At 43.7% G+C, this 112,083-nt stretch overlaps 1 protein-coding gene across 6 annotated transcripts; it reads right to left on the bottom strand.

Moving 5' to 3' along the window:
- Positions 1-356: 356 nt before the first annotated feature.
- DUSP16 (dual specificity phosphatase 16) lies at positions 357-85,936 on the bottom strand. 6 transcript variants are annotated; one of them, XM_082636522.1, is made up of 10 exons: positions 85,264-85,936; positions 78,506-78,630; positions 59,607-59,689; positions 57,444-57,755; positions 46,132-46,722; positions 45,012-45,150; positions 28,553-28,716; positions 13,083-13,242; positions 7,900-8,023; positions 357-4,145 (listed from the first exon to the last, which is right to left on the bottom strand). In XM_082636522.1, the coding sequence occupies exons 5-10, from the start codon at positions 46,357-46,359 to the stop codon at positions 2,975-2,977; spliced, it is 1,986 nt and encodes a 661-aa protein (XP_082492648.1). In that variant the 5' UTR covers positions 46,360-46,722; positions 57,444-57,755; positions 59,607-59,689; positions 78,506-78,630; positions 85,264-85,936; the 3' UTR covers positions 357-2,974. The 6 variants fall into 6 exon arrangements, with proteins under 6 accessions (XP_082492648.1, XP_082492650.1, XP_082492649.1 ...); XM_082636524.1 differs by lacking the exons at positions 57,444-57,755; positions 59,607-59,689 and adding an exon at positions 73,227-73,289; XM_082636523.1 differs by lacking the exon at positions 57,444-57,755.
- Between the last annotated feature and the right edge of the window lie 26,147 nt (positions 85,937-112,083).

Raw genomic sequence — 112,083 nt, 5'->3', positions numbered from 1 at the left:
TTAAATAACTGCTCTCCCTCAGTTTTTCCTATAAGGATTATAAAACCGTCCACATATTAATTAAAATGCACCACAAATGTTTACCTGGTCTTTTTTCTTCCTACCTTGTACCTATTCTGGTTTCAGTCAGTCACCAAACCTGAGGTCATCGGAGGTTTCTACACCACAGTGTGCGTCTGGCGTACACATTAAAGAATGAAGGCGATGGCCGCAGACTGTTAGCGCCTGAGCGTGTTCCCGGTGAACGCTGGATCCCGTGACACAGCTGATGCCTCCGGCGGGAGGACAGCAGGTCAGGTCCCACCAAGGCCTCCTTCACCACTCGGACATGCTGTAGAGAGAGGCCCTTTCTCATATTTATGTATAAACAGGTACCAGTTTTGATTTTATTTCATCATATTAACATTCATGACACATCAGAATGAGAAATGCACAATTCAACCATTCAACAGCTTGCCTTACTACAAAAGAACACTATATTCATATTAAACATTTATACAGTCTTCCCACCTAACTTTACAAACGTCCTAAACCCTTTTCCAGCATTTCTCACGTAGAGGTCTAGTTCTGCCGTATAAAATCACCATCCCGTATCATCTGGTAGGCTCCAGGGCTCGCCCTCGGATTCCATGCTGCCAAGAGTCAGCCACCGCCCTGCCCGGCCCTCGGCCACCCACGTGGCTCTGGGGCTGGCCCGAGAGGCTGCCCCTTCGGCAGGGCAGTCTCCATTCCAAGGGCTGATGACTCGACGTTAGTGATCAAGGACCAAAGGGTGTAGCACAGGACCACATCGGTCACAGGAAGGGGACCATGGCCGAGAGGAATCCCAAATGATGGAAGGCCAGTTCTGCCCAAAGATCGCGTTAAAACCAAGTCCCACAACCCTCCTGAAACACACAGCATTGGAGCCATTAATTTCATTTCTCAAAAATGTTCCACAGTTGTGACCAGACTCTGGAAGCAGGGAGCTGTTACACGTTTGGTGCGTGTGTACATAACACATCAAAAATTACTGTGTGAAACCTTGATAATATCTGATTACATCCAAAATTTACATGTATATAGAAAAGCTAAATCACTCTTAACAGAACTTTTCCAGTATGGTAACAACGCACTCCCTACGCAGTTTACTCTCTTCATTTTATACCCATATCATAGCCCGTTATTTGTGCATAACCAGTTATGTTCTATGAAGCTCATAATCGTCACAATCAAGTCAGTTTTGAATCATGTCGTTCTATGCTGGTTTTAGCAGTCACCACGGGAAACATGAAGTCACATCCAAATCAAAGGACTGTCCATTTCTCACACGTAGAAAAACCTGAGATATGAGTCAGCAACTAGCTACACTTACAGTAAAGAACAGTGCTAACAGCCGCCCGCCACCCTAAAGAAAAGCTGCTGACGTGAATTAAGGCTTCAAAACAGGACCAGACTGTAGCTGACAAAACTCAAGCCAGGAAGTTTAAAAGCAGGTAAGTACTGTCACTTGTGGACTCGTTCTAATCACCTCCTATTTTCAGCTGCCAGGATTGATTCCATAGAGTGATTGTAGGTCACAGACGGAGACCACTTGGCCCCACTCCACTTTGATATGTCCGTTCTACTAAAAACTGCTGGGGTTAGTTTGTGAGGACAGCTTGGCTGTGTCTTTCTGCTCTGCTCGCAACGAAACAAAATTCAACCGCCTTCTCCTCACCTTCCTACGCTGTTTCTCTCTGAACATTCGTTGCTTACCAGAGCCTCTCTCAGCCCTATCAATCAGTATGAAAGTCTAATTATAGAAATACCACCTTGGTCGCATGCTAAGGGGAAAAAAACCACTGAGAAAGTAACAGTTTCCTGCTTCTCCTCAGCAAGTCTACCTTCTCTAATCCTTCCGCGGTCTTCTGCCTCTTAGTAGTTTCCTGTAAAATTCTATCTTACCGTTCCATTTTCACAAGATGCATCTGCGCGATGAACCCGAAACGGAAGCTGTCTAGCGCCGCGGCTGGGGACGTGACGGTGCTGTTGCTCTGCTACCGAATCAATTCACGTCTGGCTTGAAATTAACCTTCACTGAAAGGGTTGACAGCCCCGTCTCGAACAACTCTTTGATTTATAAAGAGGGAGGTAGACTTGTTTAGCCTCCCAGCCTTAGCTTAAATCACGCTGCCGCCAGATTCCTGGCTGTTACGTTGATCCTAGATCGCTTCCTTCCTTTCTTCACAAAGCTGAGAAGAAGAAAGAACGCCTTCCATCCAGGCGCAACTGGAAATGTGTGCAGAGACCGTCTGAACTGGTCTGAAAGGGGTGACTAGCTACCTGCCTGTTCACAATGCCTAGAAAACGGGCCACCAAACCTGGTAGTGGTGAAAGCCCCGACTTTCCGTCTGAGGTACTGGGGTTGCTCTGTAGTAGATCTTGGCAAGGCCCCTAATGGTCGGCCAGCGGAACGATGCTCTCATCGCTCGGCTGTCAGGTGCGCTTGGGTTTGTGAATCAGCTTTGGATGTGGTCATTTCTCTTGGATTTACCATTAGGTTCTGCTCCTAATAGGTTCTCCCCGCCCGACCCACAGGCTGGCTCAGTCTCAGCACTAAGGTGCACTATGGAAGGGACCGGACAGGACTAGTATTTGAGATCTCTTTGTAGCACGACGGGAAAATGGTGGGTGCTTCTGTCCTCTGACACCAAATAGAACTCGCCTTAGTAAGAACGAGAGGATGTGCGGTCCACTGCATAGAACTGTTTCACGTGCCTGGGGGGAAGCTAGCCTCGGCCCTCCTCCCACTTGTGTTGAGAGAAACACTAGCTGCTCTCAAATGCAGATATTAAACGAGAACAACGGTGTTGATCCATGTTTTGCTTTTACACCATAGCTCCATTTTCCAAAAATATATATGTATGTACATATATATATTTCAGATTTACAGGGAATATTTTTTTGTGAACAAGAGAAAAACTGTCCACAGAAGTCACGCGTGTCTGTCTTCTCAGGAGACCTCGATGATCTCCACGCTGCCCGAGAAGCTCGACTGGCTGCCCACCTTTCCCAGTTCCTCCCGCGACCGGTTTTCGGACATGATGCTCTCGCCAAACTCCATCTGGCAGCTTCTGCGTTTGAACTGCTTCTCGAAGGGACTCTCCTCGTGCCAGCTGCGCCGGGAGTCAGCCCTGTCGCTGGGCTTGTGCCGCCGGCGCACGGAGTGGCCCGGGTCGCCGCCGCAGGCGGGCAGCTGGCCGCAGCTGAAGGCGGGGGGGCCGGCGTGGCCTCCGTAGACGGCCGAGGCCGAGTAGAAGTGAGGGGGCTCAGGGGCGAAATACCAGCTCTTGGCCAAGGAGGGGGCGGAGGTCTGGGGGGCCAGGATGTCCGAGTGCCAGCCCTCGAGGCCCAGCCCGGCGGCGGACGGGGCCAGGTGCTGCTGGCTGGCCGAGAGGCCGAAGAGGAAGCGGGGCTGGCAGTGGTCCTCCACGCTGCCGCTGCGGGGCAGGGGCGACAGGAGCGGCCTCCCCGCGCGGGGCCGCGCGCCCTGGCCCTCGGGGGCCCTGGGAGGCTGGGGACCCCGCGGGGGGCCGGCCTCCTCCCGCTCCGGGCTGGCCTCCGGCGTCTGCTCCGACACCTCCCGCACCGGGGAGAACTGGCACGGCTTGCCGGCGCCCTCCAGGGCGGAGGAGGGCTTGTAGGGCTCCGGGGCCGCCTCCGGGGAGGAGAGCCCGCGCAGGGGCGCGGCCGCGCCGGCCGACGGCGACACCGCCTTGATGTCCAGGGAGAAGGAGCGCTTGAGGCGGCCGCTGTCCTCCCGCCGGTCCGCGGGCAGGTGGAGCCCGTTGAGCGCCTGGACCAGGGGGCCGTCGTCGGGTGGCGAGGGCTGGGCGCCGGGCGCACCGGCGGGGGGCACAGGCCGGGGCCCCGCCGCCTCCGGGGGAGCGGCGGCGGGGCGGGCGCGGGGTGGCCCGAGGGGCGGCGGCTGGCTTCCCTGCCCGCCCTCCGCTGCGGCGGCGGGGCCGGGGCCGGGCTCGCTTGGCTTCTCCAGGTGCAGCAGCTTCCGTTTGCTCTTGGGCGCCGCCGCCCCGGTCTGGCTCTTAATCCTCTTCTCGTAGTCCAGGAGCTGGCCCAGAAAATTGAAGTTGGGAGATATAGTAGGTCTTTTTTCTTTCACAAATCTATGAAAAGAGGAAAAAACCAAAAAGGCTTGAATTTGACGACTACCTGTTATCGTAAGAATGTCACTAAGCTACAAAAAGTGAGGAGCTGAGACGGAATCATCAGAGAGACCCTCCCAAGACCTTTGTCAGGTGGCTGGTTTAACACTTCGGGCAGAGGGTCAAGGAGGAGATGAGGGCCTCTGCATCGGGGAGCTTTACAGCCTGAGCCCGGAGGTGCTAGAAAGCGGGGGGCCAGGCCCCTGAAGTTCTAGGTTGAGCCTCCTTACTTTCAAGGACCCAAGGCTTCCAGTGCAACTGGTAAGAGGTGATTCTTCCCTCACCACCTGGGGTGACGGCGCCCCTCCCCACCGGTGCTGCCATCAGAAGTACAGCCACCTTCAGCTTCCCGAGATCAAAGGCCCCGCAGCCACTTCAAGACGTTGCACATTTTAAATAAACCATCAAAAGAGAGTATCAGGTGGCCAGGGCATCAAAGCACACACGTCCGAGTTCCTTCCCTTTGGATTCGGTGTGACAGAGTAACCAGCTGCACAGTGGCCTCTGTCTGCTAAGCATTATGCTAATGCACTAAAGGGAGTATTCTCTCATTCAACTCTCAAAACTACCCTCTGTCAGGTGGGTGTAATTACCCCCATCACAGAGGTACACAGAGTCCTTAGGTGACTTGCCCCAAATCACACAGCTACTAAAGGATGGTGCCGGGATTCAAAACCAGGTCTAGGAACTTCCCTGGTGGCGCAGTGGGTAAGACTCCGTGCTCCCAACTCAGGGGACCCGGGTTCAGTCCCTGGTCGGGGAACTAGATCCCGCACGCGTTCTGCAACTAAGGAGCCGGCAAGCCGCAACTAAGGAGGCCACCTGCGCAGCTAAGACCCAGCACAACCAAATAAATAAATTAAATAAATATTAAAGAAGAAAAAAAACAGGTCTTATGTCTGGCTTCATTTCTGTAACCACCTTGTTTAAAAAAGAGTCATCAGGGCTTCCCTGGTGGCGCAGTTGTTGAGAGTCCGCCTGCTGATGCAGGGGACGCGGGTTCGTGCCCAAGTCCGGGAGGATCCCACATGCCGCGGAGCGGCTGGGCCCGTGAGCCATGGCCGCTGAGCCTGCGCGTCCGGAGCCTGTGCTCCGCAACGGGAGAGGCCACAGCAGTGAGAGGCCCGTGTACCGCAAAAAAAAAAAAAAAAAAAAAAGAGTCATCAAGGGATCAAAACTAGTTATAAACAGCTTTTATGTTTCATTGTAGAAACAGTGATTCTTTAGAAATAGTAGATATATTCTTTAGTGGCCCCTGACCCTTGAGGCCACTTCTCAGAAGATGCAGTAGTGAAACTACACTGAAAATTTATATTTGGATAAGGAAGGAAAGAGAAAAATCAAAAATAAACTCCTTGGAAATCAGTAACCTAAAGCAAATTAATGAAGCCAGAAATGATGGCCTCAACTGTGACAAGTGTACATACAGGATCCTCGTGATGAGACCTCATAACAGGATATAAGGGTGCCTTTCCTGCTGGTTTCTACTGGGCGCAGGAGGACCTTAGGGAGAAGCCAGAGTGGAGGACGCGGAGCGGTGCGGAGCCGCCTCGGCTCCTTTCTCAAGTGAGGAGCTGTTCAGGTAGCTCGTTTCTGTTTTTCCAGATTTTCCAATTTGAGAAGAAAGTCCAGTTGTTACAGCAGGCCTGGCTCCAGGTGCCTATGTTTATTGATCCTTTATCACACGCAAACTACTCGCCTCTATCCAACAGGGTACACAGGGGGCTCCGCTTCACGCGTCCCTGAACACAACCCCAGTCGGTGCTGCTGTCAATGGCTGCCTTCCGTCTGGAGAAAGCGGGGTGGAGGCAACCCACTCAAAGTCACACACTTCAAAATCGGGGCAGCTCTATGCACAGCCACATGCAAATGAGGTCAGAGCACACCCTCACACCACACACAAACAAACGCAAAATGGCTTAGAGACTTAAGACATGACACCATAAAACTCCTAGAAGAGAACATAGGCAAAACATTCTCTAACATAAATTGTACCAATGTTTTCTTAGGTCGGTCTCCCAAGGCAATAGGAATAAAAGCAAAAATGAACAAATGGGACCTAATCAAACTTACAAGCTTTTGCACAGCAAAGGAAACCATAAATAAAACAAAAAGACAACCTATGGACTGGGAGAAAATATTTGCAAATGATGATGTGACTAAAAAGGGCTTAATTGCCAAAATATACAAATAGCTTGTACAGTTCAATAACAACAACAAAAAAACCCAATCAAAAAATGGGCAAAAGACCTAAATAGACATTTCACCAAAGGAGACATACAGATGGCCAATAGGTACATGAAAAAGATGCTCATCATCGCTAATTATTAGAGAAATGCAAATCAAAACTACAATGAGGTATCACCTCACACAGGTCAGAATGGCCATCATTAAGTCTACAAATAATACGTGTTGGAGAGGGTGTGGAGAAAAGGGAACCCTCCTTCACTGTTGGTGGGAATGTAAATTGGTGCAGCCACTATGGAGAACAGTATGGAGGTTCCTCAAGAAAACTAAAACTAGAGTTGCCATATGATCCAGCAATCCCACTCACGGGCATATCCCCAGACAAAACCATAATTCGAAAATATACACGCACCCCTACGTTCACAGCAGCACTATTCACAATAGCCAAGACATGGAAACAACCTAAATGTCCACCAACAGATGAATGGATAAAGAAGATGTGGCATACACACACACACACACACACACACACACACACATACATACATACATACATACATACATACAATGGAATGTTAACCATAAAAAATAATGAAACAATGCCATTTGCAGCAACATGGATGGACCTGGAGATTATCATACTAACTGAAGTCAGTCAGAAAGAGAAAGACAAATACCATATGATATCACTTATATATGGAATCTAAAATATGACACAAGTGAACATATCTATGAAACAGAAATAGACTCAGACATATAGAACTGACTTGTGGTTGATGAGGGGGTGGGGAGAGGGAAGGACTGGGAGTTTGGGGTTAGCAGATGCAAACTATTATATATAGGATGGATAAACAACAAGGTCCTACTGTATAGCCCAGGGAACAATATTCAATATCCTGTGATAAACCACATGGAAAAGAATATGAAAAAGAATATATGTATGTATAAATGAATCACTTTGCTGTATAGCAGAACTTAACACACCGTAAATCAACTATATACTTCAATAAAATTTTTTTTTAAATCTAAGCGACTCTAGATTGCAGGAAATTCTACTCAACGAATGGAGTTTGACAATTATTTGGTTTTATACTTGCATATATTGGGATTTTTCCTCAGTGAAAGAGACACAAAATCTGAAGCACGGTAGGAATTCTATAATGAGTATTTTCCTGAAGTGTTTCTCATGTGTAAATTAGAACAAATGATATTTCCCCAACTAGGCAAAGATACAAACTCAAGTAACAGGATGGAGATCTCTGTATTTGCTCTTCCTTAAACTTAAAAAGTAGCTGAGGATGAACTTGATACGTGTGAGGGCAGAATTAGTTCTAAATTATAAAAATGCATTTTTCTCCAATCTTTGAAAAACCATTTAAAAATCCAATCACCTGTAAAGAGTATAACTAAAATAATCCTGATCTGCTTTAACGTGGTCACCACCACCCTCTCCCCCACCCCCACCATGTCTTCTCATGATTCAGGTCAAAGGAGAAGCCAGTCTCGCAGGGCATGTTCCCGTCCTCACCTGTAAGCTTCATCCAAGGACATATCCATCCTCTTCATGATGTAGGCAATGGCGATGGTGGCAGAACGAGAGATCCCTGCCAAGCAGTGCACTAGGACACATCCATTGGAGGCTTTTGCTTTCTCTGTATGAGTCAAATTCAGAAAGGGTCGTTAGTGACAACTCTGTCCAGCAGTGAGACCTTATTTCCATTAACTCACACAATGCCTTTCATCTGGCAACTCGAAGGAGAGCCCATCTAGTTACCTATTTTTCCTTTCAATATTCTTTTAAGGAGGTAGGGGAAGATGATTTCCCCACGATTTACATATAGAACAATGAAGGTCCACATGTGTTAATAAGCAATGTGTCCCTAACTCAGGCTGCCTCTTATTCAGTACTTTTCACCATGTATTTTTTACATTATTATTTTAATAACTTTCCCTGAGTATAAAGCACACATTGTGATCACGTGATTCTACTTGTTTTGTGTAGAAGACTTCAGAAATACAGAATAGTATAAAGAAAATAACATCCAAAATCCTAAGATTTAGCTAATATTTTGTTTACCTATGTTGTCTGATACTTAAGTTTTTTTTGAATTACGTAAGAGATACTACATTTTTTTCCAGCTTTGAGATATAACTGACATATAACATTGTACTTTAGGTGTATGACATAATGATTTGATATATATGAGCGATTAAATTAAAAAAAATTTTTTTCATTTTAAACATACGCAACACACACACATTAACTGTAAAAAGCAGGGAGGTGGGGACGGGGAGAGACTTAATCACAGTGATACCACATCACGACGCAAAGAGACGCCAAGTCAAGCAATTTGTAAAATGCCGACTCATAGAATCCACCTTCCTATAATTTCCCTATTTTTCTCTGGGAGACTTTTCTGTGTGTCATAAAGTGGCTCACTTAACTTTACTTGCTGAATTTAAGAAGAGGCCATGTGTGTACCATGAATCAGTTTCAGTAGGTCACCTTAATGAGGACCAAGGGAACGCTGACCTCTTCCTTGATATCCAGGAGATAACTGTCTGACTGCGTCATGCTAACTCCCCATAACATGGTAGAAGGACTCGTGAACACTGTTAGAACCAAGAACCAAGGAAATCTGATCGCACGTACTGCCAGCTCTCACTGTAGATGAGCTTTAAAAGCTTCCTCGTGGCCATGGATGAAGTTACCCCACAGCCTGGAAGCAGCTACCATTTTAGCCAGTACAGTGACTTCCTTACATCTGAACAATTACGTATGTGCTTACCCTTTACCTGCACGCTGCTGCCATGAGCTAAACTCTTCCCTTTTCATCCTTGTTTTCATTGATAACTACCAAAAGTTTACCAAAGCTTATGTTAAAAGTTCTTGTAATTAACAAGGTATCCAGGGAATCTGCTCTGGCAGCTGAGTAATACAATATACAATAGTACTTCAATCTCACCACCTCTGTTATACATATAACAAATTCCCAACGTATAGGACTTATTGTTTGTTATGTACAAAACACCATAGAGCTTTAAGGTACTACATGAACAATCAAGCAGCTTCCCTTTAGACAGGGAAATCAAACACAATAAAACAATAACAAACGAACACAGAACAGCATTGAAACAAAGAAAAAAGGACACGCTATACAACCTAACAGTAATACAAACACATGTACGTGAAGTCCAAGCCTTCCTGGGCTACACAGCTCTCTTCCTCCTCTCAACTATTCAGTATTTAGCCTATACTGCTCTCACCTTGGCTGCTAAGAAGCTCAAAGCTAAGGTGTTCACTCAATTTCAAGAGGCGACTGTAATTCCGATTTCACTGGGCCTTTCCTAGTCCCATAGTACCTGGTTCTTGCCCCGCTGTCCCACTTTAATGGGTACGTGTGTGAATGTGTGTTATCTTTGGATCCCAACCTCTTACTGTAAGCTGCTTCAAATTCTTATTGGAAGTAGGCTGGCTTTAAATATATGTTGACAGTACTCTCTCATCATTTTTAATAATTATCATGAAACTAGACTAGGAGGACCGAGAAGGGTCTTGCTTCTAACACTCCCCCAAAGGGTTTAACACTGAGCACATAGTGTGAACCCAGTAAACACTGGCTGGCTGACCGATACATATTTTAAAAGGTAATCTTTATAAAAAATTTGAAAAAGGCTGGAAGGAAATAAAGCAATGATGATAACAGATGTGTTAGGATGTTGAGGTTACAGGTTTCTTTTTCAAATGTTCCGCGTGGTACTTATACTGTTCTTACAACTGCTTTGATGATATATTTTTAAAATCTAACTAAAAAGTGATTATACTGAAGTGGGGTTCATTAGAACACATTTCTTGGCAGAATTGAGTGCTAAACTGAGTCTCTTAAGGCAAAGGAAGTAATACCTGTCGACCTGGCGGAGAGGAGAAGGGAAACATTTGAGAAAGACCCACGGTGGGGCTGGACAACCACTCAGAAAACAGCCTTGGCTGGTGCACGCTGGGCAGGAAGTGAACGGAGAGGAGGGTTCAGAGGTGGGAAGCAGGTGTTGGAGAGTCTGGGAATGTTGGGCTACGGACTCGAGGCTCTTAAGGAGCCTCTGCAGGTTCCTGAATGGGGGCAACAAGAAGGCGCTGACGGGGGAAAACTGGAAATAAAAAAAAGCAGGCTGCCACTACAACAATCCAGGAATTAGGCAAGATGTATCTATTTTTTCAATTTTATCTATTTTTCAGTTTTTTCTATTTTATCAATTCTAGGTTTAAAAAGAGAGAGAGGATAACAAATGAAATGGGTTAAGAAGGAGTCAGTGATGGGGAGAAGTTAAAGAGGCTAAAAAGAAGGAAGAAATAACTGAGGTGACAGAGTACAGCTCTAAGAAAAAATAGAAAAGGACTTAGATAATTTTTAAAACAGCTACTATTTATTAGAGCCAATTATGAGTCAGGCACCTTGCAAGGTGTTTTACATGCATTATCTATTTTAATCCGAACAATATCCCTGAAAGGTAGAAACATTATCTTTAGTCTCCAGGTCAGGAAACTGAGGCACAGAAGTTTTAGTAACTCACCTGGAGTCACTTAACCAATAATCAAATACAGTTTGGCTCCAAAGTACATGCTCTTAATTACCTCCCTGGATTGCCTACAGAAGCCCTGAGTTTGCGCGGGCGAGTGAAGCAGGAGCCCGTGCGAGCGGCCAGCCGGGCCGGGGGCCCTGGTCGGGGCACAGATGGGCAAACGCGCCCGCCGTGGCCTGCGTCCAGTAGAAGTAAAGGCAACACCCCATGAAAACTGCGTCCTTCCAACAAACCCTACTGAACAAACAAACTTACTGAAATTTAACCTGAATAATGAAAAGTATGAGCCTCTAAGTTATTAAGTCCTGGTAAGAGGGTATGTCTTCAAATTATATTCTCTGCCATGACTAACCATAGCTTAAAACAGCCTGGACGAGACTAGCAACTGTAGTGAACATGGGCTGAATTCCGCAGTGGGCTGGACGTGTTGCCCTGGATTGTCCGGGTGGGAAAAGGACGGTGGCCCTAACAGTAAACGGGGCCAAGCAAGTGAACCACTGGTAAGTAAAAGTATCTTCAGATATACAATAAATCACGATACGTATTTGGGTGGGTATTTCACCAACCAGCAACATGGTAAAATTCCTTTTGCAGGAATTAAAAGTGGCCAAGAGCTCCAATGAAAGAAGAAAGAAGGCTGGGGGCAAAGTTACTCATATTCTCTCTTTTCTACCAACCTCCTAAAGCTTAGACACTGTCATGACTTAACAGAATCAGGTTCTATTCTAAATAGATTCTGAAATCACACTTTTAGCTGAAATTAGAGCCAATCATCTCTGGATCAATGTGACATGCAATGGGAACGTTAACTATAACTGTCGTCTTTTAAAGAGGCAAACATTGAACGAGATGCTGAATATCTCCTAGAAGTAGAATGGGGGGAAGGATTAATTGGGGGACTTTTGTTTGTGATTATTTTAATGTGAATTATCAAGCCATTTATCTTCAGGTGTTTCACAGAATGCGTGCCAATTAAAGAGGAGACGACTTGGCAATCCGAAATCTTGAAAAAAGGAGGTCTGTTTCAGAATTACCCGAAGTTCCAAAAGCACTGTCTAGAAAATTCCTCTCGCAGATGAAAGGATCTAGTGAGGGGCTTAATTTACATAGTTTCACTGTTTAAAAGGAACTAGTTCTTTTTTTTAAAACTTTCAGTAAGCAATTCAGAGAATTTAATTATGGATGAGGGTGCTCAAACTTGTGTGACTAGGGGGAAAACTAACGAAAACTCTTCACACGGACATCAAGAGTCACACCTTGTTATGCTGCTCAAGAGCAAAGAACGTGTCTCCTCGGTTTAGCCACTTTCCCCCAAAACCACATTTCAAATACACATCTTCGATTTCCTACCAGCAGATCTGATCCTGAGGCACCAAAATGTCACAACAGCGCCAGAAGCTGGGAGTCAGGGAGGCTCCAGGGCTGACGGGCCCAGTGAGCAAAACAAAGTACGGTATGGACCAGACCCTGTCACAGACAACGCCAAGGAATGACCACACAAGTATCAGAGTGAGTGAGTGAGTGAGTGAGTGAGTGAGTGAGTGAGTGAGCGAGCGAGCGAGCGAGCGAGCGAGAGAGAGAGAGAGAGAGAGAGTGTGTGTGTGTTGGAATTTCATTAGATCCAATACTACTTGAAATTACTGGCACACGGACTGAAGCTTAGGAATCTTGTGACATAAAGACTTTAAATGTAATGGGATTTGTTTTCACAGGATTTGACTTTTCTCTGGGGAAAACACAGCAGCAAGGCAGAAACAGCTTAAGGAACGCCACCACAGTTTCCAAACTGTCTTTTATAGGATTTGACGAAGTGGGTAAAAAGTTTAATCCCAAAAGTTTAACCAATTTTCAAACACTTGCCAATACATAATCACAGATCCCATTAGGCTTAACCCCGGTAGTGTTAAAGTTAGCTAGGATGTCACAAGGCTAGTCCTTAGGGATGGCATGGCACACACACATCACCTTGGCCACTAAATGAGATAAGGAGCATCATGTGTTTTCAAACTTTTGAACTGTATGAAATAGGTTCCTTTTCTCTAATGAAAAAAAAAGGGAAGGAGGGGAGGGAGGGATATACCTCTACATGAGCCTATAACCCAAAGGGCTTGTAATACTACTTGAGCTACTTACCAATGAAATCTACTGACTTGTCCAACCACGGCAAAATTTTCTCACAAAAGCTATCATTCACAGGCACTCGCAGGAAATGAGATTCAGGGATAAAGTCAGGCTTGGGACAGGTGTTGCTGGCATTTAACACATAACCAATCCCATTCTGTTGCATCAGCTCCTAGGGAGGGAAAGAGCAATTAAAGTAACTAATAACATCCTAGCATGATCATTTTTAAAGAGAAAAGTTTAGCATAATGATTAAAATGACTAGTTTCCTTGAAACAATCAGACTACATTCAATCAGTGAAATCCAATAAACCTAGCACAATGACATGTAAAGACTTAAGTTTAAAGCAGAATCTAAAACTGAAGTATAGTTAATTTACAATGTTGTGTTAGTTTCAAATGTATGACAAAGTGAGTCAGTTTCAGTTATACATATATATTTAGATTCTTTTCCATTATAGGTTATTATAAGATACTGAGTATAGTTCCCTGTGCTATACAGTATGTCCTTGTTGTTTATCTATTTTACATATAGTAGTATGTATATGTTAATCCCAAATTCCTAACTTATCCCTCCCTACCACCTTTCCCCTTTGGTAACCGTTAAGTTTGTTTTCTATGCCTGTGAGTCTATTTCTGTTTTGTAAATAAGTTCATTTGTATCCTTTTTTCTTTTTAGATTCCACATATAAGTGATATCATATTTGTCTTTCTCTGACTCAATATGATAATCTCTAGGTCCAACTGTGTTGCTGCAAATGGCATTATTTCATTCCTTTTTATGGCTAAATAGTATTCCATTATATTATACATTATATTACATTATATCATACTATACTATATACACCACATCTTCTTTAACCATTCATCTGTTGATGGGCATTTAGGTTGCTTCCACGTTTTGGTTATTGTAAATAGTGCTTCAATGAACAGTGGGTTGCGTGTATTTTTTCAAATTATGGTTTTCTCCAGATATATGCCCAGGAGTGGGATTGCAGGATCATAAGGTAGCTCTATTTTCAGTTTTGTAAGGAACCACCATACTGTTCTCCATAGTTGCTGTAACAATTTACCTTCCCGCCAACAGTGTAATAGGGTTCCCTTTTCTCCACACCCCCTCCAGCATTTATTATTTGTAGACTTTATAATGATGACCATTCTGACTAGTGTGAGGTGATACCTCATTGTAGTTTTGATCTGCATCTAATGATTAGCAATACTGAACATCTTTCCATATGCCTGTTGGCCATCTTTGTGTCTTCTTTGGAGAAACGTCTGTTTAGGTCTTCTGCCAACTTTTTGATTGGGTTTTTTTTTTTATATTAAGCTGATGAGCTGTTTGTATATTTTATAAATTAATCCCTTGTCAGTAGCATCGTTTGCAAATATTTTCTCCCATTCTGTAGATTGTCTTTTTGTTTTGTTTATGGTTTCCTTTGATGTTCAAAAGCTTTTAAGTTTAATTAGATCCCATTTATTTATTTTTGTTTTTATTTCCATTACTCTAGGAGACAGCCCGAAAAAGATCTTGCTGCGATTTATGTCAGAGTGTTCTGCCTATGTTTTCCTCTAGGAGTTTTATGGTTTCCAGTCCTACATTTAGGTCTTTAATCCATTTTGAGTTTATTTTTGTATATGGTGTTAGAGAATGTTCTAATTTCATGTTTTTACATGCAGCTGTCCAGTATTCCCAGCACCATTTATTGAAGAGACTTTTTCTCCATTGTATATTCTTGCCTCCTTTGTCATAGATTGACCATAAGTGTGCAGGTTTATCTCTGCGCTTTCTATCCTGTTCTGTTGATCCGTGTGTCTGTTTTTGTTCCCAGTACCTTACTGTTTTGATCACTGTAGATTTGTAGTATAGTCTGAAATCAGGGATCCTGATTCCTCTGGCTCCGTTCTTCCTTCTCAAGATTGTCTTGGCTATTCAGGGTCTTTGTGTTTCCATACATACAAATTTAAAAAATTTTTTGTTCTAGTTCTGTGAAAAATGCCATTGATGATTTGATAGGAATTGCACTGAATGTGTAGATTGCCTTGGGTAGTATGGTCTTTTAACAATACTGATTCGTCCAGTCCAAGAACATGGTATATCTTTCCATCATGTTGTGTTCAATTTCTTTCACCAGTGTCTTACAGTTTTCAGAGTACAGGTCTTTTGCCTTCTTAGGTAGGTTTATTCCTAGGTATTTTATTCTTTTTGATGTGATGGTAAATGGGACTGTTTCCTTAATTTCTCTTTCTGATATTTCATTAGTGTATAGAAATGCAACATATTTCTGTATATTAATTTCATATCCAGCAACTTTACTAAATTCATGGATGAGCTCTAGTAGTTTTCTGGTAGTATCTCTAGGATTTTCTATGTATAGTAGCATGTCATCTGCAAACAGTGACAGTTTTACTTCTTTTCCAATTTGGATTCTTTTTATTTCTTTTTCTTCTGATTTCTGTGGCTAGGACTTCCAAAACTATGTTGAATAAAAATGGCAACAGTGGGCATCCTTGTCTTGTTCCTGATCTTAAAGGAAATGCTTTTAGCTTTTCACCATTGAGTATGATCTTAACTGTGGGTTTACTGTATATGGCCTTAATTATGTTGAGGTACATTCCCTCTATGCCCACTTTCAGAAGAGTTTTTTATTATTATAAATGGATGTTGAATTTTATCAAAAGCTTCTCCTGCATCTACTAAGATAATCATATGCTTTTTACTCTTCAATTTGTTAATGTGGTGTATATCACACTGACAGATTTGTGGATATTGAAAAGTCCTTGCATCCCTGGGATAAATCCCACTTGATCATGATGCATGATGCTTTTGATGTATTGCTGGAGTCAGTTTGCTAGTATTTTGTTGAGGATTTTTGCATCTATGTTCATCAGTGATACTGGCCTGTAATTTTTTCTTTTTTTGTGATATCTTTGCCTGGTTTTGGTATCAGGGTGATGGTAGCCTCACAGAATGAGTTCAGAAGTGTTCCTTCCTCTGCAATTTTTTGGAATAGTTTCAGAAGGATAGGGGTTAAGTCTTCTCTAAATGTTTGGTAGAATTCACCTGTGAAGCTATCTGGTCCTGGACTTTTGCTTGTTGGGAGTTTTAAAATCACTGATCCAATTTCAGTACTCCTAATTGGTCTGTTCATATTTTCTGTTTCTTCCTAGTTCAGTCTTGGGAGATTGTATTTGTATCTAAGAATTTGTCCATTTCTTCTAGGTTGTCTACTTTATTGGCATATAGTTGCTCACAGTAGTCTCCTATGATCCTTTGTATTTCTGTGGTGTAGGCTGTAACTTCCTTGTCACTTCTGATTTTACTGATTTGGGCCCTCCCCCTTTTTCCTTGATGAGTCTGGCTAAACGTTTATCAATATTGCTTATCTTTTCAAAGAACGAGCTTTTAGTTTCATTGATCTTTTCTATTGTTTTTTTAGTCTCTATTTCATTTATTTCTGCTCTGATTACTTTCCTTCTACTAATTTTGGGTTTTGTTTGTTCTTCTTTCTCTAGTTGCTTTAGGCATAAGGTTTTAGGTTGTTTGAGATTTTTCTTGTTTCCTGAGGTAAATTTGTATCACCATAAACTTCCCTCTTAGAACTGCTTTTGTCGCATTCTGTAGGTTTTGGATAGTCGTGTTTTCATTTTCATTTGTCTCAAGGTATGTTCTGATTTCCTCTTTGATTTCTTCAGTTATCCACTGGTTGTTCAGTAGCATATTGTTTAGCCTCCATGTGTTTGTGTTTTTTGCAGTTTTCTTCCTGTAGTTGATTTCTAGCCTCATAGTGTTGTGGTCGGAAAAGATGCCTGATATGATTTGTTTTCTTAAATTTATTGAGGCTTTAAAGCAGAATTTTTTTAAGGGCAAAATAGGCTGTTTAAAAGATCACACATTACTAATATAGTCAACTCTCTATTATCTTCATTACTAGAGAGAGAAGTGAAACAAAGAACAGAAAATAAAACCACGACAGTTTACTATGACTTGCCCCTCCTTGGCAACTATGTAAATTTATTATGACCATGTTAGATGTAATCCCCAAAATGCATGAATAAGTGCATTGATTTACAAGATTTGGGAGTATGCTAGAGTACTTTTGTTTGTTTGTTTTCTTTATTTTGTGCTATGATTTCAGAATATATGCACACACAATGAGAACATTTTCTTCCCAAACTGAACATGCTGGTTGTTCTCTAAGATACAGTCCTAGGCCATCTTCTGGCTGTAAATACTCTCTCTGAAGGCTGACTCTGTTTCCGTAGTTGGTTTTTTTTTTTGTGGTACGCGGGCCTCTCACTGTTGTGGCCTCTCCCGTTGCGGAGCATCCGGCCGCGCAGGCTCAGCGGCCATGGCTCACGGGCCCAGCCGCTCCACGACATGTGGGATCTTCCCGGACCGCGGCACGAACCCGTGTCCCCTGCATCAGCATGCAGACTCTCAACAACTGCGCCACCAGGTGAGGCCCCTCCGTAGTTTTAATTATCACCTCTACATGCTGATGACTCTTAAATAAATACACACACACACACACACACACACACACACACACCCTCTTTAATTTTTGACACGTTATTTCCAGCTGCTTCCTGGATATCTCTATTTGGATGTTCCTCAGGACCTTCAAACTCAAAATGTCAGAAACACAGTACATTCTCTTTCTCCCTTCTCTGCCTCAAATTCTGGTTTCCTCTCTGTAATCCAAAACCGGTTTTTGGTAATAACATCCACCCAGACACTTGAGCTAGAAAATGGGATCATTTCATCCCGTTTTTCTTCCTCACCACCCCCATCCTAATGTTGCCAAACCCTCCTGGTATCACCCCTCCCGTCCACCCTTTCTCTCTATTCCTAGTCGCTGCTCAGTGTTAAGCCCTCACCATGGTAGCACAAAAGCCAACAGGGAGCTCTTGAAGTTTGCGGTGTTTTCCTCTCCAAACAACAACTAGAGTAATCTTTCTTGTAATTAAACACGCGCTACGTGCTTTATCCACACTTAGTTTCGTCATGTCTCACCGCCTGCTCCTGTCCCGTACAATCTCCAAATCCCCATCACACGTGCGTCCCCCTTGCCCGACGTTGCTCACACCGTTTCTGAGCTCAGCAGGCCCTGTTCCTCTTCCTGATGACTCTTCCACTTTTCTGCTTTGTTTAAGTTAACCTTACTATGAACCCCGCCTACTGGTGCATAATTAACCATTCTGTTCTCTGCCCGTCCAAAGGACTTTGGACGTGCTATTAGTAAAGCACCGAGCACACCGTGTTATCATTAGCAGATTCACTCTTGTCTCCTATTAAGCAGTGAAGTAGTGAGGTCTTGGCCTGATGCTTGCTTGTTTTTCTCCCTTCAGCACCAGGTACATAGCTGCACTCAGTACGTGTCTGTTCAGCTAACATCCCGTCCACCATTTTCCAGGCGAGCCTATACAACCCACTTCATTTAGTCATCCATTGCTGCCTCTCAGGAAACATTCTTGGCCTGAAATCATTCTCTTCTAAGCAGCTCTGGTCACGTCTTCCTTTTCTTGGAATGCTACCTCCTCTACAAATCTGTTCCAACTCCAACTCCCCGAAGGACAGTTGGTCATTTTCTCCCTACTTTAGCCTCCTGCCAACTCGCTCATCCCTTCATTTACCACATTCAGCGTAATAAATATATTGTTTTACAGAAAAGGTAGACAGAGTAAATCCAGACCAGGTGTGCAGCCCTCTCAGCTGTCAGAGGACAGAGTCAAGAAACAGCTTCTGGAGCTAGGCGAGCTTCTTAGAGTGACTGACCCTCGCCTTCCCAAGGTCTCGCGGGCTCCCGTCAGATCTCAGTGGTGTTTACAACTTCTAAACGTCTTATACACGAGCGAAGGTCACACTGTCTTCTGCCACTGTCTGATCACCACAGTGTTTCCCACGCAAAAACAGCAGCGTTACTGGAGATAAAAGTCTTTCAGGCCTCTCTCGTGAACGCTCCTTAAAGAGAGGCACCTTTTTACATTTCCATCTCCTTTCCACCAACAGTGTGACAAAGATGTATTAAAAGTAGTACGATAATAAAGACATACGAGTTTCTGAGGAGAGAGGCTGACGTGGGCAGCGTTACCTACTCTACACAAAAGACCACAGGCAAGGGCTTCCCTGGTGGCGCAGTGGTTGAGAGTCCACCTGCCAATGTGGGGGACACGGGTTCGTGCCCCGGTCCGGGAAAATCCCACATGCCATGGAGCGGCTGGGCCCGTGAGCCATGGCCGCTGAGCCTGCGCGTCCGGAGCCTGTGCTCCGCAACGGGAGAGGCCACAGCAGTGAGGGGCCCGTGTACCGCAAAAAAAAAAAAAAAAAAAAAAAAAAAGGCCACAGGCAACGCTCACAATGGACAACACTAACGTGAGACAAGTCAGTGGTGAGCCTCAAACGTGACTTGCCCACACGAAGTCTAGAACAATGTACACTTCTGACAATTAGCCTGACAGTCTACCTTCTGTAAAGTGACCACTGAAACCTGAATTCAATAAAACATGTGTTGGGCACCTTCGCAACAGGTGCCATGTTGCATTAACAATATACCACTGTGGCACCTGGTACACATCAATAAACATCTAGCATTTACTGAGTGCCTCCTGTGTACCTGGTACCGCGCAAGCATTTAAATGGACTGTCTCATTTAATCCTCACAGCCACCCTCTGAATGGATACTATTATTCTTCTCATTTGTAAAATGAGGAAACTGAGGCTTAGAGAGTTCACGTAATGCTTCCAAAGTTATACAGCTAACAAGTGGTCCAGAGTAGAAATCCAAACCCAAGCATATTCATCTCCAGAATCTGTCCTCTTAACCGCCATTCTCTACTGAAGTTCTTTTTAAAGCAAATTAGATGGAGCACTAAAGTAACTAGCTTACGTACAGACTTTCTTTTTAACCAAATGAAGCAACAGAATATAAAGTTGTAATTGCATCCTTTTTCACCCTTTTTAACTGTAACCAGTTAGGAAATAAAGGAGCACCCCTCTGGGCATGGACTTCTCTGAGGAGACTCTGGGAGCAACTCAGGACACTTGATGGCTATTGGAGGAGACTAATCAGTCCTATTTTACCTCTTTTTTCCCTGATGGTCACCACAGTTGCAGCCACGGGCATCACAGCGTGGCCCTGCTGCCGTGCTCACAGTGGCACCTGCTGCTCCCGGCTGAGGCCTGGCTGCCCACGTGCACGTCCCCCAGCCTCAGGCCGCTGCTGCCATGTGCCCAATGGTCATGGCCCGACGGAAAAGAAACACGAAACAGGGGCAGTTGTGACCTCATGTAAGAAACATCAGTCATCCAAGCCTACAACGCTGTTTATGTCTCAACAGTATTCTCCACATATAAAACGGTGTGCCACGAAAAGATGCATTTAAGTGGTAGCTTTAATTTAGATAACTGATGTAAGGGGGGAGGGGACATTAATGTGTTGAAATGGAGTGATAATAATTTAACCACGAAATGAGAAAAAAATGGTAGTTATACATCAGTGGAAAAAATGAGTTAAAAGAGGAAACCATTAAAAATGTTACATATATACGTAAAACATTTTAACTCAAAACAAATAAATGTACATTAATTCACTAATTTCTTGGTTTTCTTTTTAAATAGGTTAGCTGGTTGGAGTTCTTAAGAAAATCACAACCAAATGCATCTACCACTTACACTTTCCATTCTTTAAAGAGCAAGAACTAGTAAAGCAATAAATCAGTACAGAATCTTCTGGATTATGACTGTCCCCTAAATATTCTACAGCTGCCTTCCCCCACCTAGTAAGACAGAAAAAACATAGAGCAATCTGTCTTTCCTGAACCTTTTTTTTTTTTTTTAATATTTATTTATTTATTTGGTTGCACTGGGTCTTAGTTGCGGCAGGCGGGCTCCTTAGTTGCAGCTTGTGGGCTCCTTAATCGTGGCTCGCCGGCTCCACAGTTGAGGCACATGGGCTCCTTAGTTGTGGCAGCATGCATGCGGGATCTAGTTCCCTGACCAGGGATCAAACCCTGGCCCCCTGCACTGGGAGTGCGGGGTCCCAACCACTGCGCCACCAGGAAAGTCCCTTTCCTGAATCTTTTGAAAACATTTAGCTTAGGTCATAGAAAAACAACTCTCTTTCCTCATTCATATTTCATCCGTGTATGCAATATTTTAACTAACGTACATCGTTATAATAACAAGTACATTGGCCTAAACAGGTCCGAGAACAAACACAATTGCGTCCTGGTGAGCAAACTGTTCAAATGGGGTTAGCAGCCCTGCGACGGCCCAGAGCCCACTGCTGCCAGGAGACAGGCGTCCACCTGCTGAGGGCGGCAGAGCAGAGGGGTGGGCGGGGGCTGTAGTCAGCGGAGGCGTCACGTGACTGTCACGTGACTGTTCTGGTCCCTTCTCTCCTGACGGTGTTTATGGCCGGGCACATAAGTGGCCGAGAGGGCATCTTATGTCAATGTTCCTGACAGCAAGAACTGGGATGGAACTACAAGTATGCAGAATGGGTTTGTTTTACAGAATCATGGCTGCTTTTACTCAGAGATGGCGGTCTGTGACTTCCTACCACATTTTAAGGAATTTACGTAATTCATTCAGCGTTGTTTCAGTGTGTTGTGTAAAGCGTACACAACTCAGTATTACTCTGTCCTGTCATTAAACACCATAATCCTTAGGCTTCCAGAGAGCATTTGTGCTGTTTAATGTTTGGCTCAACTTTGTGCTCAGTCGGCTAACACGTGCTTCCTACTGATAACATAATCTTTCTTCTCTGGCCTTCAAATATCCTTCCGACACCGTGGCCTCTGGGTTCTCCGAGCACCTCACCTTGAGCACTCCCTCCCGAGGCCCGGGCTGGTCTCTGCCATTACCAGTAACCATAACCTCGCACAACGCGCTGCAGGACGCCACCTCCTTTCTTCCAGCTTACCGTCTTCCACCACCACTCCCTGCGTCCCTCAAATCCCCCAGGACCTCATTCAGCCTCCTCTCTGTCCTTCATCCTCATGACGTCTGTCCTTCCTTCCTGGCCCAGCTTAAATTCTGTGGCCAGTCATTACACAGTTGACCCTTGGATGACTCAGGTTTAAACTGTGCGGGTCCACTTATACGTGGATGCTTTTCAACAGTAAACGCTACAATACTACAGGATCCACAGCTGGTCGAATCTGAGGCTGCAGAGGCCCTGCGGATGGGGAGGGCCGACCATGAACGATAACGAGGATTAACCCCCTCACTGTCCGAGGGTCACCTGGAATCCCTCCCTCGCTTTCACCCTCAATTACTGTGTCCCTCCGTCACCTCTTCACACTCACTTGGCAAGATCACAGCCCTGGATAAACCCGGCTCGTCACCGAGTCTGCATCTGCACGCAGGCAGCGGAACGTGGCCCGAGAAGAACGCTCAGCAACGCGGCTGCCGGGCCCCCTTCCAGTCACGCTCCTCAGCGGGCGCTCTGTGCCCCTGGTCTTCACCTGGCCTCTAGCCTGGACGCCGTTCCAGCCCTCAGCAGGCACTCTGTGCCCCCGGTCTTCACCTGGCCTCTAGCCTGGACGCCGTTCCAGCCCTTCCCCATTCTTTTCAAACTCTCCATGTGTCCTCCCTCACCCTCTCTCTCTGCTCATGGATGATCCACACTGAGAAAACAGAAACAATCAGAAGGAAGTTTTGATAAACTTCTACCACCGCTTCCCCTTCTGCCAGCACACGTGCCTCTAAACCCTCCTTCCTCCTGTGACTGCGGGCGAACTCAGTGTGCAGGACAAGCACACGGGCACCAGTCCCAGAAAACTGGGAGCCCGGCTCAGCACGTGACTGTTCACTACCTGAATGACCTTGGAGGGGCTACCTGACCTCCCACAGCTTTAGTTTCCTTACCTGTAAAACAGGGCTAATGATCTCTATTTTGTAAAGCTGTTATGAGGATAAAGTGGCGCATAATATACAAGTTTCAATAAATGTTAGTTCCCTTACTTTATCTTACTTTTAAAATAACAGTTTGTGGGAATGTAAACTGGTGCAGCCACTATGGAAAACAGTGTGGCGGTTCCTCAAAAAATTAAAAATAGAGCTGCCATCTGATCCATCAATTCCACTGCTGGGTATTTATCCGAAGGAAACAAAAACACTATCTCCAAAAGACACGTGCACCCCCTTGTTCACTGTAGCACAATTTACAAAAGTCGAGACATGGAAACAACCTAAGTGCCCACTGATAGATGAATGGATAAAGATGACATGGTATTATGTATACAGTGGAATATTATTCAGCCTTAGAAAAGAAGGAAATCTTGCCATTTGTGGCAGCATGGATGAACCTTGAAGGCATTATGCTAAGCGAACTAAGTCAGACAGAGAAGGACAAATACTGTATGATCTCACTTACATGTGGAATCTAAAAAACAAACAGAAACTGAATTCACAGATACAGAGAACAGACTGGTGGCTGCCAGAGGTGGTGGAGGGGAGGGGTAAAGGTGGTCAAAAGGTACAAACTTCCAGTCACAAAACAAGTAAGTCATGGAGATGTAATGTACAGCATGCCAGCTATAGATAATAATAGTGTACTGTATATTTGAAAGTGGCTAAGAGAGAAATCTTAAAAGTTCTCATCATAAGAAAAAAAAGGAGTAGCTATGTATGGTGGTAGATGGTAACTAGATTTATTGTGATCATTTAGCAATATATACAAATATTGAATCTTGGATATAATGTTACTTGAAATGAATATACTTGAAACTAATATGTTATATGTCAATTATATCTCAATTAAAAATATCTTGGGCCTCCCTGGTGGCGCAGTGGTTGAGAGTCCGCCTGCCGATGCAGGGGATACGGGTTCGTGCCCCGGTCTGGGGGGATCCCATATGCCGCGGAGCGGCTGGGCCCGTGAGCCATGGCCGCTGGGCCTGCGCATCCGGAGCCTGTGCTCCGCAACGGGGGAGGCCACAGCAGTGAGAGGCCCGCATACCGCAAAAAGAAAAAAAAAAAAAAAAAAAAAAAAATATCTTATAAATCACATGGTATATAAATTATATCTCAGTAAAGTTGTTGCCCACCCCCCAGCCCGTAATGTATATCTTTCACTAATTCAAACGGTCCTTTCTCCTAATTGGCCTCAAGTAGGGAAATTACATTGACTGTAGCGGGCTGGGTGTAAAAAAGGGTTCAGCTGTAAAGTAGAAAAGATTACCCCCTAAGAAATTAAAAAATAGATTCTGGTTTCAAAACACAATCAAGAAAGTGTTCAAAAGTAATTTTTGTGAGTCAAAAAATAAATCTTAATTTTACTGCTATGATTTGCATTCACCTTTTTTTTTACCTTTAAGTTTCCTTCTCCTAAACCATGAAATAAACTTTGCCCTTAGTTGGACTGATTTCTAAATATGGGCTCTATGCTCTGTTGATACAGACTGTGGAGTAATATATGGAATACAGCTTAATATACAGCCTTAATACAACTGCTCTGTTTGGTCAAGTTGCCCCTGTTCATTTAGGCTGAGGACAGAGGTCCCATTAAATCCCACGGGCTCTGCAAATCAAGATAAAGGAGTTGTAATGTTTCTTTCTGAAGTCAGTGTGATGAGTGAGTTTGCATTTGCCGCTCCCTTTGCCTTCAGAATTGACCTACTTCCTCCAGCCAGCCTTCCTCGGCCAGCCACGCCCTATGTACCCACCACTCACCCTAGACCCTTGTACGCCCTACCCGGTGGTGACAGTAACAGTGTCCCTATAAAACAGGAACTGCTCTTGGTGCCTGGCATAAGGCCACGTCACTGGAGCCTCACAAGAACCCTAGGAGGCAGGAATCATTTCAGTTTGCAGGTGAAGAAGCAGATTCGGGCCCGTGGCTCGACTGCTCTGGCTGGTGAGGCGAAGACCTGGGACGCGAATCCTCCCGGTCCGGAGCCGGCTCTCGCTCCTGCCTGAGTCACCTTGTTTGCGAATTACCGTCTCAGGAACAGGTCTTGTCTAACCCACCTGCACTCTGTATGGCTTCCGACACACAGTGGACCCTGAATAAATACTTTTACTGATCATTTTGACGACATGAGCCTTTGTCTTCCTGGATCACAGAGAAACCTGAAAGCAGTATTTGGCTAGACGGTGCCCAGGCTACAGCCTAACTCTCGTACGAAAACACCAGAGAAAGTGGCCGTAGTCCTGGTTACGGGCAGGACGGCGAGGCAGCCCAGGAAAGCCAACTGTGCGCGTGAAAAGATTGAAGTAAGAAGCTACCCCCGAAAAGCTGACTGCACCCTGCTTAAAATGGGGAGAGAGGGGGCACAGCAGCTTTAGTGAAGAAGCCGAAAAGGTCCTGGCTCAGGAACTATGCACAGTAGGGAATTCCATCATACATCCTGTGTGTAAGTGGGAAACAAAAGTCCATTTGAAATTTTAACTGGTAAAGGAGAAAAAAACATCAGGAACTTTTGTCTTTCCCATTATAACTAGAGATTCTGGTTCAAGTCCCACGCAGTCAGATGTGAACTGGGCACCAGCAAACTGCTTTAGTGTAACAGCTGTACAACTCCAGTACAAAGACCAGAGGAGGACAGATTGTGGGAAACCAAGTACAGATGTGAGGGGAAAGGAAGTGTGTTCTTTTTGCTACCGGTGCCTTCTTACAGTCTTTTACAGAAGAGCTATGTCTTTGAGACCTAAGTAAAAGCAATCACATGCTGAGAGTATTGACCTGCACCATCTGATTTGTGGAAGCACAGGCACATGGGGCACGTCCACAGTGAGAGGTGCAGAGTCCATAAGATACACACCAGATTTCAAAGACCTAGTACCAAAAACTGTAAAGTGCCAATAATTTTTTATATCGATTGCATGTTGAAATGATAATATTCTAGACATATGGTGATGAATGTTATTAAAATTAATTTCACTTGCGTTTTTTTTAACTTTTTAAATAAGTCTATCAGAACATTCTAGATTATATATGTGGCTTGCATTATACTTCTGTGGGATGGTGCTGGTACAGAACATGCTGTAGAAAAAGCAGGAGGAAACAAATGTCAGCTGTGATTCAACAGACTGTTTAGATCTGTCAGTCCTTCATGACAGCCTGTTACAGAGATTTCAATTTCCAGACGATGAGGATTTCTGGTGTTCTACAAACACAGGACTTAGAGCCAGAGTAGTTTGGGTTTGAAGATGTCTCTGTCACTCACTAGCTTTGAGGTCAATGACTTTCTAGCCACAAAATCTTGGGTAAGTAAGTCACATAGCTCAGAGCCAACCTACCTCCAAATCCTATTATGAGGGTTAAATGCAGTAACATAGAGAGCCTAGCATTTTAAATGATAAACACTATTATCCTCCTCAGAAATTTTCCGTGACATGCTTTTAACATATTTTAGTGGCACTTTATTACAAACAAACAAACAAATAAATAAATAAATAAATGGGAAGATGACTAATAAAATTAGTGGTCTTGTGGTGGATGTTCTTAGAAACTTCTAATTTTGACTAAAAAGGAACATACTATTAGGGGAGATTATAAAATCTTCATCTCTGGAGATCTTCCAGAAGAAGAGAGCACATTATTTCTCCTGGAAAGTTTGAACCAGAGAGTGGAGCAGGGGGATGAGTTTATGCTGTTTTCGAAAGAGAGGCACATCCAGTTCTAAAACCCATCAGTGGGGTGATGTTGTGGAATTTATTTAACATGTCTGGAATTACGATTTCCTCATTATTGAATGAAGGAGGCTGACTAAATGATCTGTAAGATCCCCTCCAGCACTAGGACTCTTCTCAACAGTGAATCTAGAGGCTACATACGTAGAAATTTCTACTCACCACTTTGAAAGCACTCTTCTCACCACTCCCTAGTCTGCACGTCAGTAGCTCCTAAAGCAGCTTTCTCTGTCTTCCCCAATGACTCCTTGCTCAAGCTGTTTCCCCATGAGCTTGCATAAACCCATTCTCCCCCTACAACCATTTCCTTTCAAGGCATCTATGTGCCCATCCTGTTTAGCACACAGACATGTAGAAGCCAATTAAAAACAAAACTATCAGCCCCCGGCACACCTCAACTTCAGGTTCCAGTTTAAACTGCTCTCACCCTGCAGGCCTCACTTAGCTGTTAACTGACGCATTTGTTAAACCTGGAAAAGGTATGCAGCAAAATCAAGGTACCACTGCATTGAATGTCAGAAGTAACAAAAAGGACCTGTAACATAACTGCTTGTAAAATCACCTGCCAGCTGACTGGTTAAGTTTTACTGGGGGTAATTCTGAACAGAATCCTTAACTAGGAATTTTATTTCATTTTGTTTTATTCACTGATCTAAGTTATTAAATAAAGCATCTCCAGGTTTGCCCCAGGGATGCATATGTGACTTTAGGAAATTAATTTTGCTTTCTGTGACACAGTTTGCTTATCTCTCAAAGAAAACTAATAAAAATCACGTGCTCAAAGACATCGTGACCCCCACCAGAAAGGCTCAGTGCAAGCATAAGCTATCAAATTTCAAATACCTCACAGAACGAGCAGACATGTTAGCAAAAATGTCCAGGCAAAATTCTGAAGAGGCAGGAGTTTTGAGAACAAAAAAAGAAAAAAAGAGCAAAAAGAATGCCTCCTTGCTGCCCAATGAGAGGGTGTTTTTGCTTTCCACGTGCTAAAATAAAGCAAGCCCACCTGGAAGCTTATTTTTACGGTCAGCCCAATTCTTTCAGCTACTCAAGCAGAAATACCCAAAAAGCAGCACTTGTAAATCACCAGCAGTTGAATTAAGATCTCTGATTGCTTTTTCAATTAGAGGTGATGTAAGTAAGAGGTTTTAGAGACAAAGCACTTTCCAGGCAGTTAGAGCACTGTTTCCTAGCACCACCGGTTAAGAGCATACAAGCAGTGGAGACAGATGGGTCTTAGTTCTACTGCTGTTATGTGTATACCGCTATATATAATGGCCTCAGTCAATCAATACGGCTCCTCTGTTGGGTACACCTTGTTCAGAATGGCTCATATCCTTTTCATCCAGTATTTATGGTCCTCCCTCTTCTTTCTCAACCAAACTGCTCCACGGGGCCTCAGGCGGGGCACCCGCAGCGCATCTTCTTAGCGCTGGTCCTCCCCATCCTTTTACCCGCCTCCCTGCCCCTCTAGCCAGGAGTCATCATGAGATCTGCCTCAGTCCAAGCCAACCTCAGTCCCTTTCTAGTTGCTGCAGTAAATAAATACATTTCTATATGTGAAATAATCTAGGCGGCATTAGCCTTCCTGGGTGTGCCCAACCGCAGGTCTCTTGGACCTGGAAGAACGGCACACTTGACAACAGCTTAGCCTTCCTACAGCGATCAGAACGTCACAGCAGACGGCACTGGGGAGGATCGTACGGCCGCTGGGCTGCTCACAGGGGAGCTGCACTAAGAACACGGGGTGCGTGTGTCTGAAAGGACAGCCCACCGGCAACCCAGTGCTTCTCCAGCTGCTGTCAAGAAACCCTGCAATGAAGGATATTTTCAAAGCACCCACCTTGTTGAGGACATCTCGCTGGCAGCCAAGATAGAGATTGGGCAGAATTCGGGTTGGCCCAATGTTGGCAACAGGTAAGCAAGGCTGAGAAATGCAGGTGGGGACTAGGGTGGATTTTCCTTCACAGAGGCCAGGGAAACAGCGGGAGAACTCGGCAAACCCACCTAAGGACAGACAGGGTACAGTTACGCCGTGCATAAAGATGAAAACCAGCCATCTGCTAACTACTCAAATACAGTTGTCTGAAAAGAACAATCAGACCCCACAGATGGAAGTGTATCCCCGTCCACAGCTGCTCGGTCTGGGGTACAATCCAGCACCAGCCCTGGCTTTGCAAGCCCACGATAGGGACCCCAGGCCCTGAAGGCACTTACAGTGACTCCCCCCTTGCTCCCACTCCCTTCACCTTCGTGCATCCTACGTCTTCTCCCTGCTCCCTGTCCTATTTCGTGTGACTTAAAGAGGACTGAAGGTAGCAGATAACCAAGCCAAGACAGAGGCAAAATGGGGTTACAAAAACACGTGAACTGAGGCCAGATGTGACTCTTCAAAATAAAATTGACAGAGTTCAAAGTTCCTTCTAAAATGAACTTTAAATCTTCCTACTGTATAAGTTTTATATTTCAAAGATACCACATACTCCCCTTACTCTTACAAATATTCTCTATATCGAGGGTCGCATAATTACCCCCGATGCCAGGGTCTCCTGTTCATTGGCTGAGCACTGTAAACAAGGGCCGACAGACCCCAACGGCTCAGGTTACATGGATGCCTTGTGGCAAGACTTCTGGACTCAGAGGAATTCAGTGTTTTCTAGTCCCGTCCTTATAATGACCTACTATGATCTTCATTAGGTCACAATCTCACTACCTGTTAATGAAGAGAAATCTATTGGCTAAGGAGACACTCTCACCTCCTTTCAGAAAAGAAAAGATGAACAAGGTCTTCACTGGGTTTTCCAATCTAAATACTCCTTGCTATCCAAATCCAAACCCGAGAACTGAATACATTCTGATACATTTTCAGATAAATCCCTCACTATCCAGACCCTCACCAGTCACAACATCTAAACTCGGAACCAAAGACATTTGGATTATAGGGAATATGTGTATATTTTTAATACTACTAAATTAAAAAACAATTAACTTGTTAAGAAGACAGAGCAGCCTCATTTTTACCTCTTTAATGAAGCCTTAAAAAGGACCCTAGTTGGGACTGACATATACACACTACTATATATAAAATAGATAACTAATGAGAACCTACTGTATAGCACAGGGAACTCTACTCAGTGCTCTGTGGTGACCTAACTGGGAAGGAACTCTAATAAAGAATGGACATATGTATACAAAAGATTGATTCACTTTGCTATACGGCAAGAAACTAACACAACATTGTAAAGCAACTATACTCCAATAAAAAATAAAATAAAATCTTAAAAAGGACCCTAAAATCTCATGAAATATTTATCTCCATCTCCTTGAGCTACATTCCATTAGCCTTTCCTGCGCTTCCAGAAACATATAAAATATGCCCTCAAAAACTGCAGAAGTGCAGGGAGTTGAGGGGGGAGGTGTCACCCTTTTTTATCCCCTGTATTACGTTCAACGCAAGCATGATCCTCTGGACTCCCGCGTCCACTGTCTGTGCTCAGCGTGGGGTGCGCGGTGCAGCAAGCTGGGACAGCAAGTCGGTGACAATAAGCACGCCACCTGCACAATGTTGGTGTGCATCCCTAGCCTCCAAGCCAAGTGTCTGCACTGTTTTTACTCTTCAGCAGTTTGCTTATTAGAGTTCTTAAGGCAACCTGACAGAAAGAGCAGGGGGTCCATTAGAGAAACCCCACCTGCCTGTGCGGGACCGACGAGGCCCTGGGGACCTGTACCTGTTCAGCGTTAAGGTTTCATTCCTTGCCCTTTCCAAATGCATTCTCCAGCCACACAAAACTCACTGTCATCACCTCACACTTTCAAGCTGTTCTCTCACCACCACCGGCCCGCCCCGTGCACACACACACACAGCATACAAACCACACACACGTGAGCCCCGCGACCGTACAGCAGAGGGAGGACGGGCACAGGCCCCTGTACCTGAGTCTGTGTCCTGGCTTCACCGTGTTCTAGCTGTCAGGTCTGGACAAGTGACTTATGCCCTCTGGCTATCAGTTTCCTGTCCGTAAAATGGGAATAATGACCACCCCCCTCACAGAGCTGTCAGAGGACTGAATGAGCTGATATGCGTGAGTGCTTCGTGCCTGCGCAGAGTGAGCCCTCCACGGTACAGTGATCCGACATCGAGTTCCCAGCTTCACCTGTGGGCCCCCCTCCTCCACCCCTGACCTGCAGCTACACCTCGGTAGGATACACCTGAGACAAAGCGAAAACAGTAATGCTTCTAAGGCTACATTTCCCAGAGTTTGCTCCAGGGCGCTGGCATCCTGCAGGAAGCTGACAGACGGGATACTGGTCCCAAAAGTAAGAGAAACACTGCATATCACGCCTCCCTGGGAGACTCACAGCACACATATTAAAAGCTCTGGAAAAAAAATCTCTAAGGAAACTAGTTTACTTTCATTTAATTTAAGGGTCCCAAACTTATTTGACCATGGAATTTCCCCTCCCATTTCCCCCCCTAAAATCTCTTAAAATCTAAGCCGGTGGAACTCACACTCAAGGAAATGCTGTGCTGGGGCTGTTGCAGCTACTGAAATGAAGTAAATTAGAAGCCCTACACCTAAAGTATAAGCCACGGCAATCTCAAAAAAGGGGTCAGTTAATATCGGCATACATATATGCCTGTCACTGTTTAGGTTTTATCATTTTATTTCATTAATGTTTTGCCCTTTTCAGTCTCTTAACTGCATAATGCGGTTATTTAAGGTGAGTTTTTCCCTCAAAGCAGTTCTTGTAATAATAGATGTTAAAGAGTGTATACATTATTTGCCTATCTTACACCTACCCAACACGATAACTGACGGCCATTATTTTGATTATAATTTAAATTTTAACTTCCATTAACTTTTGTTGTCCTGGTGTTTCTCTAAAGAACTGTTTTCATATTTTTTCCTATTCTGGCTCCAAAACAGTTCATGGGATGAGCTCTCATTTAAATCCAACAAAACGAGAGTCCAGTAAATGTTCTCAGAGAACAGAGAAACCAGACAATCCAAGGAAACTCCACTTGAATTCCATTTGAAACTTATGCCATCATATTTATAAATAATATAAGGACTCCCAGAGTTACTGAACGTTTACTATGTGACAAGCATTGCTCTAAGCACTTTACAAGGATTTGTTCAATCTTTACAACTGCCCCATGAGGTAGGTGCTTCGATTACTCCCATTTTACAGATAAGGAAAAGAGAGGTTCAGAAAGACGCAGGGTGATAACCAACAGAGCTGGACGTGAGCCCGGCTCGAGACTGCACTCTCACTCGCTCTGCTAAGCCGTGTCTCTAAATACCACGGAATTAACTGCAACGCTCTCTAGAATGTGGGGACAGCCTGCTGACACCTCTGGGGTCCTGCCCTCATTTTAGCCTCATTTCACCAGGCTGAAAATGGCCACGGGCCTCTCCCAAACTGATGGAAGAGCCTTGCTTCCCCCAAGCCACATGGTTCAAAAACTTCGATGAGGGAGAGAAAAGGGAAGGAGATCTGACCTGACCAGAGAAACAAGAACTCTGTAAGTGTGCGTCACACGAGACCAGTAACAAAGCTGAGGAAGAACTAGCGGGGGATACAAACAACACGGTCATGGCCGGCTTACGATCACAGTTTGTGAATCGGTGGTGAGACGGTTGCGGCGTCTCGGTGACTTTCAGCCTCCACTGAACTACGTTCAGAGGGGACAGATTCTCCAACAGTCGTAAACTGAAGGCCAGCCGGCCTGGGCCGTTTGAAGCGCAGCTCTATCATTCATTTCATCCTAAATCACTTCTAACTTTGGTGGTCCTAACAAGTAAAATGTGAGTGTGGCTCTAGAAAATTCTAAGAAAACAGAAAAAAAAAAAAAAAAGAGAGAGAGAGAAAGCAGCCACTATTCAGCCTCAAAACAAAGCCAAACAAAACAGCAATAACACATTATAAAACAAACAAACTTTTTTTTTTCTTACAAAGTTTTTCAACTAATCTCTAGCAGCACAAATCCAAACAGCCTTAAAATATTTAACAGATTTGGCGAAATCAGAGCATTCATCTACTGCTCAGGCTGGCTTGAAATGTCCCAAACCAGGACTCCTGGTAACTTCCACAAAACACGATCTCAGCCAAAGAGTCCATTTTCCCTAATCTTTGTCTCTGACAAGGTTCCACGCTGCCGACCTCCTCCTTCATTGACAGTTTTTTCCATTCGCTGACCTTTCATTCATCGTTGGACTCCAGTGACCCCAGTTTCATTTCATTAATTAACAACAGATGAGACACTGCTTGACTTACCCGAACCCTCGAGAAACTATCTGCAGCCTCTCAGCGACTCAGTTTTGAAATATGTCTGAAATGTCCCTCTTCCTCTTACAAGAAGAAAAGTACAATTCATCTACGTAAACTTTCTGTTACAAGTGGCTGACAGACACAGAATCAAGAGTCTTCTCTGCCCTCATCCCAACTCTGCTGTCCCCAGACCCTAAGTTAGATTCTCTTATGACAAGAAGACACAACATCAGTTCATGATCTCCACTTGTTTATGTGAAAGCAGCACTGAGAAACTGACGCGCTTCTTGAAAAAGTTTAAAAATAATTTTTAAAGTTGTTCAAGCATCTGACTCACTGTCCAATCTTGCCAAGTTTCTCCTGTCCCTAGATTTTATGCTGCTTATGATCTAGGAATGGAGAAAATAGAAAGTCGAACGACGCACGTGTGGCTCCCTAAGCCAGACCTGAATCTCAGAACGCTGTACCGGCTTTGGCCCCTTGTGCTACGAGTGTTTGTTTTAAGAGGAAGGAAGACACGTATGCAGACACCCTGGCCTGTAGAGATGTGGGGGTGGGGAGACCAGCGGGTAGACATACGGACAGCAGTGGCCTCTACAGACTTGTATGAACAGGCAGACAAACTGCAATGTTAAAAATCCATATTTCTGTTAGTCTTCCACAAATTTACCTGTAGAATGCATATTTATAAATAAAAATATACATATTACTTTGGACGGAGAAAACACTTGGTACAGCTTAAAGGCATTCATAATTTGTATATCACTTTCTTCTCATTCAGCCAAGAACTACTTCTTCCCTTAAGAGTACCCCCTTCGGGGCTTCCCTGGTGGTGCAGTGGTTGAGAATCTGCCTGCCAATGCAGGGGACACGGGTTCGAGCCCTGGTCCGGGAAGATCCCACATGCCACGGAGCAACTGGGCCCGTGAGCCACAACTACTGAGCCCGCGCGTCTGGAGCCTGTGCTCTGCAAAAAGAGAGGCCGTGATAGTGAGAGGCCCGCGCACTGCGATGAAGAGTGGCCCCCGCTTGGCACAACTAGAGAAAGCCCTCGCACAGAAACGAAGACCCAACACAGCCAAAAATAAATAAATATACATTAAAAAAACTGTTTAAAAAAAAAGAGTACCTTCTTCACAATTCAAACCATAAATATAATTTTCTATGAAAGCCAATGTCAACTACCATTCCATTTTCAGAGGAAAGAAAAGTCTGCCGTGTAAAATAAAATACATAAAACGATGCCACTAAACAATTCTAACTGGTCGGTTTTCTCTTCCCTCTGACCCTTGCAGTTATAAATCACGGAGTTGTTTCTTAAAATAAAAGAATATTCACAAAAGTAGCACTTTACTACAGATGAGCAATGTTAATTTTAAGACGCAATTCTCAAAACGTATCCGTATCCTTTTAGTCAAACCAGAGATAAATGTCAATTCCATGACTTTGAAGACAGTTCCTTGCAGGGAGAAACAGAGGGCTGCTCACTTATGCTTCAAAATGGGGAGCAAGTCATAAGAGCTTTATCAGCTGACAGAGCTGCCAAAGCTGGGAAGGGGGGTTAAAGGTAGCCCCTTCCCATACTGGGGATGAGTTAGTTCCATGGCTATGTACAGAAATCTATTTACACAAAGCTCTACTTTATGAAAGATATTTTTCTAAAGTCATATGCAAATTTAATTTCTATACATTAAATCATTTTCACAGTCTATATAATTTCACCTTTTAAATATACTTCTCCTGCAGTTTAACCCTTTTGTAAAACAAAGACCCCCTTTTTGTGACATAAATACGACCCATTCATTTACTTATTCTAGAATGTATGTGAAGGATTTAAGTGGAGTATTCCTGCGCCTGTAGAGAACAGTTCTCTCCATACTGAAAATTAAATCGGGGCTTTGCTATTACACAAAGGAGACGACCCTAATCTTAAACAATGAAATGCTAAAATGTGTATTTTGGAAGTATTTTAATTGCTCTCATGAATAACTATTTTGCACTTTAGTCTGAAGTGAGTGATTCAGGCAACTTTATCCTCTAACCATTTAAAAACACACAAGTATGGTCACAGTTCTCCCAGGGTCAGTGGACTGTATACATGGAAAGCTGAAACTACTGACATAAAATGCAAAGGAAAGGCAACATAATTTTGTACCTCCAAAGAAAGCAAACAAAAACATGTAACTGTACTTTTCCAATGTACATAGGTTGGTCTGGGTAAGCCCAACCACACAGGCTTGATCAATCATTTCCAGGAGGGTAGAGAGCATGGCACACTTTCCTCAGCAACATCAGCAGCAATTATGTCCTATCTAATCAACTCTCCGCTGAGCAGCACAGAAGAGAAAAGTCCCAAATGACGTGGAACGTTCATTTTAAACTCTCATTCCATCTCCTCCATCCACTTGAGAGGATGGTGGACAGACATGCATTTCTGTGGAGATCCTCCAGGAAGCCTGAGAAGTAGCCTCCATCTCGTAAAACTTGCCCCATAAATAACACCCCCAAAAAAGCTCACTCTGTATGAAAACAACCTATCACCTGGCACAGCTGCGGAATGGGACATTCTAGCTAATTTTTTTTTTAAACAAAACAATCCCACCTCTCTCTTTTTAAAAAATTAATTAAATTATTTATTTATTTTGGCTGCGTTGGGTCTTCATTGCTGCATTGCGGGCCTTTCTCTAGTTGCGGCGAGCAGCAGCTATTCTTCGTTGTGGCTCACGGGGCTCAGTAGTCGTGGCTCACGGGCTCAGTAGTCGTGGCATACGGGCTTAGCTGCTTCGCGCCATGTGGGAACTTCCCCGACCAGGGCTCGAACCCGTGTCCCCTGCACTGGCAGGGGGATTCTTAACCACTGTTAAGGCCACCAGGGAAGCCCTCTAGCTAATTTTTGGATTAACACAGTTACCAAACACACAATAAACGAATTAAAAAATTTCAAAATACTAGCGTAAAAAAAAGCACTAAATACGAAAATAATGCAACTATAAGAGTTCTCGTGACTCATAATGTCTAAATCTTACATTCCTCAAGATAATGTTATCTAGATCAATTCGACTGGCAAAATCCAGAAGCGTTGTTTAGTAAAGAGTTCTCAAAAGATGTCAAGTGATATTTTTTACTCTTTCACTGATCTTTCAAATTGGCAATACATAACTATACCCAGAGGCTCTTCTTCAACACACACGCACACGTGCACACGCACACACGCACAGCCAGGCAGGACTCTCAATACATGCCTTCAAACAAAGATTGTTCTGAACAGCACAACCAGAACGACCAATCAAAAGGAGTTACGGCCAGAATCCACCCTTGGCTGAGCAAAGGCACCAAGCGCTATAAGCAGGAGAGAGGTTCACGGAGGCCACCCGACTGGTCCTCCGGTGACTTTAAGACGTGAAGCCACAGCCAAGCGAACAGCAGCCTGGGGCTTCCTGAGGAGGAAGGACCTAGAAGGCCTCTGCTTCCACCAGCATGGAAGGAGGAGGTTACTAAGGAGATCACCTTTGCTCATGTTCACCTGAAAATCAAAGATTTCCAAGGTTGCATCTGGGGGCTTGAGGTCCCAAACTCCAACCTAACATTTTCAATCCTCCTTTGGTCAGTTTCACTTGAAAGACTTATTGATACTTTTAAAATAAATTCCAAGCCGATATCTCGCTCTCTCTGGTTCTGTAACCCTGTTCGCGTCTGCCCCGTTCTCCCAGTCACCTCAGCAGCAGCCACCTGGTATGCCAACACTCGGACTTGCTTTTGCGACGTCCGTCTGTCTGTCCCTGCCTCCCCCCCGCCACCCTGTTAGATAAATTCAGGAACAGCTCTCTCTGATCTGTCCGTCTTTTTCCCAACTTGTTTCCACTCTGCTGCCAGATTAAGCTCCTAAGATAAAGTGTGGATGTATTCTCTGCCCCCAAATACCCACAGAATACAATCCAAAACTCCTGATCAGACACTCAAGCCCTGCATCATCTGATCCCACTCTACTGTCCACCCTCCCTGTCCCTATTCTACCCACCATGGCCCAGGCCCATTCATCTTCTTACTGTTCTCCCAGCACACCTGGGCTTTCTCATCTCCAGCCTCTGGCAACAACCAGGGAAGTCCCTCTAGTTTCAATTCTATTCTGTTGCATTTTTAAAAATTCTGCTGTATTGGGCCTGGGTATGAGCCCAGAACCTGCTTCCCACTCCTTGACCACAAGGCCCCAGAGGACCCTCAGGGTGAGCAAAGTGGCACAGGGCAAGGAAAACATTTCTCTGCTACGATAGGTTAAAAAGGGAGACCTGGTAAATGCTGCTTTCATCACCCAGAAGCCCCAGTGAGTCCTCAGGGTGCTTCTATCATGTCCAGGGAACTCTCCATGAGAGGTGGGTTCCCTCGGCGGCTCAGGACTAGAGTCCGGTATGACATCCAGGGCTCAGGGAACCAGGGGCACAGCTCTCAGGAAATGGACTGGACCAATTATAATCAGATCCCGGCTAAGGATGAAGCGGCTGCCGGATGTGCCCCTGGTGACCATCGGGGGCAAGGCCTCATGAGACTATCCATCGGGGGACGATGCTCTGAGTCCCGAGGAAAAGGGAATAGGAGTCTGGTCTCCGGAGGACGACTCTTCGGAGTCCAATCTGCCTGACGTGTGAACTGCGCGTGGGTCACCACACAGCTCACTTCTTGGGCCTTTCCCCGTGAAGCTCAGGCTTCCTAATCCACCCCGAGCAGGCCCTCCCGGGACCCCCTGGGGTGTGTCCACTCCAGCAGCCGTCCTCCTCCGGGGCCAAGCACACCGCCTCCCAGCAGGTGTGGTGGACCAGCGGGAAGGAAAGGGTCCCTGTTCGTCAGCCAAACAACCCTGGAGACCACTGGCATCCACAGGAGGGTGCGGAGCCATGCCGTGGGCACTGCTGCAAGCCGGACACGGCACTGGGCAATGGGACAGCGGTGACCACGACAGAGGCCCGTTCTGGAATTGACAGTTCAGTGGGACAACTTCAACCAAATAATCAGATGAATAATTGGCTAATTATGGTGGGTGGCCAAAGAAGGGTGTGTGACAGAGGACACCCAACTCTGCCTGGGAGCCAGGGTGGGGCTTGACAGCCACCGTGAATCCAGCAGGAGACACCCAGGTACATGGGGAGAGGGGGATACTTCGAGGAGTAGGAGGGTGCCTCTGGGTTGCAGGTCTCGGGCAACTGAGGCTAAAGTGCTAAAATACACACACACACACACACACACACACACACACACACAACAACAACCACCACCTGAGGACGGAGAGGGGCACGAGATGAGGGCACAGAGGCAGGCAGGAGCCGCCACTGCAGGGCTTCGGAGTCAGGGAAGGAAGGATTCTGGAATTTACCCTAAGAGCACTGATGCAGACTAAGTTGGGGAGTGACATAATCACAGTTAACACTGAAAATATCAAAGAGAGACGTAACGCTGGCGAGAGTGTGAGGAAAGGGCAGAGAGGCAGCAAGACAGGGTGAGAGAGCAGGGGGGAGGGTCCCGGGGCAGGTCTGAGGGGCTGACGTGGGCCTGAGTTGGAAGCATAGCGCAGGGAGGCCAGAAGAAAGGTCTGGTGGCCAAGAGGTGACAGGCGTCACCAAGCCCCCGAGGGCTCCCCAGGCCAGCCCAGCAAAGCACAGACTCGTCCTTCCAGGCTGAAGGGCCCACATGGCCTGACTGCACTTCCCCTCAATTCCCCTTCCTCCCGTCACAGAAAGTCCACTCAGTCTCCTGGCTGCCTCCTAAAATCTGCGTTCACTGCTGACATTTTTAATTATGTCAGTCCACAGAGGACCCTCCCCACCCAAGTCTTACTCATTTTTCAAGGTTCGATTAAAATTCCACCGCCGCCCTCAAACCTTCCCCAACTCCTGCAGGCAACACCGAGTCACCCCTTATCACTGTGACACACAGCTCGACGCACTGTCATCTGCTTCTATTTCATCCGCTCCAGACGTGTTGCCCCAAATTAACCGAGGGGTCTCAAGGGCAGGGGCAAGACGGGCACTCTTCCAGTACCCTATCCCCCAGGGGCCCACCCCGGGGCCCACCCAAGGGAGCCCTCGAACACTGTGAGTGAGGCCAGCTGAATGGACAGGACACAAATGACATGACCAGGTCAGGAGAAGACTGATGTCACCACTGTCACCCAGGGTGCTTCTGTGTAGCTTGTGCAAAATGTCAGGGTGAGGAACTGTCTCGAGCCTGGTCTGCAGTCCCTCTGTTAAACAGACACAGCCTCAGGCATGATGTCTTAGCCACCGGTAGCTGGGGAGTCACAGAGCTGGCTTGTTACCACACAGGCAGGTAAGAACTGGAGAAAAGACGGGCCAGTTTAGATAACCTCATGCAAACTGAGAAGCGGAGCCAGCAGCTACACGGCAACCAGTGGGCGAAACGGCACCTATTTTTAGTCTGTTTTCAGTGGCTCTCACCGCAGCTCTTTAAACACAAGAAGAGCCAATTCCTGAATAACTGCAGTACTTTGACTGGAATCCATTAACGTCCATCTCTTTTACCAGCTACTACAGGATCTGAAATGGGATGACTGAAGATTTCCCTTCTCTAGACACAAGGACAGAAGAAACGCCACACTGGAGGAGAGAACGGATGATGACAACGGCGCGTGCAGCAAATCTGTAAGCAGGAGGACCGGGTTCTGCCCGACTTCCATTAGGAAGGTACCTGGCTCCACTGAACCAAAGCTGCACATTTATCACACAGAACTGCTGACTGAATCTAGATTCCTGTTAAACTGAAAATGTGTCAAGAGTCAAATACATTTTTATTCACTCCTAGCTCTAACCACAGTAGCAGCTCTAACTCAAAACAAAGAAATACGTATTTGGCCTTTAGCCACAGCAGACATTAATCTAAGACCTTAGCTGTGTTCAGAGACGAAATGTTTCTAAGAGCCCTCAGCACTGCGCCTGACACTGACCCCAGTGGTATCTTCTATCATTATCCGGAGTGGCATTTCAGCTCAGGACAGAGTAGACTTTTATTTGATGATTCCCCCCAGCTGAAAAAATTTAATGCTTAAAAATTTTATATACAGTCTCTTTTTATACATTGCTTCTCCCATAAAATGTGAAGTAAGAATATGACTCTGAAGTCCACAAAGAGGCTGAGAGAGAGCTACCATAAAAAGCACGGGCCTGATCTGAGGTGGGCACCCCTGATTCTCAGCCTAGCCTCCTGAGGGAATTCCAGGAGACTCAGGAATTACTGCAGATGGGGGCCTGGGCGCTCAGTGAAAATGGTGAGAGCTGGGGAGAGTCACGCAAGGGCTCTGCTATTTTCCTCGGCTGTAAATGAAAGGGCTGAGGTCTGTGATTCAATTAGGGTTTTTTGCTGCAGGGCAATCCTGTGCCTCATCACAGGATAGAAGTGAGTGCTGTAGAATTAGCAAACTTTCGTGGGTCCCTTTTGCTTTTACTCAGAGTTACAACAGCGAGGAAAGAGAAGAAAATAATAGAACAGCAATCTTTATTTCTACTAAATGGACCCACTTATTCTCTTTTCTCTATGTTAGCGCACACCAAAAAAGTCCAGATTTGGTGGTTTTTCTTTTTTTTCTAATATATTTATTTTCAATCTGGCACCCTTAGAAATATATGATAATAGACAAAGGCAAGTAAAATAAAGTAATATAATGAATAAAGGCCAAGAAACAAGATTATTTTTTAGAGAGAACTAGTTTTCTGAAGGTTAACAAGACCAAGAAAGTTGATCAATAAGTCAAGGTTGGCAACTGTTTATATCCATCAACGATGAGGGACAACTTTCCAAAGGAATCCAAGTTCATTCTTTTTGGCTAAGATGAGGCTACAACTCATAGTAAAACCCTTTAATCCCCTGGGGGTGAAACAATGCTATGGTCTAATCTGGCTTGGTTATTGGGAGACTACTGGGAGACTTATTAATGGCTAAGCAGGACAAGCAATTTACTTTTTTTTTTTAATATAAATTTATTTATTTTTGGCTGCGTTGGGTCTTGGTTTCTGTGCGTGGGCATTCCCTAGTTGCGGCGAGCAGGGGCTACTCTTCATTGTGATGCGCGGGCTTCTCATTGCGGTGGCTTCTCTTGTTGCAGAGCGTGGGCTCTAGGTGCGCAAGCTTCAGTAGTTGTGGCTCGCGGGCTTAGCTGCTCCACGGCGTGTGGGATCTTCCCGGACCAGGGCTTTAACCCGTGTCCTCTGCACTGGCAGGTGGATTCCTATCTACTGCGCCATCGGGGAAGTCCCTCAATTTACTTTTAAAGTACAAAAAAAATTATTTCAGCTGTTCTCAATTCATATGGATTCAAGGACTTGTATCCTCCTATGAATGGCACTAGGTTTTCTAGAGCTCGTAGCTCCTCATCAAAGTTCAGGATTTAAGCCCTGTTTAATTGTACTAGTATTTTGTTTTGGTTTTTGGCCACACCACGTGGCTTGTGGGATCTTAGTTCCCCGACCAGGGATTGAACCCAGGCCCTCAGCAGTGAGAACTCAGAGTCCTAACCACTGGGCCGCCGGGGGAATTCCCTGTACTAGTGTATTTATTAGATCTTAAAATCATGTTGAAATCTGCTTAAATAGATGGAAACATTTTCGTATTAGATACTTTTCCCATAACAGCTATATTTTTGCTCTACCTGAACGAAGACAACTTGCAAATCATTTATGTCAAAATATCCTCAAGTTTTTGCTACACTTTCAGATTAGTTTCATCACTGTTTAATATAATCACTTACAAACTAAATGAATAAAATAAGTCATATGAAATACAAATGGTATAAACCTACATGTAAGCTAATTTATATTTCAGATATTTATTGAAAACTGAAGAAGTGCTAGGCCTTGTGGGGAACACAGAGATGAACAAGACATAGTCCTCGGCTTGAAAAAAAGAGAATCCAGGAGGGGGCTTAAGCTAACAAATGAAAAAGATACATGACAACATAAGTTTAAATAAGATTTTAAGATACTAATCAAAGACTCGCATGTGGCATATGGCTATCAAACATTAATCACTTGGTTTAGAATACTGGCTGGGCTTAAAAAGAGGGAGAGTTGATCAGTCAGGGGTCAAGATCGCTGGCTGAGTAGGCCCACAGATGTGGCCAATACAGGCCAAGTTCACTGCAGAACCAGGTTCTAAGTTTCAGGACTGGAAGGCTCAGCACCCTGGTCTCACTGATAATCAGCTGTCAAAGTGGCTTAACAGGACCCCTTTCCCTGGCAGAAGCTGAAGTTTACCAGGCTAGCCTGTCCCAGAGCAGAACCTGCTGTTCCATATGGAAGAATTAAGCCCACTGCGCTCCAGTGCAGCTTCCCCGAATCCAACCCTCTCCCGAAACGGAGTCTTCATTGTTAATGTCCGTGTAACTAGGTCCCACAGGTAAGTCTGGGTCTCCTCTTGCTTGAGGAAAAGGGCTTATTCAGATGCTTCCTCTATCAGTTCCTTGGGGGAGGTCCTCTTTTTCCCCTTCTCCAGAGTCACTGCTCTCTAGGTAAGGTGGCCCTGAGAAGGTGAATGGAATTCGGGCCACGATTCTTCACTCCATATACTGATATAATGACCCTAAAAAAACCATCTGACGTATCTAATACTTTCTTCCTGTCAATCTCAAAGTAACTGAAAGCTCTAAAGTAATGGAGAAATCACTCCAAGAAACCACTTTGTCTTTCCATTATCACATCCCCCCAGGGCCGACAAGCATCTGTAACTGCTGAAAGCATCGGGGCAGCTTGTAGTGAAACCTGTCTCCGGCAGCCCTGTCATTTCCCGTAGCACCTGTGGAGCGCTAACACGCTTTTCCAAGGTCAGTTTTTTTCCCCGAAGCAAAATATTTAAGAAACACGTGTTGATAGGTCCTTCTACCCCACATCCCTGGGACGTCCTCTGAGCAGCTGCTGGACCTTGGCAAACAACAAAAAAACGAAAGCAAAAAGCAAAAAACAAAACACTGCCGAGAACTGATGTCACGCCTTCCCCAGCGCTCTCTTCTACTAACTCTCTTTTCTGTCCACTCTGAGGAACAACCAAGGGAATTCCCAACTGGTCAGAAGCTTTCGGATGGCTGGGAGGCTTTTAATCACCCAGAACCCTCTCTGAGGTGTCCTAAGAAATCTCGCTGCTCAGAAACCCCCAAACAAGGTCATTCAGTCCTTGAAGCCACCTTCTAAGCTAAAAGAAATACAGGATTCTGGGGGTGTGGATGACGAGATGGAGCTGTAAGAATACACGTATGTGGTTCTCGGAGCTGCCTCGATGGGCTTTTGCGTTTAGGCCTAGGACCCATTTCCGGTACAAAGCGGGGATGCCAGGGGTTCTGACCAGCACCATCCCACGTATCCCTAGGGCTGATCTCGATGGTTAGAATGAGTCCCTTTCCTTCCTTACTGCCCAGTGAGCACCCCTCCCAAAGCTGCACACGGCTGGAAAGAACCTTCCACATAACAAGGGAGAGCTCCTCGGGAAAGAAGAGAAACTACTTGAGCAACTAAAACTCGACATGAGCTCATTCCTCCAGGAGCGTCCGCCTGGCCAAGCTGTCGGGTCCGAGCCCCCGTAGAGAAAGGCGTCTCAAACAAGAGCAAGGAGGGATGATCACTTTCCCTCTGGGTGTACCCTCTTTAAGAAAAACCCTGGCTCCGTCGACAGGATGCCAAGGTAAAGTCCCTCACAGTGGCTCCGAGAAGCATGACTGCGTTCCTGAACTCAGCAACTGAGGTGAGTGAAACTCTAGTCATAGTTGTCAGATTTAACACAGTCACACTCCCAGTAAAAGACCACGCCTACCAAGAGACACAGAACCTAATGCTATAATTCTCCGTTACAGAGTTCTGAGAGCTACGTTCTGAGACAAGCTGGCTTCCCTTTAGGTCAGAATTGCAGCACAGATGAAACGTGTGCCAGCAGACGACCTGAAAGGGACAGGTAACTATGCTTATTCTTTGAAACCAGGAGCAAAAGCTGACGAGAGAGAAATGAAGACACAGAAGTCTTATTTAAACCTTCAGAGAGTTTAAATGTGGTAACAAACCAATGACTGATTCATCCTATTCTCTTACAACTGAAATGTCCATAGTCTAACAATCAATTGCCAGTAACATCAAGCTCACCGGACTCTCCTTGCAACAAAAGACGAGAGGTGCGAAAGTGACAATATCTGTCAATATTTTGTTTTTCTTAGATCAGATTTTTAAAAGTGATCTTGCCGATCACTGTGGCAGAATCTGCTGGACACAGCGGCTTTGTGGTAAAGGTTACTGCGCATTGTCAAACTGTATTCCCTGCTCTGGGAGCCAGAGTGAGTGAAAGGGCTTCAGTACTGTCTGCCAAACAGGGAAAGCAAAGGATGAACAGTCTGCTTTGGAATTTCATGAGATGGAACTCCCACACCACCGTCCTTTAGGGCAGATATAAAATAGTTAGTCCTTTCCATGCACTTTATAAAGTCATCTGGTTGCTTAGCATTTGTAAGTTGAGACTTTTTTTAGTTGTGAAAACAAAACAAAAATACGTAAGTTAGTTTTACAATTTTCCCTCTAATTATTGGAAGAAATATTCTGCACACATTCATTCTCTTTCTATCTCGTTGTACATAATGTCCAGGATGGGTGATCTTATCGCTGGAGTCCACTTCAACCAAAAATGTTTAACAGGGGTTCACACTGAATACTGGACGGGTCCTCTCCTTGGGGGTGGGCGCTGAGAGCGAGCTGAAATGCAGAGCATTCGGTGTTTGTAGATCTATACGGGCACACGGACCTACACGGCACTTCTGGCTAACAAATACCAGATGAAGAGGCATTTGAGCTCAATCAAAAATACACTGACCAATGGGGAAGAACAGCAGTATTCAGGTTAACTAGAATAGTTACGTCAATCAAAAGCTATAAGTAAGTCATTTTACACAATGACCTCAAAGTTGCGTCCACCTAGTGTACTTCGAGCTCGTTGGGGAACCTGCTTACTCACAGGCTCGAGGAGATTCCGAGTCCTCGCAGTTCTACCACAAGCCTTACCTGCAAGCAGGTGAACAGAGCTGAAGCTCTTCTCCAGTTTACCCAGGAGTACAGTGAGAAAACAGTCTGAGGCCAGAGAGGCCACATCTTGGGAGCTTTGATCGTAAACTACAACCTTCTGACTGCAATCAATGTCGACCTAAAATGCAAACGTGAGGCTGTCAGGGAGGAAAGCGAGGAAAATAATCCCATACACCTCTGCTGCTGAAGCAAGTAACTGCTTCCTGTTTTCCTTAATATTCTGAATAAAAATGAGATGTGGTCAATTTACTGGATAAATCAAGCATACACACGGTTTAAATGTTTGTAAAAATCAACATTTACAAGGCAAACTTGATGCTATTTCTGTGTAAATGTGCTCAAAACTCCTTAGTTTTAAATCCTTAACACGATAACAGGGTAAAAACATTTACAACAAAATAATATGCAAAATAAACATAACGATCCCAATCCCCCGAACTACAGAAACATTTTAAATGGTTCTACTCAATAACAAATCAGCTTTTCGTTAAAGCATGAACTCATTTTTATTCCTGAACAAAAGAAATAGCCTTACCTACCACAAAGCTGACATTCTGGTATCCTAAGAAAAACTTTCCTTGAAGATCCTTAAATTCTGACCATTACCTTAACTTCCCACAAATAAAAAAACACTTGTAATATAATTAGTTTCTACTTTCTTTTCAAGGCACTTGAAAAGAATGATTTCCTTTCAGTACATTTGTAAACAACATAAAACCATGTATTAATGTATTAGTTATTAATAACATACATACAATATTATATACTATTATATAATTGCTAATAACTGAGTATTATAATATACTACATTAAACATAACTTTTTATTTGTGTTAAATTAATAAAACAATTTTTAGCATTAATAGGGAAACATAGCACTGGATCAAATAAAAACAAGTTAAGCTTTCTGTGTAGTTTAGAAATATTCTGAGGTGTGACAGTGTCTACAATTAGTGAATTATCCTGAGGTGTCAGAAGGTATCAAAGTTTAAAAAAAGCAACCAAAACTTCCTCAAATTACTTTCTCCCCTTCATTTAAAATGATTCCCCATTCTGCATGTCCATTTATTTTAAAAAAGAAAAGAAAAGCAAGCGTGTACCTTATGTTTGGCTGAGTGCTGGATGAGCTCTGTAATTAACACTTTGTCCTGTTGCAACCTTCGCTTCATAAGCTTGGAGCAGTTGATATTAATGGCTTCCAAAATGTGGGACGTATTGTATTCCACAAATGGCCGGCTATCAATTAGCAACACTTTTTCCGTTCCACTTTCCAGCAGAGCCACCAACCTCTCAGTAACAATTTGAGTTCCAATCATCTCATGGGCCATGACAACAATAAGTCCTCTTTTCCCACCTCCTCCTTTAATTTGCCACGATGATGTAATGGTGGTGTGCTCAAAGCCTCAGCCACTCCATTGTACTGAAATGTATGAGGTCAGGCTGGTGGCGACTGGCAAGAGGAGAGTTAAACCCATTTCCAGCAAGAGCCCTCCAAGTGAATGTCTCTTTCTCCTTCCCGTTGATGTGCTCGCGCAGAGGCCTCCTGCCACAAAGCAGCCCCTCACATTTGATTCATAAAGAGATGACTGGAATAACCATTCCAACAAAAGATGCTTTGGGGCAGCCAGTGCATTACATCATTCTTTACCTCTGTTCCCCTGCTCCAACAGCTTTACATGGGGCTGAAAAGCCTACATGGAGAGAGAATGACAGACGGAAGACAAAACATGGGGGTCAGAAAAAGAAAGAGCATCGGATTAGAGGGAGTGTATGATTCATAATATTTACCCCATTAATCTAATTCCATACTTGATGCACTGTTTCATTTGAACAAACAAAAAGGACAAGTAGGTATGGCTTCAGAAAACGTTACTAATGATAATTCGCTTTCACCGCAAAATATAAAAACTCAAAGATGACAAAACAAGACATAGTCGTGAATTATATATAATCACCTGGGGGCCCAGAACTACTTGACTTACAGTATGAAATTAAAAGAGCTGTAAAAAGCCAGTCCAAGTATTTTTATTCCAGATGGGTTTCCTCCATTTTATTTGCTTATTTCTTGAAAATAGCACAAAAAAACAACCACCTAAGATCAGGTTAGCAATCTGACGTTATCAGGACATAAAAAATCTTTCCTGATGGCTTGAGAATTACTATGATAAATGGAGTGTGTGTGCTGTGAGCCTTCCTTGAAACTACCCTCAGGAAGAGGCAGGAAAATGGGAGGTTCTGTAAATTTCGGTTGCCTTTTAAGGAAGAGGAGGGGCCATGACTGATGTGCTTGTCACACCAAGTACTGAACTAGCTGCTGGGGGCCTGTGAGGCATCCACTCCACCCCAGGCAGACTCACAGCTAAGATCCTGGCCGGTCCTCCGCTTCCAGTTCTCTTTGTCTTGGTACCTCATTTTTTTTTTTTTTTTTTTTTTTTTTGCGGTACGTGGGCCTCTCACTGTTGTGGCCTCTCCCATTGCGGAGCTGCTCCGGACGCGCAGGCTCAGTGGCCATGGCTCACGGGCCCAGCCGCTCTGCGGCATGTGGGATCTTCCCAGACCAGGGCACGAACCCGTGTCCCTTGCATCGGCAGGCGGACTCTCAACCACTGCACCACCAGGGAAGCCCTTGTACCTCATTTTTAAGAGACTCACTGATTCCCAGCCTCAGAAAATTTCACACCTTAACCTTGGACTCTAGGTCAGCAACCCAGGCATACGAGAGCCCTTAATACTGGACCTGGTGCTTACGTATTCTTGCCAAACTCCTAAGATAGACCATTTCCTAGTTAACACTAGTTGGAGTTTTGTGCCCATAGCTTAAGCCCGCACCCAGACCTTCAATATTCTCACATTCCTATCTCCCTGGTCCATCTGTGCTTATAGGAAATGCCCTACTACATAAAACTAGACGTCCACTGTTGGCATTCGACTTCTAGAGGTTAAACTACTTGATGGCAGACGTTTTGTATTGTATTTCTTACTTCCACAGTGTTTCTGCACATAAGATAGTCAATGTACATTGTTACAAGTTAGTAAAATTCTCCTTGTTCCAAAAATGACTTATGATACTGAATAACTCATATGTGATTAACTGATTTTGGATTAGGATGACAGACCCCCTCAAACATCACGGGGTCCTGTTTCCTAATTTCACACTTACAAATTAGAAACTGAAGCACGGAGAAGTGGGAGTAGACAGGACAGAGAGAGGAGTGACCTCTCCCTTTACTTGTTATGTAACTTCGGACAAATCATTATTAACCTCGCTGACCACACTTTCCTTATCTCTAAAAGGTACATATAGTATTGGCCTTGTCTCCTCACAAAGTTTGTTTTTTTTTTTTTTTTTTTTTTTTTTTTTTTTTTTTTTTCGGTACGCGGGCCTCTCACTGTTGTGGCCTCTCCCGTTGCGGAGCACAGGCTCCGGACGCGCAGGCCCAGCGGCCATGGCTCACGGGCCCAGCCGCTCCGCGGCATATGGGATCCTCCCAGACCGGGGCACGAACCCGTATCCCCTGCATCGGCAGGCGGACTCTCAACCACTGCGCCACCAGGGAGGCCCACAAAGTTTGTTTTGAGGATGAAGTTATGTCAGTTATCTAAAGAGAGTAAGTCAGAAGGCAACTAGTCATCACACAGAGAAAGGAGGAAAAATGCTGTAAAGATGCCAATGGTGAACAGAGCTGCCTTGCATCTGGAATCTGAAAGGCATCCCTCAGCAGATAAAGACGGGGCAATGCCATCCTGCTACAGTCCGGCTTCAGCCAGGCTGTGCTGCTTCTCACGGAGCCAGACATCCACGGCGTTAGAAGGCACCTGAGAAGCCATCTCGTCCAGCCTCACGTCTCACAAATCAGCTCCACATGATACATTATTTGTCCATTTCGTGTCTTCATTATACGAATGTATTACTTTTAGTACAGCTTAATGGCAGTGAAGCACGAAAGTCATCTCTACCTTTGACTGAAGAAACCAGAGCAGAGAATTTGTCCTACTAAATCAACCAATGCACATTCGCACTGCACCTACCCAGGGTATTTCTGACTCAAGTCCTGACTGCCCGGTGACACAGTTCACAGCCACGCAAGGTCCTGGGCCCCTCACCGGGGCTCCCACTCCCGGGTTACCCTGTTTTCCTAAGAACCTGTCCCCACAGTGAAGCTGCACTGAGACAGAGTGACGTGACCTGTCCACGCGGGAGCCCGGGCAGCGCAGAAAGCGGAAACCCGAGAACGGGAGCGAGTGGATGCCAACAATGGCCTGAGTCTCTGGGCCCCACTGGCTCCTCTCAGTGGTGCAAACCGGGCCGGACAAAGCAGTTATCTGGGTTAGCAGATCGAGGGACAAAGGGAGGGAGAAGACGGCAAACATGCAAAAGCTGAGTGAGAAAGTTCTCATCTTTGCTTCCCTCCAGCCAACTCTCAGAAGCCCAGATCACTGAAACCCAAGGCAGGCTGCGGCCAACAGGTCCACCGGGAAGAAAACGGTCATTCCTCCCCAGAGAACCAGAGTCAGTCGTTCCGGATAGAAAAAGACCCTTTCCCTGACCAAGAAGAGGTCTGGTCAAAGTGACCCTGACATGAGGATGTAGCTGAAAGAAAACAGTGAAGGTGACTGAGGATAAAGTTACGCCTTTCACATCGTCCTGCGGCCAGCTGGAGCCCTCTGACAGCACCTTCATGCGCAGCGTCTGATGTGCTGAGGTCCCAGGTGGCTATGGAGGAGGCCGAGGCTGCCAAGGGGCTGTGGAAGGTGAGGTAACAACAGCCTTAAACCTCGTTCGCTTGCAGCTGCAGCATTCTGGGGAAGACCTCATCCTAGGCTACAGCTCTAATTTAGAAATTTCTCTCCATTCATTGTTGTTTCCGAGGAAGGTCAACACGCTGAGATCAGGGACGCATCTGTGATCGTTTTGTTCTCGGAATCTTTTGCATCAAGTAGGATTTAAGAGATGACAGGAGAATATCTGATAGTTGGCAGCCCCAACAAGCTCATTTTACCCCAAAATCTCTTCAAGAAGTCAGAAGGCATACAAATTTTTAGATGGAACACGGGGGCCCAAGTGCATATAGCAAAGCCCAGGGCAGGCCAGCTTTGCTATTTACCTATTTTCTTAGACAATTTTAAAAGTTTTAATTAATTTCTTTTTATTTTTAATACAGAGTATAGTCACATGGCTCAAAAAAAATAAATAGAAAACTGTATACACACTATGAATACGTATACTTTATCCATCCAAAGTTTGTCCACTATATTTCAATAAAGCTGTTAAAATTGCCATTATATTCAAAGTCCAACAAATACATTTAAGTGAAAAAAGTGAGCACATTGGAAATCCTTCTCCCGCCCTTGTCCTCCACCTGCCCAGGTCCTCCCTGGCCCTCTAACTGGTAAACACTGTTAATAGTTTCTTCTGATTTCTTCCAAAGATTTTTTTAAATGAAAATAGAATAAAACACTATATATTCTTTTCCTTTTCCTTCTCTGTTCAACCGGATACACAGTACTGTTACACATCCTGCTTTTTCTTTCACTTAAAATACTCCAATTTGATTTTTTCCAAATTTAATTAGAATGTAATACAACCTATATATCCATGGGTCTCCCATACATGCACTTTTGGAAATCTAAATAAAACATGTAGAAATACTCAACCTTAAAAGACAACTCCCAACCATAATTCAAAAAGAGTCATGTACCACAATGTTCACTGCAGCTCTATTTACAATAGCCAGGACATGGAAGCAACCTAAGTGTCCATCGACAGATGACTGGATAAAGAAGATGTGGCACATATATACAATGGAATATTACTCAGCCAGAAAAAGAAACGAAATTGAGTTATTTGTAGTGAGGTGGATGGACTTAGAGTCTGTCCTACAGAGTGAAGTAAGTCAGAAAGAGCAAAACAAATACCATATGCGAACACATATAAATGGAATCTAAAAAAAAAAAAAAAAAAAGAAGGTTCTGAAGAACCTAGGGGCAGGACAGGAATAAAGACACAGATGTAGAGAATGGACTTGAGGACACGGGGAGGGGGAAGGGTAAGCTGTGACGAAGTGAGAGAGTGGCATGGACACATATACACTACCAAATGTAAAATAGATAGCTAGTGGGAAGCAGCCGCATAGCACAGGGAGATCAGCTCGGTGCTTTGTGACCACCTAGAGGGGTGGGATAGGGAGGGTGGGAGGGAGACGCAAGAGGGAGGAGATATGGGGATATATGTATATGTATAACTGATTCACTTTGTTATACAGTAGAAACTAACACACCACTGTAAAGCAATTATACTCCAATAAAGATGTTTTTAAAAAAAGACAGCTCCCCCTTTCCTCTAGCATTACACCCAATCGGCTGTTTACCTGAGGACCAAAAGGCTGAGGAGTAATTCACGACAATGTGCTTGAAGGGTCAACAAGCTGCTTTATGGCATCCTAATGGGAGAGTATCCTCTGGAGCTACTCTGACTCAAGAGAAATTTCAAATGTGACACTCATGTTCAAGGAAGCACGAAATTTCTCTCTTAAAGGACAACCTGCTGCAACCTGGGCTGTTCCCGCCCAAAGAGAAGGCGGCACCACAAGTTCCCTGTATGGAGGCCAGGGGGCCGCTGAAGGTCAAGGCCTTCAGCCGGGTCACTCTGCTGCCGCCCCGTCCCTGCAGACCTCAAGAGCGCTCTTCATGGTCTCCCACCTGGGCCGCCCTCCGGGCTGCCTGGGGATCGTGCTGAGGGAGCCCTGGACCACGATGCTACCCAGGAGGTGGGGCTGGGGCAGCAGAGACTCTCTTCTCAAGAGAAGGGTGATGGGACGTCCCAGTCCACCATCGAGGAAATCTAGGAGGCAGCCGGCCTTCAGAAGACAGCGACAAGCTGTGACAAAGTGAAAGAGCGGGATGGACATATATACACTACCAAACGTGAGGTAGATAGCTAGTGGGAAGCAGCCGCATAGCACAGGGAGATCAGCTCGGTACTTTGTGACCGCCTGGAGGGGTGGGATAGGGAGGGTGGGAGGGAGACGCAAAAGGGAGGGGATATGGAAACATATGTATATGTATAACTGATTAAATTTGTTATAAAGCAAAAAAATAAAATAAGTTAAAAAAAAAAAAAATCTCCAGAATAAAATGCTTACAAAACTTATCAGGTGTTGTATAAGCAAAAGTAAACATTAAATTATTAACAGATACACACTACTATATATGAATACAGATAACCAACAAGGACCTACTGTATAGCACAGGGAACTCTACTCAGTACTCTGTAATAACCTACATGGGAAAAGAATCTGAAAAAGAGTATCTATCTATCTATCTATCTATCTGTCTATCTATACCTGAATCACTGTGCTGTATACCTAAACTAAAGTGACATTGTAAATCAACTATACTTCAATGAAATGTTTAACATTTTTTTAAAGTAAAAAAAAAATTTTAAAAGTAAAAAAAAAAAAAAAAAAAAGAAGACAGCGACATAACCCTTCTATATACATACAAGAGAGTTTTCTATTAAAAAAAAAAAAGGGAAGAGATATGGGGACATATGTATAACTGATTCACTTTGTTATAAAGCAGAAACTAACTCACCATTGTAAAGCAATTATACTCTAACAAAGATGTTAAAAAAATAAAATAAAATTGAATTTTAAAAAAGGTCAGTATTTATTGTACCCAAGACTAGTAACCTTAACCAGGTCCACTAAACAAATATTTACAAAGTATCCTAGTTTCAGAAATAAAGGATTTAAAAGACTTTATTTATGAAGAGATGGAGAGAGGCAGAGGCAATATGTTAGTATAACAAAATACACACATCAGGGAACAGCGTGGGCAGATCCCCTAAAGAAGGGCCAACTGTGGTATATTTTACATGTCAGCAAGCAATTTACGTTTCCTATTTTATAACATTTAATACTGACATAAACTGTGTAAGAACCTTCCGCCCTAACATACAATATTTGAAGTTTTTCTGTGTAACTTACGTTTGAGATTCCATTTGGTTACCTATGGAAATGCATCTATGACTTTATAATGGAAATTAGGAGAGTGTTATTTGTTCAAACTCACTCTACATCCAACCTCGCAAGAGTATCAATGGACTAAAGAATACCACTGAATTAGTTACGTGGGAGAACTGTTAAGTCTAAGGCTATTTTGATGATCAATTTAATTAAAAGAACGAAATAAAGCTCAACTGGCTAAGAACCAGTATTTGCCATTAGAGTAATTAGCTGAGAGGAAAAGTGTTTTGTTTTGACTGCAGTCTTTACTTGACTTGTAGCCTTTAAAGCTAGTGTCCAACCAGCAAATTTTTTAAAGATTGAGGTCGTTTTTAAATGACTGGTAAGCGTCTCCCTCTTCTTCTCAGATGAGGCGTTATTCTTTTTGACTTCCCAGATACGATCCTGGCTTCTCGGTGGGTCACACTGCACTGGGTCTATTCCACCAGGAAAGAGGTGAGGCCCTTTCTCGCACACGATTCTCCCTCTGGGGCTGTTGCCGGCACAGCTACCCCGGTGCCCACATCAGGGCCCACAGGCTGCCCCCCCATCCCACCCCCCAGTTCCATTTTAAAACCTTCCTTTTTCAAAGGAATTCTCAGGAGAGGGGAAAGGACCCCAAAGCTGTGTCTGCTTTGTTCAGTGAGGACAGTGGCCGAGCCTTGTTTGGTTGGGCTTCAGCTCAAGCTCAGATCCTCAGAGAATTTATGGAAAGCATATAATCAGGTGAGAAGTTTAAGACTGGCTTGTAGTTTAGCTATTAAACTACAAGCCAGTCTTAAAAATTTTTTTTCCTCCAGTAAAACTGAAGAAATAGGCAACAGGATACACCAAGCAGGCTTTCAGCAGAGCCTTACATACAAACTATTAATAAGAGAAAAACTGAACAAATCAAAAGGGAAAAAAGAAGGCCATGGTGTCCAGAAGCAAGAGCATCTTGGGCTCTGACCATTTTCATTCTACACTGATTAAAGCTTCTCTGCGTCACGTGCTGCGGGTTAACCCTGACAGAGATTCCGAGGTCTGGTATTTGGTAAAATGTATGCCATAAAGAAACAAAAACAAACCCCAAAACCATCCTCACCAAAGCCAAGAAGGCAATACGAGCTTAATGCATTTTTCAGTCACCTATTCCTGCCTTGGCCATATTTTCTTACCCCAGCATAGAGGATGCAACCTGACTAGTGGTGGCGATAACGGGATAGAGGTTGCTTGAATCACTGTCTAGACAGAGCTAGGCATGGAGACAACATTTGTCAGCACTGGAAAAATCCAACAACCGCCTCTCAGCAACTCACAGCACTGCAGGAAGAACCCGCTCTTATCAGAGGCTCAGGTTGTTTACACGCATCTCAAGGATCCCCAGACAAAGGCTGGAAGAGCAGCCATCCTTCAGAGACACGATACATGGCCTTTGCTTCAGACACAGATCAGCCCAGGCAGAGTCCAGATCTGTGAGAAGCCTTCCCCAAGTTTCTGCTAAGGAAGAGCACGGCGCTCTTGGAACTGGCTCACCGGAAGCCTCCCGTTTATGGTCACCTGTTCTACCAGCTTCCCCCTCCCTGACCCACCTGAGCTCTCCGCCCCACTCCACCCCCTCCCCCCTCCTCCCCTCCTCTTTCCTGCCTCCACACCAGTGATCCATCCCCGACACACTCCTGCCCCAGGGCTCCCTCACTTACCCTTCTGCATTTAAAGCTTCCTCCTGGCACCCTGCCTGAAAACAATGGACTCTAGCCCCCAGAAGCAGTAGTCTTGAGGGGGTGGGAATGAAGGACCCCTGGATGGAGTGGCTGGCGAGAGGAATGTGGCCAGAGGCTGGTTTAATCTGAGAGCTAAGGAGAACCTGTTGTGCAAGGATATTTGCAATAAAGCTGGGCTGGAGGCAGGGGAGGAGAGATTCAGAATGTTAGATGGGGAATAATTAGTACATCCTGGTTTTCCTGAGCATCTGTCAGGCCTACTGCAACTCATTCAGTCAACTAACAAATGGTCATTGGGCACCTAACAAGTGCCAGGCACTGCTGTGGAAATGCAACAAAAATGAACGAGGCAAAAGCTCTTGTCCTCCTGGAGTTTCTAACTGAATGACGAGACATGCATAATAAACAGCAACAACAAAACATGTCGTATGAGAGATGGTGATCAGTGCTACGGAGAAAAAATTAAGCAGGGAAAGAAGAAGGAGAGTGGAGGTGGAGGGGTTAAAGTTTTAAACAGAGTAGTCCAAGAAGCCCTTGCTCTGATGGTTAAGTAAAGACCATGAGGGAGGTGGAAGATGGCCACGTGGACGCCTGGGAGACTAGTTCTCTATGTCAGGGCTTGAGGCCAATGAATATGTTGACCAAGGTAATGCTGAATTGGGCAAATGCCAGGAAAAGATGTGGCAGGTGTTCAGTCTTCCTTCAGAACTATGGTTATATCTTTTGGAAATGAAGCATTTTTAGTCACTTGAACTTTTAACTTAAGCGTAAAATACACACACACACACAAACACACACGAAAGTTTCGTATAGTTTCTCCCTTAAAACTACAAAGGAAGAAGATGTGGTTCCTATGTTAGTGCATTACTTGGCAAAGAAATAAAAAGAAACACTGTAACAAAAAGATTACTGTTAATGCTAATTTAATACAATTCTTCCAACTCCACAAATGTGTAGTACCTAATAACAGAATCTTGGCTTTATAACATAGAATGTAGGAAAACATCAAAGACATGTTGAACAAGGTGCATGCTTGAATAGAGCTATACAACAAGGAAATCATTTAAAGGAGGTTTACATTAAAATAAAGAAAAATGCTTTCAAGGAGCTCTCCTTGTCAGAAGGTGTATCAAATCCTTACCACAAGGCTTTTGTAAGAGAGGTTACTGTATTCAGGGGGGTAGGTAATACTAATGTAAACTTATCATCTTTATCCATGCACCACAGTTAGCCCACCTACCCCCAAACAGCCAAATTCCACTATATAACAGGTGTACTTTCCTGACAAAGAGCTAAATCACTAAAGATATTACGACCAAAGTAAACATGACCAACAATGAAAGATAATCATGATATATAAAGAGAGTAAAATCAAAGTACAGAACAGTAGGTAAAGCAGAACCTCAAACACCCACATATATACAAACACACAAACATATATATTCAAAAATGTCATAATAGTTTTGCTTGGGTAAAGGTAATATTTATTATATTCTTTTCTTCCCCATAATCTTGGAAAGTGCAGAAAAAAATTAGAGAAAGGGCATGACATCCACGCAGACCCAGGTCCTGTTGGCTCTAGCCCTCCTGAACAGCGCTGTCAAGAAAAGTGTGGGTTGGGAATTCCCTGGCAGTTCAGCGGTTAGGACTCGGCGCTTCCACTGCCTTGGGCCCAGGTTCCATCCCTGGTCAGGGAACTAAGATCCCACAAGCCGCGTGGCACGGCCAAAAAAAAAAAAAAATGTATACACATACACACACACACACACACACACACAACAACGACAAAAAAGTGTGGGTTTGGGCAAAGCAAGAATGTCAACAAACACAATATAGGGAAGCTGATGTTTACCCTCAAGGTAAAAAGCTGAGTCTCTACTTCAGAAAAGGACTTACAAAGGATTATTTTAATAACAGTAACGTTTGGGGGGTGAGAAAAATTAAATTTTAAATTACACACTTGTGACTATAAACCTGCACTTTTAAGAAGGGTCAGCTGAGGTGTAACTCTTTTAATACAGAAGGGTTTTTTTTCCCGTATACAAAGGACTCGTAGCTAGCTTTCTAATATATTCCCTAACACTCTTAAAAATGTATTTCAATTTATAAAGTTTCCAAAACAAACCTACCTAAAGCATCGCAAATGAAACACAGTGTGACTTTTACTCCTCTCACTGGAAAAGCGCAAATCCTTTTAACGAAGTCGCCAAACGGCCCGTCACTGTCCTCAGCTCCTAAATAGACGCGCACAAGACTTGAACAGATTCCAGGCGTGGCCTTCAAGCCTGGACCACACCTGCTTCCAAGGCCCTGAGGCTAAAAATAACCCTGGGGCCTCAAAAATGGGACACCAGCCAGGCCAGGGGTAGCTGCCGGCCCCCTGCTCCGCTCCACTGACAGTGAAAGCGGGAGCTACGAAGCTCGACAATCACAAAATCCTCCACCACAGGCTCCTGTCTGTCTCTCTGTGCCAACCACCTCCATCCTAGGCCGGCTCGGTTTCTTTTCCCCTTGATGCCAAAACCAACCCTAGGAACTTAGAAACAGGTGAGGTTTTATGGTGTATTGTTTAAAACAAACAAACAAACAAACAAAAAACTGTGGACCAAGACTCAGGAGACCTTGTTCCTAAGTTCAGCTCCTCTACGAAGACGCAAAAATGTCACAGCAAGAGTCACATCCTCCAGCCTGTTGTTTCCTCACCTGTGATCACGGAACATCTAAGGATTATCTAGGGATAGGATGAGATCGCCGTCAGCGCATCTCAGGTCTTAGCAAGTTGCCCTGATGAGGACAGAGTAGCAGGGCTGATGTGATCATCAGGCCGTCATGCTGAGGAGTTCGCATCCTACAACAGACAAGTTAAAACGGGTAACTCCTGGATAACGGCTCCGCAAAAAGCACGGTGAGCAGACAATTTCCTTTGTGGTGGAGGATTTCCACCGCTCCAAGACGATGACTCCCGCTTCTCTGCCAGCCCCAGAATTTGCAGGATCCCCCTCTGGGACTGTTACGCTGCCAGGTAAGGAAGAAAGAAAGGGAGGGAGGTCGGAGGCGGGGCAGAGGAGGGGGCGGCGGCAGCAGCAATGTCGCTTTTCCCTCCAGGCTCCCGGGCTAATTTAAGTCACTGCATCTGTCTTCACGCTTCCCCTTCCGAGGCCCGGGGAGTCACTGGTGTCAGGAGGCTGCGCCACAGGGCAAAGCGGGTGACAGGGCCAGGACCTGGGCCGAAGAATCACAGCGCCACAAGATAGAAGGAGACCGCAGAGCAGCCCAAGATGCTCCCGAGATGGGAGTCTGACTGTGCCCCGTCCTCACCTGTGGTTACTTTTTCCGCTCTGTCCTTTCCACCCTCTATCTTTGTCCTATAATTTGGCTCTAACACACATCACCAAATGGCAACTTCTGTGCCCTTACTTGTGCTCAGATGCATTGATGTTTTCTTCTCACTCCCTCTCTCCCTTCATATTCACCTTAATTTCTCTCCTTGGTAATAAAACCGAGCCTCTTCCTTTCTAAGGTTTACCCCTTATCATTAATCATTAATTTTCTTTTTCGGGGGGAACAGCCAAGGCCCTACATGTGTTGCTATTACAGTGAAGAGTCATAACTGCTCCAGACTGCTTTGACCCAGACTTCCGTGGATTCAGGTGTTCTGTCGACCTTTAAAATCTTTTGATTATTTGTTACCTTAGAATAAAACGTTTTATTTCAGAGGAGAGAGGTAAAATTTTCCAGTGAGGTATCTCACACGTGGTCATACTGAGTAGAGATGATTACTTCGGGATCTTACGTTTTCACTAGCCCTCAGATGCCCTGATGATCTAGACCCTAAAAGTTAAATCCCTATCTAAACCTCAGAGGAAGACAATACAAACGCTCAGTGTCTTCCCACTAGATTATTTAGAAACTAACAAGATCTGAATTATCTTGTAACGGAGAGCTTGGGTCTGAAGCAGGAACCAGGGCTGCACGTGGGGACAGAGCTGTCTCCATCCAGAGTCTGCCGGCGCCTGTGTCAGCAGCATCCCCGCCCACCCTGCCTGCTTCCTCCACCCCCAGCCTCGGGTGAGCACAAACCCCATCCGGAGGACCTTCCAGGAGAAAGAAGAAAAGGCAGAGAGGAGAACTAAACAATGGCCGGCCTCTCATTTCAGCTCCCAGTGACTCTATTGGCTAATTTTTTAAAAAGGATTTCCCGCACAATGTGAATAGCAAAATAAATAGGAATGGATTATAACCCACAGAATAAAATAAATAACCATGAGTGCAAAAAAAAAAGCAATTTCTCACAAAACACTTGCTCTATGATGAAAGTTTGAGAGGATGGTGTTTCTATTTGCTTTTTTTTTTCTTTTTTAATAGGTTGTTCTGTCATCTTAACTCCCTCCATCAATTCCGGCGGGACGCCGGTCGGGTTCCGGGATGCCGCATGCAGCAGGGAACACCTTCCTACCAAAGCCTCACTTTCCCTCTCTGAAAAATACCAAAGTCTGTATTGGTTTAAGTTAAATTAACTTAGATGTCTAAACCAATGCCGGGCACTGTGGGAACAACAGAAGAGATGGCAGGTCCCTGATGTTAACTGGTTCAGTAAACAGTTTTAAAAAATGACATTTGGACAAACACAAAATGATACTGTGCTGGCAGATGTACCGCAACTCAAAGAGGAAGGCTTCCCGGGGCTTTGAAGGAAAACAGGGACATGAACGGCCAGAGAGAAGAGGGAAGAAAACTGCAGGTGAAGGAAATGCAGGAGCAAAGGTAGAGGGATGGGCTGCGTGCAGCTTTTCCCGGCCAGAGCACAGACTGCATCAGCGAGTAACAAATAAGCTGGTGAAGCAGGAGGCGCCGCTGCTGACACACCTGGACGTCTACAGCCACCTAAGCCACCGCGAGCTTCAGGAACAGAACCGGAGAACATCACGGAGGAATGTCTCTCTGGGAGCCTTGTATGGATTGAAAGGAGAAAACAGGAGAAAGGAGACGAACCAGTTATGACCTTTACAGTTCTAGTTATCTGAGGATGGGCTCCGCCTAGGAGGGTGACTGTAAAATCTGCCAGGAAAAGAAAGATCCAAGAAGCTGGGATGGTCAAAATCCAAGGCAGCATGCCGGGCACAGAACACCTTTATTAAATAGCGTACTTCCTGACTGAAAGTGCCCATGAAAAGGGCTGTTTAGACTTCATTATTAAATTATTCCACCATGAGAACATCATCTGAAAATATCTCAATACCCATTCTGTTCTTGCTTCAGATGAACCAATATCAAGGAGAATGAGCAAAATGTACAAGTTCAAGTTTTACTAGTCAGGGCCTGTTGAGAAACCAAAAGAATTAGACATAGTAGAAGGTCAAAATTATGTAAAGCAGAATGTAAGTAGAGGTGAAGTCTGATGTTGGCATTATGGGTGACTTGCTCCTATATACTGAATATTTTTCAGTAATTTCCCAATTTTCCATTATATATGAGTGTATATGTATATAAAACTTTTGCAACAGAAAATTAAAGTATAGAGTTTTAATCAGTCATAACTCATGTAATTCTCATGCTGTTCAGAGAAGGAAAGAAGATTTGGAAGTCGAGGTACTGGGGCCTATTCTCTGCATTAGCTAAGTAAAAATTATTCTGTAGGAATCATTAACCAAAATAAGTTTTAATACAGAATCATGGGATTTATCCAACAGTGACTTAGTAGTCTGAAAAAATTAAAGAGATTTTTAAAATGTAATCACACATCCCTGTGACAACCATGCTCCAAGGCACATGGCATTCGAATGCATTCCAGACAAAGCAATATAAGTATATATGGTTTAGTACAGGGCAATGTTCCTTTTCCAAATGTAACCTTCAGTGTCAAAGACCATATATTCAAAATTAAAATTAAAAGCAAAATGATTACGAATACAGTATGCCTGCCACAAGTGAATTTAGTATAAAGCAGACCACAGGACTGTCTATTAAGTAACTCACTGACTTAAAGAACAAAATATCCAATTTCACCATCTCATCTAAAATGTAGTCCATGGCATAGAGCCTAAGAATAATGTTCATTCAGCTCTACTGTTTTATCCCTCTGCCTAGAGTCCCAAATAGGTTTGAAAGAAACCTATCACATTTGCTATCAACACATGTAAGCATCACAGAGCACTAAGTACAGTGCAGCCAATGTTTAGTTTTTTCTCCTGCAAATAGTGTTTTTCTGAATTCTAGGATTGTGGACTTTAATCTGTAAAACTACAGGAAGAAAGATGAAATGGGTTAGTAAAATAGACATGTGTTCATTTACTGAGTGCCTACTATATTCAATTCCCTAGAGAGCAACTTCCCACTTTCGTTTAATCACAAGAATTACTTAGGAACTTGATTAAAAAATATAATAAAAATAATCACCCAGGCCTCACCCCTGAAGATCGATTCTTAGGGTATGGAGTGGAGACTGTGAATTTGTATTTTTGACAAATGCTCCAGAAGTTTCTTAGGATCGTTTTTAAGTACATCTTTAAGCTTGAAAAACAATGCCCTCAAGACACATTTGGGGGACTTCCCTGGTGGTACAGTGGTTAAGAGTCTGACTGCCAATGCAGGGGACGCGGGTTTGAGCCCTGGGCTGGGAAGATCCCACATGCCGCGGAGCAACTAAGCCCGCGAGCCACAACTACTGAAGCCCAACTGCCACAACTACTGAAGCCCACGAACCTAGAGCCCGTGCTCTGCAATAAAGAGAAGCCACCGCAATGAGAAGCCCGCACACCGCAAGAGAGTAGCCCTCGCTTGCTGCAACTAGAGAAAGCCCGCGCGCAGCAATGAGGACCCAACGCAGCCAAAAGTAAATAAATTAATTAATTAAAAAAAAAAGACATGATAGGGTCTCTTACTGTTCACATCCAATTGAGTTGTCAAGACCTACTGATCTTCAGTCTCTCTCACCTGGAGGACAGAAAGGTGTGAAAGCTGTGTTTGAACTGAACATAATGGCAACAGGAACTGCCAGTAATGGAGCAATGGGCAGTCAGCCAGAGACCGTCCGACTCTCACAGCTGAAGCAGGACGTCCATTTAGTCTAGTGCATGCCTTCTGGTAGGTTAATAATATCCACTTACAAAATGCGAAGTATTTGCCCAAAGTCACACAATTCGTCAGTGGTGGAACAGAGACTAGCGTTTCTATGAATAGTGCTTTCCATAACCCTACAGAGCTTAACCAAACATTTTGCAAATTTTAATAGGCTCCTGAAAGGCACAGAAAGCAATAGATTTCAAAAGATGAAAAATAACACACCCTTTTAAACGCCTGATGCGTATGGCTGTGAAGAGAAGGGGCCTCATCAAAAGGCCAGCCCGCCACGCAGTTACAAATAGCCACGTACAAAGCAGAGAACCAAGCGATGAGGCAACAAGCCTTCACAGAACACTCACGAAGACTGAGGAACCCTGGCAGCAGAAGCTGGTCTGCTTCACCGAGTCACTGTGAGAACACAGTAAGTATGTGGAAGAGCGGTACTTTGTAAAGTGGAACATTGACTAAAGAGCTAATAACTTGGGGCTTCCCTGGTGGTGCAGTGGTTGAGAGTCCGCCTGCTGATGCAGGGGACGCGGGTTCGTGCCCCAGTCTGGGAAGATCCCACGTGCCGCGGAGTGGCTGGGCCCGTGAGCCATGGCCGCTGAGCCTGCGCGTCCGGAGCCTGTGCTCCGCAACGGGAGAGGCCACAACAGTGAGAGGCCCGCGTACCGGGAAAAAAAAAAAAAAAAAAAAAGCTAATAACTTAACACAGGATGAATGGGGAAGTATTTTGGCTAATACAGTATTTCTGAGCCTTGCCTGCATATGAAGTCACCCGGGGAGCTCTTAAATATCCTGAAGTGCCTCAGACCAACAAATCAGAATCTCTGGGGAGTGGGCCCCAGGCATCAGTATTCTTTACACAAACAGGTAAAGGTGGATTCTTTACCTCCTCCCGAGGGTCACAAAAGACAGGCCACTTGCAAGGCAGAGTTTAAAAGGGAGCAAAGGAGAAATCTGGAGATGCACACAGTGATGTAACTCGTCTGCCCTATTTCTTGAGGTCGGCGTTTTATAACATCTGCTGGAAGCCTGGGGTTCTGGATATATTATCAGGTAATGGATCAAGTTCTCAGTGTCATAGTTTCTCTAATTCCAATAATAATAAAGGAGCACAATTCACTTATGACACCCAACAGAAGGCCACAAGGATATGCTGGGGCACAGAACCCCACTGTGGCTTAATCAAACAGCTTATGGTTGAAGCAACCCAGTTTCCAATCTGTTTTCACTGTTTTTTAGAGGCAGATGTATCCAAAAAAAGGCTTTTAAAGGCTGGGAGGAGACAAAGTAGAGCTCAGTTTTCACCTGTGTACAAACAAATACAAGTTAAATATCTGCGCCCAGGAATTTCCCATTACTAAGGGCAAATCACCACTACAAGGGCAGACAATCTTTTGTAATTCCTCTCTCTAGTCCAATCCTATAAAACTTCATTTAATAAGCTGATGACGGAAACCAAGATTTGGGCCTCCAGCCAAACAATCTATATTATATTAAATAAAGGATATCCACACCCTTCTCAAGGTTGTGCCAGCAATTTCTTAAAAAAAAAAAAAAAGGTGGCATTCAACCAAAGTCAGGAGTTTTTATTCATAATACACCTTATTAACATACACTAGAAGAAACTAGACTAGGAAGTGTTCACAGGCTGTCTCCTTCGAACAGTGGGTCTCCCCGTGGCTCATTCACTGCACAAAAGTTTTTGAACATCCAGTCAGTGCAAGCCTCTTTGCTCAAGTACCTCGGGAGGACACAATTTAAGACAATACCATAGAAATAAAATTCGTACCCAGGCCATCTGCCAGGCTCAGCAGGATGGGAGGTCTCTAAGAGTAAGAGAAAGGAGGACTTCCAGGGGTGGTGTCTGGAGGTCAGCGAGGGGGCGGCAATGAATCTCACCAGCACATATGTCCCTCTGGATGTTCCCCTACCCCAGCTCCGAGGATGCTACACAACCTGTATTCACGAACAGCCTCTGGCCAAGGCAAGTCTGGAGGAAGCGGGGACATCACCAGCCAGCAAAACCTTCTACAAATTCTGGAGGCAACCTCTTTTCATCTGGTCCTTGAAGGGTAGCTGTTTCCTGCCAGGCAACACTTAACACAGACTCATCTTCAGGAGGCAGACAGGTTGCTGGTTGTCACTGTGGCACTGACCTAGCGGGGGGGTGGGGTGGGGTGGGAGGTTCATCTTCCTTCAGACCCCAGGTACGCACAGTACCCTCCCCCAACACAAATACAAACACAAAAAAGAGAAGAATGAAAGGCAGGTACTCGCTTTACAACGCTGACAGTTATCTGACAAGATTACACTGACTTAACTTCTGCCCAGCAGCATCTCTTGCAAAGTGTAAGCAGGAAGAATACAAAGGAGGAACTCATTAAAATTAGTCCATTTTATTGGAAGGCCCAGTAAGGCAGGCAAAAGGCATAAGTTCTCAGGAGCCAGGCAATCTAAATAGTGGTAGACAGAAGTTAGCTGTCTAGACCCACGGTCCTCAGGCTTTTTAGTCTACACACCACTTGAGAACGACAAAACTGCCTGGTCCACGTCTCCCTAACAATTGTTTCTCTGACTACAGTCATCCCTCAGTAACCACAGGGATAGGTTACAGGAGCCCGCATGGACACCAAAATCCTAGGATGCTCAAGTCCCTTAAATGAAATGACGTAGTACAGTGAATACAGCCAGCCCTCCACATCTGTGGGGTTTGCACGTGGAAACTGTACTCGTGATCCATTACAAACCCTAGAGGAAACAATCGCCAAGAAAGTTCTGTAGAGCACTGTAGTGAGATATGAAGCCGAGATGAGAATACTAAAAACATGTACACGAAAACCTGTACAAGGATGTTCATAGCAGCATTATTTATAATGGCCCCGAAGTGCCTCAACTGATGAATGGATATGCAAAATGTGGTCTCTATCCAGACAACAGAATATTACTCAGCCATTAAAGGGAACGGATTTGACACCAGCGACAACATGGATAAACTCTGAAAACATTAAGCTAAGTGAAAGAAACCAGACACAAAACGGGGGAGGAGGGAGATGGGGAGTGACTGCTAATGTGTAAAAGGATTGTTTGGGGTGATGGTTCAATAGCGGTGATGGTTGCACAGTTCTGTAGATATACTAAAACCATTGATTTGTATACTTTAAAAGGATAAATTTTATACTTGTGAGTTTTATCTCGATTTCTTTAAAAGTATAAATTTTATGGTATGTGAATTATATCTCAGTAATTTTTTTTAAAAAGACAAAGAAAGGCCAAGGAACTACACCAAAGAAAACTAAAAAGATACATGACAAGTAAATGCAATATCTGATCCTCAACTGGATCCTGTACTAGAGGGAAACAATGCTATGAAGACTGTTGTTGGACTGACTGACAAGACGGGAATACAAATGGTGGACTGAACAGAGGTATTAAATCCAGGCTAGGTTTACTGGGTTTGACAGCTCTACTGGGGGTAGGAGAATGTCCTTGTTCTTTGGAGACCCACTGACGTGCTTGGGGACAGAGAGCCATGATGTGTGCAAGTTATTCCCAAATGGGAAAATAAATCATGTATATATGTGAAGAGAGAAGGCAAGTGATAAAGCAAAGAGAGCAAACTATTAATAGTAGATGCTGATCTTTTTTCTCTAAGTGTAAAATTATTTCCAAACAAAAAGTTTAAAATAATTTACACACACTGTAAGATCCAAAACTTCTACTTTCAATAAATTATCCTATATAAATATACTTGCTCAAATACATTTTATGTGAAATATTGTTCACTGAAACATTTTGTAATTATAAAAAGCCAGAAACAATCTCAATGTCAATGAATGATAAATGGTCTAAACATATTATATTCCACATGGCTCTAAAAAGAAAGATGTCTATCTATATGTACTGATATAGAATGGTTTCCAACAATATATTCTTTCATGAAAGAAAAAAAAAAAAGAACGCAAAACAGGGATACAGGAAGAATGGGTTTATCCCTAGCCACAAAAGCAATAAAGTAAAAACTCAAGAAGCCTAGGAATGTCTTGATTTAGTCAGGAAAGAATTTAAACCTGTTCTCTATATTTATTTATGGAGCTAGTTATTTGTATCTGTAGATACAAATAATTTTCTCTCTTACAACACTGATAATATGAACTTTACTAATGAAAAAAATTACAATCTTGGATGCCATTCACTCCTATGGTTAACTCAAAATATTTCTTTTAACAAACTTTTTTATTCAAATATAACTTATATTCCAAAAAGCATACAAATCATGAATGTACAAAGAACTTTTACAAAGTTAACATACTCATATAACTACCATCCTGATCAAGTACTAGATGATTCCAGAAGTTGGCCTCATATACCATCCCATCAACTAATCTCCCTCCCTAAAGGTAACCACTATCCTGACTCCTTACCCATATTAGTTTTGCTTATATATTTTTTAAAATTTATTTATTTATTTATTTATTTTTTGGCTGCATTGGGTCTTCGTGGCTGAGCACGGGCTCTCTCCAGTTGCGGCGAGCGGGGGCCACTCTTCATTGCAGTGTCCGGGCCTCTCATTGCGGTGGCTTCTCTTGTTGCAGAGCATGGGCTCTAGGCGCGTGAGCTTCAGTAGTTGTGGCACGCAGACTCCGTAGTTGTGGCTCGCAGCCTCTAGAGTGCAGGCTCAGTAGTTGTGGCACACGGGCTTAGTTACTCTGCAGCATGTGGGACCTTCCCAGACCAGGGCTCGAACCCGTGTCCCCTGCATTGGCAGGTGGATTCCTAACCACTGCACCACCAGGGAAGTCCTAGTTTTCTTGTTTTTGAACTCTTCTGTGTCTGAACTCTTTTACTCAACATTATATTCGAGCCCATGTTGCTGTCAATAGCAGTAGTTTTTCCTGTTTGCTGTTCTATGGTATTTCACTGAATATACAACAATGTATATTTCTCCATTCTTCTACTGATGGACCTTTTGGGTTGTTTCCAGTTCAGAGTTATTACGAATTATGCTATGAACATTCTCGTACACGTCTTTTGGTGAACATAAGCACACGTTTCTGTTGAGTATACAACTAGGACTGGCTTTGCTGGGTCAGAGGCACAATGAGTGCGTAGAACTTTAATGTAATACTACGAACTTCCCAAAGCAACTGTGCTAATTTACAACTTCACCGTCAGTGTTTGAGAGTTCTGCGTGCTCTGCACGCTTGCTGACACTTGACATTGTCAAGTTTTTTGTTGCTGTATTTGTTTTTAAATTTTAGCTATTCTGGTCAGTGTGCAGGGATAATTCACTCTAGTTTTGTTGAGCATTATTTGATGACTACTGTGTTGAGCACCTCTAGAAGCTTTTTTTAACCTCCTGTATTTAGATCTACGATTGATCTGGAATTCTTTTGTGTGTATGATGCAAGGTAGGGGGAAAAATTAGTTTTTTTCAATACGGATAAGCAATTGATCCAGGATTATTTATTGAACAGATTTTTCTTTCCACATTGCTGTATGATGCCATCTTAATCATAAACTGTGTGTGTGTGTATAAAATATATGTGTTACTTATAAATACACACATACTTTTATATATTAATTGTGGGTCTGTTTCTGGTTTCTGTTCTATTCCATTGATCTATGTTTATTCTACACTGCATATACAATAGTGTACATTCTGCAATTTGTTTTTCTTCAATATTATTACCTTGACTAATGGCCATTTGTGTTTCCATATAAATTTTAGAATCAGCTTGTATAACGATTTTAGACATCTTTCATTAGATTTAGTCCTAGGTATTTGATATTTTTTGATGCTATTATACATATCATCTTTCTTAAAACTTCATTTTCTGGTTACTACTGCTATACAGAAATACAGATTTCACATACTGACCTGGTATCTAAACTTACTTTTTTTAAAATATTACTTTTAATTTATAAAAAGTAAAATTCATGTTTTCTGGTGTATAGTTCTATGAGTTTTGACCAGATGTATAATGTAAACATCACCACAACCAAGACAGAACACTTCCATCACTCCAGAAAATTTCTTCATGCCACTCCTTTGTAAGCAGCACCTTCTCCCCACCCTGAACCCTGGCAACCACTGACCTGTTCTCCATACCTATAGCTTTGCCTTTCTAGAATATGACTTAAATTGAATCATATAGTGCATCACTTTTTGACAGTGGCTTCTTTTACTCAACATACTGCCTTTAAGATTCATACCTGTTGCTGCATTTATCAATAGTTTGTAGGAATGTACCACCATTTGTATATTCATTCACCGGTTGTAGGATATTTGGGTTCTTCCTAGTTTGGGGTGATTATTCATAAAACTGCATAAATATTTGAGGACAGGTTTTTGTGTGAACATAACTTCTCATTTTTCTTAATACCCAGGAGCAGGACTGACGAGTCATATGGTAAGTGTACGTTTATCTTCATAAGAAACTGTTGGACTGTTTTCCGCAATAGCCGTACCATTTTACACTCCCACCAGCAACATATGAAAGTTCCATTTGCTCTGCATCCTCACCAGAACTTGGTTCACATTTAGGAAGCTCCTATTTTTGTTTGCTAAGAGCTTTTTATCATGAACAGATACCAGATTTTAACAAATAGTTTGCCTGAATTACTGAGACAGTCATATGATTTTTCTACCTTTTACAGTTAATGTGGTGAATTATATTAACTGATTTTTTAGTAGTATCAAAACATTTTAATATGTACATTCCCAATTTAATTAGGAAAGCTTACTTAATGATCAAATCTTGTTACTCTAATAATAGGTTAGAAGGTACAAGGATAAATGAAGTCTAATGATATTCTAAAATCCTACCACCTAGCCCAAACTGTATGACCCCTTCGGTCACGTTTCCTAGCAAATATTTCCCCCCAAATACAAAGCAGATCAGAGGCATGATGACCAAATCACAGTCTGAGGGCCTTATGTACCACTCTGATGTTTAATATTTGGATTCTGAATCACCCAAAAGGAAAAAGAACTCCCATTACAAATGATATTAACGTTGTAATAATAGTAACTTCACATACTTTTAGAAACCAGAAACCAAAATGTATAGAAGTAAGTTACATTTCCCATGCAACATAAATAAATGGATGAAAAATGGAAATGTGATAGTTTTATAGATTATAAAATTTATGAAATGCTACCATTTGGAGGGGAAACCTTACACCCTTTTGACATTGATGAATTCTGGGCTACTATTTACCAACCGTAAGTTAGTTTTGCCTTTTCACTTTACCTGTGTTCTGGTGGTTATGTTTTTTCATAATTAAATGACTAACCTATGATCAGAGGGATGGTGACGAGGAGCCCCACAGGGCCTAGATAACCTTTTGCTATGAAATCATCATGTTTCCAAATGCATTTTCAATCCTTGAGTGGACTGTATAATCTAGATGAAGGATGACATCAGGTGGCTCTGAACATTTTGGCAGCTTTTCACAATGTAGCTCTCTGAAGTTGCCTCAGCCCCTGCATTACCCCTCCCCTGCTCACACACTGGCTATATTTAGCATTTTGGCAAAAGAAGGGACTGGCAATATTCCATCAAGACCTGACAACAGGCCAGAAGGCAATGGAGATGCTTCAGATGGCCAAGGACAAAGACACCACTGGACTAGATATCCTGGGTTCTATTGCAAGCACGACCAGAAACTCACTCTTTCTGAGTCATCGTGCATATTCCTCACCTATTCCTATGGGGTTTACTGGATTCTGCTTGTTTACCTTATTACCTCATAGAATACCGTTAGCATTACAGCATTTTAAGTCACAGTGCCATATGGCGATAACGTAACTCCATATAACTAAGATGAGCTCCCTAAAGACTGGTTATCTGTCAGACAGTATCTGTGAGATGCAAAAAATTAAAACTACCAAGTGCTTGAAATCTAAAAGTAATTCTAAGCATATCCTATCAGACTCCACGGTAACCTTCAACATCAACCACCACAATCACATTACTTTTTTAAAATTATTACCAAAATAGCACTATGAAAGCCATGGACAGGGAATAAACAAATCAGTTGGGTAAGATTTCTTTAAACCTAGCATTTAACACAAAAATATAGCTAGTTTTACAGAAATGAGAATTCACTGAATTTAGTTCTGCTTGCTCTATGTGTTCAAAACAACAAATACACTGTCCCATGAACTTTGGCTTCTATTTCCTCATGACTGTGAATAGGTTTAAAAAATAACAACTGCTATATTTCTCCAGGGCGAAGTCCAAGCCCGAGCACTCTACCACGTGTGAGGACGCATGTGAGACGGCAGTTAAAGAACTGACCTGTAGGCCCAGGATCTGGAGGTGACACCATACTATGAAGAGCCAAAGGAGCTAAAAGTTAGCAAACCAGGGGCTTCCCTGGTGGCGCGGTGGTTAAGAATCCGCTTGCCAGTGCAGGGGACAAGGGTTCCGTCCCTAGTCCAGGAAGATCCCACATGCCACAGAGCAGCGAATCCCGTGCGCCACAACTACTGAGCCTGCGCTCCAGAGCCGCGAGCCACAAATACTGAGCCCACGTGCCACAACTACTGAAGCCCATGCTCCTAAAGCCCATGCTCTGCAACGAGAGAGGCCACCGCAACGAGAAGCCCACGCACCGCAACAAAGTGTAGCTCCTGCTCACGGCAGCTAGAGGAAGCCCACGCACAGCAATGAAGACCCAATGCAGCCAAAAATAAATAAATAAATAAATGCATTAAAAAATTTAAAAAATAAAATAAAATAGTTAGCAAACCAAAGATCCAATAGGACTTTGGTGGAGAGCTTCTTACTAGCCATCAACAAAGACTTCTTAGTCTAGGAGTCACATATCACTGAGGTTCCAAGGGAACTTTAGAGGTTAGAGGTTAGTTGGTAAAAGGCAATACTCTCAAAACTCGGTATTTTAGATCTGGAAGACGCCTCAGTTATCATCTTGTCCACCCCGCCGGTTTTATAGGTAATAAGGAGGAGGAGGGATAGGAAGAGGAGGATGAATGAGGCCTCAAGTCCTCTTCGGGAGCAAAGCCCTCGATTAAACAAGCTGCACTGATAGCGGCTGAGGATGGGGGAGTTCCTCCGCAGTTCCTGCAGTTCCTCTGCTCTGCTCACTGCATTTCTGTATCCTGCACTACAGCCCACCTGATCTGTGAGCAGTTCGACTCTGCTAATTCATATTTTAACGAGAAAATGGCATCTTACAAGTCAACAACAAAAAATTAAATAACCGATCAAAAAATGGGCAAAGGACTTAGATACTTCCCCAGAGATGATACACAAATGGCCAACAAGGAGATGAAAAGATGCCCATCCTTACTAATCACCAGAGAAATGCAAATCAAAACCACAATGAGGTATCACCTCACACCTTTAGAATGGCCATTATTAGAAAAAAAAAAAATCACAAGTGTTGGCAAGGATGTGGAGAAATTAGAACCTTTGTCCACTGTTTTATACAACTGCTGTATAAAACAGTATGGCAGTTCCTCAAAAAATTAAAAATAGAATTACCATATGACCCAGGTATTCCACTTCTGGGTATTTATCCAATAGAATTAAAAGCAGGGTCTCCAGGAGATATCTGTACATCCATTATTCACAACAGCCACCCCAATATCAACAGATGAACAAAATGTGATTAAACACACAATAATAATACAATATTATTCAGCTTTAAAAAGGAAGGAAATCCTGCTACGTGTTACAACATGGATGAACCTTGAGGACATTATACTAAGTGAAGTAAGTCACAAAAAGATAAATGCCGTACGACTCCACTTATACGAGGTATCTAAAATAGTCAAATTCATAGAAACAGAACATAGAACGGTGGTTACCAGAGCTGGGAGAGGGAGAAAAGAGGATTTGTTGTTTAACGGGTATAGAGTTTCAGATCTGCAAGACATAAGAAATTCTAAAGATCTGTTTCACAACACTGTGGACATTCTTAAGAGTACTGAACTGCAGCTTGAAAATGGTTACAATGATAAATTTTACATTGTTTTTAACCACAATTTTTTTAAAAAAGAAAAGAAAGAAAATGGTAATAGATCTCTTCCCTCTTTTTGCTGTGTCCCTCCCAATCTTTCATACCTGAAGGGCCGAGAACTGCTCCAGGACACTGTCTTCCTTCCCCTAAACTAGCCTACGGTAGCAGCCAACAAGCGCTTGGCTCCTACATGCAGCGAGCAGGGCTGCTCTGCAGTCACAGGTGAGAAGGGGAAATGGCCAGGAGAGGACTCCAGGTGGACTGACCTCCACTTCTGATTGTGACTTCATCCCTCAGCCTAGGAGAGTGGAGACTGATGTGCTGGACCCCTGGATGAAGAACCCCCAGGGCAAAGAATAACGTGTTTCATAGTGATTTGCTTAAACCATGAAGAGTAGATCATCAATCAAGAGGTGCTAGCAACAAGTATAAACTCCTGGATGACCAAGGTCACAGGCTACACTTCTTTGCATCCCTTCTAGTACCTCACTCTTAGATGTCACTCAGTAATACCTGTTCATGCTGATAACAGTGACATGCCGATGACCACTAGCAAAAAGAATGGATCTTTGGTCCAGAAGAAAAGGCTACCAGACTCAGAAGTCAAAGTGCTCATTGTAATAAATGAACTAAGGTCATTTGTACAATAAAAATCTCCACTGATTTCACAATAACTTTTATTAAGAACTTGTATAAAACTACTTTTTCCTGGCAAGTGGATACCACACTGCCTAACACTTGGTACTTGGAAATCCAACCCCCCCACCAAATACTGTGTCGCCTTAAATTAACATCACGTTAATTACATTCTATAATGAGACAGCCACTGGCAGCGTCTAAGATCCTGCCACACGGCTCATTCATTTGCCAGAAAAAATTGCGTGAGTTTGTCTTTCAGCTAGGACTGTATTCAAGAGAAGAGGGGTTTTCCACTGTACATGATTTTTATTGTTGGTTATCAAACCAAGAAGCTATAAAATCAAGCTTCCTGAATATTTACATTAACAAGGCTCTTAGTCACTCACATAATGAAAAGTGAAAACAACTGCTTTAATTATATAGTTAAAAGGGTTTCAGTAGAAGGAAAAGTTTCTGTTATTTGGATATTCTGCAGTAATGAAATTAGACGCTGCCCCTAAGCTGTTTAAAACAGCTGTTAAATATATATACATACACCCATTTTATTCTTAAAATCACACTCCAAACTGCAGATGTCTTTTGGCCCCTTTGAATGCCAGAGTTAATAATGTTTATCTCCAGGATCTCCCAATACTGATAAAACACAATAAACTGCATTGGGATCCTTCTATAAGATTTTTGTTGGATAGAAGACTAATCCTTTTTAGGTTAACATTTCAGCAGCCTCCTTTATAAGCAGTGTAATTGCCTGGTAATTTGTTAGAATTGGGAATATGATTTTCAACTCACTGTATATCTGAATTCATATAATCCTGACGGGATTCTGTGGGAGGAGCCAGATCACCACTCTCTCTGAAACACAAGTAGAATCCCATTTCAAGACATTTGAAACATCAAAGGTTCTGCCTCATTCAAGTTCAGTTGTTACAACGTATGAAGGGCATCACTCTCCTTTAGCTGTCCTCTAATTTTATCTAAGGCAAATATGCAGTGCAAACACTATTAGCAAATAAGAACAAATGCCCCATAAACAAAAGGCGGTGTTCTACCAGGTTTTAACCTACAGGGCTTCAAATGCTTCCTCTGCTGGGTCAGATGACGTTTTCTTAGAACACAGTACTGAGGCTATTTTGATTACAGACTGTACACGTATATGTATATGTTCCCCTATTAAAATAAAAATGCTATTAGTTTTCCACTATCAGTGGAAATTTGGGGCATAAATAATATATTACCTAACTGCCAAAAAAGCCAAAACCTAATTTTAAGCTTCAACCTTCTGTACAATCAAGATCTTTATTAGAGACACTGCCCAGCTATCAAGATGACTATAAAACATCAAACACTTCTATATCCTCTCTCTAATCCTGTCCACTTTTTTTTCTTTTTTTTTTTTGGCCGCACCATGTGGCTTGTGGGATCTTAGTTCCCCAACCAGGGATCAATCCTGGACCCCCAGCAGTGGAAGTGCAGAGTCCTAACCACTGGACCTCCAGGGAATTCCCCTGTCCACTTTTTTTGATTAAAAAGATAGAAATGTGAAATGATCAAAAGACAGGAACAAAAGAAGAGATAAGAATTTTTGAACCAGAAGGTACCTCAGAGATTATCTAATACAATATTCTTATTTCACAGTTGAGGAAGTTGAGACCTAATTGTCTCTAAATTAGCTCTACGACTAACTGGGATTCAGGTCTGTGTAACCTTCCACGAAAATAAGAAAGAAAAGGGAACATGTAAGAAAGAAGGAAACACGTAAAATAGTCTCCGAACTAAAGGAAGGTTGACGTAGCAAGCTACTGAATGCTCTGTGCTTTCCTTTCTGCGTATTTGTGACAGACACACAGCCAGCCACCCAAGAGACATTTCCTCCCCTCTAATGGCCGAGTCCCAGTTTTTCCTGGGCAGCAAGCAATGTGTCTAAGCCTAAGGAATGATACACGATGTGCATTACACCAAACCTGGTACCCATTCTCCTTGTACCTAACTCATTTGCCCAGTATCTCCTGTGAAGGGAGGCGGTCTTGTGTGAAACAGTTCAAGCAAAAGAGACGTCAGCAGAGACTGGATGGAAGCTTCTGGGAAAGATTTTGTTCTCTGTCAGGCAAGCACGGGAATAGGGACTGCTTGTTCTACTTCCTCCTTCTTGCCTTGAAAAGGGACGTGATGCCTAGGGCTGAGGCAGCCGTTTTGTGACCTGGTGGCAGGAAGGGAACACGCAAAAGATGGCAGAGAACCTGGGGCCCTGAGGACACTGCTGAGCAGCTGGACCTCCTGAGACCACCTACCTCTGAACTTCTGTGAACTGCATAATAATAAATAGCTTACGGTTTAAGCTTCTGCTCATGGCTTTCTGTTAACTACAGCTGAAAGCAGTACTGAATTTAAAAAGATATTTTCTGTGCCCTGCTATGAGTCTCCTGCCCAAGCACTCCCATTACAAATGTATACTGTACTTACACATAGGCAACTAAAAAGTGACAAGAGTATATGCCTCCTGTGTAGTTAACAGAGACCAGTTTCGTTACTTTATAGTTACAGTACCTCAACTATATGACCCTATTAAGATACACGTCACCAGTAGATAAAACATAAGGGAAAAAAACATGACTCAGAATCACGTTTGTTCTTGATTACTGATTTTGATCCTTCCTTCTGCCATCTCAGATCCTTTCCAGAAATGAGTACCACATAAGTAACGAACTGATGAATGGTATCTATCTGAACTAAATTCTTCTGTCTCCTTTCATCATAACTGCCTCGTAGTAAAAAATTAAATATTAAAATTTCCTTCTTGACTCTGCAGCCCCAAACCTGGCCCAGTCAATATTTTCACAGACCGATGCCTGTAACCGAAGCTTAGAGACAAAGCAGCACGACACCCAATTCACAGCATTGCTGTTTTCTCCCGCACAGGTGATAATAATAGAATTTGAATACTGGTAAGACGTTCGAGGTCAGACTACCCAGGACAGTTATTTCAATAGTTCTTTTAACTGTATTTTGATGGAAATCTTTCAAATATACGTTCATCTCCAGGACTCCAGTTGCACCCACCTCTGGATGTCCCTGGGCCCCGTTCTCCCTGTGTTCACCCCCCAGTCTTCCTCTGCCCCCCGTCACTCATCTCCATCTCTGCCCACAGCCCAGTTCTGCCTGCAGCGCCGCCCGTGATCACTGATGTCTACTCCACTCACAGCCTCCCTGGTTGGAAGAAACGGACAACGGCTGTGAACATCTGTTCTCCTCTCAGGTGTGCGAGCATCTCTCCCCGGCTGTCACTCAAGGAAAAAAGGGCTGAGTACCCTGGTTTTCAGCATAGATACAGTGAGTATGAACATATATATGTAGACCCAGTGCTTTTTTAGCTTAAAAAAAAAAACCAGAGGGGGCTTCCCTGGTGGCGCAGCGGTTGAGAGTCCGCCTGCCGATGCAGGGGACACGAGTTTGTGCCCCGGTCTGGGAAGATCCCACATGCCGCGGAGCGGCTGGGCCCGTGAGCCATGGCCGCTGAGCCTGTGCTCCGCACCGGGAGAGGCCACAACAGCGAGAGGCCCGCGTACCGCAAAAAAAAAACAAAAAACAAAAAAAAACCCAGAGAGAACAAATGCTCATTTTTCGTTAAGTCGTAAAGCGCTTTTTACCAACTCCACCCTCTGTCTACCCTTTACCCACCACTCTCTGAGGTTACACCACCTTCCACCACTATGATCTCCGGACCGCACGGCTCGTCCCACACACTAACATATTCCCCTCTTCCTGACAAATTAATCAGCTAAGATGGAAACATTACTTTATTGATACAGATGTCTATGTTAGACTCCTCTAAAAATATGTTAGGACAGGGCACCAGTTTACATCAGCATTTTCAAAGTGCGATCCAGAGATGCCCCGGTGCGAGGTCCCCGAGACCTTTTCAGGGGATCCACAATGTCAAAACTCTTTTTAGTAATACAAAGATGTTACCTGCCTTTTTCACAACATTGAATCCAGAGAATACATAGTGTGTGATGATAATGTGTCATTCTGACAGCTAAGGAAACATATGCTTGTATATTCTTGTGTTTAGAATGTTCTAAGGTAGCAAGTTTAAGGTATAAAAATTCATGTTTTCAGAAATTTTCAGTGTGTTCTCAGTACTTCTATGTTCCTAGCAAGAGCAATCTTTGGTTATATCGGCTATAATCTCCACTACCTCATTATCATCCAATGAATTCACTGAGGGTTTAAAGAAAAAGAAATGGAATGTTTTAAATTTTGACATGATGAGCTCTTCAGAAGCAAAAGATTGTTTTCAAATTAGAAATGAAAAAGCATCATAAAAGTAAATTATCAGAATGCACGGGATGGAGCGGTACACAAGATAGCTGAGAAACTAAGAAAGCTTTGCACGGCTGACATTACTGAATGTCTGCTGGATGAAGGGTCAGTGAAAGAAACCACAGCAATGGCACTTCCAACGATGCAGCAGCTCATCAAATTAAATGTTAATATCTACAAGTTAATACCTCTCCTTAAGCACGGTACTTTTGCTTTGTAAGTGGACAAATCTGCCGACATGGGTGGACTTAGTTTTGTTTTTATTATTCCGGTATCCATGCCAACTAATCATCGAAGGGCTTCTTTTATGTGAATGCTTGGCAACAAATACAAGCGCTGCTGAATTACTCAAAGTATTAAATAACTTTATGAATCTCATGATTTACCCTGAAACGACCATGTTGATATCTCCTCTGATGGTACAAAAGCAGTGGAGGGCAAAACTGCTGGCACTTTAGCGTGAATCACGGCAAGGGTACAAAACTTTACTAGTAATAATTATATTCTTCACTATCAATCATTTTTAAAAAGCCAGTTTCACATATGCCTTTGATAAAACAGTAAAAGTTATTAATTTTATTAAATCTCACTCCTGAGAACGTGTTCTTTTTAATAATCTGTGTGATGAAATGTGAGCATTTCATCATACCAAATATGTAGAAAAAGCATTTCTACCTATACCTAATACATAGGCCGTCTTGAGGAAAAGCATTTATGCAATTGAGTTGTGAGCTAAACTATACACTTTTTCCACAGAATACCATTTTTGCTAAAAGAATGACTGGCAGACAACTTACTGTTATATATAATTATTTAGACTTAGGTACCTGGTATTTTCTCTAAAGTAAATAAAGTGAGCCTGATGCTTCAAGGAAAACAACTAACAATATCTGTTGCTGATGATAAAATTTGAGCTTTCAAGAAAAAATCAGAATTTTGGAAAACTTGAACTGCATACCAAAATCTTGACTGCTTCCCACTTCCTCAAGACTTTTTGGATGAGATTCATGGTCATATTAATGAATGTGATTTGCTAAATATTGTGTAATCAAATGTGTCAACATTTGAAAGATCTGTAGAACTCAGTCAACTGTTATTTTTCAGATGACCAATGTATGATGTTATAAAATCAAAGACAGGTCAAAGATCCATCCAAAGTGCAAGGTGGACCAATAGATTTTTACATTACAGAGTACAAAAAATTCATTGATAAGGTTTCAGATTCAACGCTGCAACTAACCCTTAAGAATCTACCACTTGCTGAGTTTTGATATATCAAAGAATGTTCACAATTATATGAAAAAGACACTAAAATACCCCACCCCTTTGCTTCTCTGTATCTGTGTATAGCAGGGGTTTCTACATGTATTCAAACAAAGCAACATGTCACAACAGACAATATAAAAGCAGTTATGAAAATCCAGCTATCTTCTATGTAGCAATGCATTAGAGAGAGTCTCACTCCATTTTTTGTTTTGGAATACCTTTTTCATTAAAATATGTTATTTATGTTAACCTTTCATGTGTTTGTTACTTTTAAGTGAATAAGTATTTTAAACATTTCTCAGTTTTAATTTCTAATATGCTAAATATTGACAGATACAGTCCACATAAACAAAAGATCTTTGGGGTTCCAGTAATTTTTAAGAATGCAAAAGTGTCCTGACACTAAAATGTAAGAAAACCTCTGGTTTTTAACACCACAAAAAAGAGTGCTTTTAAGTATGTGTACATAACAGAATGGGCACCTGAGAATGAGTCAGAAGGTCTCGGCTCCAGGTCCGCTGCCACTTCTTACTTGCTTTGGGATCTGGATAAATTAGTCTCTCTTAAGGTCTTAGTTTCCTCATCTGTGAAACAGGTAATTCATGTCCTGTTCAGAGGATAAAAGACAAAATACGTGAAAACAACTTACAAATTACAGGTATACTATTATTATAAGATCTCAGAGTTAAGAGTTTTAATCTTGTGATCATATTTCTACAAAATTATCCCTATTAAAATTTTTTTTTTTTTTTTTTTACTAAATGCAGAACTTACAGAAAATGCACAAGGGAGAGTTTTTGATTGGTCAGTTCGGTCAAACGTCCAACCACATAATTTTACTGTATCAAATTTCGTCCTGTACAGTTATGATTGGTAATGTGTGTTAACTATTATGTATATTTCCAAATACACACAAAAGTACAGGAAATAGTAACAAACCCCAATGTACCCTCAACAATTATCAAAAAGTTGTCAAGATTGTTTCATTTCCCACTTGTGTGTGTTTGTGCCTATCCTGAAGTTTTTAAAAACAAATAATAGGCATCATTTCATTTTGCCTGGAAATACTTCCATATGTATCTTTAACAGATGAGAATGTTTTTTAACATAACCATAATACCATTAATATAGATAAAAACTTCATAGTTATAATTCTTAAGTATCATCTAATACACACTCCATGTTCTAATTTCCTGATTGTCTCCAAAAAAGTCTTTGTTAGTTTTTAGTTGTCTTGTAGCATCAAAATATCATTCTTATCAGTTAATTTACAAGGGAATACAAGATTATCAGCTAAAGCTGAGAAGGCAGAAGAAATAATACCATGCTTTATATACCATGTACAGTTTATAAAACAAAGTCAAGAACTATTTTTCCTGAGAAATGTGCTTCTCCTCCAAGAAAACAACCAACAAAAATAACTAGAGAAACCCACTACAAAATAGGCCAGACTGGGGACACTTGAGTATTCTGAGAAGTGACCAGAAGAGGACATAGCTCAGCTGCTCAGGAAGGGAAGAAATTGTAAGGAGCCACCACCTGCCATTTCAGAAAAGATGAGGTCAGGTCAGCCCCAGGGTCAGGCAGGCTGGAGGTGAGGTCAGGGTCCAGGTCCCAGAGTGAGCATAAAGCTTAAACAAGCCGGGAGCCCAAGGCTGGAAGGCAACCCCCTGCAGGCTTCAACTCAACGCTCAAAAATCAGTACTCTAAGCTAGAGAGAGAATGCAACCACTATCAAAAGTAACTATTTGTGAGAATTCAATTTACTCAGCAAACATTTGTCAAAAGTGAACTCAACTAGGCACTATCCTAAGATATGAGTTATATTTTTTGGTCATTTATACAGTTAAACAATAAGCAGTATATATGTCTCTACACATGACTTTCCCTATTAACTTTAAGGGGAAGAATGGAGATATTTAATATTAATTGCCTTGCCATATACCATTACAATTTATATTTATATTTTTCTGTAAACTGCAGTTTAGCCCACCTGTCACCCAGACATTAAAACAAATTTGATTTCTACTGTCCTTCCCACATATGTTTGAAGAGTACACACCACATTAGCTTTGATCACACACATCACAGACCCCTAGCATTTATCACTACAATTAATGCTTTTCTAAATGGAGTATCTAGTTTAGCAGGAAATCAAGGAAATGTTAAAGAATCTCCCACTTCCTATGAAAATTGTTTTATTTTCCATAGGCTTATTCCAAGTGTGTCAGAATGTATTGTAGATGAAAACTGGTTAGGTGCATATAGAAAAATTTTCAAGATGTGGTTCTACAGGCACATACACTTAATATTAATCCTTTTTGAAAATCCTTTACTGCAGTTCCACCTATATATATTTTTTAAGTTTAAAACTACAGAAAGAATGGAGAATGAGAGAACACATTTCTTAAAAAATGCTTGAGAAGTACTTCATAAATGTGCCCAAAAACATGAAAGAGTCACTAAGAAATTTTTAGCTGACACTACAAAGGACATCTTGTCAACAACAACAGTAAAACCTGGCAGTCAGACAGCTACAGAGTCCAGACTTCCCCATTTCAGAACTGACACTTTTGTATCAGGTCTACTACTTGCAGAAAAACAGTAAAAATCCTAAGTTTAAAATAATATTTCCGGTGAGACCACTAACTCCCCTATCAATCTGTAAGGAGAATGATTAACCACACAGAGCGCAACACAGCCCAAATTTACCATCAGATTCCTGCACCATGTGGATGAGGCCTGGAGGGGGTGTCACCCTTGACCCCATTTTCTGGTAACTGAGCTGAAGCGCTTACTTGTAGTTTCTGTACATCTTTTGTTTTGTGCGCTCTCATACAAGGTACCATCAAAACAAACTGTCCTGGGAGTTTAGCTTCACTTTATAGCACTATTGTGATTATCGTTCTTAATGGAGAATCTTACCTAAGTATACAGCCCGATACATACAACTCTAAGTAAACTGTAAAGAATGACCTTAACCTCGCTGTAAAAACATGAGGTTCTTAGCAAATCACAGCAGAAGAATTGCATACAAATTGTTAACAAGGAGTTAAAAACTCAAAGCGTGCATGCTTCAATCTACAAAATATTACGTAGGTTTCTTTTTAAAAAATTGGTTAAAGATGAAGTCAATTAATGTGTAGACGTCTATTCAAATTGGTTTGGACTGCAAATAGATAATAAAAAGTTAAATCATTAACATTATTCACCAGGATATCACAGGCAAAGTAGGTTATTCACAGAATAAGTGGGGCTATAAAGAGCACTGTATAATTTCCTCTACTCTGTTCATTACTATCTTCACAAGACATCGCTCTCTGCCATCAGATTTTCCATGTAGTGTTTACTTGTTTACTGCCTTTCTGTCTTCTCCCACTAGAATGTAAATTCCATAAGGGCAGAAACCTTATCTTATTTTCCACTCTATTCCAGATTCGGAGAACAGTGTCTAGCACACAGCAGAGGTTCCGAAAAAATCTGCTGAATGAAGGGATGGATGGATGGACGGCCTCTCCCTTTCACCTCCCCTCCTTCCTTTCCTCCATACTCCTGTTAACCATCCTTTGAGGCCAGGGTCAAACTCTGCTATCCCTAGGAAGATTAGGTCCCCAATCCTCCAGTCTCTTTCTCCTTCATACCGTGAATTTGGCACTTCCCAGCTGTCTGATAATTGTTTATCCTTGCGTATGTATATAGCTCCTTTAGAATTCTCATGAGCCTCATTTTGGGCAGGGACCCGTGCCCCCTAACTTCTGGTATCCACGTCAGGATGTGTAAAGAGTACACCACTGATAAATGTTCTGTTTGACTCATTCATATCTGTAGTCAATCCAGAAATCAATTTCGTTAAGAGTTTCAACTTTTTATAACACAGCCCTCCCTTTCCAGTAACTCAACTGAAACTGCAGGGGGTCCCCCTCTATTCTGTAAATTTATCTTTGTCAATTTCAAGCTTTACATTCTCACATACACAACTATAGCTGCTCACAGTGCACTTCTCCATCCCCCTCCCCCAAGATTAATTTTTGTATGTAATAAAAAAAACCCTGTGACTTTTTGGTGATACCTACAATGAGGTATCTAACCCCAATCAAGACGGAGGTAAAGTTTCATCACTCTCTTCCTGTTGCTGAGGTATTAGAGGGAATTTTTTCTTTTTATGCCTTTTTCCTTTCATGTCAAGATGTATCCCATTTCCTTCTTCCCTGATCACAGCCCTGGCAAGCTTTTATTATTTCTTTGTACCTGTCCTTGGTAATCTGCCTCAGATCCTCCTTTTTGAGCCACTCCTGTTTCCTTCAGTCATTTATTTGATTACATTTCAAACTTCTCAGTCAGTTTGTGTATGAGACTGGCGTCTATTCTTAAAGCCTGAGCCTGCTTCTTTAAATCTGGCCAAGCTTTATGAACCCTATATCCTTTCACAAAGCCAACCAAGCCTTGGTCATCTGGGCTAAATGAAATGTACAAAAATATCAGATTATCCACAACACAACATAATCAGAAAAAATTTGACATCTGGTTTTGGAATATATCATATGTGGCTTTGGGCAAGATTTACTTTCTTAATTATATTTTTGCTTATGCCACCGTTAGAAACATTTTCTTTTATGATGGTGGATACCTGTCTCGGTTTTAAATTTTGACACAGTTAATTTTCTTTAAAAAAGCCAATCAAACATCAACTGTGGTTTTTCCTATGAAGCCTTTTTAACTAGTTTTTTCAATCTGTTGAAAACTGTCATAAAATCTGGTTTCTGTTTCCCCTGATTTATTTCTTCCCTGTTCTTGGGCTTGCTGATCCAACTCAGCTTACCCTATATTAATTCACTTCTTTAATTTAAAGTACCATTTGCTTGAGAATGCAAAGCATTATAAAAACATTACACGTCTAATGAAATTTTCAGTCCAAATAACACTGGATAGAAAACTCCGTTTGTTTGTTTGGTTTTTTTTTTTGATACTCCAGGAGAAGTTGGGTTTCTAGGATATATTACACTGATAATGCTAGCAAATTATATTTAGTGGGCTATTACGACTGGCTGAAAAATAGAAAAACATTAATTTTGAACAGCTATGTAAGTCAGCTTCATCAATATATAATCCCATAGGCCAAAAACTCCACAGAATTAAATTCCCAATACAGGCATTTATAGAAAAGAGCATCAAAACAAACTCACACATCAACCCTGGCCCTTCTCCTGACCCCAGCCTAAACTCTGCACCAATCTCAGACTTGATCTCAGCCTCACTGCCACAAATGAGTTTCTAATGTTTAAGAAAAAGGAAAAGAACTAGGTTAACAGGATCTTCTCTTTTGCCCCCTTTTCAGTTACTGCCATTAAGCTTTTGGTCAAAGAGATCCTTAATCCTCAATTTTACATAACCGTTTCCACTTTACAGCTCTTCAATTATTTTACATTCAAATGTGCATTTATAGCGCTTGAACCTATTTTTTTTTCATGTTATTCACCATACTACCAGCAGAATTAAGAATAAACTCATTTGTACTTTTCCCCCCCGTCATGTAGAACTTTGATAAGTACAAGTTATTTTACCTAAAAGACAACTTTTGGGCTGGTGTCTTTTAGGTGAAGTTTTAACAGATGTTAAATGTTAACCCCCCCAAACCTTTTTAACAACAAGCTTTCACACAGTCATCAAACTCAGTTAAATTCCAGAACTTTACTTAAAAAACAAACCAAAAAACTTTCACAGAGGCTAGTCACATTTTGACTAAAATCCCCATTCAAAGCCCCAAATTTTTAGTTTTTTAATTTACCTTCTCCAGGCTGCTGCCTTCACCAAACACAGAATTCCACAAGCCTCAATTAACTACGGCCTCCCCAGCTGTTTATCCAATACACATGATTCTCAAGCAAAGGTAAATAATTCACAAGTGACTAATTCAATTGGTAAGAATTCTTTTCTTCTTTTAAAAATTTACCTCGACTTCAAAAATCTCTTTTCGGAGTAGTATAAATCCTTTGAGGAAACAGTTGTCACCTATGTGCACTCATAAGATGAGTGGCTTAAAGAGGCATTTTTCTGACAGTCTAAGTTCCCCAAATACTAGTCATAAGGTCTTTCATGGATGGTAAATTACACACACCACACACACACACACACACACACACACACACACACACACACACCGGAAGGAAAGGAAAGAAACATACCTGGTCATTTTCTAAACAGGTTTGATAGGTTTGGTTCCCTCATAAGAGCAGAGTATTTACTTACAATCTTTTAAAGCAGAAGTGGCAGCCAGAGCACTGGGTAAATAAAAACTTCAGAGAGGTTTAAAAACCCTGCATCTTAACTCACTTCCCCCTGATTCAAGGGGACGGCACTGCAAACCCCAGGGCAAATGAGATTATGTAACAGGTTTTTCCTCTCCACTTTATTCATCACAGGCTGTTTGGAGGTGTGCTTTCTCCAAACGATCTGAGGCACCTGGGACTTGATTTAGGATCTCTGCAGCTGACGTTTGATACATTTCCTTAGGATTTTGCAGGACCCATTCATTTTAAGATATACTTGTATTTTCTCGAGTTAGTTACCGGGTTGCTGCTGTTGTCGTTTTAAGGAAATAAACCCAGCAGCACCTGAAAACTTCAGTTTTGCACCAATATCTTCCTCCTCTGTGTTTCATTCCGTGAAACTACACATGATAACACAGACCTTCGGTCGTCTCCCTGGGCTTTTTCCTTTCTCACGTTTTTACGACTGGTGTAAATAAAGAAGTCACTGGCGCACCGGGCCGGGCCCCCAACACCGGGCCTCAGGGGTCCCAGGAGGAAAAGCGAGTTGACTGAAGAAAGCAACCCCGTCACCAGCCCGGTGGCCGCGCGGCTTACGCCAAAGGCGAGCTGGGTATAATGGGAACCGTCAGGCCGGGGCCCCACTTGGCAGGCGTGTTGTGTAACAGTCGCGCCTGGAAGTGAGCAGCTTCGCCCGCGAAGGGACCGCGTCGGCGGCGGCTCCTGGCGGCGAGACCCGGCCGCCCGGCCTGAGGCCCCCGCCCCCCGCGCCGCCCCCCCGCCGGGCCCCCCCGCCCCCGCTTCCCACGCGCGCGCCGCTCCGGCCCGCGGTCGACCCCCACCCTGCCCTGGACCCCGGGCCCAGCCGCCGGGAGGGCAGCGCCGGCGGGGCGCGCGGACGAGCGTCCACGCTACCGGCGCGGCGGGAGCCCGGCCCCGCGCCCTCCCACCCCGCAGTCCGCGCGGCCACTTACTTTCGGGGCCGCCGACCTCCCGGCTCCCTGGGGGGGGGGACGAAAGTCGTCACGGCGTCTCCCCGCGGGGCCCCCTCGCCTCCCGGACCCGCGAGGCGCCGCGACGGAGCCGGGAGGGCGGCTGCGCTCCCGCTCGCGTCCGTCCCGTCGCGCTCTCCTCCTCCTCTTCTTTTCGCTATATTATCTTCTCCTGCTCGGAGGGGCGGGAGGCTCGGGACGCGCGGAGCCGTTTGCAACTTTTCTTCGCTCTTTCTCTCAAACCCCCCACCCCCGATCAGCCTTGAAAAAACACTGTCGAAAGGGGCGAGGAACCTGGGAGGTGGAGGTGGCGGCGGGGACGCGGAGGGGGTTGGGAGAGGTGATGGTGGTCGTTTGAAAACTGCTCAGAGCCCCCCAAACAGGGATACCCAGAAAGAGGGGGAAAGGCGGGGGGCTGGGGGGTGGGGGGTTGGGGGGAAAGAGAAAGAGTCGCTGGTCAGGAAACTTCAAGCGCGGATGAGGTCATTGGTTTAAAAATAAAGAGATGGCGTCACTTGAAACCAATCCCAGTGAATGAACTCAGCGGAGCCCCGGGGAAAGGAGGAGACAGGCGAGGGCAGGGCGGTGGGCGCCGGGCGGGGCCGTGCGCCCGCCGGAGCTCGGAGCGCGGCTCGGCGCCTGGTCGCGGCCGCTCGGGGAGGGGTCGGGTCCCGTTCCGTTCCGGGGCCCGGCGGCTCCGGGACAGGTTCCGCGGGCGCCGTTGGGAGGAGCCGGGCGGCCCGGGGAGGCGGCCCCGCGGCCTCCTCCTTCTGCGCCCGCGCGCCTGCCTGCCGCCCCCGGGGCCCCTGATCCCCGACCCTCGGCCCCGCGCCTTCAGTGCTGCGCCCCAACAGGTATTTCAGGGTGTCCCCCCCGCCCTTCGGCGCCCCAGCGAGGCGCAGAGCCTTTTCCGCCTCCTTGGGCTGTTTCCAGCCGCCTCCCCAGCGTGAAGAAACGCCAATAATGATTTGAGAGCATTACAATCGCTCTTTAAAAAGTGACGAATCTAAAACGCAGGGCGCTGCCGTCTCTTAGGAAAGAGAAGCTACAGGTACTTTAAGAAAAAAATCACACTCAGGTGGTCAAGCGCTCAGCTCCCTCTGTGTGTTTGTCGTTGAAAACCCTCACCTGAATGCTCCTAGCATTCATTACTTTACTGTGCTTACATTTACTTATTATTTGTAAATGTAATGAGCACGAACAGGCTAAAATGCTCTTCACAGGTATGTTCTGTATAGGGCAGCACAGACCAGAGGTTCACCGCCTCTTGCGAAGTGCAAGAGCAAGACCCCGTTGATTTAACTTCACACACTTCGCGCATTTTTTATTTGGATTAATTAAAATAGCTTTGTTTTGAAACTACGTTACACACTTTGGGAAACTAGAGACCCGAGGTGGTGACAAACCAGGACTTGGAATCACTGAACAGGACAATCGGAGCTTTATTCTAGTGTGCTTTGAGCATTTGAGCATGAAGCTGCTTCTACTGAGAAGTACTCACGTGGATATCACATAACAAAGATGTGATTAATGACGGAAAAGCACACTGCGAGCGGACTGCCCCATGAGCCAGAATTTGTGTGTAGGAATAGTAGCTCCTAAAATATTCCATTTACAATGTACTGGATTTGGGACATTGGTCCCTAAAGGCCAATCTTTGTTGGGGAATGTCCGTTTGGACACTGCCTGGGGCTTTCTGTTGTTGTTCTGTTTTTGTTTTTGATTGGTAAAAGAACTGAGAAGCAGGTTTGGAGTTCATCTAACGAAAGATGAAACGTCTCCATACTCCTTTTCTGCCTTTAAATCCTGCAGCTTAAGTGCATTCGTTATTATAATCATTTAAGGTTAGTATTAGGGTAAGCCTCTAGGAACTTCCGGCCCATCTTTTACAGGAGGAAAAGGAGCCCATCTGGAGAGGGGGAGAGCGCTGAGCACTCGAGGCAGTAAAAGAAGCCTGAAGGCCATGGATGCGGAGCCGACTTTCTGCCTCTGCCTTTGACCTCTTTAAGACTTCGGCAGAGGGGAAGCAATCTCTCCCGCGACGCCCTGCCCTCTGGTGGCCGGGGGTTGTTGCTGCAGCTCCAATGGGATTACTGCCTATGGTCTTAAAGAAAACCTCTAGAAATCGACTGACCATATAGACCTGCTGTTTCTAGAACGGTTTCAAAGGGGTAGTTGGAGATGATCTGCATCTCCAGTCTGACTAGCTGGAGGAGTTGGGATTTGGGGGAAGGAAGGAAAAGAGAGAGAATCCTTGTCCTGGAGGTGGAGAGCATGGATCTTGAAGACTTCTTCTTTAGCTGCTGCGGCTCCAGGCGCCTTATTCTGACACGTCTTGAACCCTCTCTCGACTTTCTTCATTTAAACAACAATGAAATTGGAGCGCCTTCCATGTATGTGGTGCCATAATAGCTATGATGGGAGTCTCCCAGTGCATATCATCTAACTAGGGAACGAGTCATGGACTAAAACTAATGAAAAACTAAATTAATGATTGAGGGGTATACGATATTGGTTAAAAGAGTCCAGCAGAGAAAAGGAGCGATGTCAGCTGGGGTGTGATAGTTAAGATCTAGTTTGGGGTAAGAGGGTTCAGCTGAGGGACGATTCTAGAGGGGAAATGGCAGGAGTGAAGACATGGAGATGGAACGCATAAGGGGTATTCAGGTAAGGGATGAGTAGACCCTTCTAACAGTAGTAGAAATTGGGGTGTAGCAATCAGGAATTAGGCTGAATTTGAGATTTACAGGCAGAGGTACATGAACGGTAGGATACATAGCTTGTTAGTAGTCCAGCAAATAAATACTGAACAAGTTTACTTCACTAAAGGGTACATTCCTCCTTGTTCTACTAAAAGAGCTTCTGTATATGCCAACAACAAACAGGTGGGACCAAATGTAAAACAGTATCATTTATTGATACAGTTGCTCCAAAGAATATGAAGTATTTAGGTATAAATCTAATAAATCGTGTACAGGATCTGTATGCTGAAAATTATAAAATGCTGATTAAAGAAAAAATTAAAGAAGACCTAAATAATTGGCTTGGAAGCCCCAATATAGTAAATATGTCAGTTCTTCCCAAGTCGATTTATAGACAACACAATTCCTATCAGTAATCCCAGCAAGTTTTTTTGGTAGGCATAGGCCAGCTTAATCTAAAACTGCTTCCATTATGTTTAAAAGATTGAGTGAGTGCTAGGTTCCCCAAAAGCAGACAAACGGCTCATGTATTTAGGGCGCCAGCAAAGCACGGGCTCCAAGGTCTTACAATCAGGTCATCTGGAAAGAAGCTATTTTTGTTTCAGTACATGTAAGTGTACAGTTTAGTACTGTTTCTAGTTAGAGTTTAATATGAGGGAGGCACACCAAATTTTTTGGCCAGAATTAAAGATGGAAGAGGAGCACCATCATCTTTAGTGCTGAGACCCCCTTAAGGTGTTTGTTTGTTTGTTTGTTAATGTATTAATTTAATTTATTTATTTTTGGCTGCACTGTGATTTCGTTGCTGCGCGCGGGCTTTCTCTACTTGCGGCGAGCGGGGGCTGCTCTTCGTTGCGGTGCGTGGGCTTCTCACTGCGGTGGCTTCTCTTGTTGTGGAGCACGGGTTCTAGGCACAAGGGCTTCGGTAGTTGTGGCTCGCGGGCTCTAGAGCGCAGCAGGCTCAGTAGTTGTGGCGCACGGGCTTAGTTCCTCTGCGGCATGTGGGATCTTCCCGGACCAGGGCTCGAACCCGTGTCCCCTGCGTTGACAGGCGGATTCCCAACCACTGCGCCACCAGGGAAGTCCCCCTTAAGGTTTTTATCTGTCCCTGGCTCTGGGACTGCGGTTATAACTGAGAGGCAAGGCCCCTTCCCTCATGGAACTAACATTCTCGTGGGGAGAGAAGACAAAAACAGCCAGGGCTGTAACAAGATCAGTTTTACTGGAGAAAACTGGGTGTTGTGATAGAGCATGGTTGAGGGTGGGGTGAAGGTGGTTGGCGGAGACATTCCTGAGGAAGGGGCGCTTGAACTGAAGCCTGAATGCGAGCCGGGATGTGGTCTGGGCAGGGGCAGCAGGTCACTCGAGACTGTTCAGCAGAAACAGGATGACTTGTAGGGAGGGAGTCAGTATGTTCCCAGGGCAAAAGGGAGGCCAGTGGAGCTCAAAAGTATAAGGCGATGGCGAACAGGAGCCAGACCATACAGGACCTTACAATGCACGGTAAGGAATTTGCATTCTACTCTGCAAGAATGAAGCAGGTTAGCACATGACCTTGTTTATGAAGAAGATATTTACAAGTAAGCATAAGAGTTTCATTTTGAAATGGGAGTTTTGATAGTATTCTATAAATATTTAATTTAGCAGCTCCCTCTTCCACTGGGAAGTAAGCATTTCTGATAATTTCGTTTTATCTCCAGGGATCCCATTAATGTTCCCAAATCAAATATTCTTATCCTAGGGTTCATGGCTTCCAGGGAGTACGTGGACGGGCTTCAGACGGTCTAGGAGCCCCCTAAAATTTTGTACGTATATGCTTATGTGTGTTTTCCTGTGAGTGGGTCCCTTGCTTTCAACAGGTTTTCAAAGCATTTTCAATACACACACAAAACGAATAAGACCGACTTTACCTTTAAGTCTTGGCTGTGTTTTTTGGATGGTACTTGCTGCTACTGTCCTAGGGCTCGTGGTCCCATACAAATGAATCACAGCTCTGGAAGGAAGCAAGTCCTGCCTCAAAGAGGTGACACTATGTTGGAGGAGGGCACTCTTCTGGCAGAGTAGGAGGCGATATTCTAAGAGTTTGTCTCTGGAGGAAGTTCCTGGAAGAAAATATTACCTCTGTGACGTGAGAACAAGAAGACACCTAAGACGTTACCTGATGCCATCCCACTCACTTTACATAAAAGGGAGCAAAGGTCCAGAGAGGTTAAGTGGCTTGCCCAAGAACGCACAGCTAGTTAGGGACTAAACTGGGATTAGAAACAGTTCTCCCATCTTTCAGTACAGTGCTCCGTGCTCCTCACTGGAAGGTTTGTGAAGAACCTGGACCAAGTATAGTGCTTAAAAGTCTAATGGGAATGAAGTGCTCAATTCCATTCAATTAAATTAAACAAATACATGCTCATTTGTAAGGAAATGGAAGGAAGGAGGGAGGTGAAGGTGTTCGAAAACATACAATCCCCTCTCTGAAAGAGATGAAAAGCCTCAACGTCAAATTAAGATGTACAACCAGGAAAGAATAAATGGCAACAACCCTGTTCTCAGTGTATGTCTGATCTTTGTGTGGCAAATATGTAAACAGACACAATAAATTACAAAAGCTAGATGACTTTTCATCTATCAATTAGGCAAAGATTTTTAAAACGGGTATGGGACTTCCCTGGTGGCACAGTGGTCAAGAATCCTACTGCTAATGCAGGGGACACGGGTTCGAGCCCTGGTCCAGGAAGATCCCACATGCTGAGGGGCAACTAAGCCCGTGCTCCACAGCTACTGAGCCCACGCGCCTAGAGCCCGTGAGCCACAACAAGAGAAGCCACTGCAATGAGAAGCCCGTGCACCACAACGAAGAGTAGCCCCTGCTTGCCGCAAGTAGAGAAAGCCCGCATGCAGCAACAAAGACCCAACGCAGCCAAAAATAAATAAATAATTGATTGATTGATTCTTTAAACAAACAAACAAAAAACCAGGTAATCCCAGGATTGAGTCAAGAGTGTGGAGACACAGGTAAGCAGAAAGAAAGGCAGTGGACGTGGCTGTTACAGAATGCTAAGAAAAAAGCATTTCAAGCAAGGAAAGAGTGTGTTTCAAGTGAACTAATACTCAGAGAAGATAAGGTCTAAAAAGTCTTCCTTGATTTGGCAATTAAGTGACCGTGAAGAGGGTGGTTTCACCAACGACAGTCTTGCAAGATTGCAGTGAGTTCACCAGGGAATGAGAAACAGTGGAATAGAAACTATTTTTTCAAGGAGATTGCGTGTTAAGGGGAGAAAAAAAGATCCTGCCCAGCTTCAGGCAAATGTAGGACACTTCAGTCCTACAAAGATCCTAATGACCTGCTAACCAGACTATTTGGTTGTTTTATTGTAATCAGACAATTCATAACAAACAGGTATTCGGGAAGCGCCCTGAGAAATGAGAACCTCTCAGTCGCAATCTCAGGAGAGTTGTGGATGGACTTTTGCTATCTACAGTCCAAACTTGATTTTCAATGTTATGTAGAACACACATTTGGGGGTTTTGTCAAGGTTGCTTTGACAAGTCTTTTAATAACTGTGAAATAAAATATTAAGAATAAAAGAATTCTCATTTCTAACATCAGATGTATTTATCTTCCAAAAGGCTGAAAAGTTCTTTTATAAATGATGGCGGTCGTAGGTGGGGAAGTAAATCAAGGCTAAAAACTATTTGTGAATTTCACTTCTTTTCATCTGACTCTAAAGGAAAATAATTGGAGTGAATGCAGTGATGTCCTTTTTTTCCTCTGATATAAAGAATATGAAAAAGTGGTGTCTGATTTTGAAGACCAGTGATCTTTAAATGGTTCTTGCATTTTCTGAGTAAGTGTAGCGCTTGAAGTGCTCAGTGGTTTTCTGGACTAAAAATGACAATGTTCAATAATAATTCGTGTTTATAAATGTAAACATTACCTTTAGGAACAGTCTTAAACTAGTAACAGAACCTCTTATTCAACGTTGGTTAAACAGCAAGATAGTATATTCTGACCAAACAGCAAAATACTATTTTGATTAAAAAGTACTTTTTAAAATTTGTGTAAAGTCAGTGTTTTAATGTATTGAAGAAAAACATCTAGTTCTCTTTTTTTTTTCACTGAGTTTTTAGGACTATCTCAAGCCACTACTATATGGGATGCAGCCGTATAGCACAGGGAGATCAGCTCAGTGCTCTGTGACCACCTAGAGGGGTGGGATAGGGAGGGTGGGAGGGAGACGCAAGAGGGAGGAGATATGGGGATATATGTATATGTATAGCTGATTCACTTTGTTATAAAGCAGAAACTAAGACACCATTGTAAAGCAATTATACTCCAATAAAGATGTTAAAAAAAACCACACTACTATAAAGAAACTAGAAATTAAATGGAATTTGAAAATAAACTAATATCACCATGTTAGATCCAACACAGAAACAATCAGCTCTTTGGTACAAGGTATATACTGGGTTTTTAACTCTCATAACAACCAGAAGAGTTAGGTATTGTTATTTTCTTTTCTATTTTACAGTGGAGGAAACTGAGGCTGAGAAAGTTTAAGGAGTTGGCTCAGAGACACAGAACTAGGAAATCGCAAGTTAGAACTCAACCCAAGTTTTCTTACAGGAGGTTTCGTGGAGAAGATCAAGAAAATACAAAATATAAGTAGTTCAAAGTAGTACTATAAGCAATGCCTCTCTTAGAATGCACTTTTATGATTATGGGTCAAACTTAGATAAATAATGAAGTTGGAAAAAAGCTACAGAAGTTGGAAAAAATGAGGGCTGTCTGAGCTGGGGCAAAACAGCCAGCTCCAGATTCCAGCTCTGCCACATACGGGCTGTGTAACTTGTGGGAAACTTAGTTTCCTCACCTTCAATATGAAGGCTGTTAACACCAACCGTCCAGAGCTGTTGTGGGTTTCAAATGACGACCAAGGAAAGCGTCAAATATAATGCGTAATTCCACACGGTAAATACTCACTCCATACCAATTCCTTCCTTTTTAGGAAGGGCTGTATGTAGAACAGACCTAGATAGTGAACAATAGATTGAACTGGGATATTAAGAGAAGGGGAAGCTCATTCCAGGAAGAGAAAACACACGGTTGGAGACACAGCAGGGAAAAGGTGTTTAAAATAGTTTAACTGAAGCAGAACATTTGTATTCAACAGTTTATAATAAGCCTGGAAAGCGTTTTGGGGCCAGATTACACAGGGCCTCAGCCAAAAAAAGTAGCTTTTCTATTAGAAGTAGCAGGGAATGATCGATAATTTGGTTCCTTTTTAAAAATTATGCTTTATTGGTCTTATTTTCTATCATAAAGCAATACATGTCCATTGCTAAAAGTCTGTGAAGTACAGAAACATGTAAAGTGTAAAGAAGAGAATTCAAATCACCTTATTCAATGGTTACCCTTGGGAGAGAGATACAAGGTTTTTATTGCTATATCCTTTGGTAGTATTTTGACTCAGTTTTTCTTTTACCATGTACATTTGTTGTCTTACCACTAGTAATGAAGTTTATAAATATATGGAAACACTAAGCAGATTTACATAACCTTTTTTAATGCAAAGATTTGCCTCTAAAAAGTGGAATTGCATATTTGGAATGGTCAGATGACCAATGAGAGCTCCCCAATGCTGGAACAAATGAAGTTTGACCTACAAACTTATAGGGTATAACGTTTGCTTATCTTTATTATGTATCTGGCCCTATAATTTCAACCTATAGTTGTAACAGTTTTTCCTTTTAATTTTAATACAATGAAGTTATTTAATTTTTCAAAAAAATATTGTCACCATCACACTGTCCAAGGATAACCTTTGGGGACATTTGGATGTATCTTCTTTAGTTTAAAGGTTTGAACTCAGGAAAAGATGGGATAAAAGTGGGATTTTAGGTGGCTTAGTCTGACCAAAGCATGTTAGAAAGATCTGAGGAAGGGGAATCATAGAACAAGAGAGACCGTATTGGGCTCTAGCAATAACTGAGGCATAAGTCAAAAAGAGCCAAGGTTGATACAGTGGCAATGGACACGGAAACAACTGCAAGAAATAGTACAGAGAGAGGACTGAGAGAACTTGGTGATTCATGCGCTCTGGAGGGCGGAGGAGATGAGTAATTAAAGATGATGCTAAGGTGTCACCTTCGGCAACTTACATAAGCTTCAATTTCCTCGGTTATAAAATAGGGTTAATAATCGTACCTTCCTCATAGGGTTGTTGGGAGGATTTAATGGATGACGTCTAAAACACTTAGCACAATAACTGGAATGTATTCCCAATAAGGGTTAGCTGTTACTGTTCTTATAGCTGCTGAATCTAGATGACAGGGTTAATGATGAAATTCTTAAAAGAAATAGGAAAGTCAGGGTGGAGGTCAGATTGAGCTGAGGGAGGTGGAGTTGAGCTATAATGTAGCCATGTGAAATTTAGGTTTATGGTGGACAGGGAATTAAAAATATTCAGCAAGTAGCCACCACTGGCCAGTGATGTTTTTGACAACAGGTACATTCTAGGAAGACTCCACATTCATAAGAAGCAGACATATGGAGAGTGGACACCCACTGCAAAGTATTATCTGCACCTCTCCCCACAACCTCCATTTATTAGAGAAATTACCTTAACTAATGAGCAATCTCTGTAAGTATTGACTTCCTAGTTGAATGGCTCTCCGGGCAAGACAGATATCAAAGTAGTGATGCACCTAGAGTTTGGAACCACATCTGTGAATCTCAACTCTACTACTTACTATTATCTGATTTTAGAAAAATTAACTCTAGGGAATTCCCTGGTGGTCCAGGGGTTAGGACTCTGAGCTTTCACTGCTGAGGGCCCGGGATTGATCCCTGGTCGGGGAACTAAGATCCCACAAGCCATGCATCACGGCCAAGAAAACAAAAAAAGAAAGAAAGAAAGAAAGAAAAATTAACTCTCTAAGCTTCAGCTTTCTTGTTTACAAAATGGAATAATAAAAATTTCCACCTCATAGAACTGATGGGAGGATTAAATGGAAATATTAAGTGAAACTCTTTATAAATTATGTGACATAAATAACAAGTATGGCTCTCAGTCTCCCCCTGTGTCTCAGTCCCTTTGGGAGTTTTGTTGCCCATGAGTGCGTGAAATCCCAGAATGCCAGGCAGCACCTTTGGGGCAAGACGGTCTGTTAGCCTTTGTTTGGAGAGACTGTGTTAGTTTTCTATTGCTGCTGTAAACAAATTACCACAAACAGTATCTGAAAACAACACAAATTTATTATCTTATAGTTCTAGAATTCTAAAATGGGGGTCACTGGGCTAGAGTCAAGATGTCAGCCGGGCTGTGTTCTCCTCTGGAGGCTCTAGGGGAAAATGCATTTCCTCGTCCTTTCCAGCTTCTTGAGGTGCCTGCATTCCTTGACTCGTGGTCCCTTCTTCCGTCTTCAAAACCAGCAACAGTGGGTTGAGTTCTTCTCACATCACCAACCCTGTCCCCGGTTCTTCTCTGCCCAGTCTTCCCCTATTAAGGATCTTTGTGATTACACTGAGCCCACCTGGATAACACAGAATACTCCCCTTTTGATAAATCTGCTAATTTGCAACTGTAATCCTCCCTTGCAGTGTAGCCTAACATTCACGGGTTCTGAGCATTAGGACAAGGACGTTGAAGGACCATTATTCTGCCTACCACACCTTCCAGAAAGGAACCTTCAGGGAGGTTTGCCCCTGCTTCATCCCTCTGCCTTGCAGGACCTAAATGATTCACCAAATGATGAGCTGTCAACCACAATTGGAGACTGATAAATAGTCACAATGAGGAGGTATTTCACGCTAAGATTTTTCTTCTGGACTAATCCTGGTTCTGCTCCATACTGAAAGATATATTTGCAGCCAAACACAATGAATATTAGCTAACTAAAAATTTTCGAAGAGATAATGATCGCAGTGAATCTTCTCCAGCATGGGAAAGAAAGGTTTACCATCAATCCTTATATTTTACAAAAGATACAAATGTCCGTTTCATTTCTGAGACTAAGCCACCCCACAAGTCCCCCATGATCATTACCAATACATTTTTTTATTTTTTTAAAAGAACTTTAACAGCATTGTTTTCATTTTAGCTCCAATTGATGATGAATGGACAGCAGAGTATGTCTTAAGAAAGACAGGTGAAAAATATCAGGTTGCAAAGCAAAGCATGTACATATATCAGAGACTGGAATTTTTTGTTTAAAGGGGTAAAAGGCCATCAGTACTATTTTAGGAGTACCAGGAGTTCAAACACTGTAGTTGGAAATGGCTAAAACCTCAACACCTTTGAATTTCACTCTGAAATTCAGTATTCCTGTCTTTTAAGTTATCTCTGAGGCATATAAATCAGCTCAAAATAAATTGGTCCAAATCCCCAGTGAAAGTAATTTTTATTTATTTATTCGTAAATATATGATTTTTTGCCTTAAACTGTCAATTTTTAAAAATTAATTAATTTATTTTTGGCTGTGTCAGGTCTTCGTTGCTGCGTGCATGTTTTCTCTCATTGCAGTGACCAGGGGCAGCTCTTCGTTGAGGTGCGCTGCCTTCTCATTGTGGTGGCCTCTTTTGTTGTGGAGTCCAGGCTCTAGGTGAGCGGGCTTCAGTAGTTACGATGCACTGGCTCAGTAGTTGTGGCTCCCAGGCTCTAGAGCGCAGGCTCAGTAGTTGTGGCGCACAGGCTTAGTTGCTCCTTGGCATGTGGGATCTTCCCGGACCAGGGCTCGAACCCGTGTCCCCTGCATTGGCAGGCGGATTCTTTTTTTTATTTTTATTTTTTTTTTCTTTTTGCGGTATGCGGGCCTCTCACTGTTGTGGCCTCTCCCGTTGCGGAGCACAGGCTCCGGATGCGCAGGCCCAGCGGCCATGGCTCACGGGCCCAGCCGCTCCGCGGCATGTGGGATCCTCCCAGACCGGGGCACGAACCCGTATCCCCTGCATCGGCAGGCGGACTCTCAACCACTGCGCCACCAGGGAGGCCCTGGCAGGCGGATTCTTAACCACTGTGCCACTTGGGAAGTCCTCCCCAGTGAAAGTAATTTTTAAAAATTTTAATGGTTGATCTTAATTTTCTAGTAAGAGGCTAGCCTTAGTATGTAATTGAAAGAATATTTAGCTTGAATAACAGGAGAGGCCAGCACTAAATTGTTTGATGACTTTGGGCAGGACACTCTAGAGAAGCAAAGGAGAGAGAGCCCACAAGTACTGAGCATCTCTATTGCCAAGCACTGTATTTACACACATTATTTCATAGGTAGGCACTATTATCCCCATTTTAAAGATGAGGAAACTGAGCCTCCAAGACGTGAAGAGACTCTCCCACAATCACACAGCAGAAGAGGGACACCACTGGGATTCAAGTCCAGTTCCACCTGACTCCAAAGCTTATACATCCTCTCTCCACCACCCTCAACTGCTCTTCTCTGAGCCCCAAGTTTCCCCATCTACAAAATCAAGGAACTGAGTCAGCCAATCTCTGATGCCCCTCATAGCTCTCACTGTATGGTCTTCATGGTTGGGAGGGGAAAGCGGAATCGGGAAGGGGTCTTGGGCACTGGGTAAAACATCTTTCTCTCCTAGGTGGGAAAGCACAGGAAACGTGTGTCCTGCCTGTACTGTCATGACTCCCTGACCTGAGAAAGGAGGCTGCTGGTACTGACAACGACACCAGCGACGATGGGGCTCCAACACCCACCACTTGAAGAAGAAACAGGCCTTCTAATTCTCCTCTGTGGAGCCACTTTCTATGCGTTTGAATTTCCAAAAACAAATTCATCAACACTGATTGTTGAGAATCTTATTGTGCCCAGCACTGAGTTAAATCGTATTGAGAGGCTCCACACAGGCCGACAAAGAAGTATAAGAGATAGTCTGTATTCTCAAGGAACTCGCAACTAACACACAAAGAAGTTTCTAGAAGACACTATACAACCAGGACTGAACTGTGTAGTCTAGACGGTATGGACTACAGGATCCAGAGGCGGGGAGATCAATGTGGCTGCTGTACTCTGAGAAGGCTTCGTGAAAACTGATGTAAAGACAATGTTCTTAACCTTGCCTTCTAGACTTAGTCTTTCCTGGCCTCCTCTGTCATTGTGAAATCCTGGTAGGAACCTTTCACATAGTTCCAAGATTCTCAGTTTTGGCGGCAGCAGTGATGTCCTTCATATCACATCATCTGAATGCCACTTCACCCTTATTAGCACATAGGGGAGGAGTAAAACCCCAGTGGTATGCAAACACCGTCATGGGTGTTTGCTTCAAGCCATGGGAGGTTTCATGCAAAACCGGTTTCTCAATAGGGCAAATGTTGTGCAAAGATGTAAGAGGCTTGAGAAACTGGGTAAAGGCAAAACCTGTCATAGCAAGAACCAGATTCGAATAGGGACACTTTGCTGTCTGTGTCAGCCATGGTCTGCCTCACCTGGGCTTAATTAAGCATTTCTCCAAACATTTGGCCCAGAGGCCATACGTCCTTGGCCCACCTACTAGGAGACCCTTACCCCCCCATCTCCTCACCCTCATGTGCCACTCTGTTGAAAAGAGACTCTAGGTCTGAAAAGCTGTTTCAGAATTCCAGACCCTTCCTCATCTTCAGACACCCTCTGTCCCTTTCTCCAAACTTCACCCTCAATACAATCTGGGAATGCAAACTATGCCAAGAGATAGTCGGAATTGATAAGGTCGTCTAGTAGTTTAAATATTCACTACATTGGGCTTCCCTGGTGGCACAGTGGTTGAGAGTCCGCCTGCCGATGCAGGGGACACGGGTTCGTGCCCTGATCCGGGAAGATCCCACATGCCGTGGAGCGGCTGGGCCCGTGAGCCATGGCCACTGAGCCTGTGCGTCTGGAGCCTGTGCTCCCCAACTGGAGAGGCCACAACAGCGAGAGGCCCGCGTACCCCAAAAAAAAAAAAATTCACTACATTTACTGTGTATTCTGAAACAATGCTAGACTGAGGAATGTTTTCCAAACGAGTTGAAGACATAAAACAAATACACAGGAGACAGCATCTAAGTGTACCAGATGCTAAATTGAAGGTAACTGGCTCCGAGAAGTGAGAAATCAATACGTACCGAAGTGATGAGGGAAGGTTTCATAAAGGCAGGGTGTAGGACGGACCTTAGAGAGTGGGAAGACTTTAGGGCTTCCCTGGTGGCGCAGGTGTTAAGAATCCATCTGCCAATGCAGGGGACATGGGTTTGAGCCCTGGTCCGGGAAGATCCCACATGCCGCGGAGCAGCAAAGCCCGTGAACCACAGGTACTGAGCCTGTGTGCTAGAGCCTGTGGGCCACAACTACCGAGCCCACGTGCCACAACTACTGAGCCCTAGAGCCACAACTACTGAGCCGGTGCACCGTAACTACTGAGCCCATGCACCGTAACTACTGAAACTCGCACGCCTAGAGCCCGTGCTCTGCAACAAGAGAAGCCACAGCAATGAGAAGTCCACGCACCACAACAAAAGAGTAGCCCCCGCTCGCCACAACTAGAGAAAGCCCATGCACAGCAACGAAGACCCAACACAGCCAAAAGTAAATAAATTAAAGAAGAAAAAAAGGAGTGGGAAGACTTTGGATAGGCAGGGAAAATAAATTATGACAATCTAGAAAAGAGACATGCCGTAACCAAAGGCAAGAAAAGTGGGAAGTGTATTCATGAAAAGCCAAGGTAGTCAGCCTGTCTGGAGGAAGAGTGGCACAAGAATGTGCATAGCAAGAATTAGTGGGAAATGAGATCACATGGATAAAATGAATTCATCAACAAACCTAGCAAATATTTATTAAGTGCTGATAAGGTATCAAGCACTGTGCTAGGTCTCTTGCACATAATAATAGCTTATGCCCAGTAGAGCTTACATTGTGCCAGGCTCTGTGTTAAGCACTTTACATGCATTACCTCATTGAATCGTCACTACAGACCTATGAGGTATGTACTGGTTGCATCTCCATTTTACAGATGCAAGAGATGAGGCCCAGGGAGGTGAAGGAACTTGCTCCAGGTCACACGGTTGCCAGGTGAGAAAGCCTGGATTTGAGCCAGCTCAGCTGGCCGTCAGCTCAAATGTGGTTTCTGAGCACAAGGCTAACTTGCCTCCACACACCTCATTAAATCCTGGTGACATTCCCTATGACACTTTGCAAATGGGGATCTGAGGCTCCAGGAGTCAGTGGGTTCCTCCAGGTGGTTCTGCTGAGGCCAGAGCTGGGATTTGAAAGCAGGTCAACTCATCGCAAATCCATTAAACTTTCCATTACAATATAACTGCCTGGCAGAGGAGTTGTCTAGACTGGGATCAAATTAGGGGAAATTTAACAGCCGGATAAGGGCAAGAAGCCTGTAGATAGGGTCAGGGAAGATCTTCAAGTTTCGAACAGGCATGACTTGATGAATGAAGATAGGTCTGGCATCAGCCTGGCACACGGAATCGAATCAGAAAAGAGTGGACATGAGCGGTAGATGACATTAGAGGTGGTAATGACCTAGAAATGGGCCATGGGGGGCAGGGGAGGAAAGGAAGAATAGAAACGATCAATATTTGGAAGAAAATCTGATTGTTCTTAGGGACTGAATGGCTGAGAGCAATGAAAGGAGATTAGATCAAAGAGGACTTTGCTTCTTGTCTAAATGACTTAGCCTATGGACAAGGGCTGAGAGGTTACAGGAACAGCTGGTTTGTGGCCAAAAAAACAAATGAAGGTTGTTTTTGGACCTGTTACAATCTGCTTGGAAGAACAATAAGTGTCCCATTCCGGAGGAAATGATGAGTGGGCAGTCAGGGACGTGGGACTGGAGCTCAGGTAGAGAGCGGAAGCTGAGCATCACATCTGACGCAGAAGCAGTGCAGGACCCCTGAAGGGACAGACAAGTCAGATCCCAGGGAGAAGAGGTTTTTCACAGCCAGAATAAGCCAGGAGTCTGCGGAGAACAAAAACGTAGCCTAACAAAAGAAAACAGGCCCAAAGGCAAGCCATGGGTCTGGACAAGTTCTTAGGGCCAAGACAGAGACAAAAATGAAAGAGACACAGTAGCAAATGAGATCTCACCCATATCAAGGAGAAATGACCACTGAATAATTTTCCGTCGTGTATGTGGTATTTTGGGGTGTTTCCTTATTGCAGGAGCCAGACCCACCTTAACCGTTAGGACCCTGCAGTCTGACCCCACAGGCCAACCAAGAATTTTGCCAGCAGAGGGTACACAATCTACCTCAACACAGGGAGAGAGCTGAAGTCATCAAAATGGGCCTCTCCACTGAATTATACATTTAAAAGTGGTTACGATGGTAAATGTTAGGTTTTGTATATTGTACCAGAATAAAATAGGAAGAACTCTCCCCTGAAAATATAAATGCCTACAGATCCCACAAAAATCTCCAAAAGCCCATCTAATTTAGCATTTCCTAGACTTACCCTTTTTGTCCAAGGTTTTGATTTCCTTGCCCCAGTTCGTAGCTGTGTTGCCTAGGAGAGGAAAGTACCCAGGCAGCCAGGGATGCCCCTGGCTCCCAGGCCTCTTCCCATCTGAGAAGAGAATGGGGTAGTCAGCTGTGGTCCATTTGTGGGGTTACTCTTCTTCTGGCCTTTCTGCTACCGCTCTCTTTTTACAGAACATGGTCTAGTGGCCATAGCCCCCCTCTCTGTGGCCTCTTCTGCCCGACAGAATGAAGAAAGCGAGACTTGGACAAACTCAACCCTCCCTTCCTTACCTGAGGCAGGAACCCGGCAGTCCTGGGATTTCAGTGCTTTCTTATTGCCCTTCAAACACTTCTGTTCTAGGGTCCTTCTAATGGGCTACATGAAGTTCACCTGCAAGCCTATACACAACTCCTTCCCTGCTCAGTATATGACCTGGTCCTCAGTCAGGGGTCCTCCGTGAACCAGGGCCGGCTAAAAGGATTCCTCCACTCTTGAAAGTAGCCAGGTGGGGTTTCTCCTCATTTGACAAGTGAGGAAACAAGGGCCCAGGATTATTGAGTGGCTCGCCCGAAGGCATACACCTGGGTAACTGCAGCACGAGAAGGAGATGCAGGTCTTTTGATCCACTCTCTAAATCTCTTTTAGCTAGACAAAGAGATCCCAGCTGAAATATTTGGAATTCTATTTTTATTGAAGCTTGGCTTTCCCCATGATCATTCTCTTTTGCTGTCCTTGTCTCAAAAGATGTTGAAAATGCTGGAAAATGCCAGATGAGGGGGTCCAGAAGAGAAAGGCAGCCACAGTGATGGAGGGGGCAATCTCACTGGTTGCCCACAAAACCATCACAGGCTGCCCATTACACTGGGATCCATGCCCTCCCTCAGCCCAAAGGCAGGAGAGCCTAGTAAGGGGCCTGCGTCCTAGGGCTCTCTAGTCCTTTCCGTCATGGTTCCCTGTTGACCTTGATCTCTGCATCCAAAATCCTTGACTACCAATGTCACTGAACAGCCAGTCAGCTTGGGAGGGGCCCTCCAAGGCTATGGCAAGATAGAAGAATGACAGTACAGCTCATCATAAACATATTTATCAGGAAAAACTGGTTGCTCAAGCTTGCCACCTCGAGAGAAGTAGTTTTGTGCAAAGCCTGACCTGGTGAGAAACAGACAGACACAATTTTGCTCCTATGTCACATGCGCTTCAGGAGGTCTCCGTGAGGCACATCAGCACACAAAAAGATTTTCCCGCGCTGGAGAGAATTCAGCCTATAGCGTTAAGCATAGAAATGAATTATCTGCTTTCATCAAGCCTATATATCTTGTCCGTGGTCATTTCCTGAAAATGCAGGAATTCAAGTTTAGAACTTTAAAGTCATAGAGTCATAGACTCATAAAATCTTAGAGCTGTATGGGACTTGGAAATCATCTCATCCAGGCCCTAAACGTGCAGATGAGGAAACTGAGGTTTCCCATTACTTGGATATTGCACTTCTACTGTGCAGCCTGAGATCACACCCGTGTCTCTACAAGCCAAGAATTGCACTGTTGAGTCCAGGGAGCTGGCAGTTCACCTAAAACCCACGGTATTTTTCATATAAAGCGCTTCAGCTAGATTTTCCTCATCCCAGGTTTATTGTACAAATTTCCTAAAATTTTGTTCAGGCATTTACATTTTCCCTTTCTATGCCATTTTGCTAGTTTTATACCTCCATATTCCATTCTATGGTTTGGATTTTGGTTCTGCCTTAAGCTCTGTGTGTTTGGGAACGGGGAAGATCACGCGTTAGGACACACTTTGCAGTGTGCTTGCTAGCTCATATTTAACAGCTAAATTGTTCTAAATAAAACTCTATAAGAAGCATTTAATTTGGAATACCTCCACCCAGTTTTTCAGATCCTCGGGGAAGGTTGATAACTTTTCTCCCTTGTTACAGGAAGGAGCTCTAGCATGGGCCTATCCTCCACAGGGCAGAAGAATATTCTCAGAGCTTGTCTCCTGCTGGAAGCTGGTAAGCCTGAAGTAATGTGGTGAAAGGCCACCCTCTAAACCACAGAGTCGGGGAGGCTTCTTTATGTCTATTTTGATGGATCATCTTATAGTTTATCCTCCATTAGCCATGAAAGCTAGAGGGGTCAAGAAATGTAGGAGAGGGGAGCAAAGAAAGGAAGGCTCTCCTAATCTCTTTTGTACTCAAAAGGCTATCTGCTGTACGCAAAAGGAGAATTAACTTGAGTGAGATACTTATGATTACTTTATATATTGTAAATAGAAACCTAAGAATCGCCCCTGATTTCTTTCTCTCCTTCATCTCCCGTATCTAATAATAAGAATTGCTAACATTTATCAGGCACTTTTTATGTGCCACATACTGTGCTTCATACTTTATAAACCTGACTGATTTAATCCTCACAACAAGTATCATGATTTTACAGATGAGAGGACTGACACTTCCAAGAGATTAAATTACTTGCTTGAACTTCCATATCTAGGAGTGGTGGGGCCAGATTTGCACAGAGGTTATTGTGAGTCCAGAGCCCCAGAGCTTACTCAGTCCAGGTTCTCTGCGAGAGCCGTCAGACCATGCGGCGGGTCTGATCCTTAGGAATCATGGAAGGGAGGGAGGGAGGGAGGAAAGGAAGGGAGGAAGGAAGGAAGGAAGGGAGGGAGGGAAGATGAAAGGAAGGAAGGAAGGGAGGAAGGGAGGAAAAAGGAAGGAAGGAAGGAAGGAAGGAAAGGAAGGGAGGAAGGAAGGGAGGGAGGAAGGAAGGAAGGGAGGGAGGGAGGATAAAGGAAAGAAGGAAGGGAGGATAAGGGAAAGAAGGAAGGAAGGAAGGGAGGGAGAGAGGGAGGGAGGAAAGGAAGGAAAGAAGGGAGGAAGGAAGGAAGCAAGGGAGGGAGGGAGTAAAGAAGGAAGGAAGGGAGGAAGGAAGGAAGGAAGGGAGGGAGGGAAGATGAAAGGAAGGAAGGAAGGGAGGAAAGGAAGGGAGGGAGGGAGGAAAGGGAGGGAGGGAGGGAGGAAAGGAAAGGAGGGAGGGAGGAAAGAAGGAAGGAAGGGAGGAAGGAAGGAAGGGAGGAAGGGAGGAAGGGAGGGAGGGAGGGGAGAAGGTTGGTGGAGTGGAAGAATCTTAGACTGCAGTGCAGTTCTAAGGAAGTCCAGCAAAGCTGATGGAACATCTTGGAGCTAAAGCTGTCCATCGGAGAAGTGCCACATCTCCCAGGAGTGGGCCCTTCTTAGCAACCAACACCCCCATCAACCCTGCCACACACATTCAGCCATGAAGCAGCCTTTGGGAAGCATGACCTCAGTAAGAATCAGGGATGGATTTCAGAGCAGAGAAGCTGGGGTTATCAGTCAATTGTGACCCATTCTGAGAGGTACCTTTTCATTGCTGCCACATTATATAACCAACTCTTTTAGCAAATCTGCTGATTTTGTCTTCAACAGCTGTCTCTACCCACAGCCCTAGTTCAAGCCTCTGTCGTCGTTCACCTAGACAATTCCAAAAGTACTTTAACTTATTTCTCTTCTTTCAGTCTCAATGCCCTTAAAATGATTTCCTGCAACACTAGCAGGATGATCTTTCCAATATGTAAGTCCAACTATGTCATAATCCAGTTTAAGAAGCTAGATAGAGATGACCTTTGTCCAACTTAGAATATAGGTGTGATGATCCCATCGCATATAAATAACAAGATTCTCACCAGCTTTCACCAATGAGGTTCAATTCAAAATTGTCTTGTAGTCTTTTTGGTAAGGTCATCACTATGATATTTATATATGGGGCTATCCCAGTTACCATATGTCATTCATCTACTTCAAAGCCCTTCAAACACTTATAAGATCCAAGCTTCTCATCATGGGACACCAGGACCCCCAGGACCTGGCTACTCCCTACTTCCCCAACATCACCCCTGCCACCTGTTACCTGGCATTTCATACTGTGAAAACACTGTAATAAATTATTTGTATATATCTCCTGCTATGCTGTATCATCGCATCTCCATGCCTTTGTTTATACTCTTCCCTCTACCTGGAATGCTGCTTTCTCTTCTTCTCCTCTCCCTTTTGTGTCTCTTTAATCTCATTTTAGATTTGGCTCAGCTGCCACCTCCTTGGGGAAGCTTTCCATGACTCATACACAGCCCAACTCAAGATCATTTAGTTCAACATCTAGCCCAATGCAGGAAGTCTATCTAAGGCCTCCTGGTAGAAGGTCATCAAAGGAAGAGCCCACGTCTTCACAAGGTAACCAGCTCTGAACTTTTCTATGGTCACATAAACCAGTCAAAGCCCCTTATTATTCTGTTTCATGAGGGAGTCTGTCAGTTCCTGTTTCCCCAGGTTTTCTGTGAATGGTGGTTAAAATAATACACCTGCAGCTTCAAGACGGAGAGTTAGAAGCTGGGAGCTTAACTGAGAAATTCTCTTGGCAGGTTCTGTAGAGGTGATGTCTAGCTTTGAACTTTCAGATCTTGTCAGAGAGAGGGGGTGGTGATGAAAATGATGATGGGGAAGGACAGAGCTTACCAACAAGCCAGTGGTCATTTCCTTCCTTATGGATTTAATTTCCAAACTTTCTGACTTTTCATTTTTAAACCCTCTACCTGTGACTCACAGAAGTTTCGAGAGACCTTCAGAATGCCTGTGGACTTCAAGGAGGAGGAGGCACAGATAGAGGGAAGATGTACCCTCTCTGGTAAACCACATATGGGTTAGAATTCAGCCACCATGACTACAGTTACTAAGATTCCAAATGCATCCTTAATGCTTTTGGCAAATCTCTCTTTTTCCAAGACTGAAAAGTTACATCTCTAAATACATAGATGGGAGACACCTGGTGTGGAGGAAAGATAGTAAAGGCTTATTCTGGGATCCTGCCCTTATTGGGATTGTGGGAGAAGAGGTAGGATGAACATGAACTTTCTTTACCTACACTCTAGCACAGGCCTAGTGTTTTCGGCTTTCAATAAGCATTCCCTGTTTCTGTGCATTTTAAAGGGTTCAGTATAGTGACTGAGTAAACACTTCTCTGGCGGTGCAGTGGTTGGGACTTTGCCTTCCAATGCAGGGAGTGCAGGTTCAATCCCTGGTTGGGGAGATGGGATCCCACATGCCTCGTGGCCAAGGAGCCAAAAAACAGAACAGAAGCAATGTTATAACAAGTTCAATAAAGACTTTAAAATGGTCCATATCAAAAAAAAAACTTTAAAAATAAATAAATAAATATGATACAAATCAACATATCTACAAAACAGAAACAGACTCACAGATAATAGAGGACAGACTTGTGTTTGCCAAGGGGGAGGTGGGGAGGGGAGGGAAGGATTGGGAGTTTGGGATTAGCAGAGGCAAACTGTTATATATAGGATGGATAAACAACAAGGTCCTACAGTACCGGGAACTATATTCAATGTCCTGTGACAAACCGTAATGGAAAAGAATTTGAAAAAGATTGTATATGTATGTATGTGTATAACTGAGTCCCTTTGCTATACAGAAGAAATTAACACAACACTGTAAATCAACTATACTTCAGTAAAATTGTTTAAAAAAGAATGAGAGTAGAGTGATGAAGGGAAATTAGCGCTATTAGTTTTTTTGTTGTTTTTTGTTGTTTTTTGTTTTTGCGGTATGAGGGCCTCTCACTGCTGTGGCCTCTCCCGTTGCGGAGCACAGGCTCTGGACGCGCAGGCTCAGCGGCCATGGCTCACGGGCCCAGCCGCTCCGCGGCATGTGGGATCCTCCCGGACCGGGGCACGAACCCGTGTCTCCTGCATCGGCAGGCGGACTCTCAACCACTGCACCACCAGGGAAGCCCAGTGCTATTAGTTTTAAAATTCTTTTATTTTATTTTTAAAAAGATTTTGTTTTTCTAGAGCAGCTTTAGGTTTATAACTTGAAAGGGAGGTACAGAGATTTCCTATATATCCGTGGGTCCACTCATGCATAGCCTCCCCCATTATCAACATTGCTCATTGGAACGGTTCTTTTTTTAACCAGGGATGAACCTACATTGACACATCATAATCACTCAACATCCACACTTTACCTTAGGGTTCACCTTTACACAAGTTTGGAAAATGTATAATGACATATATCCATCATTATAATATCATGTAGAGTATTTCCACTGCCTTAAAGCCAACAGATTTTTAAAATTTTATTTATTTATTTTTATATATTTATTTTTGGCTGTGTTGGGTCTTTGTTGCTGCGTGTGGGCTTTCTCTAGTTGCCGTGAGCGGGGGCTACTCTTCGTTGCCGTGTGCGGGCTTCTCATTATGGTGGTTTCTCTTGTTGCAGAGCACGGGCTCTAGGTGCATGGGCTTCAGTAGTTGTGGCTCACGGGCTTAGTTGCTCCACAGCATGTGGGATCTTCGCGGACCAGTGCTCGAACCCATGTCCCCTACATTGGCAGGCAGATTCTTAACCACTGCACCATCAGGGAAGCCCAAAGCCAACAGATTTTTAAAATGCATTCTAAAGCCACACTAATTAATAGTATAGTGCTGAAATAGGCAGGTCAATGGGGAAAGGTAGACAGTCCAGATATGGACTCAAGTGCAAACAAAGTAAGTTTATGATAAAAAGGAGCATTCCAAATCAGTAGGAAAAATATTCAGTAAACAATGTTGGGATAAATGTTTAGTCTTTTAGAAAAAATAAATAAAAGCAGAGCTCTATTTTTCTCTGAACATCAAAAATAAATCCAAGGTGGACAAAAGACTTAAATACAAAAATGAAATTATAAAAGTACTAGGATAAAACAATGAATCTTTGTATAATCTTGTCATGGAGAAAGCTTTCCCTAAGTATGACATAAAATCCAGAAGTCATAAAGAAAAGATTGATACATATGACTACTGAAAAATGGAATTTTCTGAATAAAAAATACAATCAACAAAGTCAAAGACAACAATCTGGGCAAAAAATGGTTAACATATATGATAAGAGCACTAATTCCTTTAATATATATGGAGCTTTTAGAAATCTGTAAGAAAAAAACCAACCACCTATAAAAGAATGAGCAAAGAATATGAACTGGTAGTTCAGAAAAAAAAAAAAAAGAAATCCCCACCACATATGCAAAGAATACCCCATCTCACTGCTAATTCAGTAAGTGCAAATTGAAATATCAACCAGATACCATTTTTATTTATTTTATTTTATTTTATTTTATCTTTTTTTGCGGTAGGCGGGCCTCTCACTGTTGTGGCCTCTCCCCTTGCGGAGCACAGGCTCCGGACGCGCAGGCTCAGCGGCCATGGCTCACGGGCCCAGCCGCTCTGCGGCATGTGGGATCTTCCCAGACCGGGGCACGAACCCGTGTCCCCTGCATCGGCAGGCGGACTCTCAACCACTGCGCCACCAGGGAAGCCCCAGATACCATTTTTAACATACCAAGCTTTAAAAGTTTGGTAACAAACCATGCTGTCTGGCAACTAGGGAAACATACACTAGTGGTGGAAATATATATTTTGTAACTCTTTTGGAGGAAAGCTTGGCAATATCTGCCAAAATTCAAGGGTGTATGTACTTCATCCAGAGGGTCTCCTTCTAGGAATCTGTCCTATAGATAAAGTTAAACAAGAATCAAAAGATGTAAAACCAAAGTTGTGTGAATATTTTTGCATTGTTTAGCTAGTCAAAATAAAAAGCAAAACAAATAGTAGATTCTGAAAGAAAGGAAAGGGCTTCCCTGGTGGCGCAGTGGTTGAGAGTCCGCCTGCCGATGCAGGGGACACGGGTTCGTGCCCCGGTCCGGGAAGATCCCACATGCCGCGGAGCGGCGGGGCCCGTGAGCCATGGCCGCTGAGCCTGCGCGTCCGGAGCCTGTGCTCCGCAACGGAAGAGGCCACAGCAGTTAAAGGCCCGCGTATCGCAAAACAAACAAACAAAAAAAAATGAGAGGGAGATACCCATACTCCTTGTAGTATGTCCAACATTTCTGGAAGAGTATACAGTAGTTAACTCTGGAGAGTGAGTCCGGAGGTTTTACTTTATGAACCTCTTTGCTGTTGGAATGTTTTGCCATGGGCACATATTACTTCTGAAATAAAAAGTACCTTTTTTTTTTATTGCTGTCGTTGTTACTTTTACAAATCAAAAAGAGAAATTCTAGCTGTTTAAGGAAAGTTTCTGTAGACAACATTGAGGGTTTTTTTTCACCTCTCTTAAATAACATGTTTTCAATTTTATTGAATAAATGGAAGATTCTAAATTCAGTCTCTTTGTCTAACATTCACTCCATCTGCCCATCCATCTCTTCTTGGTGATATTTGTTACAGGCATGGCGTGGGGAAAATGAAGGGCACTGAGAAATTTTAGTCTGTCACCTTGCAAAAGGGACATAGTTCAAGAAAGTTGAAAATAAAAGCTCACTCCAGAGTGAGTTCCATGTGTCACTAACCTTTTGACACTTAATGTCCTTTCCCAGAGATGTCACAATTGGTTGAATGAAAATTCTGGATGACGGAGGGATTAAGATAATTTCTGGAATATGTATTGGGCACCGTCATGCAGCAGCAATGCACCCCCATGGAGACATCCCAACCATTCTTCTGTCACTTGTTGCTTGTGGGTGATAGAAAGAGCCTGGAGGGAAAGGGAGCCCAGAGGTGGGGCCGGTACCACCTGCCGCTACCACCGACATCTAAGCAAGGGTCAGAGACTATGTCAGAAACTATATCAGTCATCAGGTATTAGTAAGAGCGTACTAGACGCCAGGCCCTTAGACTACAATGGTAAATCCCATATACCATACCATTGTATAGCATACGTATATTACAAGCATGCCATAATATAATAAAACATTACAAATAAAGGAAAAGTTATTGAGGAGCTGCCAACTGCATGTGAAAGAGCCAAGTTCCCCCAGATTTAAAGGTTACTCTCCTGCTTAAACTCTCAGTGGCTCCCAAGCAGCTTCAAATTAAGTCCCCTCTTGAATTCAATGCACTTCATCATCTAGCTCCTGTGTATGTCTTTGGCCTTAGCTCTCGATGCTGCTCTTCTCATCTCCTGAGTGGCCTGTGTTACACCCAAACCAAATTATTTGCGGTTTCCCATTGTAATTTCACACCAGGCTGCCTTTGAAAACATTTCTTTTCTTGCCTGCTTGAAAAACTTGTACTCATCCCTTGAGACCTGGCACAGAAATCAGCCCTTCAGGAAAGACTTTCCCTAGATCCCCTCTGTATTTTACGTGTAGCTTTATTATCACACTTTACACACTATCCTGCGCATACTTAGAGAGGTATGCCCGTGAATCCCCCATCAGTGTGTAAGCTCCCTGAGAACAGAGACCCTGCCTCTGCATACAGCACAATGCCTGGGGAGAAGGAGCTGCTCAAGGTGTTTTATGAATGAATGGATGGATCAAAAAGTGAACCAGTTATCCTCCAGCCGAAGGATTTCTTTGTAGTACAACATTTCTTAATATTGAAACAAATCTGGTAAAACTTGCATCTCTCTTGGGCTCTATCTCCTCGCTACTTCAGTCCCAGGGCAACAGGCTGTCCCTGAGTCACTCTAGTGACGTTCCTGTAACAACTACGAGAGAATCAACTGTACTGCCAGCGCAGTTCTGCGTAGGGAAAGACTCGCTTCACAGCGCACCAAGTCACCGATTAGGTATCATTTAAATCTTGACTGCGTACCTGTAAGCCTGATGCCTGAGTTCTTCTTCCTTCCCATAGCTAGCCTCTCTCCGAACAAGCTGAGATAACCACCTGCTTTCTTTGGCAAATTGATTAATGGGGACATTATTCAATAGGCCTGGTTGTATGACATGTCCAATAACATTGCCATTTTGTTTATGGGGTGTTGGGTAAAAATACCCAGGAATTTACTACCAGTAGAGTGACCACCTGTTCGCTGGAAACATTAAAGAGGGAAATCTGGGGAGGCAGCCCCCCCGAGGGATTCCATCACCAGCCTCCACTCCCACAAGAAACTGCCTCTTCTAAGCTTGGCAATAGCACCTGTGGAAACAAGAGAATAGCAGTGCGGGTACCTTAGCATTTCGCTTGGCTGGAAGGAGGGCAGAGCTGGCGAGGGTGTCAAGCGCTGCTTCAGAGGGGACGAGAGAAGTGCATCTTGATTTAGGAGTAGAAACAAGGGAGAAAAGGAGCACGCATGAGAGAAGGGATGGGAAGTGAGGAGGAAACACAACTGTAGGGCAGGAAACCGGGCAAGTGCAGCCAGGACCACTCCCCCCTTACCTCTGGGACCCTGCGGGGGACATGGGAGGCTAGGGGAAGGGGAGGTGTGATCCTCTCTGGAAGCTGTGACGAGCAGGAAGGGAGCTGGCCTCTATTTGAGTCTCACCTGCAGCAGCCAGAACAGAGCTGATCAACAGACACATTCCGTGCTGAGTGGGAAAGGAGGCTATCAAAGCGAAACACGGCAGAAGGCCTGAAGTTTTCTAAGACAAAACAAACTGGAGAAAATCCTCCAGGTTTAGGGAAAGGATAACCACCTCCCAGGACTTGCTGTCTGAAAACACAAAACAACAAGAAGAACAGAGCACAAGCAAGAACCGTGTGAAAAAAGGGAAAGGGTGAGGCACAGAGGAGAGGGTCAGAGGGTCCACGGTGATGTCAGAGGTGCCAGACACTGAGGCAAAAGGGACATTTCTTGCACAACCTCTAATGACGTGTGCATCAGCCAGCG

Source organism: Mesoplodon mirus (genome assembly GCF_964341445.2).
Source record: "Mesoplodon mirus genome assembly, chromosome: 11".
Lineage (NCBI taxonomy): Eukaryota > Metazoa > Chordata > Mammalia > Artiodactyla > Ziphiidae > Mesoplodon > Mesoplodon mirus.
Note: the sequence above shows the minus strand (reverse complement) of the source record. Positions and strands in the feature narration are given on the sequence as shown.

Bases quoted from the DNA above. Each gene is read 5' to 3' on its own strand.
- DUSP16 (XM_082636524.1), bottom strand. From the start codon at position 46,359: ATGGCCCATGAGATGATTGGAACTCAAATTGTTACTGAGAGGTTGGTG. The intron at 28,717-45,011 runs GTAAGGCTTGTG...GTCTGTCCTTAG, and splicing joins CTCTGTTCACCTGCTTGCAG to GTGGGTTTGCCGAGTTCTCC. The intron at 4,146-7,899 runs GTGAGGACGGGA...CTCTTTTCATAG, and splicing joins TCCTTGGATGAAGCTTACAG to ATTTGTGAAAGAAAAAAGAC.